The sequence below is a fragment of the Schistocerca americana genome, chromosome 11 (genome assembly GCF_021461395.2).
Source record: "Schistocerca americana isolate TAMUIC-IGC-003095 chromosome 11, iqSchAmer2.1, whole genome shotgun sequence".
Lineage (NCBI taxonomy): Eukaryota > Metazoa > Arthropoda > Insecta > Orthoptera > Acrididae > Schistocerca > Schistocerca americana.
The window spans coordinates 121891535-122035713 of NC_060129.1; the positions used below are offsets into that span (position 1 = coordinate 121891535).

At 40.6% G+C, this 144179-nt stretch overlaps 1 protein-coding gene across 6 annotated transcripts; it reads left to right on the forward strand.

Annotated features, from left to right (window-relative positions):
* The first annotated feature begins 15743 nt into the window (after positions 1-15743).
* On the forward strand, positions 15744-107345 carry LOC124554154 (zinc finger protein 782-like). 6 transcript variants are annotated; one of them, XM_047128223.1, is made up of 8 exons: positions 15744-16050; positions 16128-16271; positions 30378-30458; positions 57325-57399; positions 57483-57557; positions 87004-87041; positions 102118-103116; positions 107174-107345. In XM_047128223.1, exons 2-8 carry the CDS (start codon positions 16230-16232, stop codon positions 107253-107255), a joined length of 1392 nt encoding a protein of 463 aa, XP_046984179.1. In that variant the 5' UTR covers positions 15744-16050; positions 16128-16229; the 3' UTR covers positions 107256-107345. The 6 variants fall into 6 exon arrangements, 5 of the variants coding, with proteins under 5 accessions (XP_046984179.1, XP_046984178.1, XP_046984180.1 ...); XM_047128222.1 differs by having other exon boundaries at positions 16144-16271; XM_047128224.1 differs by having other exon boundaries at positions 16147-16271.
* The last annotated feature ends 36834 nt before the right edge of the window (positions 107346-144179 follow it).

Consider the following 144179-nt stretch of genomic DNA (forward strand, 5'->3'; position numbering starts at 1 on the left):
GAAGAAGCTGAAAAAATCTTATTGGAATCTGCTTACATGACAAATTTGTTAGAAACTGGACCTAAATGTAGAGTTGGAGTCAATGTTAGAATACATAGAGGACTTTTTGAAAAAGGTTATACAGCAAATTGATCAACAGGAATTTTCGAATTTGAAGATGTAATCATTTCAGTCCAATCACATATAAATTGAAAGATTTAAATTGTGAAGAAGTAAAGGAAGTTTTTATGAGAAAGAATTAATGAAAACGAATTTTCCAGATTTTTAATTTGTTGAGAATGCTTTAATGAAGAGAGTTATAAAGTTTATGTTAAATGGTTGGGTTTCGATAATTCAGACAATAGTTGGGTAAATAAAGCATAATTTTTTCAAATGTTGTTAAAAATTTTTAAATATAAATGGAGTAAGGTGCTTTGCAAAAGCTCATTGATTTTCAAAATCCTGTCAGACATTCCATATGTTGAATTCCATGTCGTAGGACAATCTTGTTTCATTGTCAAAATAGGGTACCCATTTGCTTCTGAATGTTATGTAATTTCTCATGGGGTTGAGGACTTCTTTTGCAAAATTCCATTATTGGCTCCACTTTTGCCCTTGTGTCTGTAATTGGTTCAAAGCTTGCTTGCACAATTAAATTCAGTGTATGTGCAAAACAAGGTACATGCCACCATTTGCACACAATATCTGCCTTCACTGTATCAGGTGCATTTTCTGTAGCGCAAGCTACAATCTTATTGTTAATACCCCAAGTTGACGTCACCATTTGTAAGTCACTGGAAATGTGTTCAGCTGCATGCTTGTCATGGAATTTAAAACTAGATAACAAATATGACTTCAGATTGCAGTTTTCACCCATGAATTGAGCAGTCACTCCAATATAATTCTCATTTTTCACAGATGTCCATCCATCAGTCATAATGCAGATGTAGGACGCAGCTTGCACTGCAGACCTTACTTGCACTAGTGCATTGTCGAACACTTGAGACTAAACTGTTGGAGAGAATTTTTCTACTGGGAGGTACACAGTTTTCATTTTATAAATAAACCATTTTTCTAAACTCTGCACTCTCGACTACAATAAATGGGAGATATTCTTTAACAACAAGTCTTAAAATCTGTTCCTCTATTTTGGCTCGTTTGGATGAGGGCTCTGGTCTTGATGCAAATCCAGTAATCTTGGGCTACTACACCTACCCAGAACTGAACTGGTAGAAGTGCTGGGTACTTCTTGCACAGACTGTCCATCTTGACGCATAGGCTCTGAAATGACGGATTCCTGAGCAGTTGCTGTGGAATCTGAAGTGGCTTTGTCACTGCTAAGATTCATTATAACTGGTTTCGAACGAGTTTCCTTTAATTATCTGTTGGATGCTTATATCGCAAATGTCTGTTTAAGCAAGAAGTGAAACTATTTTCAAACACAGTACCGAGCACAAGTTACACTTAATTTTCTCAGGATTGATTTCCATAAAATAATACCACACTGGGTTTCATAACTCCATAGCTGAAGACAGAAGAATCAACATGAACGGAACTGGAGGTGGGTGCAAACTGCTGAAACAACAGATATGCTACTGGAATTCTCACATTCTGTAAGTATGGGTAATAAACCCTTCCTGCTAATTTCAATGCACACAAAAGGAATTATTGTGAATAATAGGCACATTGACTATTTACTCACAAATAATGCCACGTATATCGAACAAATAACAAAATAAAAGAGAAAAAAAATTTCCCCCAAGCTGTTTCGAACCATCACTATAAATCCACCAGGCTTCTCAGCCTGTCCTGTTCGTCATTAGACCAGCAGTGATACGACAATCACGTTGCTATCAATTATACTTGCATCCAATTTATGCATATGTCTAAAAACTGCCTCTCTACGCCTTTTTTATTCAAGGAGTAGCAGGTTTACTTACGTTTTTTAACAGGATAACTGTACATGAACAGAGAATTGTATAGTATAAGAGACGTGTAATGTAACTGAATGTTTTCCACCGTTTTATTATTTTGAATGCGAATAGTATGCCTTATTTCATTGCTTGTTACTGTTTATAAAGCAGATATTACGCCATTTTGGAATATGACAGTCAATTAGAAACGAGGCTTTAATTTCATAAATGTTAAGTTTCATGCTGTTGTTTGTCAAAAAGATTTCGACACTCTTAAAAGTGTTTCAGTATCTGTACCAAGCCTGAGTCTTGTCCGAGGCAGAGTGGAATGAAACATCACTATTTCGATGCTATTAAGTGGACTGTAACAGCTTTATTTTGAAACAACGATACAGTTTCTGCCTTGGTCGAGATCGAAACTGACCCCTTCACCCAAGACAGAGCGCAATGATACACCATTGTTTCGAAATATTAACACATTGCCTTTTCGAAACTTATAAACAGTTCCACGTGTCGATATACTGTATCGAAACATAGAAACAGTGGCCAAGTCTACTGTACATAATCATTGTATTCGCTGTTTCAATATATTTTGTATGTGTTGGCTTTGTATGTTAATTATGTTCAGCAAGTTAGTAGCTGTAATGTAGTTTGAACACTATGTTCAGAGACTTGTGGTATTTACAGATTTCTAAAATATCAAGTCTATTCACTGTAAATAGCGCGATAAATTTTTATTGTGATTTGTACAAAAGACGAAGCCAATTTCATCCCACTGACTCCGAAAATTCTCCAAAACGTACGTTTATTTGCGTTGATATACACTAAAGTTTGGGTTTTTATTTTTTGGCAGTAACTGCGAATCACGACCGCTGATTTGTTTCGAAATGAGTTATCCATAACGCTCGTAATTTACGAAAATTTTGAAAAATATAATTTCGAAAACGTTCGAAATTTCTCAAAAATAACCTATTTCTCATGTGGTTATACAATGAAACTACAGAATGATTGGTTTGGACGCGGATAGGCCTACTATAGTCAAAAACTTCAAGAGAGCATGAATAAGTTTGTCTATAACAGACGGAAACTCTTCAGCATTTTTTTATTTAAATGTGAAAGTCTTTCTCAAACAATGTTTTATTAATTAAACAGTACATGCATAACAAAAACTACACACCTCAGAACACATAATAATCACCGAGTGATTACAACATAACGGAGTAAGTAAAATAGCTGTCGAGATCAATTTACATATCTTAACATGCCGTCTTAAAGTAACATTGACACATAGTACGAAGTCTAAATGTACAGTAACTCCTTCACTTATTTCACAAGGCCACGTTTACTTAATATGTTTCACATCTGGCATTGCTAAGTGGGTTTGCAAAAGCATCGGTTAACATTTCTTCAGAAGAAAGACGTTCAACATTAACAACACCTGACTCAACATTCCTTCTTATAAAATGATACTTTATATCTATATGCTTTTATCTAGAGTTTGTCACTACATTCTTGGCTAACTGAATAGTTCCTTTAACATCACAATATATTGTAAATGACTTCATGGCACTGCATGGATCTACCTCAAACATAAATTGTCTTAACCACAGTAAATCTTCAACAGTTGATGCCAAGGCCATATGTTCAGCTTCAAAAGTAGGAAGTGCAATAGTGTTTTGTTTTCCACTAGTCCACAAAATTAGAGAGTCTTACCATTTTATGAATGAACTGGCTACAGTGTGTCTATCATTGATTTTATTTCCCCAATCTGCATCGCTGAAGGCCATTATTTCTCTGTTACCATGTCTAGAAAATTCTAGCTTGTAGTCCATGATTCCCTATAAATATCTAAACAATCTTTTCACTGACAACTAATGAATCTCTTTTAAAACAATTATTATACATACTAAGGAGATTTGCAGACAAATACATATCTGGTCTGGAGATTTGGGATAAGTATAGAAGACTTTCTATTCCTTCTTGATAAGGTACCTTCATATCACTTGATTCGACTGCCTCAATGTCAAAACCAAGTGGTGTTGACACCAGTTTGGCTTCACTTATTCCAAATTGCTCCAGAACTCTTTTTGCATAGGATTCCTGGTAGAACCAAATTTTTCCTTTATCATGATCCTGTGTAATTTCCATGCCTATTCATTGGCGTATCTGTCCTAAATCTTTTATCTCAAAAAATATATTCAAATAGCTTTTGAATTGATCCAGAACACTTCTGTCATTTGAGAATAATAACATATCATTGACATATAAATCTGTGATGACTAGTTTGGTGTCATCTCTGCGAAAATAGATACATGAATCAGTGTTTAATCTGTTCAATTTCAGTTTTCTTAATACCTCATCACTTTTTTTATTCCAATTCGTACCAACCTGTTTGAGTCAAGAAACAGCTTTCTTCAGCATCAGTACTTTTCTAGAAGTTGGAAAGTTTTCTGGTGGAATGACATAAATATCTTCATTTAAGTTCTCATAGAGATAAGCAGCAGTGATGTCAATATGGTCGATCTCCAGGTTCTCTCGAGCCGCCATAGATAAGAGATATCTAATGGATAGATGCTTGACCACTGGTGTGAAAGTTTCCTGATAATCAACACCTTGTACTTGAGCACATCCTTTTACCACTAGACGTGCCTTAAATGTTTCTGGTGACCTGCTAGTCCCAGGCTTTATTTTTAGTATGCACTTAGTCTCAAGTGGTTTGTGTTCCCATGTCTGCTGCATAGTTCCACTTCTTCAAATGTGTTATTACAAACTAGAGATGATAATTATTTCTTCATTGCTTTTTCCATTCTTTATTATTTGGCCCGTCCAAGGGTAATTTGACATCGATGTGTAAACTTGGAAGTACTTCTTTCATATAGTAAGTAGCAGTGGCAGCTCGTGAGCGTACATTCTGTGTTCACAAATTTTTAGATTGAGATAAATTTGAGAGTGTGAAATTAATTTTACAAATTTGTAGAACTACAGCCATTGCCAATGATAATAAAAACATTAATAATAATAGTAATAATAATAAGATGCATAACTTACCTGACAAAAGAAAGAATTGTTTTTGTGAAATTTTGATGTTTGGTGCCTAGAGCAATAACGAAATAGTATGTAGGGTTTCGCAACTCTCCATTTCTGATTTTTGTCTAAGTGGAAGTTTTTGTCTTTTCTATTTTTTTGGACAAATGTAATATGTGCACAAACAAAGTTGACATTTGGCACAATGACAGTTGCTCCCATCATCCACCACACTTAGTGTCAACTTTGTTTGCATGAACATTAGAAGATGCGTGAAAGACGTATTAATCCACACATTTACTCTGGGCTGCACCCAAACAGAAACTTGTGCTAACTGTGCACTTTCCTTATTAAATGTTCGCTTATATAAATCAAGCTTATCTGATTTCGTCACTCTCTCAATCAACGAATCTATTTTTGGAGGCCCTGGTTCTTTTGCGGCTAACTTTTCCTGGTAATTTACTTTTCTGTCCAAAAAATGAAATCACTCTGCAGCAGCATGTGCTCTGATATGAAACTTCCCTGCGATTAAAACTGTATGCCGGACCAATACTCGAACTCAGGTTCTCTGCTGCCTCAGCTACCCAAGCATGACTCGCGACTCGTTCTCACAGCTTTACTTTTCTATTAGCATTTAAAATAGATTCAACATAGTTCATGTTTACACTGCGGACGAAAGCCTATTCCCACTCAGTAAACAACCTACTCCAAACACAAAGTGCCGCTTGTGCAAATGATTAAATTCAAGTAGTTATGTCTACCAATATGGTTACTTGACTAAGATACAAATGAGGTACTGAGTGCCATAAGGGCCTAAAGCACACTGCCATCGATCCCACATTTAAGCGAATATCACAGAAACCAGTGATACAGATTTCTGTATATTTTCATATATGCAGTGTGGACCTACAGTACAAATGAATCTGACTCACCATAAGACCAACAGATTTCAGAAGCATGAATGAAGGCTACAACCTCACCCTCAAAGATCAACAGATTTTAGAAGCGTGAATGAATTCTACAATCTCACAATCATTGATGTGTTTCGGGCCCTTGTGGTTCTCACAAGGCAAACTCCCCATCGCAACCCCCTCAGATTTAGTGGTAAGATAGCTCAGTGGATAGCCCATCAAAAACTAAAACCAGATGAAGCATGAAAACAGGAAGAAATTGCACTGAACCGTGAAAAAACAGCAAACTAGGAACAGTGAAAAGTCCGAGCTTAACAAGTGCAATATAGGGAGAAAGTGAATAGCCACAGCATCATAGCTAAGTGTTCACAGTGGCAAACTGTTATGCGGGCGAGCCATGTTCAAAACTCTCTCATGGCACACAATTTGATTTTTTTTTTTTTTACTTGAAAATATTGTTAACTGTCTGTCCGGTCATTGAAATGTTTACTCCCTTTCTGTAGTCTTGGTAGATGTCATACTATACACTGGTTGTAGAAAAAATCATGTGGTAAGAATGCATTACAGTCACAAGTAAACGTGATGAATAGTGAAGATACCAAGAGACATCTCACAGAAATTAAAACAACAAATAAATGAGAGTGAACTATGTTACAACAAAAGAATTCGAGAGTCAAAACTTTCAAAGTGGAACGCAACTTCAGAAACTTTAAAAACTTATGTTTTGACAGAGCACAGAGAAACTGTGTGATTGTGAAACTGTTGTGTTCATTTGTAGCAACTAATGTGACAAACTATTATGGTTCCATTATTTCCTTGGGAATGATGACATTCACATTCATATGAATACCTAAATCAGGGAAGGAGACATTTCTCAATAAATCACCTAGCTACAAATTAGGTGTGCCGATCAAAGATTCCTATCATATGACACACGTGCCGTCACTAATGCTGTGTGTGACACACCAGACGTGTTTTCCAGTGGAGGATTCGGTGGACTTGTCGCCTTGTCATCAAACGTTTGCAGTTCACATTTGAAAGCCACTTAGCCACTTAATTTCAACTGCTAATAGAGTAATTGTGCAGAATCAACTATTATAGGTCCCTTCCTTGCTCCTTGCTGTTGCAAACGGATGTTATACCACAACACAGACACAAATTTGAATACCATGAAAAAAAAAGAGGCATGCCGTAGTTTCGAACATGGCTTACCAGCGTGGTAGTCCTACACCACAACCACCGTTCACTGTCCCTATTTTGCTTTTTTTTCAGAGGTCAGTACATCTTCTTCCTGTTTTCGTGCTTGATCTGTGTTCAGTTTTTGACAAGCTGTTCACTGGACCCTCATACCACTGAATCCGAGGGGGATTTTCCCTTGTCAGCGCCTCAAATGGATTACTATGTGATAAAATTCATAACTTAATGTACTATAGCTCATTCAGAAACCCACAAAATAGGTTTACTGTCAGTACAACTTTAACATATACTGACGTCCGACCTAATTTAACTACAGTATATAGTGAGTGAATTAGCATATCTGAGGATTGGGCTATCATCTAGCAGGATTTATGCCTAGCGAATGGGAATAGAAGTCTGCCACAGTGTGCTAGTATCTGGTGGCACTGACATAAACTTCTAGTTGAGTGCCAAGGGATAGCTGTGTACATCGTGAACTGTGCACTTTGTTGATCAAATCAGTATGCATTTGGCCCATAAGGCAATTACATCACGCGAGTTGCTCATGCGCAAAAGCTCCTTAAAACGTGCACAATTCAAGGTGTGCTCGCGACCCCGTTGCAAAGTTTCATGGAGTCTAGAGGAGCAGTAGCACGGTAGATTTAAGTGCCATATCTTTCAGATTGCGGCATCTATGTTACGTTTAACAGCATTCAAGAAACATAACCAATAAATCCGCAAGGTGCCGAAAGTTAGAGTGTTCATGTACTATTGTGCTCTTACACAGTAGCCACCACTGGTAAATAACCTGATGAAGCCATGTCTTGGGGTTTGGTTCTCTGTTTGACCTTCAAAGTGTAACCTCTTGAATTATGTTTTGATTATCGTGACCCTCTTCTTGAGCTTCAGTTTCTATTGAACCACTGTCAAAGCCATAAAGATTAGATTAGTTTTTTTTTTCTCCATACTCCGCAATCCACCTGGCGGTGTGTGGCGGAGGGTACCCTGAGTACCTCTATCGGTTCTCCCTTCTATTCCAGTCTCGTATTGTTCGTGGAAAGAAGGATTGTCGGTACGCTTCTGTGTGGACTCTAATCTCTCTGATTTTATCCTCACGGTCTCTTCGCGAGATGTACGTAGTAGGGAGCAATTTACTGCTTGACTCTACGGTGAAGGTATGTTCTCGAAACTTTAACAAAAGCCCGTACCGAGCTACTGAGCGTCTCTCCTGCAGAGTCTTCCACTGGAGTTTATCTATCATCTCCGTAACGCTTTCGCGATTACTAAATGATCCTATAACGAAGCGCGCTGCTCTCCGTTGGATCTTCTCTATCTCGTCTATCAACCCTATCTGGTACGGATCCCACACTGCTGAGCAGTATTCAACCAGTGGGCGAACAAGCGTACTGTAACCTACTTCCTTTGTTTTCGGATTGCATTTCCTAAGGATTCTTCCAATGAATCTCAGTCTGGCATCTGCTTTACCGACGATCAACTTTATATGATCATTCCATTTTAAATCACTCCTAATGCGTACTCCCAGATAATTTATGGAATTAACTGCTTCCAGTTACTGACCTGCTATTTTGTAGCTAAATGATAAGGGATCTATCTTTCTATGTATTCGCAGCACATTACACTTGTCTACATTGAGATTCGATTGCCATTCCCTGCACCATTTGTCAATTCGCTGCAGATCCTCCTGCATTTCAGTACAATTTTCCATTGTTACAACCTCTTGATACACCACAGCATCATCTGCAAAAAGCCTCAGTGAACTTCCGATCTCATCCACAAGGTCATTTATGTATATTGTGAATAGCAACAGTCCTATGACACTCCCCTGCGGCATACCTGAAATCACTCTTACTTCGGAAGACTTCTCTCCATTGAGAATGACATGCTGCGTTCTGTTATCTAGGAACTCCTCAATCCAATCACACAATTGGTCTGATAGTCCACATGCTCTTACTTTGTTCATTAAATGACTGTGGGGAACAGTATCGAACGCCTTGCGGAAGTCAAGAAACACGGCATCTACCTGGGAACCCGTGTCTGTGGCCCTCTGCGTCTCGTGGGCGAATAGCGCGAGCTGGGTTTCACATGAACGTCTTTTTCGAAACCCATGCTGATTCCTACAGAATAGATTTCTAGTCTCCAGAAAAGTCATTATACTCGAACATAATACGTATTCCAAAGTTCTACAACTGATCGACGTTAGAGATATAGGTCTATAGTTCTGCGCATCTGTTCGACGTCCCTTCTTGAAAACGGGGATGACCTGTGCCCTTTTCCAATCCTTTGGAACGCTACGCTCTTCTAGGGACCTACGGTACACCGCTGCAAGAAGGGGGGCAAGTTCCTTCGCGTACTCTGTGTAAAATCGAACTGGTATCCCATCAGGTCCAGCGGCCTTTCCTCTTTTGAACGATTTTAATTGTTTCTCTATCCCTCTGTCGTCTATTTCGATATCTACCATTTTGTCACCTGTGCGACAATCTATAGAAGGAACTACAGTGCAGTCTTCCTCTGCGAAACAACTTTGGAAAAAGACATTTAGTATTTCGGCCTTTAGTCTGTCATCCTCTGTTTCAGTACCATTTTGGTTACAGAGTGTCTGGACATTTTGTTTTGATCCACCTACCGCTTTGACATAAGACCAAAATTTCTTAGGATTTTCTGCCAAGTCAGTACATAGAACTTTACTTTCGAATTCATTGAACGCCTCTCGCATAGCCCTCCTCACACTAAATTTCGCTTCGCATAATTTTTGTTTGTCTGCAAGGCTTTGGCTATGTTTATGTTTGCTGTGAAGTTCCCTTTGCTTCCGCAGCAGTTTTCTAACTCGGTTGTTGTACCACGGTGGCTCTTTACCATCTCTTACGATCTTGTTTGGCACATACTCATCTAACGCATATTGTACGATGGTTTTGAACTTTGTCCACCGATCCTCAACACTATCTGTACTTGAGACAAAACTTTTGTGTTGAGCCATCAGGTACTCTGTAATCTGCTATTTGTCACTTTTGCTAAACAGAAAAATCTTCCTACCCTTTTTAATATTTCTATTTAGTTTCATTCCAATTGATCCGTAGTGAGGAGGTCCTCCAGGATGTAGAACATGTCAGAAAAGCAACAATACATGACAAATATTTACAACTAAAACAAATAACAAATAAATAAAGGGTTTCATTATCACAGTCTTCTGATTTAATCTCTTCTTCAGTTTGTAAAGTACTGATGTCCTGAACAACTGCTTCTTGTTCCACTCATAACACATTTGTGGTCTTTGGTTCCTCTGTCTTCGAACCCGAAAAACTCCCATCCTCCTAGAATTTTACATCCCTGCTGACATTTATCAGGCTGTCTCTGTATTGATAAACTGATAGCCTTTGGTGACCTAACAGTAGCCTACAAATGTCAAATTCTGTGACTTCTTATCCAACTCCTTGTGATGGGGTTTCGGAATGTGAACCATTGCACTGCAACCAAAAATTCTCAAATGTGATAATCAAGGCCTCCTATGTCAAAGCTCATGTGGTGTCTTATCTCCTAGTGTGGTGGTCGGTGAACGATTTGACAGGGGGCAGCTGTAGACGCAGCTTGTAAGGGGTCCGTAGGCCCTTACTATAAGTTTTGCGACAGCACAGGTCGACAGGACAAACAATCGATAGTGTGCGTCGGGTGGCGAGAGCGAGAGCGAGTGTTGAGTCAGTAGAGTGGGACCCAGGCTGCGGGCCGGGCCATGGGGCGGCCGGTGGCCGTAATGCAAGGCCGTACCGACAAAGGGGGTGGCCATCGCCGTGGTTTAACCCCTTTGTGTTAGTAATATACGGGAAAGTGAAAAAGTATAATTACTAGTGTGATTCAGTGATATTTTTGTGCCGATATTTGTAATTACGCATCTACCGCGCCGGCAGCATTTGGATTGCAGTGTTGTATTGCAGTGTTGGATTGTAGTGTTGGATTACAATGATTGAAATTGCGTGTGACGATAATGAATAACGAAAGGGCCTGTGCTGAGATTAGCCATTATTATTTCTGTACGACGAAGGCAGTGGCTGTCTCCTTATTTTGGTGTTTTTGTGATGAATATAGGTCATTGATTAATGAAGCTGTGTTGTCGTTCTTCTTGGCACCAGACATTTCTTTATTACAGCATTTGAGAAGGACAAAATGGAATGTAACATCTCCGTAGCAGTCCAATCCGATTGCCAGCCCCATTAGGTACACGGTCACATTAATTATTATCTATTTGGGCTGCTATCAGATCCTGATCGAGCGGGATAAGTCAGTAAGATTAAACTGGAGTATTACAAGCTTCAGACCAATACTCCTTTGGTAGGTTAACATCGAACATCATGGTACAAGTCTTTTCAACAATATCCTCTCGGTTATACCATTTTTCTGTGGACTGTAACGTACTGTGAGCTGGTGCATAATACCTTGAGAAGCCAGAAATTCTTTTAGTTGATCGTTGACATACTCCCTTCCAATGTCAGACTGCAACTTCTTGATATTTCTCCCTGTTTACTTTTCCACCATGGCTTTGAAGATTTTAAATATCTGTGTTACCTCAGATTTTTTCTGCAAGAAACAAACAAACTTGATTACTGAAAAACCATCAATAAATGTGAGAAACTAATGATTTGCACCAATAGACGCTGTCTCCATTTGCCCACACAAATCAGAATGTACTAAGATGTCGTTAATATACCTTTTGCTAAGTTTGAGTACAAGACGTGGCTGTTTACCCATGATGCACAACTCACAGGGATCCTTAACCACAATATCTTCATTTAGTCCAGTCGAAACCTTTGACAACTTCAGCGTATTTTTACGAGTCATATGTCCTAGCCTGCGATGCCATAAGTATCCACTGTCTTTTGTATAATAGCACTGTTTTATTTTATTTGTATTTAAACATTAGATGTTATTCTTAGGCTATGCTTTGACACTTAGTTTACCTTCATCCCACCTTTTTTGTTAAAAGTCGCTTTATGCCCTTTACTTACAATTTTACTGAGAGCAGATTTACAGCTGAGTTTGGGATATGAATGACGTCAGATGCTTCTACTTCTATTGTTTTATCACAAGTATAGAAGATCAGATTAACACTTCCAGTAGTCTTTGCTACAAAGGCATCATCTCCCACACTGGTCACTAAACTATTGCATAGCTTGACATTATGAAGCTTGCTTCCGTCATTAGTAATGTGAGCCGAGGCACAGGAATCTAAATACTACATATCCTTTTCGTGAGACTATTTAACACCAGATGCAAGAAAAGCTTTCTTTTGTTGTTTCTGTTTCCTAAATACACTATTTGCCATTAAAATTGCTACACTAAGAAGAAATGCAGATGATAAACGGGTATTCACTGGACAAATATATTATACTAGAACTGACATGTGATTACATTTTCATGCAATTTGGGTGCATAGATCCTGAGAAATCAGTACCCAGAACAACCAGCACTGGCCGTAATAACGGCCTTGATACGCCTGGGCATTCAGTCAAACAGAGCTTGGATGGCATGTAGAGGTACAGCTGCCCATGCAGCTTCAACACGATACCACAGTTCATCAAGAGTAGTGACTGTCGTATTGTGACGAGCCAGTTGCTCGGCCACCATTGACCAGACGTTTTCAGTTGGTAAGAGATCTGGAGAATGTGCTGGCCAAGGCAGCAGCCGAACATTTTCTGTATCCAGAAGGGCCCGTACAGGACCTGCAACATGCGGTCGTGCATTATCCTGCTGAAATGTAGGGTTTTGCAAGGATCGAATGAAGGGTAGAGCCACAGGTCGTAACACATCTGAAATGTAACGTCCGCTGTTCAAAGTGCCGTCAATGCGAAGAAGAGGTGACCGAGACGTGTAACCGATGGCACCCCGTACCATCACGCTGGATGATACGCCAGTATGGTATTGACGAATACATGCTTCCAATATGTGTTCACCGCAATGTCACCAAACACAGATGCGACCATCATGATGCTGTAAACAGAACCTGGATTCATCCAAAAAAATGATGTTTTACCATTCGTGCACCCAGGTTCGTCGTTGAGTACACCATCGCAGGCGCTTCTGTTTGTGATGCAGCGTCGGGGGTAACTACAGCCACGGTCTCCACGCTGATAGTCCATGCTGCTACAAACTTCGTCGAACTGTTCGTGCAGATGGTTGTTGTCTTGCAAACATCCCCATCTGTCGACTCAGGGATCGAGATGTGGCTGCACGATCCGTTACAGCAGTGCGGATAAGATGCCTGTCATCTCGACTGCTAGTGATGCGAGGCCGTTGGAATTCAGCACGATGTTCCGTATTACCCTCCTGAACCCACCGATTCCATATTCTGCTTACAGTCATTGGATCTCGACCAACGCGAGCAGCAATGTCGCGATACGATAAACCGCAATCGCGACAGGCTACAATCCGACCTTTATCAAAGTCGGAAACGTGATGGTACGCATTTCTCCTCCTTACACGAGGCATCACAACAACGTTTCACCAGGCAACGTTGGTCAACTGCTGTTTGTGTATGAGAAATCGGTTGGAAACTTTCCTCATGTCAGCACGTTGTAGGTGTCGTCACCGGCGCCAACCTTGTGTCAATGCTCTGAAAAGCTAATCATTTGCATATCACAGCATCTTCTTCCTTTCGGTTAAATTTCGCGTCTGTAGCACGTCATCTTCGTGGTGTAAGAATTTTAATGACCAGTAGTGTACATATCTGTCACCGTCATTTTTTGATGGCGTCCTCCTTTTTCGTCCTTGCTAGAACAATATTTAGCAATATGATTCGGTTTATTGTGCTTGTAGCATTTAATAATACGTTTTGTTGACCTCTTCTTGTTTGTATGTAGAACAAATTCTTCATTTCCATTTGAATCTTCGGGTTTGTCGTCTTGTAGCAGTTTCATTTTAATGGAATCTCCCGTTATACGTGTGTGACTGTTTTCAAGTGCCATGATCATAGTCTGATAATGATCACGTAAGCCAGCCAGGACCAAAGTTCCTATTCACTCTTCTCTCACCGCAAACTTCATTTAATTTAATTTAAACGCGGTCGTTAATATTCGATCGCAGCAGTTGTCAACCGATTTGCATTTATCTAATTTGGTAGTGATCAATGATCTAAGTACGCACACTCTATGTGTGAGTCCTGAGTCATCAAAAGCTTTTTCCAAGGCCGTCCGTTCTGCTGCCATATTTGTGTCCCTTATATGGGAATAATTCATCTTGTCCACGGAAAGTATAATCTGGGAATGTGCCTTTTTGTCTCTCTTCTTCCATAAATCGTCCCGTTTCGTCGGATCCGAAGGAAGGTTTTTAACAACGTGCCATAGTTCGCCATGGACCAATTACGCCTTCATGGCAAAATTCAGCGTCGAATAATTTTTACGTTGGCCGAGCGGTTCTAGGCGCTACAGTCTGGAACCGCGCGACCGCTACGGTCACAGGTTCGAATCGTGCCTCGGGCATGGATGTGTGTGATGTCCTTAAATTAGTTAGGTTTAAGTAGTTCTAAGTTCTAGGGGACTGACGACTTCAGAAGTTAAGTCGCATAGTGCTTTTTTAATTTTCACGCCTGATCAACTTATCCACCACTGGGAGTCCAGTTGGGGCTGTGGTACTCATTTTTAGCTTTGAGTGAGAGAAAAAAATGACGGCAGTCTGCATGCAAGAACGATCAATCGGCAAAACATAAATGATCGGCACAAGCGTAACTTTCAAACCGGCTCTGAATTTGCGCGCACGACTTGAATTTTAATATTTATAAGACCTTACTTTCACACCTGTGCCTGGACCAATAACCTTTTGTTAAGCATTTTTTAATACAAACGTGAAAGCTTCCTGAAAACAATGTTTTATTAAATAATCAGCGCGTGTATAACAACTAAACAAGTCAAAAGGTTCAAATGGCTCTAAGCACTATGGGACTAAACACCTGAGGTCATCAGTCCCCTAGACTTAGAACTACTTAAACCTAACTAACCGGAGGACATCACACACATTCACGCCCGAGGCAGCATTCGAACCTGTGACGGCAGCAGCAGCGTGCTGAAGCGCCTAGAACCGCTCGACCAAAGGGGCCGGCTACACAAGTCAGAACACATAATAACCATCGAGTTATAACAACACAACGGAGTAAACAAAAAAACTATCGATATCAATTTACATATAATAACAACAATGGCACGTGTATATCACCGCGCACGCCTAAGTTCGAAACTTTACAGTACATCACAATACAAACGAGTTTTGATGCAAGCAGACAAAGCGACGCGAACAATAAAAGTCCACTCGTTAACAGGACTGATTAACGAATAAATTTTACTTTCTCTGACAAAATACAAAATTTTACTTTTTTCATGCCGAGTGAATATCATTCCTCTTTAGTGACAGGCTGACTGTAGCTGTCAAATTTTCCACTCCATGGCAGTCGAAATCACAAGACGCGTCGCCAACATCTGAAAAGCCGAGTCATTGAACACCAAGCTGTGTCTCGTGCACTACGGCAAAATATTGCAAAATGTGTTTCAAATGCCAGTTATCATACGTAGCATGGACGCAAAGGGACATCTGAGTCACGTCGTTGAAACTAACTAAAAAAAATTCGGTGATCTCTATACGTAGTACTGAGCATCTCTCATTGTTTCAGACGTTGGCAAAACATGTTTCCATCCAGAGTGCCTTGCAGGAACAGATGAATGCAGCGTGGCGTTGTGGAAGTTTGTAAATGAAACGGAGGGGCAGAAGTTTTGTTTATGCCTTGTGCCGCTGGCACGCTGCGTTGTTGTGCCCACATGTTGGCGACTGTGCTGGGTGTGGATTAAAATACGCACTACTATAACATATTTAGTATTGTAGACATCCAATAAGTGCTTCATAACAGACGCAGACGTATACAAAGTGCCACATTATCCTTGGCTTGACGATATTTTACGCCATAGAAACGCTTGTAGTTATTTGTGCTCGTTAAATTCAAAATAAAATTGTCATAAATCCATATCTACTGCAGCTACGTGAATTGGTGTAAATCTGTGAGTGATATCTCACACTAATTACTTGTGTTACAAAATTCAGTTTGAATCGTTGTATATATGGTTGACGATTCAAGTGTGTTGTTTTATCAGCAGTGAGTGGGAATACAAGCCGATTAAAAGAAACTGACATCCGTGAATACTGAGCGTCAGCGCACGCTTTGCCGACTCGTTTTGTCATGAAGGAAGAACCACTGGATTCTTTCTCGCCGGTCAACACGGTGAGAATGGATCCCTTTCCATTTCATAATTTTTTCTTCCACTCGTCGTGTTCCCTATATAGCATGGAGGTGGACAATCTCAGGGCCATGGAACGAGTCAAAAAATCCAGCAACAAAAGACAAGGAACAAGTGAAATACTACCGTGTGGCGTGTATTGCTTTAACAATGTACCAGGTTTAATTTTTCACACATTTTTATAAAATTTGCCTTGCGGTTTTAATGCCGAAATGTGCGTTAAGTAAGACAATTTGCGTTTAATGCGGCGCGTACGTAAACAGCAGACTACACTACAGATCAGTCTGATAACGACAGCCTGTATTCCACGTTCACAATTGTCGCCTTCGCCAATTTACAGCCATGCTATCCAGCTTAACCTAAACCTTGGGATGTGCAACAGCCAAGTCTGTCAACATTACCAAAAATTCAAATAGAGGGAGTTGTAAATTTCTCGCTTTCTTATAACTCATTGTGGGAAGCTTAGCAAGTACCAAGTGTGCCTCACTATTATTCATTTCCTCCCCCCGACTCTCATTTTGTAACAGATGAGTCTGCCTGTCACAAGTGAAAGGAGAAATGGACCACCACCTTTTCACAAGAAAGATCGTAATCACAAACTTGACACAGTACAAATAATGGTTACAATTAATGGATTTAAATCCAACATTGTTGATAACATTATTAAAAGAAACGAAACTGAATAAGCAAGCTAGATCCCACATGTGCCCAATGAGCATATACAGACATAAAGCTATTTATTTATGATATGATAGGAGAAATATTGGACAACTATTTACAACAAATATATACATTTCAACACAGGTAGATAAAATTTTAATTTCATAATGGGTTCAGGGCTTGAAGTCCAGGTCTGAAATCCACCAAGAATCTACTGCAAACAAATTGTGAAGATGTTCCATTGCCCTTTTCATTGATATCAAGGAACATTCAAATGTTTTGTGATGTACTGTACACTGCGCTTCGCTGCAGTCACATTCAAAGGAGAACTTCTGTCCCTGTTGATGCTCCACATTTGCCCTAACCTGTTTGATCTGATTCAGTATGCACGAGTGCGAGTGTCAACAAGGTAGAAGTAATGTTAGCTGAAACAGCAATAGTCTCTGACTGCATATGAAAGCACTATAGTTGGTGACCAGCTGAAGACTCTTGGAATGGTACCCAAGATGGTTCCTGTTAACTTGTGGAGTATATTGTTCTGAGTTTTGATTCGTATTACCGAAGCGTCCGATTCCACCCGTCTGCTTTGACCCATGACATCACCAATATGGTGGAAACGACCATTCACCACGACTCCAAATAGCACCTATGACGCCATTACGTAAACATGACAACAAACATGAAAATAGATTGAAAAACCAACACACACATCTTCCTCCAAAAATATAATCAAACTAACGGGACAAGCATGGGAAATTGGAGGTTTTTGGGCGGGGATAAACTAAATATAAATACATATAAACACACAGGGTCAGCAGCAGCTCATGATACCAAAACACATATCTACGACCGCGTATTGGAATCGGACACTTCCCTTGCCCTATATAGGTCAACAGCAGCTCACGATACCAAAACATAGATAGCTAAGAGAACATATTGAAATCAGACACTTCCCATTACCTATAAAGCTCAAAAACAACTAATGATACCAAAAAAATTTAAATCAAGTACTTCCCCAAAGATAGGTATCTAAATCAAGCCCAAGTGCCAATACCTAAACATTAACCACCAACACGCGCAGTAAGTACCACTGACCAAACAACACAGAAGAAAGAAAGAAGAAAAAAAAAAAAATCCACCCACAACCTACTAACCCCCCCCCCCCCCCCACCCAACCTCCACCCTCCCTCCAAAGTCAAAACATCCATCAACAAAAATAAACCAAAAAATAAACAAAAACCAAGCACACACTAAAACTAAAAAACAACTGCAACACAACAGATCCTCCACAATGTAATCATCAAACAACCACCCCACCCACCTACCTCCACAAACATTACCAACAACTACACGCCCACCCCCTCCCCCCGGCCGAGCCGGAGCACCCTCCCCTCCTCCCTGCCCCCCTCACAACACATCCTTAACCAACCACCTTCGGCCTATACATTTTACTAATAGCCCTTAAAAAAAGCTGAAAAATGCAATAGTCTTCAGTGACGCTCTTCCACCAACAATACTCATCTAAATGAGACTTAACCTCCCCCCCCCCAAAAAAATCCCTCTATTGTATTTGTACATGCATGCCCCAGTCTCATAATTCTTGAATTCTGAACTATGTTTAACAAGTACATTATCATGCCCCCTCTCGCCGAACCCCCTATAAGATGAAGAAGCGTTGGAAACTATTGTGCTACCCTCCTCTATAAAATCTTCAATTAATCCCACCAATTCCCTTTTCATGTGCCCCTCCAAAATCCTAAAAGCACACACTGAAAAACCATCCCCAGATACAACAGCTCCCCACACCCATAAACCAACCGGAGACTTACCCCTCCCATACTTTCTCTTCCCAAACTGCGACTCGTCAACCTCCCCGACCACCTCAGGCCCACCCAACTTACCTTTGTACTTAATATATTCAGGACAAACTTCCCTACAAAATGAAAACCAGTCATACACCGTCCTCTCACCAACACCAGTTTCATGTGCACAAAAACTATGGGAGGATCTATAACAAAAATAATACGTCATCAGCACTATCTTTGGCATGCCCAGCCTAGACCTCTCGAACCAGGTACCACACCTTATGGAACCCCATGGGTTGTCCCTACGTCATTGTCACATGTAGCAGTCCCTGGTCCGAGACACCGGAACTCTGGCCAAGCGCATGTTCTGCCAACACACGCTGCACTTCCACCACTTCAGCCAACAGCCCGAATAATTGTAAGAATTTTATCATGGACAGCATATTGTCACCCGTTTCCGTTTGCAAACGAGAACTATTATATTTATCCGTCATATCCAAACCTAATAAAAGCAGCAAAAATTAAATTAAACGACTCGTCATACGATGTACAGCAAACAGCTGTACAATAACTTTGACACAACAAAAACTTAATTCTTAACTCACTGAAACCAATTTCTGTCAAAGACCAGTCACAAACGACACCTGAACAGATCAAACAGCAACACCAAAATTAACCCAATACACTACATAACACGCGAACCATAAACACACCACCAACTGCAACAAAACGTCAGTTACAAACACAACATACTCATAAACTAAACACCGTGCTGTCGTGACATCCCACACAACACCGCCCTTACATCCTGGGTCAAAACTGACAGGTGGGATCGGACGCCTCTGTTGAACCTTTTGATTTTAGTTGCCAGATTCCGGAGGTGGTTTATGTATGTCAGAGATGTTTGTAGTGGCATACCCAGGTATTTTAGAGCATGATCTCTAAACATGATGTTAGGTTTGTGGTTTGTTCTGTAAGTGGAATATTGACACAATGGCCTTTTTAGGAGTTACTTGGACAGGGAGAGTTATGTGTGAAGTCTGATGTTAATGTTTCTTCAGCTTGCAGATCAAAAGTGATGCATTGTTGTTGTTGTTGTGGTCTTCAGTCCTGAGACTGGTTTGATGCAGCTCCCCATGCTACTCTATCCTGTGCAAGCTTCTTCATCTCCCAGTACCTACTGCAACCTACATCCTTCTGAATCTGCTTAGTGTATTGATCTCTTGGTCTCCCTCTACGATTTTTACCCTCCACGCTGCCCTCCAATGCTAAATTTGTGATCCCTTGATGCCTCAAAACATGTCCTATCAACTGATCCCTTCTTCTAGTCAAGTTGTGCCACAAACTTCTCTTCTCCTCAATCCTATTCAATACCTCCTCATTAGTTACGTGATCTACGCACCTAATCTTCAGCATTCTTCTGTAGCACCACATTTCGAAAGCTTCTATTCTCTTCTTGTCCAAACTGGTTATCGTCCATGTTTCACTTCCATACATGGCTACACTACATACAAATACTTTCAGAAACGACTTCCTGACACTTAAATCTATACTCGATGTTAACAAATTTCTCTTCTTCAGAAACGATTTCCTTGCCATTGCCACTCTACACTTTATATCCTCTCTACTTCGACCATCATCAGTTATTTTACTCCCTAAATAGCAAAACTCCTTTACTACTTTAAGTGTCTCATTTCCTAATCTAATCCCCTCAGCATCACCCGATTTAATTCGACTACATTCCATTATCCTCGTTTTGCTTTTGTTGATGTTCATCTTATATCCTCCTTTCAAGACACTGTCCATTCCGTTCAACTGCTCTTCCAAGTCCTTTGCTGTCTCTGACAGAATTACAATGTCATTGGCGAACCTCAAAGATTTTACTTCTTCTCCATGAATTTTAATACCTACTCCGAATTTTTCTTTTGTTTCCTTTACTGCTTGCTCAATATAGAGATTGAATAACATCGGGGAGAGGCTACAACCCTGTCTCACTCCTTTCCCAACCACTGCTTCCCTTTCATGTCCCTCGACTCTTATAACTGCCATCTGGTTTCTGTACAAATTGTAGATAGCCTTTCGCTCCCTGTATTTTACCCCTGCCACCTTCAGAATATGAAAGAGAGTATTCCAGTTAACGTTGTCAAAAGCTTTCTCTAAGTCTACAAATGCTAGAAACGTAGGTTTGCCTTTTCTTAATCTTTCTTCTAAGATAAGTCGTAAGGTTAGTATTGCCTCACGTGTTCCAACATTTCTACGGAATCCAAACTGATCTTCCCCGAGGTCCACTTCTACCAGTTTTTCCATTCGTCTGTAAACAATTCGCGTTAGTGTTTTGCAGCTGTGACTTATTAAACTGATAGTTCGGTAATTTTCACATCTGTCAACATCTGCTTTTTTTGGATTGGAATTATTATATTCTTCTTGAAGTCTGAGGGTATTTCGCCTGTCTCATACATCTTGCTCACCAGATGGTAGAGTTTTGTCATGACTGGCTCTCCCAAGGCCATCAGTAGTTCTAATGGAATGTTGTCTACTCCCGGGGCCTTGTTTCGACTCAGGTCTTTCAGTGCTCTGTCAAACTCTTCACACAGTATCTTATCTCCCATTTCATCTTCATCTACATCCTCTTCCATTTCCATAACATTGTCCTCAAGTACATCACCCTTGTATAAACCTTCTATATACTCCCTCCACCTTTCTGCCTTCCCTTCTTTGCTTAGAACTCATGCATAGCAGTTAGTATAGTAGTAGTAGTAGTAGTAGTAGTAGTAGTAGTAGTTTTATTCATCTTTGTATCACTGTGTCAACAATATTGAACATTAGAATGTAAAAAAATTTTAAAAACTTAATTACATGTAAACAGACACATACATACAGTTGCGACTTGATCATGCGGACCTCAGTTACACGTATTCACAATTATCTAGATTATCAACCTTGAGCAAATATATTTGTGGTCTAGTTCGTGCATGCATGGACATGTTGTGCCCATGCCCCGCATGAACTCTGCCCCTTGCATTTCATTAATTTTTAAAAAATTATTTATTTAGATAGATAAAAATCTACACTTCAAGCAGCGGAAGAACACACACATAAATGACTGTTTTAATTGGCAAGCTTTCGGAGAAGGAAAAAGGCTGGAGAGGTCTAGGAAAAGGGGCAGATTTCGGGAAAGTCACCCTGAACCACGGGTCAGGGGAGAGTTACCATACGGGATGGGGAGGAAAGACTGATTGTTGGGGACTGCATCAGACGAGATTTGAAAACCTGATAGCTTAAAGGTGGAAGACAGGCCAATATTCAAGACAGAGATTACTACTAAAACACCATGGATGAGTTAATAAGACTGAAAAGCCAAGTGCATTGCACATAACAGGTGAGAGGGGGGCGGTGAGAAATAGACGGGAAAGACAATGAAAGATGTAGAAAACTAAAACGGAGTGAAGCATAGAGTAGTTACAGTAAAGAAATGCGGAAACGTGAGAAATTAACGTAATTTACGGCCAGGCGGGTGTCGAGAATCGAGGACATGTTGCAGCGCTAGTTCCCACCTGCAGAGTTCTGAAAAACTGGGGTCTGGGGGAAGAATCCAGATGGCCCATCTGGTGAAACCGGTGCCGAGGTCACGAATGTTATGTCCCAATCTTTGCATCATTTTTGTCAGACCCTATGCTGCTCCTGCACCCATCTCACTACCCTGTGGCTCCTACACCTGTGACCATTCCTGCTACAGGACTTGCCCTATGCACCCTCCGCCATCTATAATAGCCCTGTAACTGGCAAAACATGTACTATAGAAGGGAGAGCCACCTGTGAAACAACACGTCATGTACCAGCTACTACAGGATGGCGCACGAAATGTGTTACCATTTTGTTTTTGAATATAAACATTATTGTCAATACAATCTGAAAGGAACACATACTACAATGAAGAGCCATACATGGAGATTTGTTCTAACTCAGCACATGCTCAATATGTCCACCATTTCGTTTCCTAACTTTCTTCAAACGAACACTGAAGTTAGTGATTAAACCTACGACACATGTCTTCCGTAATTTCACTGCAAGCTTGAAGAATAAGTCTTCTTAGCTCCATTAAATCACGTGGACATTTTGGGAAATTTTTTTCCTTTAGGTACCCCCAAAGAAAAAAGTCACATGGATTGAGGTGTGGACCATTGGGGGGGCCAATTTTGTCCATAATTGAAGTGACATGGAAACCGCATGTCAAAATGCTCATGTAAAAACTCCAACACAGTGTCTGCAGTATGTGGCCTTGCTCCATCTTGCATGAACCACTGGTTGAAGGGCAAGGCAGTAGCAAGAAGCTGTGGAATGAAGCTATTGTGAGGCATGCTTAAATAACGCTTGCTGTTCACAGTTTCTTCAAAGAAAAAGGGTCCAATAAGTCTGTGACTGGAAATTGCTGCCCACTCTGTAATCCTAGGAGCATAATGTTGTCGTTCATGAAGCACTTGTGGGTTTTCAGTGGCCCAAAAGCGTACATTTTGTTTGTTAACCACACCGTCTAAATGAAAATGCGCCTCGTCTGAAAACCAAACGTTGTTGAGAGTTTCTTCCGTATCCTCTGCCCACTGAGCAAACAGTAGTCTCTGCTGCGTGTGTTCTTCAGTGAGCTTCTGTTGACAGGTCATCTTGTATGGGTACATATGGAGGTCACTTTTAAGAATGCATCTGGATATTCCCAGTTGCAGTGCTGCCTTTCTACAAGATTTCCCGGGACTTCACTGTACAGCAACTCGTGCTGCTTCAATATTCTCCGGCGAACAAACAGGCTTAGGCCGAGGTCGCTTTGCTTCCAATACTGCTCCTTCCTGTACAAATTTATCGTACAACCTGTGGATGGTCTTCTTGCAAGGGACCCATCGTGTGTTAAACTGTTGTCGAAAATGCCTCTGAGTCACAACAAGGCTTTTCGTTCCATGAAAAAGTAACATAATTATCGATCGTTGCTGTGTCGTCAGTCTTCCATTGTCAGTCATTGCTGCTTACTAGTCTCCTAGCGGCAGTATTGTGAATTACACATCATTTCGTAACTCATTTGTTTTTCCAAGCTCTGCTGGTACTGCTGTAGAGATCCCAGCGGGATATCTAATGTGTGTCGTAAATTGTGAAAGAAACAATTGGTAACACATTTTGAGCGCCACCCTGTATCTAAACACTGTTAGGCCTTCTACATTAGCATGACTACCACCAAATTATCAGTTAGAATGAATGGGCATAAGCAGCGGGTGTAAACTGGCAACTCGCAATATTCTGTTGCAGAGTGTGCTCTACAACATGACATTCGTGACCTCGGCACCTGTTTCACCACACACACCATCTGCATTCTTCCCCCAGATACCAGTTTCTCAGAACTCCACAGGTGGGCACTAGCACTACAACGTGTCCTTGATTCTTACCACCCACCTGGCCATAATTTACGTTTATTTCTTCCATTTCAGCATTTCTTCACTGTAACTACTCTTTGCTGCACTCCATTTTAATTTTCTACATCTTTCATTGTCTTTCCCGTCTATTTCTCACCGCCCCCTCCCACCTGTTATGTACAATGCACTTAGCTTTTCACCCTTATTAACTCTTCCAAGATGTTTTAGTAGTAATCTCTGTCTTGCATATTACCCTGTTTTCCATCTTAAAGCTGTCATCAATTATTCAAAATGACAGTCACAATCACATTATTTATTTTGTCACCAACCGGTTTCAACCCGCGATGGGGTCATCTTCAGTGCAATTTATACTGTAAAATCATAATATTAGTAAGTAATCATGCATGTAATCTACAAGCAATTAGTCAAAGTTACATGAATAAACAGATTTTTATACCCCTTTGGTTGCTCGCAGGAGTCTTCACGCTGCCTGTGTACGTTTGGGAACTATGCATGGTTGGTTCTCTGCATGAGCTTAAATAATGGCCAACAACAAGTGGGCAGACGGTAATGCCCTCCACGGTGACCAATGGTAGTTACATACTTAGGCAAGAAATCATAAATTTTAAAGAATGAGATTTTCACTCTGCAGCGGAGTGTGCGCTGATGTGAAACTTGCTGGCACATTAAAACTGTGTGCCCGACCGAGACTCGAATTCGGGACCTTTGCCTTTCGCGGGCAAGTGCTCTACCATCTGAGCTACCGAAGCACGACTCACGCCCGGTCCTCACAGCTTTACTTCTGCCAGTATCTCGTCTCCTACCTTCCAAACTTTACAGAAGCTCTCCTGCGAACCCTGCAGAACTAGCACTCCTGAAAGAAAGGATACTGCGGAGACTTGGCTTAGCCACAGCCTAGGGGATGTTTCCAGAATGAGATTTTCACTCTGCAGCGGAGTGTGCGCTGATATGAAACTTCCTTGCAGATTAAAACTGTGTGCCCGGCCGAGACTCGAACTCGGGACGTTTGCCTTTCGCGGGCAAGTGCTCTACCATCTGAGCTACCGAAGCACGACTCACGCCCGGTCTCACAGCTTTACTTCTGCCAGTATCTAGTCTCCTACCTTCCAAACTTTACAGAAGCTCTCCTGCAGGAAAGCTGTGAGACCGGGCGTGAGTCGTGCTTCGGTAGCTCAGATGGTAGAGCGCTTGCCCACGAAAGGCAAAGGTCCCGGGTTCGAGTCTCGGTCGGGCACACAGTTTTAATCTGCCAGGAAGTTTCATAAATTTTAAAGTTTGTTCCAGTTGTAATATAAAACATAATAAATAATAATTATAACTAATTAAATCTCGAGAAATTTACAATTATTTAAAATTCAGATAACTGTTGTCCCATTCATTTTTCACATAATTTGTGGATGGAGTAGAGCCCTCTATCTTTTGTGGTAGGGACGCCGTTGCCATGGGCGATAGTAAATATCAAGCGCCCCCGGCGTCCCTACCACATGAGTGGCAAAAGAACAATAGTACACCACAAAAAAACAAGGAGACACATGGTGAACAGCGTGAAGGAGGTCAGAACGCAAAGTGGTGCTTATATGTCAGTAATATGCGACCTTCAGACCATATGTAAGCAAACACAGATCAGAAAATTGTAAGTAATTATTTTTTTACATTAAAAAATTGCATCGTGAACTGTTTGATAATCTAAAACTAACAAAATTGTATCGTCATAGATCTCACTGATGATGCCTTAGAACAAGAGAAAGGCGAAACGCATACGGGATAAATAAATGAAGTGGCAGCAGGAAACGTAGTTTTATTTACAAAACAAGTATTAGTATCATATGACTATAATATCAGTGAGTCACTGTTGGAATCAGCCAATACGTAAAAATACCTGGGTGTAACACTTTGTAGGAGTATGAAATGGAATGATCACATCGGTTCAGTCGTAGGGAATGCAGGTAGTAGACTTTAGTTCATTGGTACAATTTCGAAGTAGGGCAATCAGTTTACAAAGGAGATTGCTTACAAATCACTCATGCGACTGGTTTTAGAATATTTCTCAAGTGAGTGGGACCCGTACCAAATAGGACTAATGAGGGATATTGAACGTATGCAGAAAAGGGCAGCACAAATTTTTGCAGGTTTATTTGATCCATGGGAGAGTGTTGCAGAGATACTGAAGAAACTGAACTCACAGAGTGTTGAAGGTAGACATAAAGTATCCCAAGAAAATCTGCAGACAAAGTTTCAAGAACTGGCTTTAAATGATGACTTTAAGAATATACTACAATCCCCCGCGTATCGCCCACATAGGGATGATGAGGATAAGATTAGAATAGTTACTGCATGCACAGACATGTTCAAAAATCATTCTTCCTGCACTCCACATGAGAATGGAACGGGAAGAAACCCTACTAACTGGTACAATGGGAGCAGAGATGTAAATGTAAATGTTGATGTAATACTTTGGAAATATGGAGCTTTGAAAATGAATGGATCATCTGTAGTAGCCCTGTATTGTTTAGCTAACAAGGAGTACATTAACCAATGTGATTGCCTTTCATGCATCTTTGTTATGGAGATTTGAACAGCAGTAGATCTTTATTAAATAACACTCTGTATTTTGTTTTATTCGGTAGTCCACTCCCTGGGTCGACAGGAGCGTCCGATCCCACGCGTCGGCTTTGACCCGTGACGTAAGGGTGTTGTCGTGTGTGACGTCATGATGGCACGGAGTTTGGTTTGAGTGTGGCTGTCTCCAGTTCTGTTTTATCTTATTTTATTTACTTTTCTGATCTGTTCGTTCTATCTCGTGAGATATTTTTTAAATTTAAAAACTCTTATTACTTATTCTAATTATCTGTTTCCTCGAATTTCTGTTTTAGTTTATTATATTTATCTTTCCGATCTGTTCGTTCTATCCCGTGAGATTTTTTTTTAAAAGACAAAAAACACTAATCAGCTACTGGAGCATCTTTATCTTCTGTGGGTTACAGGGGTTACGACCCCTGGGGAGGTGGGTGGGTATTCATGCATGGCTGTCTTCACTTACCCGTTGTAGCTACGCAAGGCGTCTAAATTTGTTTATATTTAGTTTGCGCCCCACCCAAAACACCTCATTTCCCGCGCTTGTCCCGTTAGTGTCATTAGGCTTCTTGTGGAAAGTGTGTGTGTTTGTTTTTGTTTCCGCCATATTTGTGACGTCATGGGTCAAAGCAGACGGGCGGGATCGGACGCTTCCGTATTTCCCACTCCCTCTCCTGTGGACCTGATGACAGCATATCTAAGTGCACCATTTTTTCACATTTTCGGATTTTTATCTCATTATAAAATTTGCAATTTTTTGAATAAAGTAATACACATATCATTTATAAACTCACATGGGAAGCATTTTATTTTATTGAATGTAATCTACACTAGTTGAAAATGTTAAAATTCTTACTTGCATTACTTCAAGATCTAAGAAAATCTGTAATTTTTTTATATAGAATGCTGTGGATTGCTGTGTTATGAATGTTAAATTATGTGTCTGTATTGGTAGCACTATCAAAAACAGTATCGTATTGTCTCATAGTATAAATACGTGTTGTATGCCAATGGTAAAACCACAAGAGGCAGGTTGACAGACAAAATGATTGATGGACTACAGCAATATTATGGGGTGGGCATTAGAAATAATACTGATTTGTTGAAAATGAAGCACGCAGTATGGGCTACCTTCTTCCACAGACTATCGACTGATGAAAGGCCGGTACAATGTCTTTGCCCTCCTGGACCTGATTCATGGTGCAAGTACTGCAATGCCAAGTACTCGGACAGTTCGTACAGCCATAAACATTCCATCCCAGTGGCAGTCATGGATATCATAAAACCTATTTACAGAGACCTGGCAAATCCTGAATTACTGAAGAAGTGTGTGCACGGTCAGACTCAAAATCTCATTGAGTCGTTCAAAATCTTACGCGGACTCGCTTACCAAAAATGTTTTTGTTGGAATGAAGACACTAAAGTGGGGAGCCAGTGATGCTGTTATTGCTTTTAATGATGGCAACATTGTTAGAGTGAAAATGGCACAGCATATCGTAATTAATCCTGCAGCAAACTGCATCAGAGAACTTTAGTGGATGGACAAGGTTTGCACTGATAAAGCAGAGTATGCAGCACAGTTGGCTATTAAGGTCCAGAAAGAAGAAAAAACTTGGAAAAAGATCCACAGGATGATATACAGTATGGTGCGGGGTGCTTCTGACTGACTAAAAGTAAAAAAAATAATCATATATTAAGTGAGTTGCAGTCTTTTGAAATCTTAGAAGCCGTTCCTGAAAATTTATGTTGCATTTTTCCCTAAATCTCAGAAATCACTTTGAGTAGAGTATTCAAATTTTCAGGGAGTAATAACATACATATCCTGAGTCTACTGAACTAAAAGAAGAACATAATATGTATAGCTAAAATTATTTAGGCTAACATACAAAAAAGTACACAAAATTTTAATCTTATAATTAAAAAAATGTATTTCCAAAAGCACTGGCAGAAATGCAATTATTGTAGTTCAGTAGACTCAGAACACAGTTTAATGTCCTGGTGGTGTGGTTACCACACTGGACTCGCATTTGGGAAATGATGGTTCTAACCCATGTCCGACCATCCAGATTTAGATTTTCCGTGATTTAGATTTTCCATTATTTCCCTGCATTGCCCAGGCAGCCAGGCAAATGTTGAGATGGTCCCTTTGAAAGGGACTGCTCGGAAACACCTCTGGAAGTCTTTTTTTTGGAATGGTGTTCAGTTCTGTCATCGTGTTCTGCATTATCTCATCTCTTCTCCCAAATTGGGATCCTTTCAGTGGCATCTTCAGATTTGGAAACAACCAGAAGTTTCAAGGAGCCATGTCTGATGAGTAGGGAGGTTGGCAAACGGCTGTAATTCCATGTTTGGCAAAGAAATTTTGGATCAAATGGGATGAATGTGAGGGGGCGTTGTCATGATGCAGTTGCCAGTTTTTCGCCGTCCACATATCTGGTCTGGTCTTTTGCGATGAACTGCGTCACGGAGTCGTCGGAGAACATCTTGATCGTATTCCTTTGTCACTGTTTGTCCTTCTGGTGCGTATTCGTGAAGCACAATTCCACGGACATCAAAGAAGACAGTCAGCATCACCTTGAATTTGCTTTGCACCTGTTGCACTTTCTTCGGACTTGGGGACTCAGGATGCTTCCATTGCGACAACTGTCTTTTAGTTTCTGGGTCGTACCCGTACACCCATGACTCGTCTCCAGTTATCGCACATCAAAACAGAGGTCTTTGTGTTCCTGTGCCAACAACTTGGGCACGAATTTCGCAGCCACTCGGTGCATGTTCAAATCATCACGCAATATTGCTTGTGCAGAATCTTTACTCACTCCAACCTCTTGGGCAATCTCCCGCACGGTCTGCCATCACCAAATTTTGCACCCTCTCAACAACAGCTGCACTCCCAGCAGTTTGGGGCCTGCCAGAATGCTGGTGACACTCTGCTGATATGCGGCCATTTTTGAATCAGTTGAACCACTCCTTAATTTGTGTTACACCCATCGCATCTTCTCCAAACACCTGCTAAACCTTACGAATTGTTTCGCTTTGAGAAACACCAAACTTTTGACAAAATTTGATGCAGTATATTTGTTCAGCACATTCAATCGAGAGAATCGGTAGTCCGATGAACACGTTGTGTAGCACCTCATTCTGCGACAGACGGGCAGTGACTGACACGCTGGAAGGTGGGGACAAAATTCACGCATTCGCATAAAGGTCTCTTCCTTTACTGTGTACAGTGGTGCCCCATTATTGTCTCTATTTTGTGTGGGAAAATCAAAGGTCAGATACTTTATAGACAGACCAATCTAGTTAGGTTTCTATTACTTTCTAAATTAAATTGCAGGTCTGATGATGGTCATGTGATATGACCGAAATCGGTCACCTATGTTCTTGTAACATATGTGGTGTGATAAAGACTGAATTTTAAAAAGAAAAATTTTAAAAATTTTTGAACACTGTTTAAAAAATCTTTATAAAAAAAAAAAAAAAAAAAAAAATAAAAATAAAAAAAAAAAATCGCTGCTCTTCACCGGAAATCAAGTCAGTTTACAGACTACATTAATTTTTGCAGATTTTGTATTGCAGTTTTTAGGGTGAGATTTCTCTCTTTTTGTGCTTCTTTACAGCAAAATATTGTCTTTTGCAGGGACCTGAAAGCTTCACAACTGCACCAGAACAGGACCAAAGTGCAGATACATTTCCGGTCCCAGAAATGACAGAAACTCAGGTATTTCACCACATTTTCTGTTTTACACTTTATGGTGAGGAAAGAGAAAGAAGGTGACATGATTTTCATGCACTCTGTTTAATCAAGCCTTTTCATAGTGTTTGGTGTCAATGAATAATTTCTCTCACATATGTAACACCTACTATTGTTTCACAACTACGAAACCAGATCGCATATGTCCAGCATCTTGTCTGTGCCCATACCTGACACCAAATCTCTCTCCACATCCTTATCCATTTCAGCCGTATTATTGAGGAAACAATTTTCGTCTAACCTACATCTTACACAGACCCACTCTGCATTCAGCTGGAGAGTAAAGCTTTGTCTGTTCATCTTCTCAGATTTTGTGCATGTTTACTTTCAATGAATAAGTTTTGGAGAGGGGTTCTACTTTAGAGGTAGGAAATGCACATGTGTTTCAGTTAAATTTCACCATCAGCTGTGGGTTCATTTTATTTTCATCAAAATGAAGAGTGAAATTCCCATCTGGAATACTGGATAGCAGAACCAGTGGAATATATTGTAAACAGTGATGCAGTCTGTGTTTGGAACACAGTTTTACATAATTGTATCACGGTGGAAACCACACACACACACACACACACACACACAAACACAAACACAAACACACAAACCAATTAACAAAGCCCACCACAAGTAACATGTCCTCACACTCAATAAGAAGAAAATTTTCAGAAACAAGTACAATATTGTAACAAACAAATGTTAAAACATAATAAACCTACTAATGTTGACAGCAGAGACTTAACATGTAAATTTTTGCAGTAAGATAACATGAAATTAACAAATTTCAAAGTAACCTGAACACAGATACATTCATTCAAGGTTTACAGTTCTGTTCAGTATAATTTTTGTAGACCCTGCTGTAGAGAAATCCTCATTAGCTGCTAATGACAACTGTAGCAGAAGTATCAGTTCTATTGCAGACAACATTACAGCACATAGAACTTGAAGAACAGCATGTGCCATTATGTACTGTATTTACTCGAATCTAAGCTGCATTTTTTTCCGGTTTTTGTAATCCAAAAAACCGTCTGCGGCTTAGAATCGAGTGCAAAGTAAGCAGAAGTTCTGAAAAATGTTGGTAGGTGCCGCCACAACTAACTTCTGCTGTCGAATATATGTAGCGCTACACAGGCATGCTTTGCAGGCAAAAAGATAAATACTGGCGCCAAAACCTCTGCGTCAGTAAATAAATTTAAAAAAAGAATGTGGAAGACGAGCTTTTTTCTCTGCCCTGAGTTACGACCACTGCATTTTCATACATTATCCAACAAAGTAAATACAAATTCCATATTGTTCATCTTCGAATGTTGCAGCATTTCAATGTACTACAAAAATCCGACTGGCAAGACTGTTTGGGATGTTTGCCAATATGGCCAAGTCTATGTTCTGAATTTTTTCCTACCTGTCAGAAGAGATGGTTCCTAATAGGAACTTTTATGAATTGTGATTCACATGCAGTATTCTCTTCACCATAAGAATAATACGAATATAAACAATTTGCCATGTATTCTTTCGTGTTTGCTGCTATCTCATTTAAATCCTGTCTGCCTAATAAACTACGAAACTAGAGTGAGACAACAGCAAACGCAGAAGAATATACATATAATGCCATGTTTATATTTGTGTTATTCTTATGCCTAATAGTGATACAGTCAGAAATGAAGCACGGCAATTGACTAGATTTTAAAATCTAAGATGACTCTAATTTCTGTGCAGAATGTAATTTACTAAAGAGGCGTCTGCAAAGATTTTCATGCCATTGTTCTGCTAATGAGACGATTCCTCTTTTCTATAACAAAGAGAATGGCACTTATCAGATCAAAGAAAATTAAGCAATAAATTCAAACCAGATGAAGCACGTGAAAAAGGTAGGGTAACTGTATATATACGGACGGAGCGCCTGACGCATAGCAATGGCTACCTGGTAAAGCTTAACTGCTAAACTTATGGCTCGAACCAAACTACTGTAGCTGTGTCATCATTCATTCGAACTAAATTGTGTCTCATATCACAATGGACCAACTTTGTTTCGATTTGGAGGTGTGGCCTAAAACTTTTCTCTCCCCTTGAATTTCGAGTCTCAAATTTCAGGTGCGGCTTGGATTCGGGAAATTTTTTTTTTTCCTGTATTTCGAGTCTCATTTTTCAGGTGCAGCTTAGATTCGAGTGCGGCTTAGATTTGAGTAAATACGGTATATAATTTGTTAAAATGATTTGAATATAAGGGCCAAAATTTGAGCAGAGTATATACGGTGTTAACTAATATGTGCAAAACCTATGGGAAATGGATAGAGGACTAAAACAGAAACAAGAGTGTTCGTATATGCATATGATCAATATGTTTTAATTTCTTAGTTACAGACAGTTTTTTGTTGTTACATGTTTGCTTTGTTTCTACCTTCTTGTTTTCAAGCTTCTAGTTTGGTTCTACTGCTGTTTTTTTTTTTTTCAAATTTTTTTTTTATGTGTTAATTCAAAGCTTAGTTGCCATTGTACTATAGTCCAATTAAAATTATTTTATAGTTGACGTCTTTCATTTGCCGCTACCGTGTAGCCACATCTGTTACCGCTCGGTTATAGGTAACATGCACATATAGCGGGTCACTTCCCAAATGCTGTTAATGTATAACACGGAGCAATGTTGGATGTGGTCGCCATGAGTTATCTCGGAAATGCGAGATGCTGTGTCACTGGCTGATTTTAAGTGAGCAATGACTGAACTGTGTCAGATGACGTGTTTTGTAGCCTTGAATTTAAACTCGTGTCCTAAGCTAACCATAACCTCATGATCTGTAGTTTTTATCGGAGAAAATGGCAGTCAACAATCTGTGGCAAAACAAAAATCACAATTGCTTTCTTCACAGAGATTAAAGCTAACTTCTGTGAGCTAACTCAATACAGTAGTAGTTCAGTTGGGTTGGGTTGTTTGGGGAAGAGACCAGACAGCGAGGTCGTGGGTCTCATCGGATTAGGGAAGGATGGGGAGGAAAGACGGCTGTGCCCTTTCAGAGAAACCATCCCGGCATTTGCCTGGAGCCATTTAGGGAAATCACGGAAAGCCTAAATCAGGATGGCCAGACGCAGGATTGAACCGTCGTCCTCCTGAATGAAGTAATTCAGTTTCAGTGCTAAAAGCAAACTGTAATTTCTCACTATCATTGGTTACTCAAAACTATCCTCACACTAGTTACATGGACCGCATGTTACCAACTGGAGAGCAGTCCTGGATGGCACTTGGTTGCATATTATAGGCAACGCAGGCAGGTACCAAACAGAAGGAGAATGATAGGAGGAAAAATAAGAGCAAATAAAATAAGCCTTCTATGTGGGAATGACCAGCAACAAATATCCATTCGCATGAGTGGACACAGGCAGACAGTGTTTGTTGGTAATGAGGATCACCCTGTGGCTAAACATGCCTCGGTGCACGGCCAGCACATCTTGGCACAGTGTTACACCGTCCGGGTCATCTGGATACTTCCCACTAACACCAACCTATCAGAACTCCGGAGATGGGAACTTGCCCTTCAGTATATCCTCTCTTTCCGTTAACCACCAGGCCTCAACCTCCGCTAATTTCAAGTTGCCGCCCCTCGTGCCTCACCTGTCATTCAACGACATCTTTGCCTCTGCACATCCGCCTCGACTGACATCTCTGCCCAAATTCTTTGACTTTACATATGTCTGCTTGTGTCTGTATATGTGCAGATGGATATGTGTGTGTGCGCGTGAGTGTATACCTGTCCTTTTTTCCCCCTAAGGTAAGTCTTTCCGCTCCTGGGATTGGAATGACTCCTTACCCTCCCCCTTTCCCTCTCCTTCCCTCTTTCCTGATGAAGCAACCGTGGGTTGCGAAAGCTTGAAATTTGTGTGTGTGTTTGTGTGCTTTTTATTGTGTCTATCTACCAGCGCTTTCTTATTTGGTAAGTCACAGCATCTTTTTTTACAATACGATGGTGAAAGTGACATGTCAAAGAATTAGAAATAAAAAAAAATTGCATTTAAACCAATTAATTGAATAAAAATGATAATCACACTTTAGGCTAGATTTAGAATTTTAAAAAAGTTACATTACATTTGACGAGATTCAAACCCGTGTCCTCTACATGACATGTTGATCCGCGGGCCATTACACAGTGCCACAGTACTTAAATAGGCAATTTTAATTATGACTTTGGTGACCCAGTTGTGACGTTGTTGAAATTGCAACATTCAGAAAATTTGGCTTCACATAATGCCATGTGAAGCCTATCTAATGTAAACCAATCTCATTGATTCTAATAACTGTATAAATGACGCTGAATGACGTCTTGTGTGGAAGGATCCAGTAGCGTTTGGTTAGTGTTGTGTATGAAACATGTATTAGCATCGTTGTTTCTGTCTGTGTGTGTGTGTTTTGCTGTGGTTATCATGTGTGATGAAATAAGAAATAAAATTGACAGAGCCACAAATTGGGATCCAGACATATCAAGAAAAAATGTTGGTCAAGGAATTGGAAGCGAGTTGACCAATTGTTGTAGCAGTCTGGCAATGGTGAACAGTTTGGGCATGACGTCGAGTGCTATGATTGGAGGAAACGAGCTCCGACACATGAAGTGTCAACTATCAAGTAAATTTAATCAGACAATAGTAAATGAACAAATCCTTATAGTATTGAGGACAAGTCAGTAGTGAAGCTGGCTCTACAGTGATTCTTGTGCTAGTATTTATTGCTTAGGAAACATTCTTTCCTCACCGGGAGTGCAATCGGCTATTCCCGAGAGGGGCATCACAAAACAAGCATGCGTTAGCGACCTTAGTTGGAGAGCAACATGTGTTTGACTTCCATCCACATGCATGATGCCAGCTCAGTCATATTATTTTTGGACTATTGTGTACTGTACATTTCTGAGTGAAATACACTGATGAAAAAAAAAACTGCGACACCAAGAAGGAGCTGTGTGACAAACAAAACTTGGTAGGTGTGTTTGTACATCTGAAAGATAATGTGTCTTCAGATTTCACCCCAGTCACACAAAAGTGGTGTTAGTAGCAGCACAGTAAACGTGCGTATCAGATTTGCTTTAAATACATGCTGTAATGGTTGTGATTGTTAATTACCTTTGAGTTTGGATGTGGTGAGTTGATGTTAGTCAAGAATGCCTTTAATCTGACAAACATATCATTATCAACACTCCACTGAGTTTGAACGAGGCCATGTAATAGGACTACGAGAAGCTGAATGTTCTTTCCGTGATACTGGAAAAAGACTTGGCAGGAAAGTAGCCACTGTACATGATTGCTTGCAGCTGTGGAGAATGTACAGTCGCAGTGTGGGATCCGTACCAGATCGGGTTGACGGAGGAGATAGAGAAGATCCAAAGAAGAGCGGCGCGTTTCGTCACAGGATTATTTGGTAACCGTGATAGCATTACGGAGATGTTTAGCAAACTCGAGTGGCAGACTCTGCAAGAGAGGCACTCTGCATCGCGGTGTAGCTCGCTGTCCAGGTTTCGAGAGGGTGCGTTTCTGGATGAGGTATCGAATATATTGCTTCCCCCTACTTATACCTCCCGAGGAGATCACGAATGTAAAATTAGAGAGATTCGAGCGCGCACGGATGCTTTCAGACAGCCGTTCTTCCCGCGAATCATACGCGACTGGAACAGAAAAGGGAGGTAATGACAGTGGCACGTAAAGTGCCCTCCGCCACGTTGGCTGGCTTGCGGAGTATAAATGTAGATGTAGATGTAGAAGAACACCGGGCTCTGGATGGCCACATGCCACGGCTCTGACACATCGTACTGCATTTGCAGCAGCAGTTGCCACCACAGTGACACATCGAACTGTTACAAATTGGTTATCTTGGACAGCTTAGAGTGAAACACCCTGACCCCGAACCACTGCCATATGCAACTTCTGTGGTGTCTAGAGAGAGCTCATTGGAGGACATCTACATCTACATGGATACTCTGCAAATCACAATTAAGTACCTGGCAGAGAGTTCATCAAACCACCTTCACAATTCTCTATTATTCCAATCTCGTATGTTGTTGTGGTGGTCTTCAGTCCTGAGACTGGTTTGATGCAGCTCTCCATGCTACTCTATCCTGTGCAAGCTTCTTCATCTCCCAGTACCTACTGCAACCTACATCCTTCTGAATCTGATTAGTGTATTCATCTCTTGGTCTCCCTCTACGACTTTTACCCTCCACGCTGCCCTCCAATACTAAATTGGTGATCCCTTGATGCCTCAGAACATGTCCTGCCAACCGATCCCTTCTTCTTCTCAAGTTGTGCCACAAACTCCTCTTCTCCCCAATTCTATTCAATAGCTCCTCATTAGTTATGTGATCAACCCATCTAATCTTCAGCATTATTCTGTAGCACCACATTTTGAAAGCTTCTATTATCTTCTTGTCTAAGCTATTTATCGTCCACGTTTCACTTCCGTACATGGCTACACTCATTACAAGTACTTTGAGAAACGACTTCCTGACACTTAAATCAATACTCGATGTTAACATATTTCTCTTCTTCAGAAACACTTTCCTTGCCATTGCCAGTCTACATTTTATATCCTCTCTACTTCGACCATCATCAGTTATTTTGCTGCCCAAATAGCAAAACTCCTTTACTACTTTAAGTGTCTCATTTCCTAATCTAATTCCCTCAGCATCACCCGACTTAATTCGACTACATTCCATTATCCTCGTTTTTCTTTTGTTGATGTTCATCTTATACCCTCCTTTCAAGACACTGTCCATTCCATTCAACTGCTCTTCCAAGTCCTTTGCTGTCTCTGCCAGAATTACAATGTCATCGGCGAACCTCAAAGTTTTTACTTCTCCTCCATGAATTTTAATACCTACTCCGAATTTTTCTTTTGTTTCCTTTACTGCTTGCTCAATATACAGATTGAATAACATTGGGAATAGGCTACAACCCTGTCTCACTTCCTTCCCAACCACTGCTTCCCTTTCATACCCCTCGACTCTTATAACTGCCATCTGCTTTCTGTACAAATTGTAAATAGCCTTTCGATCTCTGTATTTTACCCCTGCTACCTTCAGAATTTGAAAGATAGTATTCCAATCAACATTGTCAAAAGCTTTCTCTAAGTCTACAAATGCTAGAAACGTAGGTTTGCCTTTCCTTAATCTTTCTTCTAAGATAAGTCGTAAGGTCAGTATTGCCTCACATGTCCCAACATTTCTACGGAATCCAAACTGATCTGCCCTGAGGTTGGCTTCTAACAGTTTTCTCAATCGTCTGTAAAGAATTCGCATTAGTTTTTTGCAGCTGTGACTTATTAAACTGATAATTCGGTAATCTTCACATCTGTCAACACCTGCTTTCTTTGGGATCGGGGTTATTATGTTCTTCTTGAAGTCTGAGGGTATTTCGCTTGTCCCATACATCTTGCTCACCTGGTGGTAGTTTTTTTTGTCAGGACTGGCTCTCAAGGCCGTCAGTACTTCTAATGGAATGTTGTCTACTCCCGGAGCCTTGTTTTGACACAGATCTTTCAGTGCTCTGTCAAACTCTTCACGCAGTATCGTATCTCCTATTTCATCTTCAACTACATTCTCTTCCATTTCCACAATATTGTCCTCAAGTACATCGCCCTTGTATAGGCCCTCTATATACTCCTTCCACCTTTCTGCTTTCGCTTCTTTGCTTAGAACTGGGTTCCCATCTGAGCTCATGATATTCATGCAAGTGGTTCTCCTTTCTCCAAAGGTCTCTTTAATTTTCCTGTAGGCAGCATCAATCTTACCCCTAGTGAGATAAGCCTCTACATCCTTACATTTGTCCTCTAGCCATTCCTGCTTAGCCATTTTGCACTTCCTGTTGATCTCATTTTTGAGACGTTTGTATTCCTTTTTGCCTGCTTCATTTACTGCATTTTTATATTTTCTCCTTTCATCAATTAAATTCAATATTTCTACTGTTACCCAAGGGTTTCTACTAGCCCTCGTCTTTTTACCTATTTGATCCTCTGCTGCCTTCACTATTTCATCCCTCAAAGCTACCCATTCTTCTTCTACTGTATTTCTTTCCCCCATTCCTGTCAATTGTTCCCTTATGCTCTCCCTGAAACTCAGTATAATCTCTGGTTCTTTCAGTTTATCCAGGTCCCATCTCCTTAAATTCCCACCTTTTTGCAGTTTCTTCAGTTTTAGTCTACAGTTCATAACCAATAGATTGTGGCCAGAGTCCACATCTGCCCCTGGAAATGTCTTACAATTTAAAATCTGGTTCCTAAATCTCTGTCTTACCATTATATAATCTATCTGTCTTACCATTATATAATCTATCTGATACCTTTTAGTATCTCCAGGGTTCTTCCATGTATACAACCTTCTTTCATGATTCTTGAACCAAGTGTTAGCTATGATTAAGTTATGCTCTGCGCAAAATTCTACAAGACGGCTTCCTCTTTCATTTCTTAGCCCCAGTCCATATTCACCTACTATGTTTCCTTCTCTCCCTTTTCCTACTGACAAATTCCAGTCACCCATGACTATTAAATTTTCATCTCCCTTCACTACCTGAATAATTTCTTTTGTCTCATTATACATTTCATCAATTTCTTTGTCATCTGCAGAGCTAGTTGGCATATAAACTTGTACTACTGTAGTAGGCGTGGGCTTCGTGTCTATCCTCTCTATTATTCCAATCTCGTATAGCGTGCGGAGAGAATTAACACATATATGTTTCCGTACGAGCTCTGATTTCCCGTATTTTATCTTGGTGATCGTTCCTTCTTATGTAGGTCAGTGTCAACAAAATATTTTTGTATTCGGAGGAGAATGTTGGTGAATTTGGAATTTCGTGAGAAGATTCCGTCGCAACAAAAAATGCCTTTCTTTTAAAGATGTCCAGCCCAAATCCTGTATCATTTCTCTGAAACTCTCCCCCATATTTTGCGATAATACAAAATGTGCTGCCTTTCTTTGAACTTTTTCATTATAGTTCGTCAGTCCTATCTGGTAAGGATCCCACACCTCGCAGCAGTGTCCTAAAAGAGGACGGACAAGCGTAGTGTAGGCAGTCTCCTTAGTAGGTCTGTTACATTTTTTAAGTGCCCTGCCAATAAAACGCAGCCTTTGGTTAGCGTTCCCAACATTTTCTGTGTGTTCCTTCCAATTTAAGTTGTTCGTAATTGTAATACCTAGGTATTTAGTTGAATTTACAGCTTTTAGATTGGACTGAATTATCGTGTAACCGAAGTTTAACGAATTCCTTTTAGCACTCATGTGGATGACCTCACACTTTTCGTTATTTAGGGTCAACTGCCAATTTTCGCACCATTCAGATATCGTTTCTAAATGGTTATGCAGTTTCTTTTGGTCTTCTGATGTCTTTATTAGTCTATAAACGACAGCGTCATCTGCAAACAACCGAAGATGGCTACCCAGATTGTCTCCAAAATTGTTAATATAGATAAGGCACAGCAAAGAACCTATAACACTGCCTCGGGAAACGCCAGAAATCACTTCCGTTTTTTGATGACGTTCCGTCAATTACTATGAACTGTGACCTCTCTGACAGGAAATCACAAATCCAGTCACATAACTGAGACGATATTCCATAAGCAGGCAATTTCACTACAAGCCACTTGTGTGGTACAGTGTCAAAAGCCTGCCGTAAATCCAGAAATACGGAATCAATCTGAAATCCCTTGTCAATAGCACTCAGCACTTCATGTGAATAAAGAGCTAGTTGTGTTTCACAGGAACAATGTTTTCTAAACCCATGTTGACTGTGCGTCAATAGACTGTTCTTTTTTTTTTTTTTTTTTTTTTTTCAAGGTAATTCGTAATGTTCGAACACAATATATGTTCTAAAATCCTGCTGCATAGGGTGGGGTTCTGTTGCATTTTCTGATGAAAGCTGGTTCTGCGTCAGTGTCAGTGATGGCCGTGTGTTGGTTAGAAGTAGGTCAGTTGAGGGCCTGCAACCAGCCTATCTGTGTGCCAGACTCACTGGGCCTACACCTGGAGTTATGGTGTGGGGTGCGATTTCAATGCCAGCAGGAGCACTCTCATGGTTATCCCACACACCCTGATTGCAAATTTGTATGTCAATTTGGTGATCCGACCTGTCTTGCTGCCATTCATGAGTGGCATTTTAGGGGAAGTTTTCTAACAAGATACGACTCACCCTCATACTGCTGTTGTAACGCAACATGCTCTACAGAGTGTTGACTTGTTGCCTCGGCATGCTCGATCACCAGATCTGTTTCCAATTGAGCACATACTGGGTGGTCAGAAAATGTGTGAAATGCTTGTAGGGATGTTACAGGGCAGGTTGTACTGAGGCATAAATGTTAAGAAAGAAATTCGATACGTTGCGCCGTTTCCGAGATATTTAGCATTGAAGTTAGCCAATCAGATCGTCACGCGTGTAAATTCAAATTTCACTTAACGAGACAAACCACTTGTTGGGCAACACCGCCCATGGCAGGCCGCTTGAGTGTGAACGCGCGACGCCCCGATTGGCTAAATTCTATGCTAAATAACTCGGAAATGGAGCAACGTATCGAATTTTTTTCTTAACATTTATGCCTCAGTACAAACTGCCCTGTAACATCCCTGCAGCATTTCACACATTTTCTGACCACCCTGTATAGGACATAATCGGACGACAACTGCAGCCTCATCCACAAACAGCATTAACTGTCCCTAGATTGACCGAACAAAGTGCAACAGTCATGGAACTCAATCCCACAAACTGACATCCTGCACCCGTAGAATGCAATGCATGCAAGTTTGTATGCATTCAACATTCTGGCAGTTATACCAATTGTGTAGATCACATAACTAATGCAGAGGTATTGAATAGAATTGGGGAGAAGAGGAGTTTGTGGCACAACTTGACTAGAAGAAGGGATCAGTTGGTAGGACATGTTCTGAGGCATCAAGAGATTGCAAATTTAGCATTGGAGGGCAGCGTGGAGGGTAAAAATCGTAGAGGGAGACCAAGAGATGAATACACTAAGCAGATTCAGAAGGATGTAGGTTGCAGTGGGTACTGGGAGATGAAGAAGCTTGCACAGGATAGGGTACCATGGAGAGCTGCATCAAACCAGTCTCAGGACTGAAGATCACAACAACAAACAACACTAACCTTTGAGCTTACTATGTTAATCACTTTAAATGTGTTACCTAGATGAATGTATTCTTGAAATTTCAGTACTTAACATTAACTATTTTTACGAGAACTATTCAGAAAGTAGGGAATGTTTCTGTCTGACTCCGCAAGGCACACGCCGATCGCATATATTTTGGTACGTGCGTGCTCGGCAGCTTGTCGGCATCCGTCCCTGACAGCGGGAACGTGTCTGCGAGTCTGGTTTTTTCGATATTCGAATCTGAAATGTGCTCTGCAATCAAAAATCCTGCCAGTTGTGAGGTGCGGCCTGTGATAAGGTTTTTGTTGGCAAAAAACGTAAAACCTATAGAAATTTATCGTGAACTGTGCGAAGTGTACGGAAACAACATAATGAGGGAATGTTCCATCCGGAAATGGTGCATTTGGTTTAAAAATGGCCAAACCAACCTTCATGATGAATAGAAGAGTGGACGCCTGAGCATTGTGACTGACGATCTTGTCGCTAAAGTTGAGGAAACAATTCATGTAATCCGTCGCTTCACAATAATGGAGCTTTCGCTTTATTTTCCACAAGTTTCACAGACTTTGTTGTTTGAAATTGTCACTCAACAGCTAAGCTACCACAAATTTTGTGCACGATGGGTGCCCAAAATGCTTACAGATCACCATAAAGAACAGCTAATGAGGGCAACGTTGACATTTCTGGAGGCCTACCGCAAACATGGTGATTCATTACTGGGTCGAATTGTAACCGGTTACGAGACTTGGGTGAAACACGTCAATTGCGAGACGAAATTACAGTCCGTGGAGTGGGGGCACACAAGGTCCTCCAAGAAACCAAGAAAATGTTTGCAAACCTTATCAGCAAGGGAGTTGATGGCAGCAGTGTTTTGGGATGGGCAAGGTGTGCTTCTTATTGATTTTCTCGAATGTGGAGCAACCATAAATTCTGCCTGGTAATGTAAAACTTTGCAAAGCCTTAGAAGAGCAGTTGAAAGCCAACACCGAAGAAAGCTGACGTCCAAAGTTTTGTTTTTGCAGGACAATGCCCGACCTCACATGGTGAACTGCACTAAAGAACTCCTTAATTCATTCAATTGCGAAATTTTTCCTCCTCCGCCCTACAGCCCCAATCTTGCACCAAGCGACTTCCACTTGTTTCCCAAGATGAAGAACTGGCTTGCAAAGCAGTGCTTTGATGACAACGCGGAACTCCAGGTGGGCGTGACTCACTGGCTGAAGTCTCAGGCGGCAGAATTTTACGACGAAGGTCTTTCAAAGCTTGTACACTGCTATGATAATTGCCTCAATGTGTTTGGTGACTATGTGTAAAAGTAATATGTCAGTTGCTCTTTCATATAATAAAATGTATTTCTTGTACTTAGTTTTTTTTATTTTTTATTTATTTTTTAAAATTTTTTTATTTTTTTTTTTATGCCAGAAAGTTCCCTACTTTCTGAATAGCCCTCGTACATATTGTGATATTCTTTCCAGCAGTGTATAATCTAATCACCACATGGCAGACATACACTGATATATTCTCTCGCAGATTATGTGCAGCTAGACATTTGTATGCAAAAGATTTCGGAATAGACATTTACCAAGCAATAAGACCTTTCAAAGAATACATGAACGTCTTGTGCGGACAAGCCCTTTTGAGAAAAGGTCATTTCATTGTGGAAGATGAAATAATGTTGGAACATCTTGTCTAGAAGATCAAGTACTTCACTATATTGAAGACAATAATGGCAGCGGCACCAGAGAAATTTCTGAAACTGAGAATGTGAGTCATGTTACAGTGTAGAAAATATTAAGAGAACAACTCATTTATCGATACCACCTTGAGAGTGTGTGAGGTGTTACCAAAACAATTTTCAATCCAGAAAAGCTTTTGGTAATTGGTTACTGAGGATATGTACTAAGGGCCAACACCTTCTGTCTATCATACTGTTCACTGATGAAACAAAGTTTACCAGGGATAGAGTGCACGATTTTCACAACACTCATGTGAGGACAAATGGGAATCCTTTTGCAGTTTTGGAAGCAAGACGTCAACAGTTTAGCATTAGTGTATGGTCTGGCATAATTGGAGGAGACAGATTGATTGGACTCTTTACTTTCCATAGAACACTGACTGGAGCATCATGCAGTGAATTTTTAATGGAACATTTAAATGTTTTTGTGGAAGACGTTCCACTACACATGCGTCAGTACATGCGGTTCATGCATGAGGGGCACCCCCTCATTTTTCTCTGCAAGTAAGAACAATTTTAAATCAGCATTTCCCAAATAAATCAGTAAGTTGTGGGGTAGTAATATGGTGACCTGTTCAGTCTCCTGGTCTCAATCCATTGGACTTTTATTTTTACGGGCATTTAAAGGATGTAGCGTATTCGAGATGTGTATTGCAAATGTTGATGTTCTTCACCCGCATGTTCGGGAGGGATTTCAACAGAATTGGAAGCGAGTAAGACAAGCCATTTGCGGCATTTAGGAGCTTGTTTTAGAGCTAACGGTAAATATTTTAAGCATTTCATTTAGCTATCAGAAGACAAGGCTTGAAAAGAAAAAAACCTGTAGAACCAAGATGCATATTTGGAAACAAAAAAAGATAGAAACAAAGCAAAAATTGTAACAGCAAAAAGAGTGTGAAACTATATACAAATGTGAATCAAATATAAACAGGATTTTTGTTCCTTAGAATCAGCAGTTGGTAAAGCCGGGCTGCACGTCTAGTATTTTAAAAATGAACACAAGCAGTCTTGACCACAAAAAACCTTTATTTTGTGGTAACGAGTGTCAGCCAGTTTCTGACTTTCTTCAGAGCCTCATACTAAAATATGAACATAGAATGGATTCAGTGGGGTGTCTGAAAATAGTAGCAACATAAAAAGTACATCATATATGTTGTTGTTGTTGTTGTTGTTGTGGTCTTCAGTCCTGAGACTGGTTTGATGCAGCTCTCCATGCTACTCTATCCTGTGCAAGCTTCTTCATCTCCCAGTACCTACTGCAGCCTACATCCTTCTGAATCTGCTTAGTGTATTCATCTCTTGGTCTCCCTCTACGATTTTTACCCTCCACGCTGCCCTCCAGTACTAAATTGGTGATCCCTTGATGCCTCAGAACATGTCCTACCAACCAATCCCTTCTTCTAGTCAAGTTGTGCCACAAACTCCTCTTCTCCCTAATTCTATTTAATACCTCCTCATAACAAGCATTAAAAGAAGAAATTACACCCATGATGGTAGGCAGTGACGGTGGATGGAGCAGGTGTTATAACTCCACGAAATTCACCTGCTAAGGAGAGCAATGCAGCTGTTGGTTACATATGCGATGTTCCACCCACTGCATATCGAATTATGTCAGCGACAGCCAATCAGGCATACAGGATGTAAAACACTCATTTCAGTAAGCTATATAGCGAATGGTTACATGAAAGCTAACAGCAAATGTAGATATACGAGGGCCGTTCAGAAAGTAACCTCCAATTGGTCACACTGCGGGTTGTGGGGGGAGTAGCGACGCCATCTGTGTGTTCACGCACTCAACAGGTCAGTCGGCATCAAGCCGTGGTCGAGTGAACGTCGTACCTGCGCTAGTTTAGTTTTTGTGGCAGTTTGAAATGTGTGCTGCAATAGAAAACCCCGCCAAATGTGAAGTGCGTGCTGTCATAAGGTTTTTTACAGCCAAAGGATATTCTGCAGCAGCTATTCATCGTGAGCTTTGTGCCATGTACGGACCAAGAGTTATGAGTGAAGGAGTTGTCCGTGAATGGGTACGTTTATTTAAAAGTGGACGAGAAAACGTTCATGATGAAGAGAGGAGTGGTAGACCATCATTGGTGACTGACGAACTCGTTCAGACAGTTGATGCAAAAGTTCGTGAAAATCGACGTTTCTCAATGTCGGAGTTGTCTACTGGTTTTCCACAGATTTCTAAGACTCTCTTGTACGAGATAGTGACAGCAAGATTGGGTTACTGTAAGTTCTGTGCAAGATGGGTGCCCAAAATTCTTACCGAACACCACAAAACTCAAAGAATGGCCTCTGCATTAGACTTTCTGTCACATTATGAGGACGAAGGAGAACCATTGTTAAACAGAATCGTGACCGGTGACGAAACCTGGATTAAGTACGTGAACCCTGAGACAAAAGAACAATCAAAGATGTGGGCACATTCAAATTCGCCTACCTAACCAAGAAAAGCCTCGCAAGATTTTTCTGCCAGAAAACTGATGGCAGCGGTGTTTTGGGATGCCAAAGGGGTGTTGTTGGTTGAATTCATGGAACGTGGTACGATCATTAATCAAGACGTGTACTGTGAAACAATAAAAAAGTTACGACGGGCTATACAGAACAAACGCCGTGGTATGCTGACTTCCGGTGTCGTTTTTTTGCACGATAACGCCCGTCCTCACTCTGCTCGCAGAACAACGGCCCTTCTTGAGTCCTTCAAGTGGGACGTTATCAACCATCCACCTTACAGCCCAGACCTGGCGCCAAGTGATTATCACCTCTTCATGCATTTGAAGAAATGGCTCGGGTCACAGCGGTTTGATGACGACGAAGAGCTCAAAGATGCGGTCACAGGCTGGCTCCAGGCACAAGCGGGTGATTTTTATGCAGAAGGAATTTCAAAGCTTGTGAAGAGATACGATAAGTGCTTCAATCGCTATGGAGACTATGTAGAAAAATAGTGCAAAGATGTAGTTGTAAGATGTATATATTAAAATATTTTTATTTAACTTGGTGTATTTTTTTAAATCAACCGGAGGTTACTTTCTGAACGGCCCTCGTAGTTGCACTATATTGTATAAAGTAACTGCTATAAATATCATTTTGTCAACATGTGATTAAAAGACGTATAAAAGAGTTAACTAATCATACAGTATAGGAGAGATGCTGAGTCGCATTTAGGCACAACAGAAAGACTCACAATTAAAGCTTTCAGCCATTGGCCTTCATCAAACACACATTCACGCAAATTCAATTCACACACATGACTGCAGTCTCAGGCAACTAAAACCACTCTGTGAGCAGCAGTACCTGTGTATGATAGAAATGGCGACCGGGTGGGGGTAAGGCGGTGACTGAGGCGGGGAGGGGGAGGGATAGTATGGTGGGGGTGGCACACAGTGAAGTGCTGCAGGTTATTTGGAGGGCAGGGGAGAGGTGGGGGGGGGGGGGGAGGTGAGTAGTGGAAAAGGAGAGAAATAAAAAGACTGGGTGTCAACAAGTCACCACTCCCGTCATGCACTGGTGCTGCTGCTTGCAATGTGGTTTCAATTGTCTGAGACCACAGCTCTGTGAGTGAGTTGCTTTTGCGCGTGTGTGTGTGTGTGTGTGTGTGTGTGTGTGTGTGTGTGTGCGCGTGCGTGCATGCGTGCATGCGTGTGTATGTGTGTCTATTGTTGACAAAGGCCAATGGCTGAAAGCTTTAATTCTTTTTGTTGTGCCTATCTGTGACTTAGCATCTCTACTATATGATGATTAGCTACTTTCCTTCCCATTGTTACATTCCATCCTGGATCTTCCATTGTTAGATAACTAATCATAATTGTTTGTGAGAAGAAAAGCCATCTGTGGGGATCTACCCTAAACTCGTAGATTGTACCAGCAATGATAGTCATCAAGCAATGCCAATGGTTCCCATGGGGACGGAATTGTCATATGGATATGCGCCATCCAGCAGAAGATGATTTTAGAGCTGCAACTGCTATTGGATGCTAAATACATATTGGCATGCAGGCCAAAATGTAGAAATTCATGCCAGGTATCGCATATTTCTTCTAGACCATAATGCCAGTGAAAATACTGCTAAAGTGACGCTGTTGTTTCTACATGTCGGAGTGCATGCCACACGTATTTAACATCCAGTCACTGCCACAGCTCTGAAATCATCTTCTGCTTTTCTAAATAAACAATTTTTATTATTAGGAAAAGATGCAATGTGTTATGATTCTCGTCGTGAGTTGTTATGATGACAGGTGGCCAATGCTAAATAGAAATATATATTGCAGGTTTGGCAGTGAACTAGGTAAGGAGCTGTCTGTATCTGCAATGACTGAAATAATTAGTAGTCGTGGGTAAAAAATAATATATATTGTACTTAACTTGTGTTACAGGGGTCTTCATGCATATAATTACCAACAGATATCTAGAGAGGCAGTACTTATGCCATACTTGACTAAGCGCCTGTTTAGAGGTTGCTTCCTATCAGCTGAAGGCTATGCTACATTCCTAGTTGACGTCCCGAGCAATAGTGGACGAGAGCTTGCTAGATACTTGTCACAAGCCACGGAGTAGCGCAAGTCGCGACCCGCGGGTCCAGCGATATCTATTACGGGCTGCGGTCGATATCTGCAGCCCCTAACAAGTGTGGTATCAAACGTTGATACCACACAATGTAACATACACTGCCCTTGGTCTGCGATTGTGGAAAGACGTCTGTACCCTTTGCCAAGTTCAGCCATGTAAATAAACAATTCTCCATCCAAAGGTGATTGTGTGATCCAGCGAAATGTGTAGTGGTCAAGTAAACAAGTGACTGATACAGAAATTGTTTTATTTGTATTGATCAACAATCACAGCTCTCATTATGCCAATGGACGAGATATTCAAATGCATTATTCTCCTTAGCAGTTGACATTCATGGGGCTATAACATCAGCTCCATTCACCCCCACCACCTGTGATAATGGGTATAATTTCTTCTTTTAATATTTGTTATATATGATGTATTTGATATCTTTACTATTTTCAAGCACCCCTCCAAACCCAATCTGTGTTCATATTTCAGTATAAGAGTCTGAAGACCGTCAAAAACAGATGAAAACCAGTTACCACAAAATAAATGTTTTTTTGTGGTCAAGACTGCTGGAGTCATTTTTAAGGTAGTTTTTGCAATACTGCAGTTGTCCAGGAGAAATGCTCTCAAAAATCACTGCTTCTAGTATTGTTGGATGGGGCCAATAGAAGTGGGGAGAGCCATCTGTTACATATTTCCGAAGGACGAGAATGTGTAGAAAATCGGCAACACAATCACCATCCTTGGACCGTCATTACAGACAAAAACATTTGTGAAGTTCGAGTCATTCTTGAAGACAATTGACGGGCGAGAGTATCAGAAATTGCAGAACAGGTCACAATAAGTTACATAGCTGTCGAGCAATCTATGGTTCCTTAAAGTGAGTTCCAGGTGGGCCCCTCGCCTTTTGGCCAAAAATAAGACATCTATACCTTCAGAGGTCTGTCAGAGGCTTTTGGCAAGGTTTGTGAAAGAAAGTGACACATTTGTTAGTTGGATTGTCACCTGCAGTGGAACACGGGCCCATCACTACACTCCCAAATCTGAATGAGCCAGTAAGGAGAGGGGAGGGTGCCCGGTGAAAGCCGAGACTCTACTGTCAGCCGGCGGGGTTCTTTCAAGCACTTTTTTCGCCAGTACGGTGGGTGGGGTACAACCACCGTGTTGTTTTTTGCCAAAATGGTCATGGTGAGCAAGGACGTGTGACAGGGCATATTGTCATGATGCAGCAGCCAGTTCCCTCGACACCAAAGTTGGGTCTGTTGTTGCCGCACGTTTTCACAGAGCCGTCGCAAAATGTCACAGTAGTAAGCGGAATTCACTGTTTGGTTGGGTGGGATGAATTCTTTGTGCACAATTCGCTCCGTGTCAAAGAAAATGATGATCGTGCTCTTCACTTTGCTCTTTACATGTCTCACTTTTTTGGGTCTTGGAGAGCATAGGCTCTTCCACTGGGATGATTATTGCTTTGTCTCTGGGTCATAACCGTAAATCCAGCTATCGTCGCTGACGATACGGGTGTCCATAGCACTTTTCCTGAGATTCACACAGAATTTGATACACGTGCGCTGTTCTGTTTGTGGATCCATCATAAAATCGCCACACGCCAAACACAGAGTATTATGGAAATCACTGTGGACACGCAACAGCTGAATGTCACTCTGCACAGTGTCTCATCAGATATGCAGCTCTCGCCACCTAGCGGTGCAAAGATCTACTCCTCCTACTTTTCAGATGGCAGCACCAGTACCAAAAATTTTGGATTCCACCTCGTATAACACGGGCACTCATACTATCAAAATTACTGCAGTTCCTCGTTTGTCTATCGTATCTAAATGCAAATAGTTACAAAAGAAAACACAGCTATCAGAATTTCTCTGGTTGTTGTTGTTGTTGTTGTTGTTGTGGTCTTCAGTCTTGAGACTGGTTTGATGCAGCTCTCCATGCTACTCTATCCTGTGCAAGCTTCTTCATCTCCCAGTACCTACAGCAGCCTACATCCTTCTGAATCTGCTTAGTGTATTCATCTCTTGGTCTCCCTCTACGATTTTTATCCTCCGCGCTGCCCTCCAGTACTAAATTGGTGATCCCTCGATGTCTCAGAACGTGTCCTACCAACCGATCCCTTCTTCTTGTCAAGTTGTGCCACAACTCCTCTTCTCCCCAATCCTATTCAATACCTCCTCATTAGTTATATGATCTACCCATCTAATCTTCAGCATTCTTCTGTAGCACCACATTTCGAAAGCTTCTATTCTCTTCTTGTCCAAACTATTTATGATCCATGTTTCACTTCCATACATGGCTACACTCCATACAAATACTTTCAGAAACGACTCCCTGACACTTAAATCTATACTCGATGTTAACAAATTTCTCTTCTTCAGAAACACTTTCCTTGCCATTGCCAGTCTACATTTTATATCCTCTCTACTTCGACCATCATCAGTTATTTTGCTCCCCAAATAGCAAAACTCCTTTACTACTTTAAGTGTCTCATTTCCTAATCTAATTCCCTCAGCATCACCCGACTTAATTCGACTACATTCCATTATCCTCGTTTTGCTTTTGTTGATGTTCATCTTATATCCTCCTTTCAAGACACTGTCCATTCCATTCAACTGCTCTTCGCAGCCCTTTGCCGTCTCTGACAGAATTACAATGTCATCGGCAAACCTCAAAGTTTTTATTTCTTCTCCGTGGATTTTAATACCTACTCCGAATCATAAATATCATTTTTCCTCAATACAATTCAATACCTCTTCATATGTTGTTCAATCTACAATTCAAAACTTCAGCAGCCGTCTGTAGCCCCATATTTCAGAAGCTTCTGTTCTCATCTTGTCTAAACGTTTTATCACCCATGTTTCACTTTCGTTCCAGGTGAAAATACAAAGAAAGACCTTTAGAAAAGACTTCAATAGATTTAAATTTGTAATCAATGTTAATACATTTGTCTTTTCCAGGAATTCTTTTCTTGCTGTTACTATCCTGTCTGCTACTACCCAAACAGCAGAATTAATGAAGTACTGTTAGTGTCTTATTTCGTAATGTAATTCCCTCAGCATTACCTGATGTAATTTAACTAAGTTCTGTTACCTTTATTTGCTTTTGTTGAGTTTCATCTTATACAGGTAGGCACAGTAAAAGTAACCTGCCTCCCCTTTGAATGCGAATGCAATTTTTCGATAATGATCGAAGCAGACGAAATGAATTAAAATTTGTGCTGCAGCCCGGACTCAAACTCGCATCTTCTAGATTGCTAGGCAGAAATGCTAACCATTACACCACCGCAGTATGATAGTCGACATTGTTGCACCGAACTACCTAAGCTGAGTGCCCTCCCCAACACAAACTTCGATTCATTTTTCCCTTACATATTGCCACTACTGCCAGGTCTCTCGGATATTGGCAAGCACACCAGCAATGGACGTAATGGGATGTCCTTGTACCATTGGCGATCTTATAGATCTTGTAATTAAATGTTTCCCTGAGACATTTAAGTCTCTTTTTATTATTTACGATAATGATCAAAGCAGAAGAAATGAATTAAAATTTGTGCAGTGACCATGACTCGAACCCAGGTCTTCTTGCCTGCTAGGCAGTAATGCTAACCATTACACCACCATTACACTACCAGCTTAGGTAGTTCGTGCAGCTATGTTGACCATTGTACTGTGGTGGTGTAATGGTTAGCATTTCTACCTAGCAAGCAAGAAGACTTGGGTTCGAGTCCCAGCCACAACACAAGTTTTAACTCATTTCGTATGCTTCGATCATTATCGTAGATAATAAAAAGAGACTTAAATGTCTCAGGGAAAGTGTTATTTCAACTTCAGTTCGCACACCAGATATCACTGCAGACATTTGCCGAAGAATTATTCAGAGCCGCAAAGTCTACACATAAATTGGCCCAACAGATCCATGTCAATAGGAGGAGTTGTCAGCAGATATTGAAGCCATACCATGTGACAGTTGCACAGCAGTTACAGGAGGATGACTATCAGAAACATGTTAATTATTGTACGAGGGTAATCCCAAATGTAAAGTCTCCTATTTTTTATAAGTCCATAGACCTGTTTATTCCTACAATGGTTTACATCAGTTTACAGCTTGAACATTTTTCTATTTTTTGACATAATCACAATTTCTGTCGATGCATTTTTGTAGATGCTGTGGCAGTTTTTGTATGCCCGTGTCATACCAGCTTGCCGCCTTGCTGTTCAGAAAGTTATGAACCTCTTCCTTCACCTCGTCGTCGGAGCTGAATCGCTTTCCGGTCAAATGTTCTTTTAACCTAGGGAACAGGTGATAGTCACTGGGCGCCAAGTCACGACTGTAGGGTGGGTGGGTGATTGTGTTCCACTGGAACTGTTGCAGGAGAGCAACGGTTTGCAGAGCGATGTGTGGGCGACCATTGTCGTGGAGAATGTGTACGTCCTTGCTCAACATTCCTCTTCTCCAGTTCTGAAGTGCCAGTTTGAGTTTTTTCAGTGTCTCACAGCACCTGTCAGCATTAATTGTGGTCCCAGTGGGCATAAACTCGATCAACAATACCCCTTTCCGATCCCAAAAAACGTTTGTCACGACTTTACTGGCAGACTGTGTTTTTTTGAATTTCCGCAGCTTTGGCGAAGAAGGATGCTGCCACTGGTGAGGTTGTTGCTGGGTCTCAGGTGTAAAGTGGTATGCCAAGGTTTCGTCACCCGTGACAAATTGAGTCCAGAAAGTTGTCATGTTCGGCTGCAAGGCAGTGAAGAAATGTGCGGGAAGCACAGCTCGTTGCCCCATGTGGTCCTCACTCGGCATGCGTGGCACGCATCTTGTGTACACCTTCCCGTAGTTCAATGTTTCCGTTAAAATTCTGTGAGCGGTGCTTCGAGAAACCTCAGAAACCGAAGTGCAGAGATCATGCAGGGTGATCCGCTGATCTTCACGCACGCTTTGCTCAACCTTCAACACCGTCTCCTCAGAAACTGACGGTCTCCTGCACCTTTGTTCTGACCAGCTGCAAACTCTCTACACCACTTACGAACATTTTTGACATCCGTGCACGACTCACCGTACACTTCCGTCAATTGGCGATGGATTTCAATCGGTGCAGTGCCCTTTGCGATCAAAAACTGAATAACTGCGTGCAATTCAGACTTGGTGGTAACATCCAACGGGAGCTCCATTCTCAACGGCTGCCAGGCCAAGACTGAGCACCTCAGCGCGGCGTGCACATATTCACACTCAGCGTGTGAAGCGCTTTTCATAACAGTGTGACCAACTGCACAAACAGAGTTATGTACTTATAAAAACATAAGACACCTTACTTTTGGGATTACCTTCGTATATGGCTTTTGAATAACATCAACGCTAATTTGTTAGAACCTTTCCATTACATCATGAGTGGTGAAGCCTGGTTTCATCTTTTTGGTCATGTGGATTCACAGAATGCGAGGTATTGGGCAACAGAGAATCCTAACTTCACGTGTCAGCAATTACTCCATTATCAAAAAATTGGCACTTGGTGCGGTTAACAGGGATGTGCATCATTGGACTGATATTTTTTGACACTACGCTTAACATGGTTGCATACATGGAAATTTTTGATACATTTTGTGCTCAACTCTCTAAATATGAAAAACAATGCTGCTTCTTCCAGCAAGATGGAGCAACATGCCACATGTCTAAGGTATCCCTGGAACGAGTCCATGTTGTCTTCACTGAGGAATGAACTGTCAACAAACATTTATGACCACCTCATTTGCCGGATCTAACAACGTGATATTTTTCCTGTGGGAACGCTTGAAGAGTAATGTGTATGAAACAAATTCACACACAATAAAGGAACTGAAAGACACCACCACACATGAAGTTGCAGCCATTGATGTCTGAACTTTACGCAGGGTGTATCTGAATAGTTTAGATGTGCAGGGGGTCAATTTCAACTTCTTTTATAAATCCACTTTTCGCTGTATTTTTCATTGCAAATAAATTGTAAATCTAATTTAAACTTCTTGTTTCTGTAATTTCACTGCATTTCTTGTATTCTTACACAGGCTACTTTTATCTGCATCACCCTGTATTATAACCTGTTTTTAAGACACTATCTGTATCATTCAACTGCTCTTCTGAGTGCTTTGCCATCTGTGACACAATTACAGTTTCACTGGTAAACATCCAAGGTTTTGCTGTTTCTTCTCCCTGAAATTTAATTCCCTTCCCAGACTTCTCTTTGGTTGCCTTTACTACTGCTGAGTGTGCTGACTGAAAAACATTAGGGATAAGCTACAATCCTGTTTTGCTCCCTGGGCCACTGATTCCATTTCTTTGCTTCAAGTAATTATTATTATATTATTACACTCACGCTCATAAATTAAGGATAATGCTGATACATGGTGAAACAATGCTCTGGTGGGCGGTTTGCGGGTTTAAACCACTTCGGGGTGTGACCATGCGGTGCATCTGACCTGCGGTCGTCGCACGGTGGCGCTGGCAGCAGTCCACATACGCAGACGTGTGTCGGTGCATGTCAGAGTACGGTGCAGCCAGTAAGTGTGCAGACGTTTTCAGACGTGCTAATGGTGACTGTGTGTTGAAAATGGCTCAAAGAACACATATTGATGACGTTATGAGGGGTAGAATGGTGGGGCGACTGGAGGATGGTCAAACAGTAGGTCATAGCATGGGTCCTCCGTGTGCCACAAAGTGTGATCTCAAGATTATGGCAACAATTCCAGCAGACAGGAAACGTGTCCAGGTGCTACAGTACGGGACACCCACAGTGTACAACGACATCCACAGTGTACAACACCACAAGATGACCGATATCTCACCATCAGTGCCCGCAGACGGCCACGGGTACTGCACGTAGCCTCGCTCGGGACCTTACTGCAGCCGCTGGAACAGTTGTCTCCAGACACACAGTCTACAGACAACTGAACAGACACGGTTTATTTGCCCGGAGACCTGCCAGGTGCGTTCCACTAACCCCTGGTCACAGGAGAGCCCGTAAAGCCTGGTGTCAAGAAAACAGTATGTGGTCATTGGAACAGTTGTCCCAGGTTATGTTCACAGACGAGTCCAGGCATAGTCTAAACAGTGATTCTCACTGGGTTTTCATCTGGCGTGAACCAGGAACCAGATACCGACCCCTTAATGTCCTCGAAAGGGACCTGTATGGAGGTCGTGATTTGATGGGGTGGGGTGGGATTACGATTGGTGCACGTATCCCCCTGCACGTCTTTGACAGAGGAACTGTAACAGGTCAGGTGAATCGGGACGTCATTTTGCACAAGTATGTCCGCCTTTTCAGGGGTGCAGTGGGTCCAACCTTCCTCCTGATGGATGATTATGCACAGCCCCACCGATCTGCCATCTTGGAGGAGTATCTAGAAACAGAAGATATCAGGCGAATGGAGTGGCCTGCCTGTTCTCCAGACCTAAACCCCATCGAGCACGTCTGGGATGCTCTTGGTCAACATATTGCCGCACATCTTCAAACCCCTACGACACTTAAGGAGCTCCGACAGGCACTGGTGCAAGAATGGGAGGCTATACCCCAGCAGCTGCTCAATCTCCTGATCCAGAGTACGCCAACCCGTTGTGCGGCCTGTGTACGTGTACATGGTGATCATATCCCATACTGAATTCGGGGTACATGCGCAGCAAACAGTGGCGTTTTGTAGCACATGTGTTTTGGGACGGTTTTCTCAACTTATCATCAATATCATGGACTTGCAGATCTGTGTCGTGTGTGTTCCCTATGTGCTTATGCTATTAGCGGCAGTTTTGCGTAGTGCCACATTGTGTGGCACCACATTCTGCAATTATGCTTAATTTATGAGCATGAGTGTATTATTATTATTATTATTATTATTATTATTATTACACTAATGGCCATTAAAATTGCTACACCAAGAAGATGCAGATGATAAATGGGTATACAGTGGACAAATATATTATACTAGAACTGACATGTGATTACATTGTCATGCAGTTTGGGTGGATAGATCCTGAGAAATCAGTACCCAGAACAACCATCTCTGGCCATAATAACGGTCTTGATACGCCTGGACATTGAGTCAAACAGAGCTTGGATGGTGTGTACAGGTACAGCTGCCCATGCAGCTTCAACATGATACCACAGTTCATCAAGAGTGGTGACTGGCATATTGTGACGAGCCAGTTGCTTGGCCACCATTGACCAGACGTTCTCAATTGGTGAGAGATCTGGAGAATGTGCTGGCCGTGGCAGCAGTTGAACATTTTCTGTATGCAGAAAGGCCTGTACAGGACCTGCAACATGCGGTTGCGCATTATCCTACTGAAATGTAAGGTTTTGCAGGGATCGAATGAAGGGTAGAGCCACGGGTCGTAACACATCTGAAATGTAACGTCCACCGTTCAAAGTGCCGTCAATGCAAACAAGAGGTGACCGAGACGTGTAACCGATGGCACCCCATACCATCACGCCGGGTGATACGCCAGTATGGCGATGACGAATACACACTTCCAATGTGCATTCACCGCGATGTCGCCAAACAGGGATGCGACCACCGTGATGCTGTAAACAGAACCTGGATTCATCCGACAAAATGATGTTTTGCCATTTATACACCCAGGTTCATCGTCGAGTACAGCATCGCAGGCGCTTCTGTTTGTGATGCAGCGTCGAGGGTAACCACAGTCACGGTCTCCGAGCTGATAGCCCGTGCTGCTGCAAATGTCGTCGAACTGTTCGTGCAGATGGTTGTTGTCTTCCAAATGTCCCCATCTGTTGACTCTGGGATCGAGACATGGCTGCACGATCCTTTACAGCAGTGCGGATAAGATGCCTGTCATCTCGACTGCTACTGATATGAGGCCGTTGGGATCCAGCACGGCTTTCTGTATTACCTTCATGAACCCACCGATTCCATATTCTGCTAACGGTCATTGGATCTCGACCAATGGGAGCAGCAATGTCGTGATATGATAAACCGCAATCGCGATAGGCTACAATCCAACCTTTATCAAAGTTGGAATCGTGATGGTACGCATTTCTCCTCCTTACACGAGGCATCACAACAACGTTTAACCAGGCAACGCAGGTGAACTACTGTTTGTGTATGAGATATCGGTTGGAAACTTTCCTCATGTCAGCACGTTGTAGGTGTCGCCACCGGCGTCAACCTTGTGTGAATGCTCTGAAAAGCTAATCATTTGCATATCACAGCATCATCTTCCTGTCGGTAAAATTTCGCGTCTGTAGCACGTCATCTTCATGGTGTAGCAATTTTAATGGCCAGTAGTGTATTATTATTACTACCACTATATTCTGGCCATGTACGGCTTGTTAAGAGTGGCTAGTTAGATTGGAGAGAGGGTGTGAAGGACCTTATCGTGCCACGCAAAATAAATGCATATGTAAATGAATAAATGACAAATTGTTTATGTTGCAGGGGTTTGAGTTTGTGGCTGTGAAACAGGAATGGGTCGAAGATGGGGTGAAGAAAGATGACTGGGATGAGGCTCAGGTTGGTATTCACGTAGTTGAGAGGTATGTGGACACCTTGTCTCCAACTTGGTTTAATCCAACATTCTGTTGGTTCTGTTACAGGAGCCTGAGAATGCAGCTGTAGAGGAAGATGAGATTCATGCAAAAACAGAGCCATCTGAGTGGCACACGCCAGAGGTAGGTTTAGTTAGAACTTTGTGTTTGTAATTATTTTATTGCTTGAAGTGTTATTATTATTATTGTTGTTGTTGTTGTTGTTGTTGTTGTTGTTGTCTTCAGTCCTGAGACTGGTTTGATGCACCTCTCCATGCTACTCTATCCTGTGCAAGCTTCTTCATCTCCCAGTACCTACTGCAACCTGCATCCTTCTGAATCTGCTTTGTGTATTCATCTCTTGGTCTCCCTCTACGATTTTTACCCTCCATGCTGCCCTCCAATGCTAAATTGGTGATCCCTTGATGCCTCAGAACATGTCCTACCAACCGATCCCTTCTTCTAGTCAAGTTGCGCCACAAACTCCTCTTCTCCCCAATTCTGTTCAATACCTCCTCATTAGTTACGTGATCTACCCATCTGATCTTCAGCATTCTTCTGTAGCACCACATTTCAAAAGCTTCTATTCTCTTCTTGTCTAAATTATTTTATCGTCCATGTTTCAGTTCCATACATGGCTACACTCCATACAAATACTTTCAGAAACGACTTCCTGCAACTTAAATCTGTACTTGATGTTAACAAATTTCTCTTCTTCAGAAACACTTTCCTTGCCATTGCCAGTCTACATTTTATATCCTCCCTACTTCGACCATCATCAGTTATTTTGCTCCCCAAATAGCAAAACTTCTTTACTACTTTAAGTGCCTCATTTCCTAATCTAATTCCCTCAGCATAACCATACAGTAAAGCTGCATGCCCTCGGGAAAAATTACAGCTGTAGTTTCCCCTTGCTTTTAGCCGTTCGCAGTACCAGCACAGCAAGGCCGTTTTGGTTAGTGTTGCAAGGCCAGATCAGTCAATGATCCAGACTGTTGCCCCTGCAACTACTGAAAAGGCTGCTGCCCCTCTTCAGGAACCACATGTTTGTCTGGCCTCTCAACAGATACCCCTCCGTTGTGGTTGCACCTACGGTACGGCTATCTTTATCACTGAAGCACGCAAGCCTCCCCACCAACGGCAAGGTCCATGCTTCATTATTAATTATTTTTATTACTATTATTATTAATTACACAGGGTCACCAAAAAGAAGTTTCTAAGAAAGTTTAAATTTGTGCACCCCTAATTCCAAAAATGACATTCATTTCTCTTCTTCAGGTGAGGCTTTTGTACTAATTAGATTTCAAAAACAGTGCAAGCTGTGAACAAAAAATATTGAATTTTTATGACATGACCTGTGTATTCTGTTAATACATCCTCAAATTTGGTTTTTCGGAGGAAAAAATCTTTTTATTAGTACAAAATACAGTATGACAAATCACAGTTTATTAATTAAACAAAATTTAACTGAGATTGGTACACATTAAATGCATGTGAAGCCACCATTGTGTAGAATTTAGGGCCTGCTTTTACATTTGCCAGAGCATCGACGGGGTGTTCAAGAAGTCTCTCCGCAGTGGCGTATGATTGTTAGCTGCGCGTGTCGTACGATTGTTCGCCTGCCTGTGTTACTTCCCTTCAAGTGGACTCGATAGTGCAGTGATATTCTGTACCCGTTCATAGGAGAACTTGTGTTAAGTGAAACACTGAACAGTTATTATCAACAAGATGGTGCAACCACGCATACAGCTCACGTTTCAATGTCACTGCTTGTTGGTGTTATTGGTGATCGCATAATTTCACAGGGACTTTGGCCTCCACGATCACCTGATCACCTGACCACCTGACTTTTCCTTCTGGAGTACAGCGAAAGCAACTGTCTATAAAAACTGTCCAAAATCCACCGATGAATTAAAAACTGCAATATCTACTTTCACTGCTTCTGTTACACAAGAAATGTTACAGCTTGTGTTTGTAAACATGATTAGATGAATTTAATTTTGTATTCAACAACAGGGGGGGGGGGGGGGGGGGGGGGAGATGCTTTCAACATTTAATATGAAAATTTGTAAGTAAAATGAATATTCAATAAATTAATAACTTGTTGTTGTTGTTGTTGTGGTCTTCAGTCCTGGGACTGGTTTGATGCAGCTCTCCATGCCACTCTATCCTGTGCAAGCTTCTTCATCTCCCAGTACCTACTGCAACCTACATCCTTCTGAATCTGCTTAGTGTATTCATCTCTTGGTCTCCCTTTACGATTTTTACCCTCCACGCTGCCCTCCAATGCTAAATTTGTGATCCCTTGTTGCCTCAAAACATGTCCTACCAACCGATCCCTTCTTCTAGTCAAGTTGTGCCACAAACTTCTCTTCTCCCCAATCCTATTCAATACCTCCTCATTAGTTACGTGATCTACCCACCTTATCTTCAGCATTCTTCTGTAGCACCACATTTCGAAAGCTTCTATTCTCTTCTTATCCAAACTAGTTATCGTCCATGTCTCACTTCCATACATGGCTACACTCCATACAAATACTTTCAGAAACGACTTTCTGACACCTAAATCTATACTCGATGTTAACAAATTTCTCTTCTTCAGAAACTCTTTCCTTGCCATTGCCAGTCTACATTTTATATCCTCTCTACTTCGACCATCATCGGTTATTTTACTCCCTAAATAGCAAAACTCTTTTACTACTTTAAGTGTCTCATTTCCTAATCTAATTCCCTCAGCATCACCCGACTTAATTTGACTACATTCCATTATCTTCGTTTTGCTTTTGTTGATGTTCATCTTATATCCTCCTTTCAAGACACTGTCCATTCTGTTCAACTGCTCTTCCAAGTCCTTTGCTGTCTCTGACAGAATTACAATGTCATCGGCGAACCTCAAAGTTTTTACTTCTTCTCCATGAATTTTAATGCCTACTCCGAATTTTTCTTTTGTTTCCTTTACTGCTTGCTCAATATACAGATTGAATAACATCGGGGAGAGGCTACAACCCTGTCTCACTCCTTTCCCAACCACTGCTTCCCTTTCATGCCCCTCAACTCTTATAACTGCCATCTGGTTTCTGTACAAATTGTAAATAGCCTTTCGCTCCCTGTATTTTACCCCTGCCACCTTCAGAATTTGAAAGATAGTATTCCAGTTAACATTGTCAAAAGCTTTCTCTAAGTCTACAAATGCTAGAAACGTAGGTTTGCCTTTTCTTAATCTTTCTTCCAAGATAAGTCGTAAGGTCAGTATTGCCTCACGTGTTCCAACATTTCTACTGAATCCAAACTGATCTTCCCCGAGGTCGGCTTCTACCAGTTTTTCTATCCGTCTGTAAAGAATTCGCGTTAGTATTTTGCAGCTGTGACTTATTAAACTGATAGTTCGGTAATTTTCACATTTGTCAACACCTGCTTTCTTTGGGATTGGAAATATTATATTCTTCTTGAACTCTGAAGGTATTTCGCCTGTCTCATACATTGTGCTCACCAGGTGGTAGAGTTTTGTCATGACTGGCTCTCCCGAGGCCATCAGTAGTTCTAATGGAATGTTGTCTACTCCTGGGGCCTTGTTTCGACTCTAGTCTTTCAGTCCTCTGTCAAACTCTTCACGCAGTATCTTATCTCCCATTTCGTCTTCATCTACATCCTCTTCCATTTCCATAATATTGTCCTCAAGTACATCGCCCTTGTATAAACCCTCTATATACTCCTTCCACCTTTCTGCCTTCCCTTCTTTGCTTAGAACTGGGTTGCCATCTGAGCTCTTGATATTCATACAAGTGGTTCTCTTCTCTCCAAAGGTCTCTTTAATTTTCCTGTAGGCAGTATCTATCTTACCCCTAGTGAGACAAGCCTCTACATCCTTACATTTGTCCTCTAGCCATCCCTGCTTAGCCATTTTGCACTTCCTGTCGATTTCATTTTTGAGACGTTTGTATTCCTTTTTGCCTGCTTCATTTACGGCCTTTTTATATTTTCTCCTTTCATCAATTAAATTCAATATTTCTTCTGTTACCCAAGGATTTCTATTAGCCCTCGTCTTTTTACCTACTTGATCGTCTGCTGCCTTCACCACTTCATCCCTCAGAGCTACCCATTCTTCTTCTACTGTATTTCTTTCCCCTATTCCTGTCAATTGTTCCCTTATGCTCTCTCTGAAACTCTCTACAACCTCTGGTTCTTTCAGTTTATCCAGGTCCCATCTCCTTAAATTCCCACCTTTTTGCAGTTTCTTCAGTTTCAATCTGCAGTTCATAACCAATAGATTGTGGTCAGAATCCACATCTGCCCCCAGGAAATGTCTTACAATTTAAAACCTGGTTCCCAAATCTCTGTCTTACCATTATATAATCTATCTGAAACCTGTCAGTATCTCCAGGCTTCTTCCATGTATACAGCCTCCTTTCATGATTCTTGAACCAAGTGTTAGCTATGATTAAGTTATGCTCTGTGCAAAATTCTACCAGGCGGCTTCCTCTTTCATTTCTCACCCCCAATCCATATTCACCTACTATGTTTCCTTCTCTCCCTTTTCCTACTGCCGAATTCCAGTCACCCATGACTATTAAATTTTCGTCACCCTTCACTACCTGAATAATTTCTTTTATCTCGTCATACATTTCATCTATTTCTTCATCATCTGCAGAGCTAGTTGGCATATAAACTTGTACTACTGTAGTAGGCATGGGCTTTGTGTCTATCTTGGCCACAATAATGCGTTCACTATGCTGTTTGTAGTAGCTAACCCGCACTCCTATTTTTTTATTCATTATTAAACCTACTCCTGCATTACCCCTATTTGATTTTGTATTTATAACCCTGTAACCACCTGACCAAAAGTCTTGTTCCTCCTGCCACCGAACGTCACTAATTCCCAATATATCTAACTTTAACCTATCCATTTCCCTTTTCAAATTTTCTAACCTACCTGCCCAATTAAGTGATCTGACATTCCACGCTCCGATCCGTAGAACGCCGGTTTTCTTTCTCCTGATAACGAAGGCCTCTTGAGTAGTCCCCGCCCGGAGATCCGAATGGGGGACTATTTTACCTCCGGAATATTTTACCCAAGATGACGCCATCATCATTTAATCATACAGTAGAGCTGCATGTCCTCGGGAAAAATTACGGCTGTAGTTTCCCCTTGCTTTCAGCCGTTCGCAGTACCAGCACAGCAAGGCCGTTTTGGTTATTGTTACAAGGCCAAGTCAGTCAATCATCCAGACTGTTGCCCCTGCAACTACTGAAAAGGCTGCTGCCCCTCTTGAGGAACCACACATTTGTCTGGCCTCTCAACAGATACCCCTCTGTTGTGGTTGCACCTACGGCAAGGTCCATGGTTCATGGGGGTAATAACTTGTATTTCACTGAATTTCACTTCGGTATATTCACTGCGGCATACGGGGAGGCGTAGCGCCGTATAACGATCCTGCCTTGGAGGCAGTTAAGTGGGAGATGTGTCTCAGAGCTGGATAGTGACAGATGGTGACGCGAGACTGGATGCGCATGTATTTTATGTATCAGCCGATAGAGGACAGTATTGGATAGGGGACTGATTTAGTTTCGATTGTGCCCAGTTGAGTGCACTAAAGTAATAGAATGTTTTTCATAAACTGTTCTAGTATTTTCATAAAGTGTTATTATTTCTTTTTGTGTATGCAAAATATTATGAATGTGTTTTAGCAGTATGAATGATGTGTGAGTGTGGTTTAAGGTTAGTATGAAGATAATTGTTTAACGAGTTATGTAGTAGGATTTAGTATGGGAACATTTTCGAGACGTATGGATATGGACAAAGGGGATTTTTGTAGAATAGATTTGTAAAGTAAGTTTATGGTAAAGGGAAAGTTAATTCGGGTATAAATAACAATAGTAAATAACTTTATTCATAAACAAAACTTCAGTATATTAGATAATGACGTCGGTAAAAAGTGCAGTCGTTGGGTTTACTATTTTGCGATTGGTTATTGATGAAAAGCGCGGACTGACGTGGGAGAATGTTGTTTTGCTATTGGCTGTTGAGTAAACTGACCAATGGTAAAGCAATATTCTTCGCGCGCCTTTCTCTGCCGGTAGAGAAGACTCAGAGTATTCTAGAGAGGAGTCGGAGCCTAGCCACGAAAGAGATCGGACGTGTGCAGAAGTAGTAGTTCCAATGGAAATGATAAGTTGCCGGATCTAGCAGTGTTTCATACATCAAAAGTGTTGGAAAGTGACGGCGTAATTATTCTGATGTGTGTGTAGAAATTTCGGAATTTTTAAGTGAATTTTGTGACAAGATAAGACATATGTTCGTGTGGCGTATTGAGCAGGTCAGTGGCTAAAAACTGTGACTGCATTTGGTAACAACTGACTTAAAATTTGGTGAGAGTTCTCAATCAAAAACAATTAGTATTTTTGTAGCTGCTATGTTTTCGGCTAATGCAACACCATAAACTTGCTAACGTGAGTGAAAGGGATTGTGAGTGACCGTGTTAAGACTAGCACGGGCTTGGCAGTGATACTTGTTCACCTAAGTTTTAGAATATATTAATTGAGAACAAAATTTCCAACCTTACATTTCGTGTTTCTCCCGAAATGTAGATTAGTGACTTTAATTGCAGCCTGGTTCACGTCAAAGTACAGTAGGTTTCACTCGGCTTTCCTACTGATGATCTGCTGAGACAATGTTCACAGGTAGGTGCAGGTTCGTCGTAAAGGGACGGAAGGAACCGTGTCGCTGCAACAGCACGCGTGACTAACAATCGTGTGGCGTGGTGGAGAGACTTTTTGAACACCCCGTAGAATGCTCAGTAGCAGGGATATCCCTTATCAATTGTTTAACAGTAATCTGCCATCATGATGACATCCCAGCATCCCTCGTACCTGGTCTCCATCTCTTTCATCTCCCGGTGGAAACACTTCCAATGCTCACTGCTCATTGCTCATTGCTCATTGCTCATTGCTCCCAGGCTCACGGGAAATCAATCTATACGTGAGAACATGTACCGTATTTACTCGAATCTAATCCGCACTCGAATCTAAGCCGCACCTGAAAAATGAGACTCGAAATAAAGGAAAAAAAAAATTTCCCGAATCTAAGCCGCACCTGAAATCTGAGACTCAAAATTCAAGGGGAGAAAAAAGTTTTAGGCCTCACCTCCAAATCGAAACAAAGTTGGTCCATTGTAATATGAGACACAATTTAGGTTGAAGGAATGACGATGCAGCTACAGTAGTTTGGTTCGAGTCGTAAGCTTAGCAGTTACGCTTTACCAGGTAGCCATTGCTATGCGTAAGGCGCTCCGTCCGTATTTATAAGGGTACCCTTCCTTTTTCATGTGCTTCGTCTGGTTTGAATCGATTGCTTATTTTGCTTTGATCTGATAAGTGCTATTTTCTTTGTTGTAGGTGTTTACGTCACTCTAAGCTGAAAATGCATTACTGTACTGTGTCATGCATTGTTTGTCGCATTCTGATAGTGCGTGTTTACCGCCTGTCACTGCTCACGGCACGGCTCGCTTTTGTGCGTGGTACCGCAACTTACAATAAAAAAAGAAAGAGAGGAATCGTCTTATTAGCAAAGCAATGGCAAGAGATTGCTATTTGCTGTTACCTACACTGCTGCTTTCTTTGATAATGATCAACAAGAACCAAATAATAGACTGCGTATGATAGAACATTTTCTGAACGAGAGTTAGGCGAAAATTTTTCTCCGTTTGAAAATCTTTGCGGCCGCTTCTTTAGTGCATCAAATTCTGCACAGAAATTATTCTTAGATTTAAAAATCTAGTCAGTTGCCGTGCTTCATTTCTGACTATCACTAATAGGCATAAGAATAATACGAATATAAACATGACACGATAACTACATTCTTCCGCATTTGCTATTGTCTCACTATAGTCTCGTAGTTTATTAGGCAGAGAGGATTTAAATGAGATAGCAGCAAACACGAAAGAATACATGGCAAAATGTTTATATTCGTATTCTTTCTTATGGTGCAGAGAATACTGCATGTGATTCACATTTCTTCAGGTTCCTATTAGCAACCATCTCTTCTCACAGGTAGGAAAAAATTCTGAACGTAGAGTTGGCCACATTGACAAACATCCGAAACAGTCTTGCCAGTCGGATTTTCGTAGTACATTGAAATTCTGCTACATTCGAAGATGAACAATACGGAATTTGTATTTACTTCGTTGGATAATGTATGAAAATGCAGTGGTCAAAACTCTGGGCGGAGAAAAAAAGCTCGTCTTCCACCTTTTTTTTTTTTAAATTTATTTACTGACGCAGAGGTTTTGGCGCCAGTATTTATCTTTGTGCCTACAAAGCATGCCTGTGTAGCGCTGCATATATTCGACGGCAGAAGTTAGTTGTGGCGGCACCTACCAACATTTTTCAGAACTTCTGCTTGCTTTGCACTCGATTCTAAGCCGCAGGCGGTTTTTTAGATTACAAAAACCGGAAAAAAAGTGCGGCTTAGATTCGAGTAAATACGGTATGCGTTTCAATACTCGTGTTACATCCCGAGGTGTCTGAAACCTACCAGTGACAATTTCTACGTAGCTCGTAGCCTTATTGTTGCACAGAAAGTTCTTCGCCATCAGAACAAAAGCTGTCCACATTTCAGTTAGTTACAGAGTTTTCAAATTGCCATTTATTGGTGGAACACTTAGAAAATGTAAAAGGTCCGCTAAAGAGACCGCTTACACTACACTTGTCTGCCCTCTCCTGGAATAATGCACCAGAGAGGATTGATGGAGGACACTGAAATAAAAAGTCGTGTGGCGAGGGCCTCCTGTCGGGTAGACTGGTCGTCTTTTGAGTTGACACCACTTCGGCAGCTGAGAAAAGCACTTTGTAGTGTTCAGTTGTAAAAGAGGAACATGTGAAATGTGTGCAAAATATAAAATCCAGTTGAGACCACATTTCCAATGTAGTGAATGTAAAGTAAATTTGTGCCAGAATGACAAAAAGAACTGTTTCTTACAATATCATGAGGTATCATTTAGACACATGACAATACCAGAGAAGGAAAGTTGCTACTCACCATATAGCGGAGATGCTTTCGGCCATTAAGGCCTTTGTCAGCCTTAATGGCCGAAAGCTTTAATTGTGTGAATCTTTTTATTATGCCTATCGTGACACAGCATCTCCGCTATATGGTGAGTAGCAACTTTCCTTCTCTGGTACTGTTACATTCCATCCTGGATTTTTCCATTGTTAGACACATGACATGTACATTAAAATTCATACAGTCATGGGTTTCGAAAACCATGTATACTATACCTTCAGTAGTTACTCTAGGATCAAAACTAATGTGAAATTTTTGAAAAATATATATATATATATTTGTATAATGGAAGGAAACATTCCACGTGGGAAAAAATATATATAAAAACAAAGATGAGGTGACTTACCGAACAAAAGCGCTGGCAGGTCGATAGACACACAAACAAACACAAACACACACACAAAATTCAAGCTTTCGCAACAAACTGTTGCCTCATCAGGAAAGAGGGAAGGAGAGGGAAAGACGAAAGGATGTGGGTTTTAAGGGAGAGGGTAAGGAGTCATTCCAATCCCAGGAGCGGAAAGACTTACCTTAGGGGGAAAAAAGGACAGGTATACACTCGCACACACGCACATATCCATCCACACATACAGACACAAGCAGACATATTTAAAGACTTAATTAATAACAAAGTCTTTAAATATGTCTGCTTGTGTCTGTATGTGTGGATGGATATGTGCATGTGTGCGAGTGTATACCTGTCCTTTTTTCCCCCTAAGGTAAGTCTTTCCGCTCCCGGGATTGGAATGACTCCTTACCCTCTCCCTTAAAACCCACATCCTTTCGTCTTTCCCTCTCCTTCCCTCTTTCCTGATGAGGCAACAGTTTGTTGCGAAAGCTTGAATTTTGTGTGTGTGTTTGTGTTTGTTTGTGTGTCTATCGACCTGCCAGCGCTTTTGTTCGGTAAGTCACCTCATCTTTGTTTTTATATATATATATATATTTGTATATAAAAACAAAGATGAGGTGACTTACCGAACAAAAGCACTGGCAGGTCGATAGATACACAAACATACACACAAAATTCAAGCTTTCGCAACAAACTGTTGCCTCATCAGGAAAGAGGGAAGGAGAGGGGAAGACGAAAGGAAGTGGGTTTTAAGGGAGAGGGTAAGGAGTCATTCCAATCCCGGGAGCGGAAAGACTTACCTTAGGGGGAAAAAAGGACAGGTATACACTAGCACACACGCACATATCCATCCACACATACAGATACAAGCAGACATATTTAAAGACTTCCTTTCGTCTTCCCCTCTCCTTCCCTCTTTCCTGATGAGGCAACAGTTTGTTGCGAAAGCTTGAATTTTGTGTGTATGTTTGTGTTTGTTTGTGTATCTATCGACCTGCCAGCGCTTTTGTTCGGTAAGTCACCTCATCTTTGTTTTTATATATAATTTTTCCCACGTGGAATGTTTCCTTCCATTATATTGATATATATATATATTTGTTATTAATTAAGTCTCTAACGTAAAAATGTTCAATAATAATATGGAATAAAGTAAAAGTTCGACATATTGAAACATTTTTTGTGTGTGTTGTCCTTCTGTCTGTGGAGCTTGATGGTACTTATGAGTACTGGCACTGGAAGAAAAATAAAATAAAATTTTACAAGAAATCATAGAGCCTTCTGAGGCTACAGTAACACCAATTCCACAAAGAAAATGAAACAAAAGTAAATTTTTTCTTAATGTCTGAAGACAAAGGATTAATGTAAAACAATGTAAATTGTGAAATAATAAATTAGTATAAACCAGTGTAATTTTTTAAATCAGTACATCATATTTATATAAAAATAATAAAAAAAACTTGGGCTATTTTTTTCACTGTTACCCAGTGCTGTTATTATTTTAAGATTCAGTGATGCCATTGCTATCTGCAATGAAACTGACGAACAATTATAGGACTTTTTTAATGGAATGGACAGTCTGATGAGCACACAGTGTGGACTCTGAGTAAACTGAAGAAAACAATAAGCACGAGAAGTGGGATTGGTGATAAACTAGACATCACAATTCAGGATCACAAACACGACGAAGTGAAGGTATTCTGCTGCCTGTGAAGCAAAATAACACACAACGGACACAGCAAGGAAAAAAAATTTTTGAAAAAAAATGTACCAAACATCGACTTGAATTGAGGAAAAACCCTCTCGGAATGTACGAGACATGTCCAGAAAGTAAGTATCATTTTGGAAAAAAGCTCATTAAAAATATTTTTTCAAAATAAAGGAAGAAAATAGCATTTCTTAAAATATTTTTCTACATAGTTGCAACCATTGTTCGGACATTTGTTCATAGTGAGAAACCATCTTTTCTATGTACTCTTCATAGAAAGATGCCACTAGTGAAGATAGCCTCTCTGAAGACCGGTTTTTGCATCATCGCCACTATCAAAGCACCATCTTCCACAATCGTGCATAAAGTTCACGAACAAGTGGTAGTCAGATGGTGCGAGATCAGGGACATACAACGAGTGGTGGAACTACTCACTAACAAATTGTTGAATAATGTTTTGAGTGACATCAGCAGACTGAGAAAGAGTGTTTTATGAAGCAACAAGATGCATCGACTGAGCATTCAACACTTTTCATTTCGAATTGCACCCTTAAGTTTTCTCAGCATTTCACAGTATTGTAGCGCTTTGAAGGTTTCGCCTCTGGAAAGGAACTCAACAAATAGAATTTCGTGTCTGTTCCATAACACAGTGCACACATCATTCTGAATTTTTGTTTTTTGAGGAATCGTGAGTGCCTCCACTCCATTGACTATTGTTTTGAGTCTGGAGTGACATGACAAACCCGAGTTTCATCACTGGTCACAATTCTGTTTAAGAATTCATCTACCTCAACAGTGTAACAGGTGAGAAATGTCAAAGTGGCACAAAGTCACTTCATTTTGTGGCCATCTGTGAGGATTTTTGGAAACCTGCGGGAACACTGTGAAAATTTAAGCTATTTGTGACAGTATCATGCAATACAGTTTTTGAAAGTTGTGGAAACTCATCGAAAAGCTTTCTTATTGTGAACCATCTGCTTTCACGAATTTTCTCATTCACTTTCTCAGCCAAACCAACATTGACTACAGAAGGCAACCCACTCTGTGTCTCATCATGAACATTGGTTCATCCATCATAGAATTGTCTTGCCCCCTTTCTCAACTTTCTACATCTACATCTACATCTACATTGATACTCCGCAAGCCACCCAACGGTGTGTGGCGGAGGGCACTTTATGTGCCACTGTCATTACCTCCCTTTCCTGTTCCAGTCGCGTATGGTTCGCGGGAAGAACGACTGTCTGAAAGCCTCCGTGCGCGCTCTAATCTCTCTAATTTTACATTCGTGATATGCTTGGGAGGTATAAGTAGGGGGAAGCAATATATTCGATACCTCATCCAGAAACGCACCCTCTCGAAACCTGGCGACCAAGCTACACCGCGATGCAGAGCGCCTCTCTTGCAGAGTCTGCCACTTGAGTTTATTAAACATCTCCGTAACGCTATCACGGTTACCAAATAACCCTGTGATGAAACGCGCCGCTCTTCTTTGGATCTTCTCTATCTCCTCCGTCAGACCGACCTGGTATGGATCCCACACTGATGAGCAATACTCAAGTATAGGTCGAACGAGTGTTTTGTAAGCCACCTCCTTTGTTGATGGACTACATTTTCTAAGCACTCTCCCAATGAATCTCAACCTGGTACCCGCCTTACCAACAATTAATTTTATATGATCATTCCACTTCAAATCGTTCCGCACGCACACTTCCAGATATTTTACAGAAGTAACTGCTGCCAGTGTTTGTTCCGCTATCATATAATCATACAATAAAGGATCCTTCTTTCTATGTATTCGCAATACATTACATTTGTGTATGTTAAGGGTCAGTTGCCACTCCCTGCACCAAGTGCCTATCCGCTGCAGATCTTCCTGCATTTCGCTACAATTTTCTAATGCTGCAACTTCTCTGTATACTACAGCATCATCCGCGAAAAGCCGCATGGAACTTCCGACACTATCTACTAGGTCATTTATATATATTGTGAAAAGCAATGGTCCCATAACACTCCCCTGTGGCACGCCAGAGGTTACTTTAACATCTGTAGACGTCTCTCCATTGATAACAACATGCTGTGTTCTGTTTGCTAAAAACTCTTCAATCCAGCCACACAGCTGGTCTGATATTCTGTAGGCTCTTACTTTGTTTATCAGGCGACAGTGCGGAACTGTATCGATCTATCCATCATTACATTTTCAACATAAATCTGTACGAGTTGAAATGAAATTCTGCTTGCTCAATGTTCTTTGCATTCAAAAACTGTATTACCGAACATACTTCACAAATGTAAACACGACACAATCTGGCTGTAATGACATCAGTGGAAAGCCAGTGAACCAGAGAGATGAATGCAAATTTGCAGGATTGCAACACTACCACTGCTGTGGCAGTAGAATGAACCAGTGCCTAATTTCCAGACGCACCTTGTGTGTTGGCGAGACAGCATTGCATGTTAGCAAATCACAGACTATGAGGAATCAGGAAAAAGAAGAGAATTGAACCATCTGAGATGTTGTGCGACAGAAGGATGTTGAAAATTAGGTGGGCTGATAAGGTAAAAAATGAGGTGGTTCTCTGTAGGATCTACAAGGAAAGGGTCTATGGCAAACACTGACAAGAAGAAGGGACAAGATGATAGCACATGTGTTGCAGCATCAGGAAAAGTAACCTGTATGGTACTAAAAGGAGCTGTAGAGGGTAAAAACTATAGAGGAAGGCAGAGATTGGAATACATCCAGCAAATAATTGGGGATGTAGGTTACAAGTACTACTCTGAGATGAAAAAGTTGGCCCATGAGAGGAATTCGTTTTAGGCTGCATCAAACCAATCAAAAAATTGATGGCAGAAAGATTACTACTACTACTACTACTACTGCTACTACTATGTATGACTGGAACCCTATTGGATCATAATAAATAAGAATAGACATCAAAATTCTCAAAAATTTATGGCCAAAAATAACATCAGATGTGAAATATAAAAATGCCAAAACACAGTGGCAGTGTTGTTGTTGTTGTTGTTGTTGTTGTTGTTGTCATCGTCATCGTCATCGCCGTTGTAGTTCTACTCAGTCCAAATATTGGTTTGATGCAACTCTCCACACTACTATATCCTGTGCAAGCCTATTCATCTCTGCACAACTGCTACAGGCCGCATCCACTTCGTCCTCCATAACCCTCTCTGTTACCAAATTGACAATGTTAATATACAGGTAGGACATGTTCTAAGGCATCAAGGAATCACCAATTTAGTATTGAAGGGCAGCGTGGAGGGTAAAAATCGTAGAGCGTGACCAAGAGATGAATACACTAAGCAGATTCAGAAGGATGTAGGTTGCAGTAGGTACTGGGAGGTGAAGAAGCTTGCACAGGATAGAGTAGCATGGAGAGCTGCATCAAACCAGTCTCAGGACTGAAGACCACAACAACAACATCAATATACAGAAATGTAAACAATACATAATAATACATTCTTGGGTTTGATACATTTAAATACAGTAAAACCCCAGTTTTACAGTCCTGTATTTCACGTTTTCCCACTTCTTACATTCAGTTTTGTCTGTCCCAAGAGAAGTCCTATTCTCTCAATACAATGCTTTTCTATCATTAACAATTCCATGTTACAACATTTCCTGCATTTTGTTTTCCTTGACGGTATCACAAACTTCAACATTGATTTTGATACAGATTTCTGCAGAAAATGCAGACAATACACGGAGTTACTGATCATGTAATGTAAGTAAGATTTTCATTGTCGGCATGTGGGATCACGGTCAGCTGTATTATATGTACCCAGTGTTTGCAAGAGTGCAGAGTATACTGGCACACTATCTTAATGATAATCACAATCTGTTGATAGTGAATGTAGTAGCAACATTTTTTCTGCTCGTTCCATTGTATTGCAACAGCTTTAATTTAGTTTCACAGTTATTTATACACATAATCACCATTTTGAAGACTTCCATCTCTATAATGGGCTTTCACGAATTGTCATTACTCCCATGTGAAATACACTAATCCCAACTAGTTGCGCGCAGTCTTAGGTTGGTACAACCTCATGTTAGATGTAAACATTCCTCCTCAAGATGCTGTGTAACATGATGGCAATTTCCACCTTCTTTCTCATCCAGGATGTCCCTGAACCGAGTGGCCGCCCTTTCAGCAAGAAGCAGTAGATTTCATTCCTGTTCTTCTCTGTTTAAGAAGACTGCCAACTTTAGTGTTTTAACTGACATTATGTTACAAGTTTTATTTACCATAATTTTATAATGAATATCAGTAATAGGTCTCATAGTAGAACATGAATATCTTTTTAATGTGATTTCACTAAAGGCTACTGCCCTTGTGTTTTATTTACATCATCAGATATGAGTAGAACAAAGAGGCAAACCCGCATACATTTGTGTTTGTATCAACACTTGGCCACTGTCTTTGCAATTGATGCTTTGTGTACCATGCAAAGCTAGTTGCTGTTAGAGAGAAACAAAAACTGTTAATTATTTCAGATTTTTTAAATTGGTGAAATTTAAATTTTTTAAATTTCATATTTCGAATGATATAAGAAAAATGGTAGTAAGAGTAATTTATTCATTTTCACTTGTTGTGTTTTGTATCTCTCCTGCATTTTACACTTTCCTGCATTTTGCACTTTCCTGCATCTTGCACTTTCCTGCATCTTGCACTTTGTTGACTGAGGGAGATTGCGCAGTGGTTAGCACACTGGACTCGCATTTGGGAGGACGACAGTTCAAACCCATGTCTGGGCATCCTGATTTAGGTTTTCTCGTGTTTTCCCTAAATGCACTTCAGGCAAATGCCAGGATGATTCCTTTGAAAAGGGCATGGCTGATTTCCTGCCCCATCCTTTCATTTTCGATGGGCTGATGACCTCACTGTTTCGCCCCTCCCCTAATCAACCAAGCAAAGAACCAACACTCTTTTGGGTCAATCCACTGAGAAGTGTAAAAAAAAAAAAAAAAAAAAAAAAAAAAAAAGGGGCATTTTACTGTGCATGCATACTATTTGTTTATTTAGTCTGTGTGTCCTATAGTTTGTTTATGTATTGGCCCTTTTATCTATGTAGCATGTTGTACCACAAATATTAGACAAGTCTTGCATTCTGGTTTTTTGTACCATCAAGTGATGAGTTGCCACATAAGATTATGGCAAAAGGCATTACGAAATGCACAAAATATGGTAATATATGATGATTAATTTGTTTCTAAGATTAGCATTTATAGCACTATGTTGTTTGATCAGTCCAACAATATGTTCCCGCCAGTTGAAGTTTTTATCAATGTGCACCCAAACTTTTGGGTTATTGTACCCTAATGACTGATACTTGATAATGTTCTGCATTAATTGTTGGGCATAAATTATACATTGTGCAAAACTGCATACACACTCTCTCTCTCTCTCTCTCTCTCTCTCTCTCTCTCTCTGTGTGTGTGTGTGTGTGTGTGTGTGTGTGTGTGTGTGTGTGTGTGTGTGTGTTCCCCCTAATATGAAGATAGAGTCCTGTTTCCAAGAACCACTTAAAAACTGACAAATTTATTTCTGTTTATTTTTTTGCAATAGAATTTATTATAATGTTTTTGTCATCTTCAGACACTGTTTTATAATTTGATTTCATTTTAATGTACTCATCTTTTTGTGTTTCATGTTTAGGAATATTTCTTATTAAAAGTCGTACACATCTTTTCTTGCATATTCCAGAAAGCATAATGCCCTTAAATTAAATGTGCTGCTCATGCTAATAGCCTGTACTGAAGATACGGGATATGGAACTTATCAGGAAGACAAAAATATGTAATACATAGAATGCCGTGAAGAACAAAGTGAAACTGGAAAAAAACATCATGTATTATTTTTCATTTACACGTTAAAAATCCTATCATGAGGATTTAGATTTAAACACACTAACATGCCTAAGATAATCCCAAGGCCATCATGGAATCACCTTGTGTGTGTGTGTGTGTGTGTGTGTGTGTGTGTGTAATGTAAATATCTGTATGCAAACAATCTTTCATCCAATATACAACAAGCGGATTTAGTTCTTTTCTGCAAGTGACACTAGTATTGTAATAAATCCAGACACACATAACAGTGACAGAAGTATGATTAACTGATTTTCTGTGAATGCTCTCACCCTCAGTTTTAAAAAGATACGACATATTCAGTTCTGCACACCTAGGGGTACTCCACTAACGATGAGTGTAACACGTGGTGAAGAAATAGTGAATAGTGTGAAGACTTCTACATTCTTAAATGTCCACATTGATTAGAATTTAATTTGGAAAAAGCACATTTTGAAAATCAAAACAGCTTAATTCAGCCGCATTTGAGGAAAGGTAAGTTAGTAAATTGACGTATTACGCATATTTTCATTGAATAATATCGTATGGAATAATATTTTGGAGATAGCTCATCTTAAAAAAAAGTCTTAATTGCACAAAAATGTGCTGTAAGAATACTATGTGGTGTTCACCCACAATTATCTTGTAGACACCTTTTTAAGGAACTGGTAATTCTGACTACTACTTCACAGTATGTGTATTCCCTCATGAAGTGTGTTGTAAAAAATCCACTGCATTTCAAAAGGAACACTAATGTACATCACCACAATACTAGAAGAAAAAATATCATTCATTGTGCAACATTTAGATTGTATTTAGCACGAAAAGGGGTGTGCAATGCTGCAACAAAAAATTTTGGTCACTTATCCAGTGATCTAAAATGTCTGACAGACAGCTAGGTAAAATTCGAAAACAAACTGAATAAGTTCCTTCTTGACATCTCTTTCTATCCTGTAGAGGATGTAACATGTAAATTCACATCTTTATATCCAATAATAATAGTAATAATAATAAAGAAAAACTTATAGATGAGCAGCATGCAGGCATATTTACAAAACAATATTGAGAGATGAATGTAAAATGACTCATTCCACATCATTAAGGTTTCTCATGCGAAGGAGCCATGAAATGTGAAACTAAATAAGAAAACTCTTTGCTAGTCATACTCGAACAGGATAGTTAGTAACAAGTGTCAGTCAGTTTAATTACCCTCCCAGGGGACACCACCGTATCGAAGGTACCTTTAGTACTGGGCGAAGGGTTAGCGCGCTCCGACGAAGTCAAGGGTTGTGCAAGCAGCAGTGTGGCTATTGGTAGGGTCACCTGAACTGCAGTGGTCTTGATGGAGGAGCCAGACAAAGAATGTCCCACAACGAAGGGCAGGAAGGGCCCAAAAGGCAGAGTGGAGCGACCTTCCTAGGGGAGAAAACCCTACAAAACCCCCTGTCCTCCAGGGTGTGGCCAGTAACCCCCACACTGTAAAAATGTCATATTAAGGGACCACAACAAGAGCCTCAGAGAAGGATGGGACATACAAAAGGAGGAGGACAAAAGATTTGGCAATAGTAACTCGGAGCGTATGAACAATATTGAAACCTGTAAAATTGAAATAAATAACTGAAAATACCATGAAGTTTAAGATCAATATCATGGCATTACTAGTATTGTAATAAATCCAGACACACATACAGTGACAGAAGAAATTGTAAACAGAGTTCTCAAAAGTATGATTAACTGCGAAGGCTAGGGCAAGGGCAAGGGCAAATATATATGAGTCGGTATTCTCCTCTATACAGTGGGCCAAAAAGGAGAACAGGGCAATCTGGAACAGGATTTATAACAACAAAAGAAATTGGGAAAAGCCTTTTGGAATTTGAACCTTTAAATGAAAGACTCAGCAGATTGAGCATAAATGGAAAATTTTGGAATATAGCAATGATAACAATGCACACACTAACAGCGAAAGCACAAGAAAAAATAAAAGAACGATTTTATGAAGACCTTGAAAGTACGTGTAGTAAAGTACAAAACTACGACCCACTGCTAGTTGTGGGAGATTTAAATGCACAGGTTGAATGTGGAAGAGTATCGGGGAGAAACATATTACATGAAAAAAGAAATGAGAATGGAGATATGTTATCTCAGTTAGCTGCTAGAAATAATTCACTCATCAAGAGTACGTGCTTTCCTCACAAAAGAATACCTCTTGAAACGTGGAAATCGAGTGTAAGTGGAGTAATTAACTAAATAGACCATGTGTTAATTGAAGTAGAATGTGCGACGTCAGTCATAGATGTATGGAGCAGCAGGGGTCCAGACTGTGACTGAAACCACTACACTGTAAAAGTCATAGTGGGAGAGAAGTTAGTGGTAATACATAAAATCAGTCCCGGCGGGGTCAGGGATTTTCTCTGCCTCGTGATGACTGGGTGTTGTGTGATGTCCTTAGGTTAGTTAGGTTTAAGTAGTTCTAAGTTCTAGGGGACTGATGACCGTAGATGTTAAGTCCCATAGTGCTCAGAGCCATTTGAACCATAAAATCAGAATGAAAAAAAAAAAGCATTTTGGAATATAGCAAAGCTTAATGATCCTGAAATTGTAAAAATATACCAAATAAAAATTAAAGCGTCCTGACAGCCAGTGAGGAAATGGTGGGAAATCTAGACTGATGGAATAGAATCCAAAAAGTGGTGAAACAGGCAGCAGAAGAAACAATTGGGGTAAGAAGAAAGGAAAGAAACATGGTTTGCTGATGAATGTGGACTAGCAATAGAATATAAAAATGCAACAAGTCTGAGAAAGTTACAGAGAGAGAGAGAGAGAGACAAGAAGAAATGTGGAGGTGCATAAAGAATTAAGGTCTAATACTAATGGGATGTGTAAGAAAAAGAAAATGAATGACTGAAAGCAAAATTTCAATAGATAGAAGAACTAAAGGAGCAGAATGAGACAAGAAAATTCGATCATGCAATAGGAAAGACGAGAGAGAATTTTACCCACAAAAGATGCACGTAAGTATAGAAATGGTAAGATAATCGTAGATGAACAAAAAATATTGCAGAGATGGGCAGAATACTTTGAAGATATGCTCAATACCAACTCAAACCAGAGATCAAGAGATCCGCAAGAGCAGAAGGAGAATATAGAGACAAGAGAAGATGAAAGGAAAGAAGCAAAAAGACCAACATTGGAGGAGGTATACAATCATTGATATATAAATTGAAAAATAAAACCGTACACCTGGTGAAGAAGGAATAGTGTCAGAACTCATAAAATTCGGTGATCATCCACTGATACGTGAAATACATGCATTAATAAGTAATATTTAAGAAAATGAAAGTGTGCCTGAGGACTGGAAAACTGGGATAATATGCCCTATGTATAACAGAAAGCAAGAAAGTTAGCTTGCAAAAATTGTAGATGCATCACTTTACCAAACGCAGCCAGTAAGATATTTTCTGGGTTGCCAAATGAAAGGATAAAGAAGTGCACTGAAAATATCCTCAGAGAATACCAGTATGGTTTCTGGCCAGATAGTGGCATTTTTTAGCAGTAGTCTGTTATTACGCAAATAATGGAGAAATATGACATAGATATCGACTTCCTGTTTTTTATTTTTTTATTTTAAGCAAGCTTTTAATAGTGTAGTCTGTGCAGGATATGTTGGGCGATGTGCAATGACCAGTTTTTGTCCAAAATGCTGGACGTGTTAATTTGTTTGTTCAGAAGGGGTGGCCGACATTGTTTGTGCCCTTGCTGCCGGTCGACGATGACAGAAACAATCTGGCAGAAAAATTTCATTTGTACGTTACTTATAACTTTATATGTTAGCTTCATAATGGTGTGCCCATCATTTTGTTAATGGTCATAGTTATTGTCATATTCGCATGGAAGTAAGACACTGTGTTAAGTTTGAAAAAGTTTGCAATGAAAAGCAGGGGTAACTAGACTTTGCATTTGGTGCATATTACATAATATGTTGCTGCATTAGCTAACATGTTGAAGTTGTCTTTAGACTTGGGTGGAGGTCTCTGTCTGTCACTGATCTCGAGAAAATTGATCTAATGTAGCACACTAATTTGCGACTGTGTGCAGCAGTGATAAAGCCAGAGTGAAATATCCACAACATTCCTCATACTTAATAAATGGTTTAAGTTTGAAATGAGATTTTTCAAATGATAGCATACAAAGAGGAGAGTTATTTGCCATATGGTTATTATGTGAAACTTCATTAACTACCATATTATTCCATTAACTAGAGACTTTTTCAATGAAAGAATGTAATTTGTAAGGGCCATCAATAGCTGGTGAAACGGGAAATGCTATGGGGTTTGGAAGCACGTAAGTGAAGAGATTAAACTTTTATTTTTGTACCAAGGAGGTGATTTTTCATAAGCTACTGATCTTACTTTTCCTCAACTCCTCACTTAATAAACTTAATAAACCACTGTTTCAGAATTCTCTCACAATTGTGTCTGCACAGCATGTTAGAGAGGTGACAGCGTGTATACTCCACTGTGTCTTGGCAAAAGAATCAAATTTTAACACGGCAGCAAGAGAAATGTGTAGGTTTTACTCAAAATTCGCCAGTCATGATGCTTCACTGAAAGTTACAAATGGTTAACGAGCCAGGTGAAAATAAATTGTGGCTTTCATTGTATTTTCAGCAGAATTCTTTCTAGATACTAACCCAAGCAGAGGTGATAGATCTTTTGGAATGATCAACATGCAAGTGTGGGCTCCTCTTAATATTTGCAAAAAATGTGAGCATAGGCTTCAGTTTAGAATGGCACTTGCCCTTCGGCACTCAGCATTTCCCCTACAGCATCTGCCCATAACCCGCACCACTTCTTCTTTCCCCACATGTGCCCTGCCGATTGCGCATCTACGGGTAATGTTTTTCTGCTTTGACTCTAACAGGCCTACACTGTATAAATAATTGGGCATCTGCGACAAGCTAAGAAGGTTAGTTGAGTTAACAATGAAGAACACAAAGGCAAAAGTAAAAGTGAACAACAAAATGAGAAAGAGCTGTAACTTTACAGATGGAGTGAAACAGGGTGATTTTGTCTCTCTGCAGTCCTGTTCAACTTAGCACTGCATAATCTGATACAAAAAGTAGACAAGAGAGGAACAATAAAGATGAAATCTTATGAAAAGGTAAGTTGCCACTCAGCATATAGCGGAGATGCTGAGTCGCATATAGGCACAACAAAAAGACTGTCACAAATAAACAAACAAACCTTTCGGCCATTAAGGCCTTCATCAACAGTAGACACACACACCACATGCAACTCACACACATGATCACAATCTCATAAGTAGAGTGTGCAGTGCTGTTTGTGGGCAACAAGAGAAACACAGGAAAGAAGAGAAAGAAGGATGGACATTGAGTATAGTGATGTAAAAGAAAATAGTAACAAAGGAAAACAGCACTGGGTTATGATAAAAAAAAGCTACAAGGCAAAAATCAAACAATGGAAAATTCAGGATGGAATGTAAGAATATTATGAAAAGGAAACTTGCCACTCACCATATAGCAGAGACACTGAGTTGCGGATTGGCACAACAAAAAGACTGTCACAAAAACTTTTGGACTGAAAGCTTTACTTATTTATCTGTGACAGTCTTTTTGTTGTGCCTACCTGCGACTCAGCATCTCCGCTATATGCAGATTCTGGATTTTCCATTGTTTGATGGAATCTTAGTCAGATGTGTGCATATGCAGATGATATTGCAAATGTGGGAAGAGATGTTGCTGTGTTACGTGGCTTTATGCTTAATTACAGACTTACTATTTTATCAGCTGATTTGTTTTCACCGAATAACGCCCGCTGTTATGTCGTCCTTCGTGGGTGAGCAGTGTATCACTTTTCGTTCTGACGCCGCAACTCTCCTTTCCTATATCTTTACTACTTTTTATCTATATTGATCTGTTTACAAAGAGAAAGCAGAATATCTCTTCCTTTCACGTCGTCCAACAACGACCTAGGAAGCTTGACGCTCTCGCGGCCCGGGCTCTTCCACGGCTCGCGGTAGTTTGCAGCATTCGTTTTATTCCTTGCCCACTTGCCGCTATGTCGAACTTTCGTGGTGATCGTTGGGCAACGTCTTCCACGTTATCTGCATCATAAATAAACTTTCTTCGCACAGTATTTCTTAAAACCCAAAAACAAACTTAAAGAACATAATAATAATAACAACTGTTCTTACAATTATTCGTATAAGTCTTGGTCGATTTTATGAGGGGTGGGACAGGCCTAAGCCATGTGACACCACAATGTAAACACCCTTAAAGAAATTTATGAAATAATGGAAGCAAGAAGGAGAAAAATTAGACTTTGGGTAAATGAAAACAAGACCAAATACATGGTAATGACCCATTGTAAAACTAAAAGAACAGCACATGAGCTGCCAGCTGTTTCCATTATTTGGGTGTCCTCTTAACCAGCAACAGTAATATGAGACAACGTATTAGAGAAAGGATACAAGCAGGGAACAGAGTCTATTATGCCAAATTACAGATATTCAATAATTTTTATGTAAATTGTGTGTGGGAGGGGGGGAAGGAAAGATAAGGAACTATTGATGTTACATGCATTGGGGCTTTACGCAAAATCATCGGCGATGAGTAAAATGTGTGCCGGTTCAAGTTCGACCCCAGGATCTCTTGCTTACTAGGTAGTTGTGTTAACCACTGCGCCAACCAGACACAAAGTTTATCACAGTTGCGCAGACTACCTCGGCACGCCTCCCAGCCGACCCACATCCCTACCTAAAGCCTCCTATCTGCAGTCCCTGTCCAGTCCTCGATGCCCGCTACTTTGAGATTCCCACTGGAGGTCGAACTTCATTGTGCATCCACTCTGAAGGTGGTGGATTCTTTGTCCATCGAGGTGAGTCAGTTATATGAATGCGTAGTGTCTATTGTTTCTGACATGTTCAAACGAACAGACACCATGCAGAATCCGCAGCTGTGATACGTTTTTAGGTAAACTGAAGGTGGAGAGGGGGGAAGGGAAAGAAAAGGGAAGAAACTATTGAGGTCAGCTGCGTTGAGACTTCTGTAATTACAAGAACAGTCAAATTATAAGTATACTATTCCATTGATGACCTGCTGACAGAAGCAGATACAAACAGCCTGAGGCCATTTGAAAGGAAAATTCTGTAAAAAAGTTTTCGGTTCATGATAGAGGCAGAGGGTTGGAGAATAAGGTACAACAATGAAGCACAAGATCTTATACAAAAGAAAGATATAGTGAAATGTGTTAAATATCAAAGAATATGCTGTTTATGACATAGGGAGAGGATGACACGGGACAGGATGCCCAAACAGATAATGAAAGGCAGATTTATTCTGCCAGAAGGAAGGACCGACCGAGAGCTAGATGGTTGTACAACGTTTTAGTCGACCTTACTGAGGTTGAGATCAAAGGATGGAAGAGAAAAGCAGAGAACAGAGATGTAGGACAGTAGTGAAGAAGAGGAGGAAGAAATTGGCTTTGTTAGGAAGTTCATTGGAGTGTGAATTGATCGTCAATAAACCCTTTAGGCTGCACGTAAACTGTTCGTCATTAGTAGTGATACTTTTCGTGGTTGTTGGGTATCTGTTGAAAATGTATGTGCCTGTATAATTAACACCTTTCTGGACTGAAATTACAGTACACATTTACATAGACTTTTTTTCCTGGCACTGACCCCGAGAACTGAACTGTTTGTTCGAAAGAGAATTATATTACTTTTGACAAATTTCTTTATGGTATGAGTAGACAGAGAAGCATCAGGTAGTACACCCAATCCAGCAAAAGCTACTACAGAACATTCTTGAGTTTTCTAAAGCGGGATGGTACAATTCTTAAAAAAATCTCAAAGATTTGAGATTTCTGTTTTTTTGTTACTAGCAAAGAGTCAGAGACTTTGATGATAACAAGTAGGAGTATGAAAATGTTTTGTAGTTCGTTACCATACTATAATAGTGCTGTGCCATGTTGTTATACAAGGGTAATTAGAAAAAAATGGCTCCTGTCTTTTTAAAATTATTATTTTACAAGAAAAATGCTGTATACTATACATAGGATAACAGCTACAGTGGTCACAATTAAGTTGTGTCTTTTTAACAAAATCCACTGTTTTTTCCCATATTGACACAAGAGCATGTATACCCCTATAGTAAATATAAGATCCCACTTTCTCAGCCACTGGACCACAAAAATTTTCAAGGTCTTCACATCTGCAATGTGACATCCACATTGTGCTTTCTTAAGGGGCTCCGGAACATCCTATACTTGCAATGTTAAAATAACGCTTATAAATTACATCTTTCCTCACAAAGTATTTGAGGTAGGAAGTTGAACTTTTTACAGATTATTTATTGGAATATGGGCTACAACTTAACACAGGGATTTTACAAAATTTTAGTTCAGTTATTAAAGATGATTTTTTAGCAATTGTAATGAAAATTCACAACATTTTTTTGCAATTTTTTATTTATATATTCAAAAATATACAGTTTTTTGGAAAAAGGCTGTGTTAAATTATGCAGAAGGTACTGTGTAACATTTACTGAATGTTTGAAACAAATATGTTTGGAAGATCCTTAGAAAACATGTAATTAGTATGAGAAAATAAAAGTTTTGGGAATTGAGCGACAAAGATTGGATTAACTTTTTAGTGCATTCCAGGCCCATAGGATGGATTATCTTCATCCTCTGCAAACTCCTCCTCCAGCTTCCTCTTGTTCCTCCTCCTGTTTACTCTTGCTTGTATTTCTAGACTCTTTACAGCCCTGTCTGCAGCCCGAAGGCGTTCCTTGTCTAAAGCAAGCATCGCTCGTTGTTGTGTTCGCAGATTTTGCTACCATTTTCTTCAGTTGCAGTTACTGCAACACTGTTCCAAAAGGTTGTCATGTATGAACACTTATCACATTTCAGTTGTATTTCACTAGCAAGTCCTACGTGCTTTATTATGGAGAGTTCCAGACCAACTTCACTACAGTGAATACATCTTACACAGTTTGAAAAAATTCCTTTGAGAACCGACATATCAAATATTTCATTCACATCCGATTCGCCCATAAAACATTCATAGTTTTCACTCATTGAAGCAAGCTTCTTCTGTGAAGTATTTTCTTTCCCACTTTGACTGCTAAGGGCAGGTGTACTTGAGAGGTTAGGTTCACTCACTTGGTTATCATCTTTATTGTTTACAGTAATAACACATACCTTTGGCTTTCCAACATTTCTCCTTTTCTTGAAAGCCTTCAGAGGATTTCTAATAACTTTACTTTTACTCATTATTATACTTCAACAAAACAGAGACTCAAGAAACAGAATTAATTACGAATATTTTGGAGATAACGACAGAGTAAATAAACATGAAACAATCGACAATCACACCAGCGAAATATATTGAACCATCACAGGTTAGCCACAACACATACTTTATCTCACATCACTAAAATGTACCTGATGAACACGGACGTTAATAATAACACCATTTGACAGCAGTTTAACAGCGCCACAGTGGGTCACACCCCTGTAGAACACATTTCAAAAAAAATTTAAAAATAGTTGTAGTCTTTGGAATTGAATAAATTATATATCTATTAAATGGTAATAGTCTGCAGATTCAGAAAACGCAAAAAAGTAAAAATTGAACTTTTCATGATTTTGAGCCTTTCCGGAGCCCCTTAAGTGGCCTGAAGAGATAGAAGTCTGACAGTGCAGTGGCAGAGAATTTGTTTGACATGCTGGCTGTATGTCACATCGAGCTCTGCTCCTTGTTGCACCAGTCTCTGTTTATCCTTCAGTGGCGAACCCATCATGTGACAGTGCTGATGTCCATTGTAACAATTCCGTACACCTTCCTCGGGCTTTCATGTGTTTGATTGGATGTTTCATGAACTGCATCGAGGAATTCAATCGCAGATCGCTGTCTTATGTTAGGTTGGTGCATAAGTTTAGTGTGTTTTTCCACAAGTTTAATAAACATAACAGATACATAAGAGAGGCTTCAGTCATTAATAATATATTCTCCTTCACTGTTTACAACAATTTGCAGAGCTGCAGTAACTTTTCAATTCCGTGACTGTAGGAATCACATGGTTTTGAGGTGAAGAATTCGTCGAGCCACGTACGGAGTGCATTTTCATCTGGAAAGGAAATTCCTTGAAAGTTGTTTGATAGGGAGCAAAAAAGGTGAAAATCCTAGGGTGCAAGATCAAGTGAATGACATGGGTGTGGAATGTCTTCCCGTCCCAACTCCTGTATAGTGTTTTATGTCAGTCCAGCAGTATGTAGGCGAGTGGTATCGTGGAGTAGCATCAGTGTTGCTGGTCGTTCTTCTCGGATTGCATCTGCAAGATGACTCAGTTGTTGCCAATAAAAGTCAACAGTGATGGTTATGCTTTAGTGAAGCAACCCTTACTTCACTATTCCATCGCTGTTCCACAAGATGTACAGGGTTATTACAAATGATTGAAGCGATTTCACAGCTCTACAATAACTTTATTATTTGAGATATTTTCACAATGCTTTGCATACACATACAAAAACTCAAAACGTTTTTTTAGGCATTCACAAATGTTTGATATGTGCCCCTTTAGTGATTCGGCAGACATCAAGCCCATAATCAAGTTCCTCCCACACTCGGCGCAGCATGTCCCCATCAATGAGTTCGAAAGCATTGTTGATGCGAGCTCGCAGTTCTGGCACGTTTCTTGGTAGAGGAGGTTTAAACACTGAATCTGTCTCATAACCCCACAGAAAGAAATTGCATGGGGTTAAGTCGGGAGAGCGTGGAGGCCATGACACGAATTGCTGATCGTGATCTCCACCACGACCAATCCATCAGTTTTCCAATCTCCTGTTTAAGAAATGCCGAACATCATAATGGAAGTGCGGTGGAGCACCATCCTGTTGGAAGATGAAGTCGGCGCTGTCGGTCTCCAGTTGTGGCACGAGCCAATTTTCCAGCATGTCCAGATACACGTGTCCTGTAACGTTTTTTTCGCAGAAGAAAAAGGGGCCGTGAACTTTAAACTGTGAGATTGCACAAAACACGTTAACTTTTGGTGAATTGCAAATTTGCTGCACGATTGCGTGAGGATTCTCTACCGCCCAGATTCGCACATTGTGTCTGTTCACTTCACCATTAAGAAAAAAATGTTGCTTCATCACTGAAAACAAGTTTCACACTGAACGCATCCTCTTCCACGAGCTGTTGCAACTGCGCCAAAAATTCAAAGCGTTTGACTTTGTCATCGGGTGTCAGGGCTTGTAGCAATTGTAAACGATAAGGCTTCTGCTTTAGCCTTTTCCGTAAGATTTTCCAAACCGTCGGCTGTGGTACGTTTAGCTCCCTGCTCGCTTTATTCGTCGACTTCCATGGCCTACGCGTGAAACTTGCCCGCACGCGTTCAACCGTTTCTTCGCTCACTGCAGGCCGACCCGTCGATTTCCCCTTACAGAGGCATCCAGAAGCCTTAAACTGCGCATACCATCGACGAATGGAGTTAGCAGTTGGTGGATCTTTGTTGAACTTCGCCCTGAAGTGTCGTTGCACTGTTATGACTGACTGATGTGAGTGCATTTCAAGCACGACATACGCTTTCTCGGCTCCTGTCGCCATTTTGTCTCACTGCGCTCTCGAGCTCTCTGGCGGCAGAAACATGAAGTGCGGCTTCAGCCGAACAAAACTTTATGAGTTTTTCTATGTATCTGTAGTGTGTCGTGACCATATGTCAATGAATGGAGCTACAGTGAATTTATGAAATCGCTTCAATCATTCGTAATAGCCCTGTATAGCATTATCTTTTGTGGATGCATGTAGATCTTAGAATGGGAAATTGCTGTGTTCTCTGGACTCAACCATTCCTTTCTTTTTCCTTGTGTTAGCATAAAGACACCATTTCTCATCACCAGTAATGACACAGGGTGGGAATGGTCAGTGTCACCATACTGATGTGGATTAATGTGTTTAAATGACCTTCGTCAAACCCTGGAGGTCTCCCTGACCATGGAGAGTCACAAATGTTAAAATGATAATCCTTATTGTGAGGGACCATTTTCTTGCCATGCTCTGTCCAGTAGCATTCTCCCCATTCACGGCGCAAACGTTTCTGACTGCCTCTAATGCTGTCATTCTGTATTGAACTCAAACAGAATAATATGTCAGAAACGTTCTGATTTCTCCACGTGGCACTCGATTTTCTTGCATCGTCACCTTCACTCACTGTTTCTAAATGACAAAATGACAACATGTAAACTCAGATAGCAACAGTGAACTACAAATAAAAAATTATAATCGATAAATAAACCCATAACAACTGCAATACTGACCTGCAAAATAAAAATGTTATGAACTTATGCACCGACCTAGTGTGCACGTCTATGTTGGCCATTTTCTAAACATATGCAGTGGTGCCACCTGTTGATTTAGTGTGCTGTTACTGGAGAGGGCTGTAGAAGTAGTTTTGTGAAAGAGCGCCAAATTTGTGTTTAATTCATTACCAATTTAAATAAAGGATGGAAAAAAATAGGAGGTGTTATTTTCTGACTGGCCCTTGTAATTTGCTTGTTTTACAGCTCCATTTTACCTAATTCTGCTATAAAACTGTTCCAGGAATCCGAATCAGGAGACACAACAGTGGACACTCCAAGGTAAGATAAACATTATTTGTAAGACATATGAAGCTCTCTTAAGGGGGAGAAGGGACGGGGTAACCTTTAGTTGGCTCAGTCATTACGTGGGTAGAAAGTAGTTTCTAGATTGATGTACAGTGTTTCTTTCCATCACAAAAATAACCTCATTGGACAATATTATTCACCCCATGAAAACAGCATACTGCACTACCAGCGTAAGTCATGGCAGGGAAATGATGTGCGTGTGACAGTCAGTCGTCAGAGGCACCAAAGTGAGTAGGGTCGACCAGGAGATGTAATAAAATGGCAGAAAGGAGCCGTTGTGTTTGAACATATGTGTGCTCGCACCATGAATGAAGCTGTCATCTTTGTACTGAGCAAGCCATTGTTCAGTGTGTGGCAGTGTGGCAGAAGGTACCTTGTACCATTACCAGTCATTTCCTTTCCTGTTTCAGTTGGAAATAGAGTGAGGGAAAAATGACTTCCTATATGCCTCTGTATGAGCCCTAATTTCTCTTATACTTGTGGTCCTTATGCAAGATGTGCATTGGTGGCAGCAGAATCGTTTTGCAGCCAGCTTCTAGTTCCGGTTTTCTAAATTTTCTCAGTAGTGCTCCTCAAAAGAACATCACCTTACCTCCATGGATTCCCATCCAATTGTTCGAACCTACCAGTCTTGAATCTAGCAGCCCATCTCTGAATTGTTTTGATGTCTTCCTTTAATCTGATCTGATACACATCCCAAACACTCGAGCAGCACTCAAGAATAGGTCACGCCATCGTCCTATATGCGGTCTCCTTAAACCTGAACCACACTTTCCTAGAATTCTCTCAGCAAACCAGAGTTGACAATTTGCCTTTCCTACCGCAATCCTCACACACTCGTTGCATTTCGTATCGCTGTGCAACGTTACACCAAGGTATTTAAACCACGTGACTGTGTCAAGCAGGACACTACTAATGCTGTATCCAAACATTATGGAATTGTTTTTCCTACTCATCCACATTAACTTACATTTTTCCACATTTAGAGCTAGCTGCTATTCATCACACCAACTAGAAACTTTGTCTAAATCTTGTATATTCCTACAGTAACTCAACTTCGACACCTTCCATACACCACAGTATCAGCAAACAACCGCAAGGCACTGCCCACCCTGTCTGCTACATCTTTACATGCATAGAGTGTAATAGCAGTCCTATTGCCCTTGCCTGGGATACTCCTGAAAGTACCTTTGTCTTGTGAGAACATTCGCTGTCGAGGACAATGTACTGGCTTCTATTACTTAAGAAGTCTTTCAGCCACTCACATATCTGGTAACCTATTCTGTATGCTCGTACCTTTGTTAGCACTCTGATGTGAGGTAATGGGTCAGAAGGTTATCGGGAATCTAGAAATATGGAATCTACCTGTTTCTCTTCATCTATGGGTCACCGGATATCATGTGAGACTAGAGCAAGGTGATTTTCACATACCTAATCATTTCTAAATCTGCGTCAATTACTGGACAGAAACTTTTCTATCTTAAGAAAATTTATTGTATTCAACGTGAAAATATCTTGAGGAATTCTGCAGCAAACCAGTGTTAAGGATATTGGTCTGTAATTTCGCAAAGCAGTTCTTTTACCTGTCTTACGTACAGGAGTCACCTGTGCTTTCTTTTTTAACTGCTCGGGTTTTTGCACTGGCCAAGAGATTCGGTATAAATGTGAGCTAGGTAAGGGGCGAATACTGTGGTGTCACCACCAGACACCACACTTGCTAGGTGGTAGCCTTTAAATCGGCCGCGGTCCGTTAGTATACGTCAGACCCGCGTGTCGCCACTGTCAGTGATTGCAGACCGAGCGCTGCCACACGGCAGGTCTAGTCTAGAGAGACTCCCTAGCACTCGACCCAGTTGTACAGCCGACTTTGCTAGCAATGGTTCACTGACAAATTACGCTCTCATTTGCCGAGACGATAGTTAGCATAGCCTTCAGCTACGTCATTTGCTATGACCTAGCAAGGCGCCATTATCAATTGCTATTTATCTTGTGATGCATGTACCGTCAGACCGATGTTCACCAATTATGGATTAAAGTTAAGTATTCCAGTAGCTTCGTACTTTATTTACTAGACTCAACTCCTTTAACTGTTCCAGACCTCACGCCAGCCTGCGTGAGCTTAAACACGTGCCTTTCGGCTACCCGTCACTGTGGATTGGCTGTCTTGCCAGTCCATAACAAATACCATAAAAAATTCTTTGTAAAATCAAATTGGGATTGTGGATGGTCGCTTCACTCCCCTCAATTATTGATAATATTACTAGTGATAACCCAACATGATAAATCGTCGGACTTCATATGATGCGACTGCACACAGGCACGACAGATTGCACCCAACGACCCGTATCTTGGTGCCTGGAGTTTACAACCTTCATGCTATGTTTATATTAGTAAATTTTTAAAATCGGGGAATAATCTGCAATACTTCATGCAGTAGACTATGGGGTTGATTCCATTTGAGGTATGCTACTGTAATTAATCTTCCCTTAACTAGGAGTGTAGCTCACAGACTCGAACTTTCTTCAGCAAGGACCCTAGCTTCTCTTAATATGTCACACTTCATATTGGTTACATTTCACATACACTATTACAATAAATAATACCTTAAAACTGCACATTTTAATCTACAAATATCTTTTCACTAATTACCGACTCGTCTACTATGCTGTGGTGATATTTCTTTGTTTTAGTCAATGCAGTTATCTTTAATACTACAATTTTATACACTTTAAAGTATTTGTCTGTACCACCGTAGACACCTTTCCCTGGTCTTCTCGATGATAGGTGCCAGGTCACTCCATACCAGCTGCGAACTCCATTGTTGTCACTGTCACAAACATTCCCCCTGTTAAAAAGAACAAGCATCAACTTTTCGCCTGGGCATTTTTATGAATCCTATCACCAATTGTGTGCATCAATTTTAAGCAAGAAGGAAGTTCGTAATAATGTGTAAAACTGAAAAATGAACTCATCTGATTGTTGTAGGTCTTCATCAAAATTATGAGATGTTCAGTAATCGTTTACATCTATAGTCCGCAACAGCGTTAATGGCCTGTCGCCACGCCGCAGCGCGCAGTTTCCAAATAGTGCTGCGTTGTCAACTCAGCGCTGGGCGAATTGACGGCAGCTATCCTACAGACAGCTGCTTTAGCCGATGTTTGATCTGTCTCGCTACAGTCAGGTTCATGGTACTCTACTCCCCGTTCCGTGATAAATTTATTAAACGTACATAATAGCTGCGACATACACATAACAGAATGGAATGTCTGTTCAACCTTTCCCAGTCATAACTACATTACGAAATAGTGATACATATTCTCTCACTGCAGAATGGATTCCATAATAAATTGCACCTTACAGAAAGATTACGCCTTCCGTTCCTCTTGCTTTATAAATAAAAAGACGAAAGAATCAAATCTAAAATACCCACCCCAGTCCCCAGGACTAACAGCATTTTAATCTACTTTATATCGCAGACAGAATAGAGAGAGAAGTAAAATAAGCAAATTTGTTTGAATGGCCATTATCCTCAGCTAGTATATAAATAATCGTTTTTTGAAGTAAACACCGTTTCTAGCTGCAATCTGTTTTATTAATCCAGATGCGTTCCACATTTTATTTTAAGGCATTATCGGTGGATATCATCTGAAATAGTACACTGTAGCTACATGCTGTCATTGTAGATTTAAGAACAGTTCATGCCCTTATTTTTGCATATAATCATAAGTAATAAATTATTTATGCGAAAATAAGGGCGTATATAACTGTTTTCAAATCTACATGACTGCATATAATAGCTACAGTGCACTACATCAGATGATATCCACCGATGATGCCTTAAAATAAAATTCTAAATGCATCTGGATTAATAAAACAGATTGTAGCATGAAAAGGCATTTAATTTAAAGAAAAAATGAAGTAAAATCATTGGACTTTACATATTTAAATCCGATGTTCTTCAACATTCTTTGCACTGATCTTGCACTTCCATCAAACCCAGTAGCTTCGTGCATAACAGTGCACAATTTCGCTGCTGTGGGGAACTCGCCTCTTTCATAAAATTCGAAAACCTTGCGACGTAACACATTTTGATCCAAGACGTCGATTCCTGTTACCCTCTTTGGAACGCTATGTTTCTTCCCTGGAGTTCGAAACACCACATTGCTAACTGCCTGCTCTGACAGCTTCACCTCCTGTATAACTCGCCTGACAGTTCGTACACAAATATCGCCACAGGCCGCTGCAGTGCGTTCCTGCACCTTGGCAAACTCGCAGATCGGCTCGCCTGAAACTGCCTCACGGTTGAAGAAAGAGCACACTCTAAAAATAAGGTCTCTTGCCTGTTTGTGAAACACTTGACAACGTTTAGGTGTTTCAGCCATTACGACAAAACTCAGAGAAGACCCAATATACAACAGATATCGGCCAACCGCACTTTTCCGCACATAAAACACGGTAGAACTCTGAAATACGATGGAGCTTCAGACAGCACGAGACACAGAAACCGAATGACCGCTCATTGGCCAACTGCGCAGCTGTCTACTGTGCATCGTCGGCCGTGCGGCCTTCAACGCTGTCGCGAAGTATAGTAGGATGATGGGTTCAGCTCTTGACAAATGTGGGATCTGCAGCATAATGAATTTTTGTCCATCTGTGTCTGGTCCTCCATCGAAGTCCATATTAATGATCTGAAAGACTTCAGGATCTCACCATATTAATAGGAATTGCACATTTGAATCTGTATTTTTAGGCCATTTTTCCAATACCATTTCCAACAAAGTCTGGCCAAGTTGATGTGGTTACAGTTTGTTCTGGTGGCTCAGTTTCAGCATTTTCATCGCAAGCATATGGAACTGACAAATTCCTAGCATCAGTTATGGGCCCTAGTGGGTCACCGGTGGTGGGTACTTGCACTACTTCAGATTCGTCTTGGTTCTGAGCACCACTAGAACTCGCACCTGACGGCCCTCGCGTAGGTTTTGGCATCTGCGAAGAAAATTTCATGAACTTTACTATAGAATGAGATTTTCACTCTTCAGCAGAGTGAGCGATGATAGGAAACTTCCAGGCAGATTAAAACTGTGTGCCAGCCTGAGACTCGAACTCAGGACCTTTGCCTTTCGCGGGCAAGTGCTCTACCAACTGAGCTACCCAAGCACGACTCACGCCCCGTCCTCACAGCTTTACTTCTGCCAGTACCTCGTCTCCTACCTTCCAAACTTCACAGAAGCTCTCCTGCGAACCTTGCAGAACTAGCACTCCTGAAAGAAATATTCACTCTGCAGCAGAATGTGCGCTGATATGAAACTTCTGTAAAGTTTGGAAGGTAGGAGACGAGGTACTGGCAGAAGTAAAGCTGTGAGGACGGGGCGTGAGTCGTGCTTGGGTAGCTCAGTTGGTAGAGCACTTGCCCGCAAAAGGCAAAGGTCTCGAGTTCGAATCTCGGCCCAGCACACAGTTTTAATCTGCCAGGAAGTTTCAACTTTACTATAGTCTCTTCATGTTTTCCTGATAGTTTCATCCTTGACTTTCTTCTTTTGATATGATGCTCCACTAACCTGGTTATGTGGGCTGTCGTGATAGAAATAAGAAATAATAATGAATGCATTACATGTGCATAAAATTAAATTATTTATAATTTAGTATGTTCAAAGAAATAATACCATTCTACACAGGTAAAACCGCAGCGCAATTGAAAAGTTTAAAAATAAACAGAGCAAATATTCACCTTAACCCCTCCTGAATATTTGACGAATCATAAGTAACAAATAAACTTTACTTTATAAGAACTGACAAATTTAGATACATGTGGAACTTCGTCAAAGTATAAAATAAACTATTTCAATGGTGCATTGCTTTTCTGAGCAACAAAAACGTTGAAGAAATTAAATCTTAATTGCTCACAGGTACATCTTTCAGTTGATCAAGTACAATACGACAATAACTCAAAAGTCAAAATGGGCACACTAATTGGATCTGTTGCACAGCACAGAAGTGGTCCAAGCAATCAGTGAGAGTGGAATACCAGGTCTTACGGACCATCACACATGGGCCGTGCATTCGAGTGTCAGCATTGTGTGTGCCAAGTTTCTGACACCATAGCGTGGGAAAAGCACTTTGAACAGCCTTTCCAAACGTGTAGAGCGTGGCAGATATTCTGAACATACATTTGAATATAGATCAATGAGATGGAAGAATGCTGCCCATAGTACAAGCACATCTTCTCTTTTTCAGTGCAGAGTCTGGAGACACCATGTTGGCTTTCAGTTTAAGCACATACTTGGTTGGCTTAGTATTATAAATTGCATCTTGTGAATATATGCCTTTTGAAAGCACCAGAAAATTGATCTCTCAAGAACCTGTCGTTTGTTGGTAAGATTTGATGTGATAAAATGACGGGGAACACCATATTGGTGGTTAAATAATTTTTGAGTAGTAACTTGCACGTTATGAATGTTTCAAGGCAAAGGCACATTGAAGACCCATCAAAAATATATTTTTCTTGGTATGATTTGGTATAATGAAATGTCAGTAAATACTGAATCTGCAACTAAACCTTTTAAAAAACATAGCAACATACAACACCAGGTCATCTGTTAGAGAAGTTCAGTGCAGCGTAATGAATAGAAATGCAAACTTGTGTTACCCACTTTTTTTACCCGATGTATAGTTTTCGAAATAATTTCATCTGAAATTTCAGATGGACCACCCTGTATAATATTTGATGTTATATAAATAAAATATAAGTATGCCCTTTCTCAGGAGTGTCTGTGTTCTGTTGGCTTTATCTACAGGAGTTGTGCTCTACTTACAGTAAGATTTTTGGACTTTTTACATCTACATCTACATCCATACTCTGCAAGCCACTTGTCGGTGTGTGGCGGAGGGTACCTTGAGTACCTCTATCGGTTCTCCATTCTATTCCAGTCGCGTATTGTTCGTGGAAAGAAGGATTGTCAGTATGCCTCTGTGTGGGCTCTAGTCTCTCTGATTTTATCCTCACGGTCTCTTCGTGAGATATACGTAGGAGGGGGCAATATACTGCTTGAATCCTCGGTGAAGGTATGTTCTCAAAACTTCATCAAAAGCCCGTACCGAGCTACTGAGAGTCTCTCCTGCAGAGTCTTCCACTGGAGTTTATCTATCATCTCCGTAACGCTTTCTCAATTACTAAATGATCCTGTAACGATGCGTGCTGCTCTCCGTTGGATCTTCTCTCTCTCTTCTATCAACCCTATCTGGTACGGATCCCACACTGGCTGGCTGGCTGGTTTGGGGAAGGAGACCAGACAGTGAGGTCATCGGTCTAATCGGATTACGGAAGGACGGGGAAGGAAGTCGGCCGTGCCCTTTGAAAGGAACCATCCTGGCATTTGCTTGGAGTGATTTAGGGAAATCACGGAAAACCTAAATCAGGATGGCCGGACGCGGGGTTGAACTGTCGTCCTCCCGAATGCGAGTCCAGAGTGCTAACCACTGCGCCACCTCGCCCAGTGGATCCCACACTGCTAAGCAGTATTCAAGCACTGGGCGAACAAGTGTAGTGTTACCTACTTCCTTTGTTTTCAGATTGCATTTCCTTAGGATTCTTCCAACGAATCTCAGTCTGGCATCTGCTTTACCGCCGATCAACTTTATATGATCATTCCATTTTAAATCACTCCTAATGCATACTCCCAGATAATTTATGGAATTAACTGCTTCCAGTTGCTGACCTGCTATATTGTAACTAAATGATATGGGATCTTTCTTTCTATGTATTCGCAGCACATTACACTTGTCTACATTGAGATTCAATTGCCATTCCCTGCACCATGCGTCAATCCGCTGCAGATCCTCCTGCATTTCAGTACAATTTTCCATTGTTACAGCTTCTCGATATACCACAGCATCATCCGCAAAAAGCCTCAGTGAACTTCCGATGTCAACCACAAGGTCATTTATGTATATTTTGAATAGCAGCGGTCCTACGACACTCCCCTGCGGTACACCTGAAATCACTCTTACTTCGGAAGACTTCTCTCCATTGAGAATGACATGCTGTGTTCTGTTATCTAGGAACTCTTCAATCCAATCACACAATTGGTCTGATAGTCCATATGCTCTTACTTTGTTCATTAAACGACTGTGGGGAACTGTATCAAACGCCTTCCGGAAGTCAAGAAACACGGCATCTACCTGGGAACCCGTGTCTATGGCCCTCTGAGTCTCGTGGACGAATAGCCCGACTTTTGTGTTTAGTCTTGCATTGCACATGTTGGGAAGATTCTGCTATTACAAAGAAATAGTGGTCAAATAAGAATGACCTTTTGGTTTTCTAAAAAGTGAGAATCATGAAATAATTTTTGTCTTATGTTGAAGACTATTGTAAATTTGTATGACACTATTTGCAAAGAAATTTTTGTAAGCTGATGTCTTCTGACTGTGTGTGTAACTTTCTTTTCTGCCTTATGAGATGAGATGTTCATGGGTCTTGAAGTTACTGCTGATGTATTCTACAGGCAGAACAACATGGCTAGCTTACAGACAAGGGAGGAAATGTATGTTTTAATAGAGCAGACGTAGGAATTTTATGCCCTTCCATACTGTAAATGGAGTTACGATACGTTAACCAGACACTGAGTGCACTACAATCGCAGATACCATTTTCAGACACACACACTGCGCGCACAAGCTGCATCGTTTCTGAACATTCAGCAGCATGTTGAACTTGGTATGCTCAACATTGGCATTCAAATGCACCGTTCCTGTGCTGACAGCCGTAAGCTTGTGTTCAACTCTCATAAGTGTAGGTAACTGTATCTCTGGGAATCTTTTCACCTCTGGATAACAGTAAATTCTTCAGTGGAACTGCAAATACTCCATGCCGCATGCAAACCCAAATGTACAAATTAATAAGAACAACATGACTATGTTACAGACAAGGGAGGGGTGTTAAAACCTCTGCAATTGTCATTGATGTCCCATTTGCATATCAAACCTTGCATTACTGAAGCAAGAAAAAGAAAAAAGTATGCATATCACATGTTTGAATAAATATTAAATGTAAATAAAAGTGAATTGTCAGATTGGCTACAACCAGAAGCATTTCAGAACAAAGCAGAAGCAGTCACTGATGTTTAAGTGTTTCTTGTGATTTTAAATTTGAGGAAATCTGATGTAAAAGAGATCGAGCTGTTGTTGATCCTGATCTGGACAGAAATAAACTTGTGCTTCAGCACAGAAATGCAAAACATCTCAGTCGAGTAATAAAGAATAGATCACATTTAAGACACTTCAAGAATTTCTCAGAAAATCATATTTTGAAGTTTTCAACCAGTTGATTGCATCACCCAAGAGCACATTCAGCAATGATTCTGCAATATTTTAAAGTGTTGGAAAAATTTACTCTTGTACAATTTAATGGTGTTGATAAAATTGTAAAATTTTATAAAAATGATTTTGATGAAAATCGACTCCTAAATGATAGTGATGTACTTTTTCAGCTTTTGAAGAGGCAAAATGAGCAGAAAAAGAATTTGATAGAAGTAGTGAAGTCCTTAAAAAATATGAATGAACAAGAGGAATAATAATAGGCTTTGTACACTATGTTGACTTGCTTATTACAGTCCCTGGACCATCCTGTCCTAATGAATATGGTTATTCTTTCTCTCATCCATTCATGTCTTATTTAAGATCAACTATGTTGCAATATCAACTGTGTCATATAATTTTGCATATTTGTTGCGATATTAACAATAAACTAGGTTTAGATGAGTTGTTAACTAAGTTTATTTCGTGCACACGAAGCACAGCACAGTTCTTTGTATTGTGCAAGTGACTTTTTGTACTGGACAGCATTTAATAAAGTCAATAATATTTAACAAATCATTTTGAATTATATTTACAAGCAGGAGACTTCTCACAAAACATAAACCACCGGACCTGATATGTTGTGCTTGAATGTGGCTGTAAAGAGACCTTTCTTCATAAGTTGTAGAGATTTTACTGTTCCAGTGCTGTCTTCCCATTTGCACAGAAAAATATCCTTCAGTGTTGGTCACTTCCACATCTTGTTGATGGACTTGACGCATTCAATTAAAGCACTGTGGTCTTCTGGTTGGAAATGACTTGAAAACTCTTGGATAAATTGCATTTTACAAACAGCACTCTAGTTTTTACATCTACATCTACATTTTGCAAATGAATGTATTGTATGGGTTACTCGTGCCCACAGTAATATTACATTTAAAGGTTATAAGTGTCGTTCAGGACCGGTTGAGCCCAAATCAATTGACAGAAACATTGGGCCCAAGTAGCCCACTTTTGCACTTTGTGTTGGAAAGCTTTTGAAAGGACGTATATGATTTGCATTTTAAAAACATTAAACTTATTATAGATAAAGTTGTAAAAGGTCGAAACTTGAAAAAAATCATTTCCCATCGGTCTGTATCCTTTGATGGTGCCGGTGTAGATGAAAGTTGACGAGTTGTTTGTGACAAACAAGACAAATCGAAGCATCTGGGGACCAGTATATGAACTAATAAATCTGTCTGTAGTAAAGACACTGTGTCTGCCTATGGAAAATCGTAATTCTAAGACTCACAACAGTTCTCCCTGAAAACAGACTGCAACTTTTATCCTTTTTGGGCTGAAGATAACACTGAGGGCTCAAATAACCCTAGCCTACAGTCCATTTGTTTAGGTCACACCTTACAACTCTGCTGTGTACTACTTCCACTTGTCCAGTTTCCAGGAAATTCTGCATAAGCGCATATGTAGTTTCAATGACAATACTGCTATCTGATGTAATGACCACGCAGACCATCTCGGCTGCTACATGGCCCCCTCCCTCCCTACTCCAGCCCTTCCACTTGTGCCACCAAGGGCACATGGATTCAGTTATGAATTCAGTTTTGTGGTTCATATTAGTTTTATAGCTTATGATAAATTGGAAATGTAATTGATATATACAATAGTGTGCCCCATACATCCGTATTTTTATCACAAATTATTTTTGCAACTTACTACATTCAACATGTAAATTAAGAAAAAATTATAAACATAGGCTTTCGTGGCCATGGTCAAATTCAATAAAATTTTTCTGGGTTTGTGAGCAAATTGTCAATTCATATATATATATAATAGAGGGAAACATTCCACGCAGGAAAAATATATCTAAAAACAAAGATGATGTGACTTACCATATATATATATATATATATATATATATATATATATATATATATATATATATATATATATATATATATATAATGGAAGGAAACATTCCACGTGGGAAAAATTATATATATATATATATATTTTTTTTTTGCTGGCAGGTCGACAGACACACAAAAATACACACAAAATTAAAGCTTTCGCAACAAACTGTTGCCTCATCAGGAAAGAGGGAAGGAGAGGGAAAGACGAAAGGATGTGGGTTTTAAGGGAGAGGGTAAGGAGTCATTCCAATCGCGGGAGCAGAAAGACTTACCTTAGGGGGAAAAAAGGACGGGTATACACTCGCACACACACACATATCCATCCACACATATACAGACACAAGCAGACTCTTTGTCTTTAAATATGAGGCAACAGTTTGTTGCGAAAGCTTGAATTTTGTGTGTATGTTTGTGTTTGTTTGTGTGTCTGTCGACCTGCCAGCACTTTCATTTGGTAAGTCACATCATCTTTGTTTTAGATAAATTTTTCCTATGTGGAATGTTTCCCTCTATTATAACCATATATATATATATATATATATATATATATATATATATATATATATAAAAAGAAAGATGATGAAACTTACCAAACAAAAGCGCTGGCAGGTCGATAGACACACAAACAAACACAAACATACACACAAAATTCTAGCTTTCGCAACCAATGGTTGCCTCGTCAGGAAAGAGGGAAGGAGAAGGAAAGACAAAAGGATATGGGTTTTAAGGGAGAGGGTAAGGAGTCATTCCAATCCCGGGAGCGGAAAGACTTACCTTAGGGGGAAAAAAGGACAGATATACACTCGCACACACACACATATCCATCCACACATACACAGACACAAGCAGACATTTGTCATTGTGACAAATGTCTGCTTGTGTCTGTGTATGTGTGGATGGATATGTGTGTGTGTGCAAGTGTATATCTGTCCTTTTTTCCCCCTAAGGTAAGTCTTTCCGCTCCCGGGATTGGAATGACTCCTTACCCTCTCCCTTAAAACCCATATCCTTTTGTCTTTCCTTCTCCTTCCCTCTTTCCTGACGAGGCAACCATTGGTTGCGAAAGCTAGAATTTTGTGTGTATGTTTGTGTTTGTTTGTGTGTCTATCGACCTGCCAGCGCTTTTGTTTGGTAAGTTTCATCATCTTTCTTTTTAGATATATTTTTTCCCACGTGGAATGTTTCCCTCTATTATATTCATATATATATATATATATATATATATATATATATATATATATATATATAGACACACACACACACACACACACTCCTGGAAATGGAAAAAGAACACATTGACACCGGTGTGTCAGACCCACCATACTTGCTCCGGACACTGCGAGAGGGCTGTACAAGCAATGATCACACGCACGGCACAGCGGACACACCAGGAACCGCGGTGTTGGCCGTCGAATGGCGCTAGCTGCGCAGCATTTGTGCACCGCCGCCGTCAGTGTCAGCCAGTTTGCCGTGGCATACGGAGCTCCATCGCAGTCTTTAACACTGGTAGCATGCCGCGACAGCGTGGACGTGAACCGTATGTGCAGTTGACGGACTTTGAGCGAGGGCGTATAGTGGGCATGCGGGAGGCCGGGTGGACGTACCGCCGAATTGCTCAACACGTGGGGCGTGAGGTCTCCACAGTACATCGATGTTGTCGCCAGTGGTCGGCGGAAGGTGCACGTGCCCGTCGACCTGGGACCGGACCGCAGCGACGCACGGATGCACGCCAAGACCGTAGGATCCTACGCAGTGCCGTAGGGGACCGCACGGCCACTTCCCAGCAAATTAGGGACACTGTTGCTCCTGGGGTATCGGTGAGGACCATTCGCAACCGTCTCCATGAAGCTAGGCTACGGTCCCGCACACCGTTAGGCCGTCTTCCGCTCACGCCCCAACATCGTGCAGCCCGCCTCCAGTGGTGTCGCGACAGGCGTGAATGGAGGGACGAATGGAGACGTGTCGTCTTCAGCGATGAGAGTCGCTTCTGCCTTGGTGCCAATGATGGTCGTATGCGTGTTTGGCGCCGTGCAGGTGAGCGCCACAATCAGGACTGCATACGACCGAGCCACACAGGGCCAACACCCGGCATCATGGTGTGGGGAGCGATCTCCTACACTGGCCGTACACCACTGGTGATCGTCGAGGGGACACTGAATAGTGCACGGTACATCCAAACCGTCATCGAACCCATCGTTCTACCATTCCTAGACCGGCAAGGGAACTTGCTGTTCCAACAGGACAATGCACGTCCGCATGTATCCCGTGCCACCCAACGTGCTCTAGAAGGTGTAAGTCAACTACCCTGGCCAGCAAGATCTCCGGATCTGTCCCCCATTGAGCATGTTTGGGACTGGATGAAGCGTCGTCTCACGCGGTCTGCACGTCCAGCACGAACGCTGGTCCAACTGAGGCGCCAGGTGGAAATGGCATGGCAAGCCGTTCCACAGGACTACATCCAGCATCTCTACGATCGTCTCCATGGGAGAATAGCAGCCTGCATTGCTGCGAAAGGTGGATACACACTGTACTAGTGCCGACATTGTGCATGCTCTGTTGCCTGTGTCTATGTGCCTGTGGTTCTGTCAGTGTGATCATGTGATGTATCTGACCCCAGGAATGTGTCAATAAAGTTTCCCCTTCCTGGGACAATGAATTCACGGTGTTCGTATTTCAATTTCCAGGAGTGTATATATGAATTGACAATTTGCACAACGTGATAAACAAAACTAATACACAATGTGATACATGTATTTTGTATGTGTAATTTATTTCCTCAGTCACAGTCTAATTTTACATCGGTATTTCTCAATGTTTATTATGATACAAAGAATTTAAATTTTTTTATTGGGTTTGTGTCCACATTAGCAAAAACGCCCTGAAGAAGGTTGCTTGCAAAAGGGACCGAAATGTCAGATATATATATAATAGAGGGAAACATTCCACGCAGGAAAAATATATCTAAAAGCAAAGATGATGTGACTTACCATACGAAAGCGCTGGCAGGTCGACAGACACACAAACAAACACAATCATACACACAAAATTCAAGCTTTTGCAACCAATGGTTGCTTCATCAGGAAAGAGGGAAGGAGAGGGAAAGACGAAAGGATGTGTGTTTTAAGGGAGAGGGTAAGGAGTCATTCCAATCCCGGGAGCGGAAAGACTTACCTTAGGGGAAAAAAAGAACAGGTATACACTCGCACACACACCCATATCCAACCACACATACACAGACACAAGCATACATTACAGTGTATACCTGTCCTTTTTTCCCCCTAAGTTAAGTCTTTCTGCTCCCGGGACTGGAATGACTCCGTACCCTCTCCCTTAAAACCCACATCCTTTCATCTTTCCCTCTCCTTCCCTCTTTCCTGATGAATCAACCGTGGGTTGCGAAAGCTTGAATTTTGTGTGTGTGTGTTTGTGTTTGTTTGTGTGTGTATCTATCAACATACCAATGCTTTCGTTTGGTAAGTTACATCATCTTTGTTTTTAGATATATTTTTCCCACGTGGAATGTTTCCCTCTATTATATATATATCTGACATTTCGGTCCCTTTTGCAAGCAACCTTCTTCAGGGCGTTTTTGCTAATGTGGACACAAACGCAATAAAAAAATTTAAATTCTTTGTATCATAATAAACATTGAGAAATACCGATGTAAAATTAGACTGTGACTGAGGAAATAAATTACATATACAAAATACATGTATCACATTGTGTATTAGTTTTGTTTATCATGTTGTGCAATACTATTTGACATTTTCAATTACATTACAAGCTGAAATATGAAATGTGCAACCATTACCAGATTTTCTAACACTGTCTCTGCAATTTTTCAGGTTCATCCCGCAGGGCCAGGACCTGCCTACTACTGACAAATGTGCTGCCATAATTGCCAGAAGTGACGATATCCTGCTTGGTGATAGTAATCACAGTGGCAGCAGTAAGGAATGTGATAAGAACAAAAGCGACAGACTCCTACTGTCAGGACAGGTGGTGTACTCAGAGATGCAGGATAAAGTAGGTACCCATAAAGACACCTATTCTGTCACAAACAGCACGTCGAGTGACAGATTTCGCAAGGCCACCTCCGATGGCGATTGCAGTCGCTACCGGACAAGTGCCGACTGCGAGAGTGTCTCCCCGTCAGGGAACGACCGTGTCGTCGAGCTGCCGTCACTGCCGCCTGTCGAACGGGACGTCTACACGTGCGACGTCTGTCGGGAAGCGTTTACTGACAAGGGAGCTCTGAGAACCCACTTGCAGCAGCACGTGCTGATATGTGACATCTGCCACAAGGCTTTCCGTGGCACCGACGGCCTCGAGGTGCACTACCGGACGCACGCGGCCGAGAGGCCCTTCCCCTGTGAGGCTTGCGGCAAGGCGTTCTCGCGCAGCGATAAGCTGAGGCTGCATTCGCTGCAGCACACGGGCCGGCGGCCCTACCGCTGCGATACCTGCGGCGAGACGTTCTCGCGCAGCGACAACCTCGGGCAGCACACACTGCGGCACACGGGTGAATGCCCCTACAGCTGCAGTGACTGCGGTAAGAAGTTCTCACGCAGCAATAACTTCAGGCAGCACCGTCTGCAACACACGGGCGAGCGACCCCACGAGTGCGGCGTCTGCCACAAGCGGTTCACCAACGCCAGCAACCTGGCACAGCACTCGCGCGTCCATACGGGCGAGCGGCCCTACCGCTGTGACACCTGCGGCAGATCATTCGCGCGAAGCAGAAACCTGAAAGTGCACCGTCGCCCGCACACGGGCGAGTGGCTCTACGCCTGCGACGACTGCGGCAAGGCGTTTGTTTACGGCAGTGGCGTGCAGAAGCCCAGGCAAGTCCGAACACAGGTGGAGTCTTGAGACTGTGCCCTCTTCTGGAAACATTTTGCACAGACGACCAGTCTGAACTGGCACTCGTGGCTCCACGGCTTCGGAAAGCCGAGAGGTTCGGCTGACAGTGCAAAAATGGGTGCTTATGAACTTGTCGTACATCTTACGACGATTTCACACTGTGACACCCTTATTCTAATTAATATTGTTGTAGCAGTGATTCCATAATACAATCAGATCATTACAAATTAATTATTTGCAAATGCTTCAGGTAGAATAGAAATCTTATGTACAAATTAAAAATTTTTTAGAACATAATGTGTCACATTGTAATCGAAAGTATTGAACTTTGTATTTTCAGCTGTGTATGAATATAGATGGTCTCATCTGCTTGCTGCTAAAACAGGTGTCACGAGTACTTCCTGTTTGGAGTACAATGAGCGTTCCACAGACCGCCGGAGCCAGTAGACAGAAAACTTCGACCTCACTTGAACCTGTGTTGCGTGTACACTGTGCTGTGAGATATTTATCAATAGAGGGTATTTGTACCACTAATTTACTTTTGCCTGCATCACACAGGAAGTAAATAGTGACTGTAAACAAAATACAGCAAGTGATCCTGATTGTAGATTTGATACAGAGCATGATTATGAGAGCCACCCAATTATAAGGAAATGTAAAATTGATAAGGTGAAGTGGAAGAAACGGGTTGCAAAAAAGAAGAGGAATTCGGGACACTGTTCTGGTTTACTGAAATCTGGTAAGAACTTCTGTTCTAAGAAATTTGTTGTCAATAAGAAATGTTGTCCAAAGAAATGTGTTCTAAAAATACCCACAAAAAGTCAAGAAGACATCCATGAATGATTTTGGGCATTAGGTAGCAGGAATGCAGAAGGTGCACTGAAGTTTAACTGACAAGGAGAGACCATGAATGTTCGGAATGCAGATTTACTTCAAACTTCGTACACTTGTAGTACTCCATTAGGACAACAGTAGTGCGTACTTCTGAGCGTTATTGAGAAAATTGCACGATAATTTCAGTTGTCAGATATATACCTGTGCATTGCCATTTTTACCATGAAGTGGCAGCAGCCGAGTGGTTAGTAGTTGCAGGATCAGGTCTCATTCGTCAGTCTTTTTTTTATTTATTTATATTATAATTGATATAACGGGAAAAATACGTGTAATCGGATGAACTTTTATTAAATTTACAATGTTATTTGGCAGTCTACAAATTTTAATCATCACAAATAATATAATATTCCTTAACTATCGACTAGTAAACGACCAAATACATAAAGTGATACTGAAAATGTATGCTTGTCCGTTATTTGAGAAATCCCTTATACCTGGAAGGAGCCCAAAACGACTTGTTACCTGCAGGCTTTGACTGGCACAGACGGCTTCAAAGAACAATGGGAGGATCAGGCTCGAACCGGGATAGAATGGGGATCATTCGACGGTTAACTCACATAGCGGTGAGACCTTGCTTATGTTGCAGGAAGGAATAACGTATGTGCGAATGTTTCGTGAAGTATAACACCTTACATTGTGACTAGAAAAATGGAAGTGACACCTGGTTTGTTGAGAACTGCAGATGAGAAATGTCATGAATATTCAGTCCATAGTGCAGTTTCGAAATGCCGGTTGAAAGATGTATTCATATATTGTGATAGTCTTCTTCAAGAAGCGAACATTGTTGATATAGAAGCATCAGCAACAATTTCTGCCGATTCGATGGTGATTGGAGAAGAACTGTATCGGGCTACCATGGAAATGTTAGAAGAGAAACTACTCCTCATTGACAAGGACCTTATTCATTTTGATGAAGTAGATCAATTCTGTGAAGTCGAAGAAAATTCGTCCGACATTGAAGATTATGAGCCAGTGGAAAAGGCATCAATAGGCGATTGTGTTCCGTTGGAGACCAAAATAAAAGTTGTTAAACTGGTGAAAGGACACCGCAAATGGAGTCTCTGAACTCTCCAGATAAAAGGGTCTAGGAGTTTTACAAGAAAAGACGAATTGAAGAGATGGGAAGAAAACATAAAACCTGGAGGATCAACGATCGATAAATATTCGATAATTGATTCGTGGATCTATGACCGTTTCGTGGAGTCTTGCCAAAATTGTCAGCAAGTAAGTGTTCATTTTTATCACTCTACATCAAATTTTCTATATCTTTAACAACCTCATTCGAAGAAATAATTATATTAATAAAATGAAACTTTGATTTTACTTTTCAGGTAACAACCAGAAACTTACAGCAGTGGGCTTTGGCTGCTGAAGGCCAATTCCAGTCGGAGGGCTTCATCTTCAAAGCATCACTTTCATGGTTAAAAAAATTCAAACTATGGCACAGAATTTGGCAGAGTTTGAGGGAATGTATGTCTGAAGAAGGAACGCTGGGCAATCATCCCGAATTTCAAAAAAATTGTTATCAATACAGACCAAACAGGTTGCCAGTACCAGTCCACATACGACAGAACACTCGCCGAAAGAAAATCGAAGACCATGTTTTTTCAGAAGGCGCTATATGAATAAGATGATGCACTCGGGCACGGCACAATATGCGATAACATTGTGTGGCGAATTATTTTCGCACATGTTTGTTTGTTTGCAAGAAGCCACGGGGAAGTCTGGACCAAATGTTCAGAACACCATTGACAAATAAATGACAGATCTTCCAAATGTGCTCATAAAGAGTTTGAAATCCAGGAAACTTACCAGGCAATTATATTACTCATTTTTATCTAGTGTCATGCTTCCCTATGTGAAGAAAGGAAAATTCTTATTAATAATAGATTCTTGGGGGTGTCAAACAAATCCTGGTTTGTACGAAGAAATTTTCATCGATGACAAAGGACTTGGAACATGTACGATTAAAGTTGTACCTCCGAAATGCACGCCAGTTTGTCAACCTTGCGATGTTTAATCCTTATGGCAAGTCAAAAATTTCATTAAGCATCTTCAAAATTGTTCTTATTTAATCGAAAGAGAACGAGAAATTGCTTCTCGTGAAGACGCTATTAAAATACACTCGATACTGCATGACCAGTTATCAGCACCAATATTTAAGGAAATGCTGTGTTATGCATGGTTTGCTTCCAAATTATCGGCTGAAAGAGACATTTTTGAAAATGTTAACAAGGTTTGTTTTTCCATGGAAAACCTTAAAAGATCTTGCGTATGTGGAAACATAGCATCTATTCAATGCAGCTGGTGCCATTTAACTTAATGTTTTACATGTTTTCACGAAAAATACCATCCTGCAACTTGTGCTCGTAATGTCGAAAGCGACGATTAATTGTACATCTTTCGAAAGCCGTCTGTGCCGGTCAAAACTCGCAGGTAACAAGTAGTTTCGGGCTCCTTCCAGGTATAAGGGAGTTCTCAAATCACGGACAAGCATACATTTTCAGTATCACCTTACGCGCTTGGTCATTTACTAGTCGATAGTTATGAATATTATATTATTTGTCATAATTAAAATTTGTAGACTGCCAAATAACATTGTAAATTTAATAAAAGTTCATCCAATTACATATATTTTTCCCATTATATCAATTGTAATATAAATAGTAAAGAATATAACTGTGTTGGCGGACTGATGAACGGGACTCGATCCAGCGACTATGGGGCTTGAACGCTAACCACTCGGCTGCTGCCGCTTCATGGTAAAAATGGCAATGAACAAGTATATATTTGACGACTGAAATTGTCTTGAAATTTTTTCAATAATGCTTGAGAAGTATGTGCTACTGGTTACACATTTTGTTGTCCTAATGGAGTTTGAAGTAAATCCGCGTTCCAAACGTTGTGGCCTCCCCTTGTGAAAAGAAAGCATCATCTACAACTAGGGTCTTCAAACCTGATCTTTTTGCTCAGGAGTCAATACTGACTTCGTGGGACAGCATCCTGGGTCATATATGTACTGATCCTACTATTAATTGTAGCTATGGTGTGGGTGCAATAAGTCGGCTGCTGACCACCCCAAATACTGATCATTAAGAGTCAGCACCATTTGTAACACTCTTTTTTTCTGATTGCCTGTTTCAGATTGCTGCCACCCTCAGTGATCCCAAAATTGTGGCACTGCAGTTGCCTGATGGAGTCCTGTTATATTGTCCGTGTGAGCTGATGATTAATTGATTACCAACAGCAATTGTACTTATGCTGAAATACTATATTAAATATGATTATAAATGCGTAATAAATGCTTTGAATCTCATTTTTCTTCTAAGCATTGCCAATTTGTTGGTATTGAAAGACAAGCAATAAAACTAAACTTTGCTCCTCCGACACCTACACTCTCTACCCTCAGTGGCCACATTACTTACCTCCCCCCCCCCCCTCCCCCCGCCCCCCCACCCACCCACCACCACCACCACCACCACCACCACCACCACCCAGATAAGCAGCAAACTTTGCTTTACCGAATTCACCAACATCAATTAAAATTAAGCACATCTTAAAATATTATGGTCTTTGTAAGTATCTTCTTTGCTACTGAGCAACGAAACTACACTCTTAAGAAGATCTTGATGTCAGCTAATGGTTTTGGATTTGGCTGTTAGTTGCTAGATGCATATTATTATAAAATATGGCTGAGGTCCGTAGGCTGCACAGACATTCACATCAGGCTACATGCAGCCCTTCGAGCTGCAGTTCGATGACAACAGGTCTTGAACATCTGATGCACCTAAGTCTAGTCAGAATTGTAGTTCCAACTATATTTACCATCTAAAATGCAATACAGCAGTCTAAATCTCTATTTTAGAGAATCTTGCAAGTTACCGAGAGTCATTTGAAAATGCTTTCATGTGCCTTGAACATCAATGCTGTTACAGTAGAAGGAAAAAGAATAGGAAACTACATGAGCCAAATAATACTTCTACTGGATTCGTGCAGAGGGCAAAATAAAAATATGAGTATGGTACAATTGTTTACTTCAACACTCAAAAAATGTAATCATACAAAACATATTTCCAGTTAGGGGATGCTCTAACTGTTAGTTCTACCATAACTTCAGCCTGTAAGGAAAAATGCTAATAGATATTGACAACATCGAGACTGGGTGCCAATATACATACGCCAAAAATAGTTTTGCATGACCCTGTTTCCCAGAACTCCTGAAGATAGATGTTGACTGTGGATATTGTATTACAGACACAGTCCCTTTGACTGTTCAGAGATGTCACTAAACCTGCCCAAAGATGTAAACAACCTTGCATGAGCAGCGTCTATTAGACAGAGGGGGTCTGACAGCCAATCAGTTCCATTCATTCCGCCAGGAAGGAGGTACACGGCTCGTCTTGTCTGTAGGTCAACCATGCCTAGACGGTCAATACCACAATTCGATTGCGTCCGTATTGTTACTTTGTGCCAGGAAGGGCTCTCAGCAGGGGAAGCGTCCAGGCGTCTTGGAGTGAACCAACGTGATGTAATTCGGACATGGAGGAGATACAGAGAGACAGGAACTGTCGATGACATGCCTCGCTCAGGCCGCCCAAAGGCTACTACTGTAGGGGATGACCGCTATCTATGGATTATGGCTCGGAGGAACCCTGGCAGCATCGCCACCATGTTGAATAATGCTTTTTGTCCACCCACAGGACACCATGCATTGACTCAAACTGTGCACAATAGGCTGCATGATGCGCAACTTCACTCCCGACATCCATGGTGAGGTCCATCTTTGCAACCACGACACCATACAGTGCAGTACAGATGGGCCCAACAACATGCCGAATTGACCACTCAGGACTGGCATCACGTTCTCTTCACAAATGAGTGTCGCGTATGCCTTCAACCAGAGGCTGAATGCCTTAGACACACTGTCCACTGAGTGCAGCAAGGTGGAGCTTCTCTGTCGCTTTGGGGTGGCATTATGTGGGGCCGACGTACGCCACTGGTGGTCATGAAAGGTGTGATAACGGCTGTACGATACGTGAATGCCATCCTCCAACTTATAGTGCTACCATATCGGCAGCATAGTGGCGAGGCATTCATCTTCATGGACGACCGTTCGCACCCCCATCGTGCAAAACTTGTGAGTGACTTCCTTCAGGATAATGACATCGCTCGACTAGAGTGGCCAGCATGTTCTCCAGACATGAACCATATTGAAGATGCCTTGGATAGATTGAAAAGGGCTGTTTATGGATGATGTGATCCACCAACCACTCTGAGAGATCTACGCTGAATGCCCTTCAGTAGTGGGACAATCTGGACCAACAGAGCCTCGATGAACTTGTGGATAGTATGCCATAACGAATACAGGCATTCATCAATGCAAGAAGACGTGCTACTGGGTATTAGAGGTACCAGTGTGCACAGCAATCTGGACCACCACTTCTGAAGGTCTTGCTGTGTTGTGGTACAACATGAGATGTGTGATTTTCATGAGCAATAAAAAGGGAGGAAATGATGATTATGTTGATCTCTATTCCAATTTTTTGTACAGGTTCTGGAACTCTTGGAACCGAGGTGATGCAAAACTTTTTTTGATGTGTGTATTTCAGACCTGCAGAAAGAAGCTAGAATCTTGTGAGGTGGTGGAAGGAGTGGACATCATTGAAGAGTGGGCGTCAGCTTTATCACCATACTATGTCACAAGACCCAAAGAAATCATACTATTTGGAATACAAAGATATGTTATTTTTTGTTCCAATGGAAATACATTTTAAGTCTGTGTATGTATGCACTAACATTTAGTCCTTACCAAATAAAGAAATGAGGATGTACATTCCAACACGGAAGACAGTAATTTAAAGCACTACAGCCATATGGCAAATGTGCACGAATAGTGCTTGTCTACATGACTTGCTATGCAAGCACATGCGGAATCACGCGGCTGTCATTTCATTCACTCATTATCGTGCAGCGCTCACTCACGGAGTGATGGGCAAGAGCCGCATGGACCTGCCTTGCGGGTAAGGAAATGTGGGCCCTACCTATACAGCTTCATCACACCATAGCAGCAGTAATGGACCCGGCAGGCATCCAAATGCTTTTAGAGTTAAAATTTCTTTTTAGCTATCGATTTTCCATGTTCTCTATGGAGAAGATGTGTGCTGTATATCTGTGTTTCTCCAAGTGTTACTAAAGTATGACGAAAATTAATTAGATGATACTGAAGCTCATTGTTTCAGTTGTAGAACTGTATATTTCCGTGAAATAATAGCTGATGAATTAATGCTCTGTTTCAGTCAGCTGCTAAAATTAGGCTGACATTTAGACATATTTTGAACAAAACAAAAATATTTAGGTTGAGAGTGTGGCAACAGATTATAATTGTCAACTTTGTTTATAATTAACTGAAAATCTTCAATCCAGCTACACCAAGAGCTTTCGTGAGTTAATGAAGCAGGTGAAAGTGTAGTGTTGAAAAGAGATGGTATTATCCCAATAGATTTCTATCTAGATAGTTATTCAAATCAGTAGGTTGCAATACTACATGAGTATGTCCAATATAGTTGGATCTACTTTGTGTCACTTGAGTGTAGGGTAGTTGAAACAAGTAGTGACCCATGACATCATATCAACTTGAGATTTTTTTATACGTGTAATTCATTTCTAAATTTTATTGATTGTTTATGGAGTAAAGAATTTAATTGTGTATAATGTTTAATAGGTAATGAGTTTTAAGGAGGTAGATATAAATATGTTTTGACATAGCAAATAACCTTGCTGCATTATGCATGATATGTTTTCTCTTCGTAAGAACAAAAACTTCCATGTTGCTCAAGTGTGCATCAAGTAGTCGTCGAGTGTGGATCTTCTGTAACTTTCATGAATTACAACCTGGAGTTGATTTAAAAATTATTCTAGGGAACCACAGCCTGACTTTGGTGCAAACAAATCACACACGAATTCTCAAATATCGGCGTGGAGTTTAAGATACGCGGCTGGATATCAGGCGTTATCGTTGCATCTGTGATTCAGTAACGTTAACCGCAACTTACGGATATTAGCTTGATAATATCTATAAAAGACCTATATGAGTGGCTTAGTAATCGTCTTGATGCTTAAAGCAAGTGAGAAGTGATTTACTGTCGGGGTATGACAAATATTAATTGTTGCATAGTCAGCTTGTTGATACATTGCTTAGCAACTCATAAATGGACAGTGATAGAATTCCTGAAACGATCTTTTGAGTATCAATGACTACTACACACACATCAGAAACTAATTACTCTAACTGTAAATGACTTCTGGATTGGATGAGTTTTTTTTATTTCAGCTAATAGGTATTAATAAACTTCTTTCGAGGTTGAAACTTAATCAATGGTGTCGCGCTCATTCACTTTAGTAGAATGATAGATGGTAATAGCTATGCTACTATTTATAGTCTTAAAAGAAAAGAGAGCATATGCCTGTTTTTTTTTTCTTTTGAGAAATGTTCGTACTTCAGTCATCAGTCTTCTCGAACCAGAGGCACGAGTGACGCTCCCTCACAGCCATATTGGGAACCACCACACACACGTGTCCCTACTCACTACATTTGTGCATTGAAAACCCTGAGTTATGGCCGCAGTACGAAGAAGGAAGAAAGAAGAGGAAAGAAGTGGAGCAAAGAGAGAAGGGAGGTCACAAGGTCATTCAAACAAATTTATTTGCCATTAAATTATTGGTAAATTAAATAACAAGTAACATATGATGCCAGTTATATTCTTTGTTTAGTTTTTGTAGAAAATTAGTGTTTGTTCCCTTGGCTCCGTTTTTATTAGTAACGTAATAATGGTTTGTCCAGAAATGTGCCTTTATGACTCATTGTCTTAAGCTCCAGACTACAAAACTTAGGCTTAGGGTTCATACCTCAGTTAATCCTACGATTTCTCCGTCACCTCTAACAATGAGAATAATGCCAAGTCAAGTTGGACTATATTTTGGAATACGTGTTGAAATGTAGATCGCCCTCTAACTGGCTGCATCAGTTCAGAGGTGGGAGGAAGTCAGTGGTGCAGCATGATGACTAGTGAAGCACTGCACTGCTGAAATTGTCTTTCAAATTGTGCACAGCAATATTTGATTTGCAGTGTAAACAAATGAAGCATAAACATGCTTATAGGTGGATGACCTCAGTAGTTTGGGTTATGACACACTAGGCAGCTGCAGTGTGAAGCATCATCTGCAGCTCGTGGGTCTAGTGGCTAGTGTTGCTGTGTCTGGATCACGGGATCCCAGGTTCAATTCCCAGCCATGTCAGGGATTTTCTCCACCCAGAGATAGGGTGATTGTGTTGTCCTCATCATCGTATGGGAATGTGGCAAGACTGGACAGTGAAAAGAATGGGAATTTGTATGGGTGCTGATAACCTTGCAGTTGAGCACCCGACAAACCGAATATCAATATCATCAATGTTAAGTAGCCAATTTGGTCAGCCAACTGATGGTCAGTTGTGACCAATCAGCCGAGTGAGATGGACATCTAATATGTTATGCGTTGTTTCTCGTAAGAAACGGACTTTACTATAATTATAAAAATTATTTTTCCATCATTTTACTTGCTTTATGCACTGTGGATTATAAGTTCACTTATACAGATGTTGGAGCATACAGAAACTATAGTGACTCCATCTGTTTCTAAGGAATCAGTTTAATCTCATAAGTAAAAATTTATGAATATCACAGAAAAGCTCCATACCAAACAAGGGAGTACCAGTGCTGCGCATCATCATCAGAGATGAGGCATTTGGTATAGCTGAAAATTTAATGCTTCCTTATGGAGGAAGGAGTTTAACAAACAATAAAAGAATCTTTAAACGCCAGCTGTCTCAGATTAGTCTGTTTATAGAATATATTCTGGCAAATTATGGAGAACAGGGAATTTTTCATAGCCCAATGGATGTTCTAGATGAATTAAATACTAACAAAGAGACAGAGGAGCTGGCCAGTACTTACCTCAGCTCAGTACAGCCAATAGATACACATAAAACAGAACTGAAAATTTACATTCCTAGCTTTCGGAACTTTGTTCCTTCATCAGGAAGGAGAGAGGGGAAAAAAGGGAAGAAGGGAAAGTGGATTCAGTTACTCACAACCCAGGTTATGAAGCAACAGGGAAAGGTAAACAGGGAGGGTAGCAAGGATGGAGGCATGGTTGTCAGAGGGAAGCCAAAGATATTCTACTGTAAGTACTGTGCCAGCTTCAAACCAAAGAGGATGCATACAGAAGTAAAGAGGTATATAGTATAAAGATAAACACAACTATATAGGATGAAAAGATGCGTGAATGGCTAAAGAGGAAAGGGAAAGAGGAGAAGACTGAAGAGTGAATGGGAGTGAGGTTGTTTAACGTAGGTTCAGTCCAGGGGGATGGCGGGATGAAAGGATGTGTTGGAGTGCAAGTTCCCATCTCCGCAGTTCAGAGGGACTGGTGTTGGGTGGGAGAAGCCAAATGGCACATACGGTGTAGCAGGTTCCTAGGTCCCTAGAATTATGCTGGAGGGCATGCTCCGCTACTGGGTATTGGGCATCTCCTAGGCGGACAGTTCGTCTGTGTCCGTTCATTCGCTCAGCCAGTTTGGTTGTTGTCATGCCGATGTAAAAGGCTGTGCAGTGCAGGCATGTCAGTTGATAAATGACATGTGTAGTTTCACACATGGCCCTGCCTCGAATTGTGTATGTTTTACCAGTAGCGGGGCTGGAGTAGGTGGTTGTGGGGGGATGCATGGGGCAGGTTTTGCAGCGGGGTCGGTTACAGGCGTAGGAACCGCTGGGTAGAGAAGGTAGTCTGGGAATATTGTAGGGTTTAACAAGGATGTTACGGAGGTTAGGGGGGCGACGAAAGGCAACTCTGGGTGGTGTGGGGAGAATTTTGTCAAGGGATGATCTCATTTCAGGGGTTGACTTGAGAAAGTCATATCCCTGGCGGAGTAATTTGTTGATGTTTTCGAGGCCAGGATAATATTGGGTGACAAGGGGGATACTTCTGTGTGGTCTGGGGGTAGGAACATTGTTGTTGGACGGGGAGGAATGTATTGCTCGGGAAATCTGTTTGTGGACAAGGTCTGCAGGATAGTTGCGGGAGAGGAAAGCACTGGTCAGGTTATTGGTGTAGTTGTTGAGGGATTCATCACTGGAGCAGATACGTTTGCCACGAATACCTAGGCTGTAGGGAAGGGAGCGTTTGATGTTCTAGATGAATTTTCATTTTCTGTAACAAATGCATGGTGTGTGTTACAAAATAATGTGCCAGAATGAGATGACTGTAAATTTGAAGACATATTGTGTATCCTTCCAGAACTGGAAAATACCGTAAGTCCTACAAGCCATAAAAAGTAGTCAAGAGAATTTGTTTCAGGGTGCAAGGAAGGTGTGGCTGCTTCGACAAGAGCATGTACACTGCATGCAGCCACATAAGTTCTCCACAACACAACCCTCTCATAATTGGTAGCACAGAGCCAGTTGCTTGTCGCAGTGGCCCAGTACACGGGCTACAATGCACAACTTTTTTTGTATTGGCTGCCGCAGACAGCCTGCCTAGTGAATTACAGTCTTTCTTCTCTCATGACTCTGCCCCATCTGTGCACCTGCTAATACGGGTTGTTCAAACACTCTCTCCACGGTGCCGTATGATTGTTAGCCGCACATGCTGTATGCCGCAGTGAATATATTGAAATGAAACTCAGTGAAATACAAGTTATTAATTTATTGAGTATTCATTTATGGCTGAGATAAATGAAACAGTGGAATCTTGGGAGAGTCCACTTGAAAGGAAGTAATTTCGGCAGGCGAACAATCATACGGTACACGTGGCTAACAATCATACAGCACTGCAGAGAGACTTTCTGAACACCCTGTACGCCTACCCCTCCCACTGCTAACATGGCACAAGAACTCTATGTAAGCAGCCAACGATGAGAATGAAGTCGACAACAACATTCAACCTTCAAAACCTCTCTTAGCTTGCTGACACTATTAGATATGAATGTCTCCTCAGTATAATTACACACTCTCCTCAGTAAAATTACACAATTCATGGTTACAGTGCTACAAAATGAGTGAACCAAATGCTGTGATTCCTAACAATTAACATCATCAGACTTTTAGTCCAAAGTCTCCTAAAACCTCTATGAAATACTGCTGAACATCCAGAGTTATCTGAAGTGTTTTGGGATTGCCTCTGAGTGAGCTTGCCGTTAGGATATGGAATAGTTTTTCAATCCGATACCCGTTGACACAATTATGTAAAGCTTGAGATTCTGAAATTTTGGAAGAGAACGTGGGTTCAAGTATGTAAGAAAGATCATAATACTACAGCACGCTTGCAACTTGTGTGTCGTGAAAGTGTCAAGAGACTATTGGAAGATGATTTTTGCCTTTCTATACCAACTGAAATTATTGGAGCAATGTCTTACCCACGATTGAAAAACAAGTATTTCACCTTTATTGCTGTCTGTGACCAAGAAAGGGATAAAACAAGGTTCAGACACATAATAGGCAAAGAAATCGAGTCACAATTTTCAAATGACATGACGTAAAAAGAAGATTCTATTCGGAATGTGATGTAAGAAATGTAGTTAAAGTGGAATCACAACAAATTGTTTGCTAAAAACTACAGTGGTATTGATGATTTCTCAATTTTTGCTGAATAAGATTGTGAGAAGAAAGTCATACATCAAAGTCGTGATTAAAGATGAATTCAGAAGTACACTGCATGTGTAAAACATATTTTCCTACTGTCACAATGGTAACCTCCGTAAATCAAGTAAAGTTTCTGATGAGATGTTTCAAAAAAAGAGTTGTTCTGAAAACCCATTTAAATTAAATGAAAAGTACATTTGTTTAATAAATGACAAGGAATTGGAACTATAAATGTGATTGGATTTCAAGTTGTATCTATTATTCATAACACATTCATCCACAGATGACAGAGGAGTGTTTTTATTCATGTAAGTGAATAACGTTTTGAACAATATTTATTATTCACAAATATTTGTATTCATTATTCGCATAAACTTTGCTCAAGTCTTGGGTCATTATGAGACATAGATTTTTGAGTACGATTGTGAATCAATATGACAAAGTAGCATGCGGCAGACAGTAAAATCCGCTCACTCAAGGAAATGCCACCTGGACAATTCTGAAGTTATCTCAATGCTCACTGTCTTGTTGACTCCAAAGCAGTGATTCAGAGTGACTTGTGTTTAAAGGGCAAACTTTAATGGCCAGTACACAGTCATCTCCTGCCCAGAGCTGGAATAGTGTCAGATGCATCAGGAACAACATTGCTAACAAGTGCACAACAGTTTGCTGAGCCATACTGCCCTTGTTGTACAAGAATTTTTCACCAGTAACAGACTGTCTTGACTGGTGTACCACCCACACTTGGCACCGCCAGACTTCTTTTTGTTTAATAGGATAAAGAAGGGACACCCTCGCAGTGTGTCAGAGGTGATAAAAAGAGGCTTTGACGTGCTGCCTTAAGGACATTCCCAATGACGCCTTCCGGAAAGCCTGTGTGGACCAAGCGAAGCAATTGCAACAACACGTAGATGAGGAAGGAATGTACTTTGAAGATTTTGAAGGTCTACGAATTTGAATCTAGTCTCTGGGGAAGAGAGGCAGACAGAAGCAGAAACCCCTAATATAGAAGTTTTCAAAACAAAAAACAAGACTGCCACCATCCGTCAGAACTTTGTGTTGTTTGTAAGTGTGTATATATAGCAAACGACTTTATGCTGAAACATGGAACAGTATTTTAAATGCGAAATTTTTCTGTAGAGGTGTGCGGCCATTTTCTATGAAATAAAAGAATTTGAAACAACGTGTAGGTTGCTGAATAATACTCACTTTGTGTTGCTAGAGGCTTTTTTATTTTTGCATTATGTGTTTCCAGGTTCCAGTAAAATAAAGTGGCTGTTATTTCATGACCTGCCAGGAGATTTAAATTCATTTAATAAATAAAAAATGGGATGGGTTTGTCCATTTGTATGCATTCCCCGCTGTACTAGTTTTATCTTTTATCAAATACTGTCTCATTTTCGCAGAATAAAAATAAGTAGTTTGCTAATTCATAATTTCAAAGCGTTAAGCACATAATAGAAAAATGGATGAAGGGAAATCATCAGAAATTTTTTGTATCATAGGGTTGCAGTCATCCCCATCTAAAAATTTCAAAAACAGTTCTTCCCATTTTTGATATGTCCTTTCATGTTCCCCGTCTTTTAACATAAGTCTTAAACTTAGTGCGAGACTTCATATTGTGCAGTTTTTTAAATATTTGCCCATCACTAATTTCTTTACCAAAAACTGCAATTTATGGGTAACTATAGGCCTGTGTCTCTGCTGTCGTGGTTTTCAAAAATTATTGAGAAAGGGTTTCCTTCAAAACTAACGACATTCTTTGACAAGAATAATATTATTCCTGGATGTCAACATGGCTTCATACCACAGAAATCAATTGAAACAGCTACTTTCAATCTGATAAACCATGTCTTAAATGCAATAGTCAACCACAGAAATATCTCAGGTTTATTCTTGGACCTAACAAAAGCTTTTGATGTGACTGATCATTCTGTCCTGATGAAGCTTGAAGGGTATGGTGTAAGAGGTGTGCCAAATCAATGGATTAAATCATATTCAGAATACTACTCTCAGGTAACGGAAATTAAGTATATAGAAAGAAATGAACACCAGATACACCTTTCAGAACCATGTGGACTAAGTCATGGTGTTCCACAGGGCTTCATTTTAGGTCTCTTTCTTTTTTTGGTGTACATTAATGATTTTTCATCACACATTAGGGATTCTGAACCTGTACTGTTTGTAGATGACACCAGTCTATTGACGGAAGGGAATAGAGAAGAAACTCTTACTGCATCTGCAAAAGATATTACAAAAGGAGTGTCTGAATGGTTCACCAGAAACAGGGTAATAGATAATCCTAAAAAAACAGTACTCATGAATTTCCACACCCATCAAAATAAAAATGCAGCACAACCCATAATATGTATGGATAACCAAAACATTGGTGCTGTCAATGAAACTAATTTCTTGGTATTTATATCCAGGGAAATCTTAAATGGAGTACTCATATCACATCCCTAAATTCAAAACTAGCAAAAATGAGCTATGTGGTAAGAATTCTTTGCTACAATACTAGTGCAGAAACAGTTAGGGCTGTATACTTTACTCGTGTACATTCAGTACTGAAGTACGGTATCATTTTCTGGGGAAATTGAAACCAGACAATAACAGTTTTCAGGAAACTAAAGGCAATTATAAGAATAATGAAGCAAGTGAGCAGCAGAAAACCATGCAAACCTTTCTTTAAAGATCCTACCCCTTCCCTGCATTTATATACTGAAAGTAGTAATGCATGTCAAGAAAAGTATACCGAGAAAAGAAAACCTTTTTCCTCAAAACAAAAGTGTCCATGATTGCAGTACCAGGTCAGACAGTGACATACATGTTAATGGTTGTAACACCACACTATGCCAAAAAGGTTTATATCATGCAGGAACAAAACTCTCTCTTCCTGAACTACAGAGCTTTAAAATGTCTGTGACAGCAGCCTACCTTCTGAAAAACTGCTACTATTCAATCTTATGCAAGAAAAATGTAATTTGTATCTTTAATTGTAGAAATAAGTTATAAATATACAATATTTTTAAAAATTGTAATTATTGACTGTGTAGATTCAAATTGTTATAAAAATTTAAATAATGTATGTTTGACATTTGAAATACCAATAGATAAAAAGGTCCAATATCCTGTGTACAATATATGCACTGAAAAAGAGATTTATATGGAAAAATAAGCAAACTGTAAACAAACTGCAACGTACCTGTTTGAATTTCTTGTAAGCTCTCGAACTTTCTTCTTGCATTGGGGTTTGCAATTTACTTATTATTGCAGATAATCTTTTGTAGTATTTACAAAACAAAATTCCAAATATTCCATTTCAGCACACAAATAACCCAACATGCACTTCTTGGCAAACACACACACACACACACTCTTCAGCATGCAAATGTAAACAAACTGAGATGCAGAGAGGTTACATTTAAACCTCATTGCTGAGAATTTACTCAAAAAGGAATGTAGGTGTTTAGAAAGTACTCCCTGGACAGAGACTTTGCTTCAAGTTCTTTACTCATGCAATATTAAGAACATCTCAAAGAATGTTCTTTTGGCTGAGAACCTTCTCCAGAGAAGGCCCTCCTTTTTATTCATATGACCGATTGTTATTCATATATCGCCTAATATATTCCAGTATTGAGAAACTAGCATGTGATGCCATCTGTAATAATGAGTTTTACATAAATATAGTACACAGCAGCTCTACTATCACAGATGTGGATTCAATACCCACGTAAAATGGGAGGTAAGAGAAAGAAAATGCACCCACATGCTATTTTGTCAGTGTTTCTAAGTACTCACCACATTAAAGTATTGAACTGAACTCCTTTTGAACAGGCCTGAGGGACCAATGGTACCTACCGGCCACCGTGTCATCCTCAGCCCACAGGCGTCGCTGGATGCAGGTATGGAGGGGCATGTGGTCAGGACACCGCTCTCCTAGCCGTACGTCAGTTTCCGAGACCAGAGCCACTACTTCACAATCGAGTAGCTCCTCTGTTTGCCTCACAAGGGCTGAGTGTTTCCCACTTGCCAACAATGCTTGGCAGACCAGATGGTCACCCATCCATGTGCTAACCCAGCTCAACAATGCTTAGCTTCGGTGATCTGACGGGAACTGGTGTTACCACTGCGGCAAGGCTGTTGGCACATTAAAGTACACTGCTGGGAAAAAAAATTAGTACCCCCCCCTTCAGAGGTTTCCAACTCACTCAAGATTTATTGTTGCAACAGTGCATATGGAGTCTACATCTATATCTACGTCCATACTCCGCAAGCCACCTGACGGAGTGTGGCGGAGGGTACCTTGAGTACCTCTATTGATTCTCCCTTCTATACCAGTCTCATATTGTTCGTGGAAAGAAGGATTGTCGGTATGCCTCTGTGTGGGCTCTAATCTCTCTGATTTTATCATCATGGTCTCTTCGCGAGATATACGTAGGAGGGAGCAATATACTGCTTGACTCCTCGGAGAAGGTATGTTCTCGAAACTTCGACAAAAGCCCTTACCGAGCTACTGAGCGTCTCTCCTGCAAAGTCTTCCACTGGACTTTATCTATCATCTCTATAACGCTTTCGCAATTACTAAATGATCCCGTAATGAAGCACGCTGCTCTCCGTTGGATCTTCTCTATCTCTTCTATCAACCCTATCTGGTATGGATCCCACACTGCTGAGCAGTATTCGAACAGTGGGTGAACAAGCGTACTGTAACCTACTTTGTTTTTGGATTGCACTTCCTTAGGATTCTTTCAATGAATCTCAGTCTGGCATCTGCTTTACCGATGATCAACTTTATATGATCATTCCATTTTAAATCACTCCTAATGTGTACTCCCAGATAATTTATGGAATTAATTACTTCCAGTTGCTGACCTGCTATATTGTAGCTAAATGATAAGGGATCTATCTTTCTATGTATTCACAGCACATTACACTTGTCTACATTGAGATTGAATTGCCATTCCCTGCACCATGCGTCAATTCACTGCAGGTCCTCCTGCATTTCAGTACAATTTTCCATTGTTACAACCTCTCAATATATCACAGTCCATGGAGTGATTACATTTACAGACTGATACCACAAGCAATTCTAAGGTACCAGGTATCAATCGATGCTGAAACACCTATATTAGCACACAATGTAGCATCCATGGGTGGCAGTTCAGTTGCTGACTAGCATCCAGTCGATCACGCAGATGGCGAATATTGTCCTACAATACGTTATGACGTGCCTGCTCAACTTTCCATGTAGTTCCGTAAGAGTTGTCGGTTGACGAGCTGCACTAGTCACTTCTTGCCCCATCATATCCCACATATGCTCGATTGGAGTTGAGTCCGGAGATGTGCTGGCCAGGGAAATTGCTGCACGTTTTGCAGAGCACGTCGATTTTCACAGGCATGTACGGGTGAGCTGGAATGACACATCAGTTTCAAGAATGAATCTAACAGCAGTCCGCAGATACAGAGTGCTAGTCAGCATCCCCTCCAAAAATACCAAAGGTGAATGAGAGTTGTAGCTTATTGCATACCAAACCAAATGGCCTCTTGTGGGGTCAGTGTATTTCGGAAGAATGCACTCTACGAGACGGCACTCGTCAGGCCTACGTCATACATGCAGATGACCAACACTTGCATGCAGGTGGTGCAAATGATCATCACTTGCATGCTGGTAGAATGTGCTTTCCTAGCTGAAGACCACAGCATGCCATTGCATCTTCCAAGTGATCCTCTGACGGCACCAGTCACGCCGTGCAAGTCAATGCTGTGGGCTAGAGTTGTGTGTGTCCATACAAGGTAATCCCACTGCTAATAACCAGTTTGTAACACATCTGGCTCACAAGCCCTCTTATCTGTGCCGTCGTAGCTGTACGATCTGCCCCCGTTTCCCTTACAACAAGACTATCCTGGTGGGTTTCTGTGGTGTGTGGGGAGTCTAGAATGTCATCTTCATGTGTGAGAATGTTCACGCAATCACTGATACCAGCATCATCGCACAACTGATGCAGCACGTCCATCTTGTGTGGTAATTCTCAGAAAAGACTACCTGCTACTCTGAAGGCCACAATTTGACCCCTTCCAACTCGGTCAGTTGGCTGTAAGAGGCATGTGTGCGTCTCTGTGGCACGGTTCCCTGATTGTTTCACCTTTCTGCATCACACTGAGCCTTCTGGCTGTGCGCATTGGCTATTAAGAAGTAGATGCATTAGTGCTCCGGCAGATATGCCACTACGCTATCTGTTGGCAGTCGGCATCGATGTTATCTTTCCAGGTGTACTAAAGTCTCTTTTTTTTTTCCCCCTGGCAGTGTATGTTGACATGCATCCTGTTTGATTTCAGATGCAAACTGCATCATGGGTGTCTTCACTATAAGAGTTATAGTGTTGTATGCTGAGACAGTGATGAAACCCACGTATAGGATGCACCCCCCCCCCCCTCCCCCTCTTTTTCTTACGGACTTCATATTTGAGATATAAGCTTGATAATTCCCAAGGGGGTGAAATCACCTATTTGTTAAATTATAAAATATAGTGTTTATTTCTGAAAGTATTTGTATGGAGTGTAGCCATGTATGGAAGTGAAAACATGGATGATAAATAGTTTAGACAAGAAGAGAATAGAAGCTTCCAAAATGTGGTGCTACAGAAGAATGCTGAAGACTAGATGGGTAGATCACATAACTAATGAGGAGGTATTGAATAGGATTGGGGAGAAGAGAAGTTTGTGGCACAACTTGACTAGAAGAAGGGATCGGTTAGTAGGACATGTTCTGAAGCATCAAGGGATCACCAATTTAGTATTTGAGGGCAGCGTGGGGGGTAAAAGTCGCAGAGGGAGACCAAGAGATGAATACACCAAGCAGATTCAGAAGGATGTAGGTTGCAGTAGGTACTGGGAGATGAAGAAGCTTGCACAGGATAGAGTAGCATGGAGAGCTGCATCAAACCAGCCTCAGGACTGAAGACCACAACAACAACAACAACAGTGTTTATTTTCAGTGCAAAACAAGTCCTATACAGCAAAACGACTTTCCTCAGGAAACTCCAAAGTTAGCAAATATCCCTATAGCAAACTGAAAATAACAGACCTTGAACGATTCCCGCACTAAAATATTTATCTCTAACTAGAAATGGGACCCAGCACAACAATTAGTACCATACTATCAATCAGAAAAAGAAGTAATGAAGTATAAAAGTCACATATTTAACCAGTAAACAGACAATGAAATATGGCAAATTACAACAAAAAATTAACTTCAGGTAATCAAAACTATGTACTAAACTTCCCAACTACTCTATATGAGAGTGTGTCCAGTATACAATATACACCACTGACTCCTTGCAAGCCAGCAAGTTTGTAAATTTTTTGAAAAAATAATAATTACTATATTTGGAAGACTGATGAAATAATAATCTGATTTGGTACTTGCAGCAAGTAGTTGAACTTTGTCTCTACATAAGTCATTACTATACCCCATTTTGTCAATAATATTCGCAATGATTACAGACAGAAGTCTGAAAAATTAAACTCTTATTGTTAAATCTATGATAATTGTACTTTCACTTTATTATAAATGTAACACTGGAAGGGGGAAATCCGCCTGATTGCCACTGTTTAAGAGAGAAATCCCAATTTATAGGTTTACACTGGTATTTAACATCAGTAAATTTGAGGAACACTTGTCAATAAATGCAATTTTAATTTGGATTTAATTAACATCATCTACTCCCTCCACTTCAATAACCACAAAACCCATAATATGAGACACATTATGTTCACCCATTTCTTTCATGCTCTTCCATCTTTGATGCCCTTAGCGATAGAAGCAGGTAATTGTGTACAGTTTGCCATATGCTACTGCCATCACATTGTATTCCATAAATCATGTCATGGACAGGGAACGAGTCAAGTTATACATTGATGATGATGATGATGATTATGATAAGGTCCCTTACTCCGAGGAACATAGGGGACAATGCAGGAAACTCACACCACTGACTAGGCAATGTCCTAGCGGAGGTGGTTTGCCATTGCCTTCCTCCAACCTTAATGATGGTGATGAGAATGACACAACAACACCCAGTCATCTCGAGGCAGGGAAAATCCATGAACCCACCGGGAATCGAACCCACCGGGAATCGAACCCAGGACCCCGTGCGCCGGAAGCAAGAAGGCTACCGCAAGACCCAGAAACTATCACTGCAGGATACTTCCATAAAGTATACTGACATCAAATTACAACTGGCAATCTAATCAACCTATTAATTATTGTAGTTACTTGCAGATTACTTTATTTGTGTATGATATTAACAAAATGATATATAAAAACAAAGATGAGGTGACTTACCGAACAAAAGCGCTGGCAGGTCGATAGACACACAAACAAACACAAACATACACACAAAATTCAAGCTTTCGCAACAAACTGTTGCCTCATCAGGAGAGAGGGAAGGAGAGGGGAAGACGAAAGGAAGTGGGTTTTAAAGGAGAGGGTAAGGAGTCATTCCAATCCCGGGAGCGGAAAGACTTACCTTAGGGGGAAAAAAGGACAGGTATACACTCGCACACACGCACATATCCATCCACACATACAGACACAAGCAGACATATTGGTCTTTAAATATGTCTGCTTGTGTCTGTATGTGTGGATGGATATGTGCGTGTGTGCGAGTGTATACCTGTCCTTTTTTCCCCCTAAGGTAAGTCTTTCCGCTCCCGGGATTGGAATGACTCCTTACCCTCTCCTTTAAAACCCACTTCCTTTCGTCTTCCCCTCTCCTTCCCTCTTTCCTGATGAGGCAACAGTTTGTTGCGAAAGCTTGAATTTTGTGTGTATGTTTGTGTTTGTTTGTGTGTCTATCGACCTGCCAGCGCTTTTGTTCGGTAAGTCACCTCATCTTTGTTTTTATATATAATTTTTCCCATGTGGAATGTTTCCTTCCATTATATAGATATTAAAAAAATGGGTATTTTGGAAAACACACTGCTGCAGATCCTGTACTGTTCAGCTCTTTTTATCTGATGCTTCAAACAAAGTATTTATGTAACTACACATAGAGGACTGTTAGCTGTCTATATACTGGAAAACTCAGGATCAGATCTACTACAAGTATTAGCTACAAACTACCTCCTTGGTCATGTGTAAATAAATTAACAGGAAGTGTAAACAAAGAGATAGATGAAGTACCCAAAAAATTTCTGTATGTGAAATTAATACAGGTAAGCACATTAGACAGATCCATGCATACCAGCCATGGCCTCCATTTATAACAGTGTGAAACAGTTTTTGGTTGAAGAAATCTGTTGTTTAGCAAATCTGAGTCACAGCAGGCATAGTATAGAAGCAGTCCAAAGTACTTTGGACAAATGCCTCATAAAGGAAGATGCGACGACTTATAAAAAGGGTGAAAGACTTTTTTAGGGAAGTAGACTTTCTCACAAAAAAATGTGATACAGAATTAAATTGCAAATACACACTGAAGATTGTACACCCATGTACGCCCATAACAAAGTCGATGAAATAAATATACTCCTCAATAGTGAATGGAAAGATGTTTCAGTTTTATGATTTTTTAAGCATTGGTTCCAAATTGAGTAGTTTCAGTACTTAAAAATATTGCATTTTAACCTTGCAAACTGCTTTTGTAGAATGGAAGCAAAACATGAGGGAACTTGTATATATGTAAAAGAAAATGTAGATTATAAGAGTATAGCGTCTGTTTGCAAAGTAGGTTGTGAAAGAGACTTTGACATCTCAGCTGTTGAGTTAATGTCTGAAAAAACTATTATTTTATGTGTGTATAGATCTCCTGTTATCAACATAAGGTTTTTTTTCAAAAAACTGGCCCTTGCTTTTGGCAAACTCAAGACAGTTGGGAAAACAGTGGTACTGTATGGAAATTTTAATATTGTCTTTCTGAGCCATAGTCCTCACAGAGAAAAGCACTTAGATATTATAAAAGCCTACAATCTTTGTCTGACTGTTAGTTCTCCAACACAGGTAACAAAAGCTAGTGTCATTTTCCTTGATAAGGTATGTGTAAACTTGGACATGAGTACATAAGAAAACTTTGCTACCGGCTACAGTGACTACCTTCCGTAGTTACCAACCACACCTGTTAATTACATTTCTACCAGTGTACAAAATATTATCCATAAAAGGATTTATAGTCAGAAAAATATTGAATACTTCCAGTATCTAATCAGTGAACAATCTTGGAGAGAAGTATATGATACCTCTATTACCAATGAAAAGATGAGAAAGTTTTTGAATATTTTCAAGCATAATTTTGACATAGCTTTTCCATAAAGGAAAGTGATTTCCATAAGCACAGATATATTCAAAAACTGGATTACATCAGCATACCTTGTAAAAGGAAGCGGGAACTCTCTCTGCAGTCAAAAACTGGCAGCAGTCCAGAATTTCTTAGTTATTTCAAAAAATACAAGCTAGTGTTGAAATGTGTCATAAAAGAGACAAAAATTAAGGAAAATGACAAATATATTATGAAGTCATCCAATAAAACTAAGTCCATGTGGAAAGCCGTGCAGGATCTTAAGGGGAAGAAGACAACTCACAAAAAAATATTGTGATATCACTTGAGGGCAAGAATGTCACTGATCCTAGGGCAGTTGCAAACATCTTCAGTTCTTATTATGCAACTGTTGCTGGAAAATTAGTGAAGGAAAAATTTGGTAATCCGCCTAATACAAACTGAAAGAATTTTCATCTATTGAAATAAATAATATGTCCATGTTCCTCAGTTCAATAGGCCCAACAGAGCTCCTAAATACCATTAATTCATTGAAGAGTAATTATTCAACTGGTATCGATGATATTACAGATTATATTATAAAAATGACAGCAAAGACTTACTCTCTCTCCTTTATTAGACAAATGCAATTCATCTTTATCATGTGGTGTCTTCTCACAGCAACTGAAAATGGCTAAAGCAATACCACTATATAGAAAAGGTGATCAGAAATGTATGGGTAACTATAGGCCTGTATCTCTACTGTCGTGGTTTTCAAAAATTATTAAAAAAGTGTTCCCTTCAAAACTAACTACATTCTTTGACAAGAATAATATTATTCCTAGATGTCAACATGGCTTCATACCACAGAAATCAATTGAAACAGCCACTTTTGATCTGATAAACCACGTCTTAAATGCAACAGTCAACCACAGAAATATCTCAGGTTTATTTTTGGACCTAACAAAAGCTTTTGATGTGACTGATCATTCTGTGCTCCTGATGAAGCTTGAAGGGTATGGTGTAAGAGGTGTGCCAAATCAATGGATTAAATCATATTCAGAATATTGCTCTCAGGTAACGGAAATTAAGTATATAGAAGGAAATGAACTCCAGGTACACCTTTCGGACTAAGTCATGGTGCTCCACAGGGCTTCATTTTAGGTCTCTTTCTTTTTTTGGTGTACATTAATGATTTTCCATCACACATTAGTGATTCTAAACCTGTACTGTTTGTAGATGACACCAGTCTATTGACAGAAGGGAATAAAGAAGAAACTCTTACTGCATCTGCAAAAGATATTACAAAAGAAGTGTCTGAATGGTTCACCAGAAACAGGGTAATAGATAATCCTCAAAAACCAGTACTCATGAATTTCCACACCCATCAAAATAAAAATGCAGCACAACCCATAATATGTATGGATAACCAAAACATTGGTGCTGTCAATGAAACTAATTTCTTGGTATTTATATCCAGGGAAATCTTAAATGGAGTACTCATATCACAACCCTAAATTCAAAACTAGCAAAAATGAGCTATGTGGTAAGAATTCTTTGCTACAATACTAGTGCAGAAACAGTTAGGGCTGTATACTTTACTCGTGTACATTCAGTACTGAAGTACGGTATCATTTTCTGGGTAAATGTACACCAGGCAATAACAGTTTTCAGGAAACAAAAGGCAGTTATAAGAATAATGAAACAAGTGAGCCTTTCTTTAAAGATCTTACCCCTTCCCTGCATTTATGTATTGGAAGTAGTCATGCATGTCAAAAAACGTATACTGAGAAAAGAAAACCTTTTTCCTTGAAACAAAAGTGTCCATGAGTACTGTACCAGGTCATACAGTGACATACATGTTAGTCATTGTAACACCACATTATGCCAAAAAGGTGAATACCATGCAGGAACAAAACTATACAACAGATTACCAAGACATATAAAATCTCTTCCTGAACTACAGAGCTTTAAAAAGTCCGTGACTGCCAACCTTCTGAAAAACTGCTACTATTCAATCTCACAGTATCTTATGCAAGAAAAAATGTAATTTGTATCTTCAGTTGTAGAAATAAGTTGTAAATATACAGTATTTAAAAGAAATTGTAATAGTTAAGTGTAAAGATCCTATTTCTTATACAAATTTTAAAAATGTGCCTTCCGGATTGAAAAGCCACTAGGTAAAAAGGTTTTTTGTCCAATATCCTGTGTACAATATATGTACTGAAAAAGGGATTTATATGGACAAATAAAAAGGAGCATTCCACATAACTTACATTCCTGGATCAAAGTATTCATTTATTGTACTGTGGCAGAATAATATGAATGACACTTGTACATGCAATCTGCCTCGTGATAATGTTAACGATATAAGATTGGGTGTACCTCTGACTCTAATCACTGCAGCTGCCAAAATTCTGTATATTGCTCCACAAAGTAGTAGTCAGTCTGCAGAATGTACTAGTATGTCATGAACTAGTTTAAAACAAATTCTAGCCACCAATTGACACTTTGTGTCCTGAACACCTCATTCATATATCACTGTCTGGAGTAATTATGCAAATAATCAATGATTTCAGCTGTAAATGGTGAGTAGAAGCCATTTTAATATCACTCCTATGTTACTCCTTTTCAGTACATGTTTTAATTTTGTATGTACGTGCAACATAATGCAATTTCACATCTGAAATGTATACCTAGCACAGAGATCCATATATCATTAAGGTGTTGTGTTTGTGTGTTTCAATTTCTAATATTAAATTGAGAATTTTCTTCAGTGCATACTCAACCAATACCACTCTTTTCTATAGCTATAGTACATCTTTAAATTAATAAAATAAAGAATTATTCAAATAATTCTGATTAATCAATATAATTTTGTATTTTTACATGTTAATACCTAGTGTATGGTAAGCTAGCAATGTTGTAATTTACTAACTCACCATTCATGTTTTATGAAGCTTGGTCCAATAACTATATATTAAAGCTTAGATCCTTTTTCTTAACTAACAGTTAAGCGATTAAATGTGAAGTTCTGCATTAATGGATGTGTAGTGCCTTACAGTTTTGTTATACATCATATAACTATGCACATTTTCAATCAGAAAACAGTACATATCAACTCAAATACCTAACAAATACACAAGCTTGTGTCTGTATGTGTGGATGGATATGTGCGTGTGTGCGAGTGTATACCTGTCCTTTTTCCCCCTAAGGTAAGTCTTTCCGCTCCCGGGATTGGAATGACTCCTTACCCTCTCCCTTAAAACCCACTTCCTTTCGTCTTCCCCTCTCCTTCCCTCTTTCCTGATGAGGCAACAGTTTGTTGCGAAAGCTTGAACTTTGTGTGTATGTTTGTGTTTGTTTGTGTGTCTATCGACCTGCCAGCGCTTTTGTTCGGTAAGTCACCTCATCTTTGTTTTCATATATAATTTTTCCCACGTGGAATGTTTCCTTCCATTATATTGATACCATTAAATATCATTTAACTTACAATGGGCATTTTATTATTTATTAATATACATTGATGTGTATTAATGTACGAGTATGCCGGGTATGCCTAGTAACACTTAAATTGCTGACCCCAGATGAAAACATCGAAACCACTGGACATCTGGGTCAAATTGTATTATTTGTCTGTAGACACTTTTTTACCCTGACCTCCAAAACTGTTACCAAAACCCACTTTAAGTAACACCAAATTTTACCAGTTTGTCAGTGGAGGACCCCCAACTCTCCTTACGTTAAGCGATATTCCATTCCGCCAACCCCGCCCCACCCCCCCCCCCCCCCCCCACCCCTCCTCCACCCCCGCCACCCCCTCTTGGCTGACTTCTAGAATCGCCCCTGGTTATTAGTACTTTATTATTACATTACCTGTTGCCGTACAGACATATACTTCCATGGTGATGACTCCAACGTAATTTGAACATGCAACCTTCTGACAGTTCCACGTTATTTAGCTAGTAGGGCAGCATTTACAAAATTATGCCCGTGCCACGCTTGTTCAATCAATTTCTCAATGATCATGCTCCTCAACCCGGCACACAGTAGTCAGATGTACTGTTTCACCCTCCTATTTCGTATAGTCATCAGTGTGTAACCGACTCTGCCAACAATGGCAGCCATCTTGTCTCGGCACAAACTCAACTCACCTCACAATGGCAAAAACCTCAACCCATACAAATTCAGCCGACCATCTCCTGATTGTGACATCCTTTTCTCCAAACCATCCCATCTACCTGAGTTATCCCAGCATTGCCCAACATCTGAAGAAGAAGCCAAGCATACACTCTCCACCACAGCAGTTGGCTGTGACATCACACCCCAGCCCAGCCATCACCGAGACAAAGTGACTCGAACTGATCGTCGGCGACCGGGAGGATGCCACTTCTCCGCAACAACAATTGACTGATGCCACAACTTGTCATGCAGTGAACACTCATTCTCTTCACAACATGATACCAACAATCAAGCACATGTTATTTGTTGTTGTTGTTGTGGTCTTCAGTCCAGAGACTGGTTTCATGCAGCTCTCCATGCTACTCTATCCTGTGCAAGCTTAATCTCCCAGTACCTACTGCAGCCTACATCCTTCTGAATCTGTTTAGTGTATTCATCTCTTGGTCTCCCTCTACGATTTTTACCCTCCACACTGCCCTCCAATACTAAATTGGTGATCCCTTGATGCCTCAGAACATGTCCTACCAACTGATCCCTTCTTCTAGTCAAGCTGTGCCACAAACTCCTCTTCTCCCCAATTCTATTCAATACCTCCTCATTAGTTATGTGATCTAGCTATCTAATCTTCATCATTCTTCTGTAGCACCACATTTCGAAAGCTTCTATTCTCTTCTTGTCCAAACTATTTATCGTCGATGTTTCACTTCCATACATGGCAACACTCCATACAAATACTTTCAGAAACGACTTCCTGACACTTAAATCAATACTCGGTGTTAACAAATTCCTCTTCTTCAGAAACGCTTTGCTTGCCATTGCCAGTCTACCTTTTATATCCTCTCTACTTTGACCATCATCAGTTATTTTGCTCCCCAAATAGCAAAACTCCTTTACTACTTTAAGTGTCTCATTTCCTAATCTAATTCCCTCAGCATCACCCGACTTAATTCGACTACATTCCATTTTCCTCATTTAGCTTTTTTTGATGTTCATCTTATGCCCTCCTTTCAGGACACTGTCCATTCCGTTCAACTGCACATGTTATTTATATTTTAAAATGTTCTTATCAGCATGTGTTTGTCTCTCAAATACTGTTTCATTCTGTGTGCTGCTTTTATATTTAACGATTATTACATGTGGCTATCATAAACCATTTAAAATCCTTTAACATGTTCAAAATGTATGAATTGTAATGTAGCTATACAACATGTGAAAAATATGACATCAACTCCATGAAAAATGCTTAAAGATGGATCCATAAATGAATCACTCTCAAAATGATCTTGAAATTTACATTTCTGGCATGCCATTTCAGTTTTTGCCCTGGTCTGGTTGAGTAGTTGTTCTCTAGTTGATCAGAGACAGCCTGCAAGTGGGTGGCAAAGAGTTGACTCTCTTATTAATTTAGGTACATGTAAAGTATTCAGCGGATTATTTGTGAAAGCTACTGTATTGTTTCAGTACCTAAAGGTGCGTCCAAAGGTGTGTCCACACTGTGAGGATCTTGTATTGTCACATGTCGTGATATTTGCTGTTATTTATAACATTTGAGAGTGAATTGACTGAACCACTTAATTGCAGAGCAAGCCATTAATGCTTATTTTGCCTTGGGCAGCGATTCAGGTGTTGAAGTGTGGACACAAAATGGTCAGTCTATATTGACAAAGGTTGTCCACTTAGTGGTGCAGTTAAAGCACAGTTTCAACAGAGCTTGAAAGACTTTTTGTTAGGCAACTCCTTTTACTCTATAGATGAACAGGGCCTGTTAGACCAACTTCATTCAAAATGTGAGTTTAGACAGCAATTAGTCACAACACTTAAGATTAAGTATTTTGTGTATGACAAATTTATTAAGAGTGCATAAATACATTTCAGTCCGGCAGTGTATTACTTCTTAATCATAGCAGTCGTAACTGCACCACTAAGTGGACAACCTTTGTCAATATAGACTGACCATTTTGTGTCCACACTTCAACACCTGAATCGCTGCCCAGAGGAAAATAAGCATTAATGGCTTGCTCTTGGAACATTTCCAAGGAGGTACTAAACACCCTAAAAACATAGAATTTTAACAGGCATGATTATTAGTCTGCAAATGAAGTAAAGACTGATGTAATGTTGTTCAGTGCACCGTCCTCAGTCAACAATGGGAATATCTGCTCTGATACCCATTAAACTCGTTATGTATCACTTCCCCCCCCCTCCTCCCCCCCTCCCCCCCCTATCCCCCCCCCCCCCCCCCCCGCTCCCTACGGAGACCACAGTTAGACTCAAATGGTGATACATAATGGGTTGGACCCAAAAATGTTAAACCATAATTAAATACACATTTGACATGGTGTCCCATTGCAGGCTGTTAAGGAAGGTACGAGTGGAATAGGAATTTTAAAGTAAACATTGTTCATTGACAGTGTTTTAAAAAAAGCCTGGTTGAAATTGAAATACACTCCTGGAAATGGAAAAAAGAACACATTGACACCGGTGTGTCAGACCCACCATACTTGCTCCTGACACTGCGAGAGGGCTGTACAAGCAATGATCACACGCACGGCACAGCGGACACACCAGGAACCGCGGTGTTGGCCGTCGAATGGCGCTAGCTGCGCAGCATTTGTGCACCGCTGCCGTCAGTGTCAGCCAGTTTGCCGTGGCATATGGAGCTCCTTCGCAGTCTTTAACACTGGTAGCATGCCACGACAGCGTGGACGTGAACCGTATGTGCAGTTGACGGACTTTGAGCGAGGGCGTATAGTGCGCATGCGGGAGGCCAGGTGGACGTACCGCCGAATTGCTCAACACGTGGGGCGTGAGGTCTCCACAGTACATCGATGTTGTCGCCAGTGGTCGGCGGAAGGTGCACGTGCCCGTCGACCTGGGACCGGACCGCAGCGACGCACGGATGCACGCCAAGACCGTAGGATCCTACGCAGTGCCGTAGGGGACCGCACCGCCACTTCCCAGCAAATTAGGGACACTGTTGCTCCTGGGGTATCGGCGAGGACCATTCACAACCGTCTCCATGAAGCTGGGCTACAGTCCCGCACACCGTTAGGCCGTCTTCCGCTCACGCCCCAACATCGTGCAGCCCGCCTCCAGTGGTGTCGCGACAGGCGTGAATGGAGGGACGAATGGAGACGTGTCGTCTTCAGCGATGAGAGTCGCTTCTGCCTTGGTGCCAATGATGGTCGTATGCGGGTTTGGTGCCGTGCAGGTGAGCGCCACAATCAGGACTGCATATGACCGAGGCACACAGGGCCAACACCCGGCATCATGGTGTGGGGAGCGATCTCCTACACTGGCCGTACACCACTGGTGATCGTCGAGGGGACACTGAATAGTGCACGGTACATCCAAACCGTCATCGAACCTATCGTTCTACCATTCCTAGACCGGCAAGGGAACTTGCTGTTCCAACAGGACAATGCACGTCCGCATGTATCCCGTGCCACCCAACGTGCTCTAGAAGGTGTAAGTCAACTACCCTGGCCCGCAAGATCTCCGGATCTGTCCCCCATTGAGCATGTTTGGGACTGGATGAAGCGTCGTCTCACGCCGTCTGCACGTCCAGCACGAACGCTGGTCCAACTGAGGCGCCAGGTGGAAATGGCATGGCAAGCCGTTCCACAGGACTACATCCAGCATCTCTACGATCGTCTCCATGGGAGAATAGCAGCCTGCATTGCTGCAAAAGGTCGATATACACTGTACTAGTGCCGACATTGTGCATGCTCTGTTGCCTGTGTCTATGTGCCTGTGGTTCTGTCAGTGTGATCATGTGATGTATCTGACCCCAGGAATGTGTCAATAAAGTTTCCCCTTCCTGGGACAATGAATTCACGGTGTTCTTATTTCAATTTCCAGGAGTGTAGATTTAGTCATCTGCAGACAGCTGTGATGTTTTATCAAGTTCCATCAGTACATACATAATTATACAAAGCTTAAGATATATAAACAATACAGTGTGACACATATAAAAGTGTAGCCCATATAAGTATAGAGGAAATGCAATGAAATTACAGACTTGCGATTTATTTACAATGAAAAATACAGTGAAAAATGCGTTTGTAGATGATGATGAAAGTGACCCTCTATAGCATCCGTACACAGCAGTGCACTTCTAAGCATATTCAGATACACCTAGTGTAAAGTTATGATTTCTATGGCGGCAGTTTCACGTGTGATGGTGTCTTTCAGTTCCTGCACTGAGTGCGGATTTGTTCCATAGACATTGCTCTTCAAATGCCCTCACACGAAAAAATCACATGTTGTTAGATCCGGCAAACATGGGGGCCGTGTTTCCTGAGAGTTCATTCCTCACAGAGTGGTTGCCGACACACAGTGTTTGGGTTCTCCGTTGCCCAGTACTTTGTGTTCTGAGAATTTACATGACCGGAAAGGTGAAACCGTGCTTCATCATATGCGATGTATTGAGAAGGATCTAACAAACAATCATTGATGTTATTCGAAAATCACATGCAGTAATCTATATGTTTCTGACTGTCATCCTCCCATAGTTGCTGCCCAACTGTCACATGATATGGCTTCAGATTAAGAATTTTCAGTATCTCCTGGCTACTCCTCCTACTTACATCTGCCTGTTGGACAAATTTACGTGTAGGTGTCTTGGGCTGTGAATAACTGTTTGGTGAATGTCTGCAATAACATCTATATGGAGATGGTATCCGTTCTTTTGGAGGTGTCCAAAATAACAGTTACCATCTTCATATAATTAAGGCTAAATGGCCATTGACCTTCTTCTTCTGTGCAGATGCACACGCATTGCCCAAACTCTTACGGGACTTGGTAAGATTGTCTGCAGAGAGTAATGAGTGTAGTGGGCAGGGGCACTACGAATGTTGTGGGTGGACATTAAGTTGGGAATGTGGGTCTCACAGGGAGCGTGCAAGGGATAAATCCCTGCAGTCGCACTATCCTCTGTGCCCTCAGTGGCTCAGATGGATAGAGCATCTGCCATGTAAGCAGGAGATCCCGGGTTCGAGTCCTGGTCGAGGCACACATTTTCAGTCGTCCCTGTTGATGTATATCAACGCCTGTTGACAACTTAGGGTCTTGTCTTAATTATCATTTCATTCATAATAACTTCTGGTCCGCACAGAACCTTAGGCGGACGGGGCTTTATGATTCTGTATTGCTTTCTTTACTGGTAGTCCTCCATCCGGATACTCAATCCTGAAAATATTGCCTCAGTCGAACCTGTTTTGATTTATGCCTGTACAATTTCAATTCTTTCTTCTATTAAGAAAGTCATTTTTCAGACCGCTAAGAGAAATGTTTAACAGATGACATAAACTGAAATGCTGACAGCACATTCAAGGGAGGCGGGCTACTTTTAAGTGTGATGCCTTTACCACAGATATTGTTTATCACATAATTAGATTTAGATTAGCACGTTTTGTTACATAGCCTATGGACACTATATACAGGGTGTTACAAAAAGGTATGGCCAAACTTTTAGGAAACATTCCTCACACACAAATAAAGAAAAGATGTTATGTGGAGTTTCGGCAGTATGTATTGTACTTCTTCAATTCATCGCCAGTTGGCCCAATTGAAGGAACGTAATGTTGACTTTGGTGCTTGTGTTGATATGCGACTCATTGCTCTACAGTACTAACATCAAACACATCAGTACATAGCATCAACAGGTTAGTGTTCATCACAAACGTGGTTTTGCAGTCAGTGCAAAGTTTACAATTGCGGAGTTGGCAGATGCCCATTTGATGTACGAATTAGCATGGGGCAATAGCTGTGGTGCGGTATGTTTGTATCGAGACAGATTTCCAGAACGAAGGTGTCCCGACAGGAAGACATTCGAAGCAATTGATCGGCATCTTAGGGAGCACAGAACATTCCAGCCTATGACTCGCGACTGGGGAAGACCTAGAACGACGAGGACACCTGCAATGGGCGAGGCAATTCTTCGTGCAGTTGACGATAACCCTAATGTCAGCGTCAGAGAAGTTGCTACTGTACAAGGTAACGTTGACCACGTCACTGTATGGAGAGTGCTACGGGAGAACCAGTTGTTTCCGTACCATGTACAGCGTGTGCAGGCACTATCAGCAGCTGATTGGCCTCCACGGGTACACTTCTGCGAATGGTTCATCCAACAATGTGTCAATCCTCATTTCAGTGCAAATGTTCTATTTACGGATGAGGCTTCATTCCAACGTGATCAAATTGTAAATTTTCACAATCAACACGTGTGGGCTGACGAGAATCCGCACGCAATTGTGCAATCACGTCATCAACACAGATTTTCTGTGAACGTTTGGGCAGGCATTGTTGGTGATGTCTCGATTGGGCCCCATGTTCTTCCACCTATGCTCAATGGAGCATGTTATCATGATTTCATATGGGATACTCTACCTGTGCTGCTAGAACATGTGCCTTTACAAGTACGACACATGTGGTTCGTGCACGATGGAGCTCCTGCACATTTCAGTCAAAGTGTTCGTACGTTTCTCAACAACAGATTCGGTGACCGACGGATTGGTAGAGGCGGACCAATTCTGTGGCCTCCACGCTCTCCTGACCTCAACCCTCTTGACTTTCATTTATGGGGGCATTTGAAAGCTCTTGTCTACGCAACCCCGGTACCAAATGTAGAGACTCTTCGTGCTCGTATTGTGGACGGCTGTGATACAATACGCCATTCTCCAGGGCTGCATCAGCACATCAGGGATTCCGTGCGATGGAGGGTGGATGCACGTATCCTAGCTAACGGAGGACATTTTGAACATTTCCTGTAACAAAATGTTTGAAGTCACGCTGGTACGTTCTGTTGCTGTGTGTTTCCATTCCATGATTAATGTGATTTGAAGAGAAGTAATAAAATGCGCTCTAACATGGAAAGTAAGCGTTTCCAGACACATGTCCATATAACAAATTTTCTTTCTTTGTGTGTGAGGAATGTTTCCTGAAAGTTTGGCCGTACCTTTTTGTAACACCCTGTATAAGGTTGTATTTACAGTCACATTAATAAAATTCATGATTTTTCAGTGCAAACAAATTTATTTGTGTTATAAAACACTTTCTTTCAGCCATATCTCTACCAACATTTTAAATTTATTTTGCTGTAATTCCCTTGTACAGTAACTGTACTGTCGAAACATGTTTTGCCAGCATGTAAAAATTATATTTGCACATTACTTACTTGAGTCCAAGGAATTTCTAGTGAGTTCCTATTTCAGGTACCATATAAGTGCACACCTGACATACTTTCACACTCGTGGACATTCTGTCTAGAGTGCGTAGGTACCTGGAGGGTGTGGAGGCAGGGGAATGTAAGTATCTTATATTCAACAAAGTGCTTTACAAGAAGTTAATTTGGTTAAGTCAAATGTACATGTGATGGCTTTCTTGTGCTACATAAACACATCTTTTGCCCCAGAAGTATCCCGTAATGTAAGTGAGTACAGAAAAACACTTACTATGCCATTGTGAGCTCTTCACTCACACAACCCTTCAGTTTCCTTATGAGATATAAAACTCTGCCAATTTACTGTAGAGCTTTCCTGTGTGGATGCTACAGTGTAATTTATTGTCAAGGAAAAGCCTAGCAACTTTACTGAGTGATTTTTGTGGGTTATTAATATTTCTAAGAGAAAAGAGGATATATTCACTTTATATTTATTCCTTAATGAAATTTGTTGCAATTAGCATGTCCCTGTTTCCAACAAATATTTCAAGACACAATATCGTACTAGGAACAAGAACAATCTACATAAAGACCTATAATCACTTAGCCTGGCCTAAAACGGGGTCCAATAGTCAGGAACACACATTTTCAATAAATTGCAGCAACCATAAAAAAATTGGTTTCAGCTAAAGTGCAGTTCAAACAGAGCTTGAAAGACTTTTTGTTAGGCAATTCCTTTTACTCTATAGATGAATGAATATCTTAACAGGGCCTGTTAGACCAACTTCAGTAAAAATGTGAGTTTTGGCACCATTTAGTCACAACACTTAAGATTAAGTATTTTGTGTGTGACAAATTTATTAAGAGTGCATAAATACACTTCAGTCTGCAGTGTATTACTTTTTAATCTTAGCAGTTCCAGTTTACTGTAGTGTATTCACACATTTTGACAGTCTCCTGACAAATGATCAGGGAAGTGAGTAATATATTCAAATGTTCTTTGTTTTTATGTTACACTTTCTGAGACATTCCACACCCCACAAGAATCATCTTCTTTTTGGGTCTATAGAACGAAAACTGAATCTAATCTAATCTCCGCAGTCATAACTGCACCACTAAGTGGACCAACCCTGTCAACATGGACTGACCATTTTGTGTCCACACTTCAACACCTGAACTGCTGCCCAGGGTAAAATATGAATTAATGGGGCTTGCTCTTGGAACATTTTCATGGAAATACTAAACACCCTAAAACATAGACTTTTAATATGTATAATTATTAATCTGCAAATTAAGTAAAGACTGATGTAATGTTGTTCAGTGCACTGTCCTCAGTCAACAATGGAAATGTCTGCTCTCATACCCATTAAACTCTGTATGTATCACATATTTTTTTAAATTGTTTGTGGACACCACAGTTAGACTCAGATGGTGATAAGTCACGGGTTGGATCCACAAATGTTAAACCATCATTAAATGCACATTTGACATGGTGCTCCATTGTAGGCTGTTAAGGAAGTTATGAATTGAATAGGTTCACAGATGTGTGAGTGGCTTGAAGACCTCTTAAGCTATAGAACCCTGTATGTTGTCCTCGATTGTCAGTGTTCATTAGAGAGAAGAGTACCATCGGGAGTGCCCCAGGGATGTGTGATAGGACTGCTGTTATTTTCTGTATACATAAATGATTTGGTGGATAAGGTGGGAAACAATCTGCGGTTGTTTGCCAATAATGCTATGGTGAATGGTAAGGTGTCAAACTGAGTGGCTGTAGGAGGGTACAAGATGATTTAGACAAAATGTATAGTTGGTATGACGAATGGCAGTGAGCTCTAAATGTAGAAAAATGTAAGTTAATGTGGATGAGTAGGAAAAACAAACCTGTAATGTTCAGATACAGTGTTAGAAGAGTCCTGCTTGACACATTCATGTTGTTTAAATATCTGGGTGTAACATCGAAGAGTGACGTGAAATAGGGTGAGCATGTAAGAATTGTGGTAGGGACGGCAAATAGTCAACTTCAGTTATTGGGAAAATTCTAGGAAAATGTGGTTCATCTGTAGAGGAGACCACTTATAGGGCACTAGTGCAACCTATTCATGAGTACTCCTGAAGTGTTTGGGATCCACACCAGTCATGACATAGCCAAAGGGAGATCTGCCCCCCCCCCCCTTATAAAATAAATGAAATTACACCCACCCTACGCCATGTAATGAAATTGAAAGGTAAATTTGATTTTGAGTCATAAAACAAAAGTGGGATGCACACTATCAATTGTAAACAAGACCAATGTACTGGAATTGAAAGGTAAATTTGATTTTGAGTCATAAAACAAAAGTGGGATGCACACTATCAATTGTAAACAAGACCACCTGTAGATTTAAACTCTCGATATATCTACAGCAGTATAGGCTGTTGCCAACCCCTACTTTGGACAACGCAGTCTATTGTACACTGTTGGCCTTATTTGAGCTCTGCTATTATTTTTGTGCTGTGTGCTGTTGTGATAGTTACTAATTATGGATGCATTTGTAACAAGAATGAAGAGGAAAACTGATTTTGATTTGTCCACTACTCTTATGGCAAATTAAAAGTAAGTACACACTACTGTAACAGCCTAATTACCTATCTACAGCAGATTAATATTACCCTTGGGATCGTTATTTGGAGACAGGCAGAACACTGGGGTTGCAATATTTCAGTATTTCACAAGACACTAGAGTGGTAAACATAATTAAAAATACATTAAATTAAAATAAGTTCATAAAAATACACTTGGATTTGCTTGTGTCACCTGAAAATTGTATTGACCAACAAAAATATAGTCCATACACAGAGGGGTGCATTTCTTTAAAAAATTGCTCAAAATTCTATTATCACTAGCCTAAATAGTAAAATCATATTGCCAAATAATGAAATATTTAATTGTGCATTTGGGTATTTCTCAGAGATTATACATATTGTGAACAATAGATGAATTAGTTTTGTAAGAAAAGCTTTTCTTGCTTCATTTCCCAGACCAAATACAATTTGTATGATGGCCTCCCAAAAGCAAACAGTTTACAAATCAGGCCTCTCCTTTGGTAAGAACCTGGCTATGTACTTGGCACCAGATTGGATTAAAAGAACACGTCACACACCGTTGGGTGGCTTGCGGAGTATAAATGTAGATGTAGATGTAGATGTCACACCAATTCAGAGGTGGGCTGCTAGATTTGCTACCGGTAGGTTCGAAAAACACACAAATGTTAACAGAGATGCTTCAGGAACTCAAATGGGAATACCTGGAGGAAAGGCAATATTCTTTTCTTGGAATACTATTGAGAAAATTTAGACGGCCAGCATTCGAAGCTGACAGATGATTCTGCTGCCTCCAATGTACAATGGCAGTCAGGGCCACAAAGGTAAGATACGAGAAATTAGAGCTCATACAGAAGTATATAGGCCGTCATTTTTCCCTCGCTCTATCAGCGAGTGGAGCAGGGAAGGAAATGAGTAGCACGGTTCAGGGTATCCTCCACCATGCGCCGTATGGTGGATTGGGGGGTATGTATGTTGATGTTTCTGTGGATCTTGTTGACAGGTGGAAGCGACCTCTCCTCTACAAGGAGAATGAACTCAGCTGCTTGTGAGTCAATCAATCAAATTTTATTGTTGTTCAGCTCATAAAGCAATAGACAACATCAAGATAACTTACATTTTTAACATTAATTACTAAATAAAATATAGTTTGGATTACATAAGGCCATCTGCTAGATACAGTGTTGAAAGACAGTATTTTCAGTTTCAAATTCAATTCAATTCAATTCATATTATCACATAACATGCCTTATACAATCAAAGAGTGTGACATAGGTGACTTGTCAGTTTTTACACTATATATAACAATACTAAAAATACAACAAACTAATAATATACATGGTGTAACATCTTCAAAGAGGTATTTTAATTACAATTATAATGCATTGTTACCATTCATGAAATCTTCTACACTATAGTAACATTTATCTTTCAGATACTTTTCCAGGTCTCTTTTGGTGCCTTTTACATTTGGGTCATCCATATCTTTCCATATTTTATTTACAAATTTCATGCCCATATAGTATGGGGTTTTTTCATATGATTTTAAACGGTGAGTAGGTAACATGTAGCTCGTTCTATGTCTTGTATCATATTGATGCAAGAAGAAGTTGCCCTCAAAAAGTTGTGGGTTTCTTTTCGTGAAAGTGAGAGTTTCATAGATGTATATGCTTGGAATGCTCATTAGATCCAGTTTTACAAATAAAGGTTTGCAGTGTTGCTTTGGTTTTGCTCCCACCATTGCCCGGATGATTCTTTTTTGTAGTCTAAAAGCTCTAAGTAAATTTGTTTTTTCAGACCCCCAGAAAATTATACTATACCTAATGACTGAAACAAAATATGCATTATATACAGTTTTTCTTACAGCTAAATCAGTAATACTATACAAGATATTCATAATATATACAAGGCTATTCAGTCGACCCAGTATGTTGTCCACATGGCGACTCCATAACAGGTTTTTATTGACTAACACGCCAAGGAATTTGACACAGTCTGCAGTCTCTAATTTTTTGTCCATATACCTTATTTCACTTATAGACTGTGCAGATTGTTTTGTGGTAAAATGAACAATTTCTGTTTTTGTAAAGTTTAATGTTAAGTTATTGTTTTTGACCCATGCCTCCACTTCCCCAAGTGTTTGTTCAATATGACGAATTAGGTCTACCTCGTTTTTACAACAGACTACGGCTGTTGAGTCATCTGCATAGAGGATAGTATCAGACTGGACCTGACATGGCATATCATTAATATAATATAGAAAAAGCAGTGGCCCTAATATTGAGCCTTGTGGAACACCTAATTGAGTGTTTTTCCAGCCAGAGAGAAATTTCTTGCCGTTGATGTTAATAAGTACTCTTTGTTTTCTGTTTGCCAAGTATGATGACATCCAGCTAAGAGATTTGCCTTGAAAACTCGTCTACTGTGTAGAATGGATTATTTACTTGTATTCTGTACAACTTAGCTTTGAAGATATTGACAGGTAACTCCTTTAAATCTATACTTAACTTATTGTACAACTTAAGTCCAAGAACTAAATATAAGTTCTGTGACTTGGATAGTCTTTGATATGGTACATCTAAACATGATTTGTTCCTGGTGTTATGGCTGTGTACTGGTGAGGCACTGCTCCTGCACATCCAAATGTCTCTTAAGAATAACTGGCCCACTTGTCCAACATCTATGACTTAACAGGCCATTGTGGGGCACTTGATGATGGAACTATATGTTTATGAACCTAGTTGTGTAATAAAAGATATATCATTCACAACTTCAGCATCTGCAGGGTGGAGGGGGGAGGGGGAAGGTGAGAGCAAGAGGGAACACTTGCATCCACCTGGAATCTGGGTACAGACTTTTTATTCACTACAGAATTCTTTCACACCCCTAGCAACAACAATCAGTGACTCTACAAAGTTGTAGGTTCGACACTTCTGAGCCCTACGGGAAATACTGTGACTTTGCAAATGACAATATATACCTTGGATTTTTTTCTTTCTTTGTTGTCAAAGTGATCGCGTGAAATTAAGTTGATTATTAAATGCTGCAGTGGCTCTGTTTTGCACTTGAGATGGATGCCAAACTTTTCGAAACCATTCCGAAATAGTGTCCTCAGTCTTTTCTCTGCCTCTTCCTCATACAGCCCTTATAAAATTGCAGATTGACCAGCAGAATCACAACAGCAGTTTATAGTCTTTGGTGGACGAAGGAGACAGTGCCTTGCTGAATATACATTCAGTTTTACATGGAAGAAAATCAGGCAGAATGTAAATTCTTTCAGTTTATAGCGACCACTCACAAAAAAGCAGAGGTGATGAGTCATCAATGGGCACACACAAAAAGAAAGAGTACTTGCTAACTTTTGGTGTAATTCTTTTTTGAGCTAGAGTAATGTACACACAGAAAACACACAAACACGTGCATGCATACACACGCTTATGCCCCTACACGTTGCCACATCATACGACTGCAATCCTGCCACCACCCACACAAATCAGTCACAAAGGAGAGCCCACTTCATCACTCAGTATCACTCTGGGCTGGAACGACTGAACCACATCCTCCATCAGGGCTTTGATTACGCATCGTCATGACCTGACATGAGGGACTTCCTACCCAGGATTCTTCCCACCCTTCTTGTTCCGTTCCCTACCCAACCCCCATAACATCTACATCTACATCCATACTCTACAAACCATGGCAAAGTGCTTGGCAGAGGGTATGTCCCATTGCACCAGTTATTATGGTATCTTCCCAATCGAATTACGTATGGAGAACAGGAAGAATGACTGTTTGAATGCCTCTCATGTGTGCTGTAATTATTATAATCTTTTCCTCATGGTCCCTATATGAGCGATATGCTGGAGGTTGTACACTAATGGCCATTAAAATTGCTACACCACAAAGATGACGGGCTACGGACGTGAAATTTAACCAACAGGAAGAAGATTCTGTGATATGCAAATGATTAGCTTTTCAGAGCATTCACACAAGGTTGGCGCCGGTGGCGACACCTACAACGTGCTGACACGAGGAAAGTTTGCGACCGATTTCTCATACACTAACAGCAGTTGACCGGCGTTGCCTGGTGAAACGTTGTGATGCCTCGTGTAAGGAGGAGAAATGCATACCATCACATTTCCGACTTTGATAAAGGACGTATTGTAGCCTATCACGATTGCGGTTTATCGTGTTGCGACATTGCTGCTCGCGTTGGTCGAGATTCAATGACTGTTAGCTCAATATGGATTCAGTGGGTTCAGGAGGGTAATACGGAATGCCGTGCTGGATCCCAACAG

What these genes read in the sequence shown, in the direction of transcription:
- LOC124554154 (XM_047128221.1), top strand. Translation starts at nt 16,230, where the DNA reads ATGAAGGAAGAACCACTGGATTCTTTCTCGCCGGTCAACACG. An exon ending in ACAACAGTGGACACTCCAAG is followed by an intron (nt 87,042 to 102,117) that starts GTAAGATAAACA and finishes GCAATTTTTCAG; the next exon opens with GTTCATCCCGCAGGGCCAGG. An exon ending in AGTGGCGTGCAGAAGCCCAG is followed by an intron (nt 103,117 to 107,173) that starts GCAAGTCCGAAC and finishes TGCCTGTTTCAG; the next exon opens with ATTGCTGCCACCCTCAGTGA.